General features: G+C 36.8%; 3 protein-coding genes and 2 long non-coding RNA genes across 6 annotated transcripts; 1 reads left to right on the plus strand and 4 right to left on the minus strand.

The window, feature by feature from the left end:
• Positions 1-27,075: 27,075 nt before the first annotated feature.
• Positions 27,076-65,645, minus strand: LOC148543805 (uncharacterized). The gene is made up of 2 exons (XM_088498720.1): positions 65,228-65,645; positions 27,076-27,179 (listed from the first exon to the last, which is right to left on the minus strand). The coding sequence occupies exons 1-2, from the start codon at positions 65,643-65,645 to the stop codon at positions 27,076-27,078; spliced, it is 522 nt and encodes a 173-aa protein (XP_088354846.1).
• Positions 65,646-67,833: 2,188 nt separating this feature from the next.
• On the minus strand, positions 67,834-69,099 carry LOC148543806 (uncharacterized). The gene is made up of 2 exons (XM_088498721.1): positions 68,896-69,099; positions 67,834-68,772 (listed from the first exon to the last, which is right to left on the minus strand). The coding sequence occupies exons 1-2, from the start codon at positions 69,097-69,099 to the stop codon at positions 67,834-67,836; spliced, it is 1,143 nt and encodes a 380-aa protein (XP_088354847.1).
• A 15,810-nt stretch (positions 69,100-84,909) lies between these two features.
• Positions 84,910-85,380, minus strand: LOC148543807 (uncharacterized). Its single transcript, XR_015899174.1, has 3 exons — positions 85,243-85,380; positions 85,097-85,151; positions 84,910-85,008 (listed from the first exon to the last, which is right to left on the minus strand). It is a non-coding gene; the product is annotated as an uncharacterized LOC148543807 (long non-coding RNA).
• A 16,039-nt stretch (positions 85,381-101,419) lies between these two features.
• LOC148543808 (uncharacterized) lies at positions 101,420-102,910 on the minus strand. The gene is made up of 3 exons (XM_088500422.1): positions 102,695-102,910; positions 102,261-102,320; positions 101,420-101,683 (listed from the first exon to the last, which is right to left on the minus strand). The coding sequence occupies exons 1-3, from the start codon at positions 102,804-102,806 to the stop codon at positions 101,514-101,516; spliced, it is 342 nt and encodes a 113-aa protein (XP_088356548.1). The 5' UTR covers positions 102,807-102,910; the 3' UTR covers positions 101,420-101,513.
• A 1,521-nt stretch (positions 102,911-104,431) lies between these two features.
• Positions 104,432-121,726, plus strand: LOC148543809 (uncharacterized). Of its 2 annotated transcripts, XR_015899044.1 has the most exons (4): positions 104,432-104,575; positions 104,675-104,718; positions 104,806-104,943; positions 121,462-121,726. It is a non-coding gene; the product is annotated as an uncharacterized LOC148543809 (long non-coding RNA). The 2 variants fall into 2 exon arrangements; XR_015899045.1 differs by lacking the exon at positions 104,675-104,718.
• The last annotated feature ends 16,131 nt before the right edge of the window (positions 121,727-137,857 follow it).

Below are 137,857 nucleotides of genomic sequence, written 5' to 3' on the forward strand. Positions count from 1 at the left end.
TAATAATAAAAAATAAGATCACTATTTTCACATATTACAAAATTTATGAAAAAAATTTTGGATAATAAATCAATCCTCAATAGATTGTACATTAATTTTGTCAAAAAAATAAATAATTAATACATTGGATATTATTATTTACGTACTAATATATATATATATATATATATATATATATATATATATATTATCAATTATTAAGTTTATAATTAATTTTTAATCCAATTTTTGGTAATTAAAATTTAAATGATTAAAATTATTAAATGCTCAATATTTTGTATCAAACCAATTTATTTTTTATTGAAATTAAAAAAAAACTAAGTTGTTAATCAATTCTAAATTTAAATTTAAATTTGAGTAAGAAAATAAAAAAATATTTTAAATTTTATCTCACTAACCAGAATAATTTCAAGATAAGAAATTACTTTGTACATCATATATATTGTAAAATAGTACGGTCATTTGCTATTTTTTAATGGTAAATATTGTTAAATAAAATATTGTAAGAAATTAGAAAAAAATGTATTTACAAGTTTAGAAAATATTAATTTATTTTTCATAGAATAAATTATATATTGTATAACAAAAGTTGTTATTGGTTTCTCTTCACAGTAACTAATACTTAACGATGGTGTTTCGGTATACTATGTTACCAAGAAATATTAATCGATCGATCTAATAACTTTTGTAATGACATAAGTTTATGAATTTGAAAATTTAGAAATCATTTCATAAAATGTGAAGTTTTAACAAGTTACAATATTGTTTTGACTTCAAGAATGAATATGATATTCCAAGTAAATTTCAACAAAACAAAAGTCAATAAGTATTGCTATTAATAAAAAATTAATCTATTTTAAAGACATACAATTTTTTTCTACGGATTTTCTAATTCGGCAAGTCGATGACTAATCCACCACATATTGATGCTCTATTTATTAAGGGTCTGTCGCTAACTAATGGATTGTTATACACACAATGTGAGATTCGAACTCTAAATACTTGCTTAAACGGACAAATAATATGACCATTCACCCAATCTAAATTGATTAAAATAATATTAATTATTTTTAATATTTTTAAGTTGTAAAATATTTATAATAATAATAATTACTATAGATATTTTTTATTTAAATTTTAATAAAAATTTTGTATATAATTTTATATATTATCTCGTGCAGGACACGGAAAAATATGCTAGTTAACTATAAAATTAAATATCAACCCAGATTAAAATAAAAAAAAAAGAGTTTAGCTTTACCCTCCATTTCAAAATACGTGTTGCTTTTTTGGTATGCAGTGACGGATCCAAAAAATTTTATGAGCGGAAGCAAACATATATATACTAAAATAAATTTTGTTAAACATTATTAATTATATGAACACTATGATGCACGGACACTGACACGGACACGGAACACGATACGGAACACGCCGATACGCGTATTTTAAAATCTTACATGACACGGGGACACACATACATATAAAGTATAAAGTATTTTTAGATAAATTGTAATGATATTTTGATATTTTATTGATATTAAAATATAAATTAAAATTTTTAACTATTTTTAATGTCTTATTTTAATTATATCAAGTATTTAAAATATTTTTTTGTTTTAATAAATAATAATATATACTATATCTAAATTTATTTTAAGAATATATGTTAAGAATAAGACTGGATATGCTGACACGTGATGGTATTTAGGTGTGTCTAGGCGTGTCGGGAGAAGAATTTTTTATTTTTTATTAAGACACGGTTGGACAGAGCAGACACGCGTGTCGGACAAGTATCGGTGAGCATCGTGTTCAAAATGTGTCCGACACGCGGACTAATAAACCACTATTTTATGGTTTATCTTGTGCTAATTTGAGTGGTTTTTATCATCTTTTCACCCACTTATTCATATGATTTGCATGGTTTTACAATTCCTTCCTGGATTTACTCTATGATTGAAAACTTGCTTCCTAAAACTTTAAATTGTGTATTTTAATTTCTCCTTTATACCATTCGATGCCGTGATCTATGAATTAAGTGTTTCAGGCTTTATAAGGCAGGAATAGCTTAGAGAATGGAGAGAAAGCTTGCAAAAATGGAAAGACCTCTAAGCTGGCTAAGAGCTCTAAGCTGGCCATCTGTTTCAAGCAAACCATATTCAAGTAGAAAAGTAAAGATAAAGGCTAAGGATTTTACCCACTTGAAGTTTGTATTGGGTGGTAATGGCCTTGGGATAGGTATTTCCAGTGGTTTTGCAAGCTCTACTCCCTTGTATTCTTCTGTGAATTCCTCCACTTCTTTGCAAACTTCTTCAACTGCAACCACGTCTTGATCACAGTCTTCGATATCTTCCTCATCACTCAAGTCATAATTTGGAGGTTGAGAGAAGTCTACCTCCGCATCATCTTCGTATTCACTTGGGGAAGATTCTTCAATCTCAAAGAATTCACTTGCGGATGCAAGTTCATTACTAGGAGAACTTAACTCGTGATTATCATCATCAAGGAAACTCGCTTCTTGAGTTGTTCCGTCCAGTTCTTCATAAGATACCTGCTTTGGGGGTTGTGCACTATCCTCCTTAGCATCAATTGCAAATTTCTTGACGGAATTCTCCACAATTCTGGATTCCCATGGAGGTTCAGCATTTCCTAAGTCTTCAACCAACTCTTCTTCTTCGATAATTTTGGCTTTCTCCACTTGTTCTAGGACAAAGTCATGCTCCTTACTGTCCATCGGGCTTTCCAGTATCTCCTTCATGCTACGTTCTTCATTAGATTGTCCACATGAAGCCATGGGGGTTCCTTGAGTGTCCGAACGTCGGGAAGGTAATCGATTTATCGCTTGATTCAATTGATGAAGGGTTTTATGAAATTTATTCACTGTTTTCTTGAGACGTTCCATTGATTCTTGGGTTGATGGATATGGATATGGTGCATAGGAAAGTGGTGGTTCTTGGGAGTAATTGGATTGCAATTGGGGTGGATAAGAGTTAGGGTCATATGAAGGTGAATGGTTGTGGTTGGCTTGTGAGTGTAGTGGTTCAAAGCTGTGTTGAGGAGGTTGTTCATAAGCATATGATGGGGCTTGTTGGTAATTACAAGGGGGTCCACCATATCTATCATCTTGGTATGCACCTCAGAATGGCTCTTGACCATAGTATACTGGTGGAGGTTGGTTGTCACGAAAGGGTCCACCATAACTATTGTCTTGGCATGCATTGTAGGATGGTCATCGTCCATGGTACTTTGGAAGGTGTTGTTGCCAAAAGGGTTGATCAGATCCTCGTGGCTCCGTCCATCTCTAATTGTTTTGACCTTGATGCATATTCCTGTTATAGTTTTCATTCCTTTCAACAACATTAGAACCAAACTCAAAGCAATAGGGCTGAGAACTCATAGTAGCTAATAAAAATTAAAAAACAAAAATAAAAATAAATAACAGGTAAAAGAAAATATTTACAATAACCAATAATAAGGCACATGTTTGCAATTCCTCGGCAACGGTGCCATTTTTTACGATCGGGTTTCTGCCAGTAAAGAAATTCACAAATATAATCGCGTTGTAAGTATAGTTTCTAAACCAACAGAGAATCCTTTCGTACAAAAGTTTAGTTGTCACAAGTAACAAAATCCAATAAATTTTATAACCGAAGTATTGAAATCTCGGGTCGTCTTCTCAAGGAATTGCAGGGAGGTGTGTTTATTATTGGTTATGGAAAAGGCAGAATTTTGGGTTTTTGAGATAAGGAACAAGTAATTTTAAATGGCATGAAAAATAAGTTAATAATTATAAAAAACGCTTGGCAAGGTATGAGAACTGGAAATCCTATCCTAGTTATCCTTATCAGGTGTGATGAGAATTGTTATTTGCTTTCACTTAGTTAACCCTTACTAAATAAAGGAAAGTCAAGTGGACTAATTAACTTGATGCCTCAAGTTCTAGTCAACTCCTATGGAAAGACTATCTTTAGAGGGATCCAAATCAATCAGCAATCCCAATTTTCAATCAACTGTTGAGTTTGATAACTCAAGTGTCACCAATTACTCAACCAAAGCCAAAAGAGAAGAAAATCTACTCGAATGAAAATAATTTGGATTAATTAGAAGCATCAATAACATAAATTAAAGAAAGCAATCATAAGTCTGAAATACCTCAAATTATATTAAATAAAGATATCAATTCTAACATGGGAAAATTCATAAATCAAATTGAAAAGATAAATAACAATTAAAGTAATAGAATAAATAAAAGTAGAAAATAAATTAAAGGAATATTGAACCTGTGATTGAAGAGAAGTAGCCTAATCATAATAGAAATCCTAAATCCTAATCCTAATCCTAAATCCTAAGAGAGATGAGAGAACCTCTCTCTTTAAAAGCTACATCTAAAAACCGAAAATTATGTATATGAAAGTTGTTTTTTTCTGAATAGATGCATTCTCCCACTTTATAGCCTCTAATTTGTGTTTTCTAGGCCGAGAACTGGGCCAGAAACAGCCCAGAAATTGTTGGGGACGAAATCTGCCACGCTAATTTTCGCTGATTTTTCTGCAAAACGACGCGTCCGCGTGATTCACGCGTGTGCGTCATTTTGATATATGGTCACTATAGCGAATGATATATCATTTTGAAGCCCCGAATGTTAGCTTTCCAACGCAACTAGAACCGCTTCATTTGGACCTCTATAGCTCAAGTTATGGCCGTTTGAGTGCGAAGAGGTCAGGCTGGACAGCTTAGCAATTTCTTCAACTTCTTGTATTCCTTCCACTTTTGCATGCTTCCTTTCCATCCTCTAAGCCATTCCTGTCTTATAAATCCTGAAATTACTTAACACACATATCAAAGCATCGAATGGTATAAAGGGAGAATTAATATTTGGTAATTTAAAGGCTTGGGAAGCAAGTTTCCAATTATAGAACAAAATTAGGAAGGAAAATGTAAAACCATACAATTAGTATGAATAAGTGTGCAAAGACTTGATAAAAACCACTCAATTGAGTACAAGATAAACCATAAAATAGTGGTAAAAAATTAATGGGTGGCGAAAATTGACCAGTTAAGAAATTAATAAACGAAATGCGTTGCAAGTACAATTTTTGACCAGCTAAAATTCGTTTATCAATTTAAAAAGGGTTGTCACAAAAATTATAATTAAAAATACTGGGAGTATGAATCCCAGGTCGTCTCCCAACGAGTTGCAGGAAAGAGTGCTAATTTATTAATCAGGAATTTTCCAGAAAGTTTGAGTTGGATAATGAGTAATTAAAATAATTGTAAATTAAAGCAATAAAACTAAGAATTATTATTAATATAAAAAAACCTTGACGGGGGGAATGATTAATTGGAAGTTCTATCCTTGTTGGAATCTTCTCAAGTGTAGTATAAAGAGGTTTTGTTTTCACTTAGTTAACTCTTACTAAATAAAGGAAAGTCAAGTGACTGAGCTAACTCTTACCTGCAAATCCTAGTCCTCTCCCTTGGGAAGGTCTAGCGTTAGTAGATACAGAATTAGCCAACAACGTCCAATTTAACTAAGCACTTGAGCATTCCAACTCAAGTGTCTTCTCTTAATCAACCCCCATGTCAAGTAGAAAATCTACTCCATTGACATGGAATTAATACTCGTAAAAATATAAGAAGACATAATTAAATAAAATAAAATAAAATAGAGATTTAAAATTAATTAAAAATAAAAGTAACTCTATATATTAATAAATCCAAAATACAACATATTTATCTGAATAGGGTTAATGAACAACTAAAAAGAGTAAAGGAATAAGGAAACAAACTAAAGTAATAACTTCAACAGAGGTGATGACTCTTCAATATCCAAAATCCAAAGCAAAAGCATAAATTATGAACGTAAAATGAATCTAGATCCAGATCTAAAACTAAAAGTAATCCTAATATCAATGTATGTGAATGTATCTCAATGTGAGTGGATGCGTGCGTTGAGTCTCTGCATGTTCCCTAGCTTTAATCTGTGTTTCTGGGCCGAAAACTGGGTTAAAACGCGGCCCGAAATTGTCCCTAGCGTATTCTGTTATTTCTGCAGATTGCGCAGGTCATGCATACGCGTCGTCCACGCGTTCATGTCATTTGTGCAGATTCCAATCCACGCGTTCGCGTCAGGCACGCACTCGCGTCACTGCGATTTTCTTCATTCCGCGCGTTCGCATGAGGCACGCGCTCGCGTCAGTGTTTGCTGGTCATCTCCTTAGTTTCTTGTGTTCCTTCCATTTTTGCAAGCTTCCTCTCCATTCTCTAAGTCATTCCTGCCCTATGAAGCATGAAACACTTAACACACGGATCACGGCATCGAATGGTATAAAGGAGAATTAAAATACATAATTAAAAGATCTCTAGGAAGCAAGTTTTCAACCATAGAACAAATTTGGGAAGGAATTGTAGTATCATGCTAATCATGTGAATAAGTGGGTAAAGACTTGATAAAACCACTCAATTAAACCCAATATAAATTATAAAATAATGGTTTATCAACCTCCCCACACTTAAACATTAGCATGTCTTCATGCTTAGTTTAAGGAGATAAAATAAATGAGTAGGAAAATGTAAGACTCATGCAATGTAATGCAACCTATATATATGAATGCAGCTATATGATTCTTGTCTACTTGGTTAAAAGTAAATAAGCTCTTCAAGACAAACATAAATAAGATTTCACTAATTCAAATTATACAATAAAAGACAAGTAAAATTGTAAGAAGACAGCTCATGAAAGCAGGGAACATAGAATTAAGCATTGAGCCCTCACTGATAGTGTATGTGCACTCTAGTCTCTCAAGTGTATAGGGTAATCGCTCTACTCTTCTCTAATCATGCTTTCTAAATTTTGTTCTTCACCTAACCAATCAACAATATTTAATGTACCAATGCAAACATCATGAGGTCTTTTAAAGGTTGTAATGGGGTCAAGGTAAAGGTGAGGGTATATATATGGCTAAGTGAGCTATAGATTGAATCCTTGATTATCCTAAACTTTCACCTAACATACATACTCTTAAATTCTTCTTTTAAAGCATCCTTAACTTACCCAAAATTCTCCCACTTTTGTTTTACATACTCATGCATCAACTTTTTCTCTTAACTTGTATCACATATGCATTGATTTTTGAACTTAATTTAGCATTGGGGTAATTTTGTCCCCTTATTTAATTTCTTAAATATTATTTTTATTTTTTATTTTTTTTGCAGCATAAAAATAAACATAACATTATCAATGCACATAGATTTTCAATTTCTCTAGTTTCACATGAGTAGGTACCCAAATTCCCATTATTTTATCATGACACATTCCCTTATTAACCCATGTTCCCACAATTTTCCCATACTTAATTAACACACAATTTCTATCTTAAGCTAACCAAAGATTCAATTGGGATATTTAATTGTTTTTCCGCTTAAGGCTAGTAATGTGGTAAAATATAGAACAAATAGAATTTAAAAGGCTCAAAGTGGTTAACAAAGGTAATTGAAAGGGTAGGCTTATTTGGGATAAGTGAGCTAAACAAGTAATGGCCTCAATCATATGCATGCATATAACACATTAATCATTGGACATATAGGATGGAACAAAATAAAGATTACAATCATAGAGAAGTAAACACACAAGAATAATATTTATGGTTAAATAATGTAACCATATAAATAAGCTCAAAATCTCATAGGTTGTGTGTTCTAGCTTTTCAAACTATGTTCCAAATACAACTTCAAACAATTTTAACACAAAAGTTTTGATTTAAATTAGTAAAATTTTCAAAAATAGGGTCTTAAAAGAAACTTATTACTTTAATCAAGTAGAACATGCATGCAAATAACCTATTTTTATGCAATCTATCCTATTCTACAAAAGAAAAACTAACTAAATATCCTATTTTATTGGTGTTAAGGAAGAGAAATTACCTCCGAAAGTCAGGTACTGACCGACCTCCCCACACTTAAGGCTTTGCACCATCCTCGGTGCCATCTGTCAGGAACAAAGGGGGGCTGGTAGCAGCATCTCCACCATCGGAACCGTCATGGCTCCCTGTGCTGGTAAATGAAGTGGAGTCCGGGGTGTCTGGGTCTTCTTTAGGTGGGTGGTTACCAACAAGTAGTTCCTTGAGGTATGTAAATCTGCGCTTGTTATGGCATTCTCTTTGCTTTCCTTTCCACTCAAGTCGGTCTAACCTCTCAAGTATTTGATGGAGCAGTTGGTTTGTTGAAGGTGCTTGTAGTGTGGAAGAAGAAGGGATATCTTCTGCTGGTTCTGTGCTCTGGTTGATAGTGGCTGCTGGAGGTCTGATATACTTCCCGTTAGGGACGTATTGATCATCTCGTGGGATCATGGCCTTGGTGTCCCCAGCTCTATAGGAGACTTCGGCTGCTGAGACTAGATCTGAAACCAAGGCAGGAAAAGGTAGGTTACCCGCAATCTGTACGTGTCCCATAGCATGCCAAATGTGTCTTGGTAAATTGAGGTGCTGGTCTGTAAGGATACACCAGAGTAGAACAGCCATGTCTGCAGTGAAGGAGGACTCGTGAGTGCTCGAAAAGATGTAATGGGACATGATCTGTGCCCATACTCGAGCCTCAAAGGTAAGTGCTGAAGCCGATATGCCCTTAGGTCAGGATCGATGGTATCCGTAGATCCATCTACTGCTAGGTTGTGCGATAACTCTGAGAACGGTGTCCCAGTCAAATTGATATGTCTGGCATTTGAATAAGGCTTCTTGGAATGCGTCCAATCCTTCTGGAGCAGGGGGAAGATCTAAAGTTCGTTGAATGGCATCTTCTGTTATGGGAACTTGCTTCTGACGGACATAGATAGACTGCATGGTTGGCATGTGAAAATTGGAGTAGAATTCTACTACCCATGAAAGATTAACTTGCCGTGACTGACTCCGTAGGAATCCCCATTGTCTTCGTTCAATTCACGGCTCAACAAATTCAGCAATGTTGGTCGGGAGGATAAGAAGGTGCTCGTTGTTATAATTCCTCTCAGCCAGGATAGGGAACATCTGCTCACAGTAGCGGTTAGTGAACCGCGCAGTGTCCTTTGCTGGAAAGGCTTTCTCTTTTTCATCGACCTTGATAATCCTCTTGATTCTTTTTGTTGAGGGCTTTACTGCTGTTGAAGATGGCTCTGCCACTAATGCTCTTTTTGGTCCTCTCCTTGCTGGTGGTTTGGGAGTAGCTTTTTCTTTACCCTTCTTGGTGGCCATCCTGAAAAGGGAAAAGGTAAGTAACTTTAAAAATTTTAGGGTTAGAGCAAGGAAGGGGATGGGGTAAGTGATAATCAATGCACGGTAAAGAAGGATGTCGTTAACACATGGTCTAGACTACATGTGAAAAGTTCATCAATGGAAATATAGCAAGTGCATGTGATGGCAATTAAATGCAAGATGTTTATTGGCATGCTGGCAAAGGCATGAGTAGCATAGATCAAGCATTCAATGTCCAAGTTAGATTACCAACCCTTTCAAACTAACAATCTGTTTGTATTGACAATTATATTTAATTAATAAAATATAAAAGGGGTTTTGTGAAAAGTAGGCATTAGAGTGGTAGAATAGAATAATTTAAAATAATGCACAATGCCATATGGACTTTTTCACAAACACTTAGCATGCATGGTAAGGAAGTTGTTGAAAGTATTAAATTGAACATGCAAGCAACCCTTTAAGAAGTAATATTAATTGTCAAACAATTCCATAATAATCCACAAGCAAAATATAAAAGTAAATAATCACCCAAAGTAATTTTCTAACACCAATTAAAGGAATAAAAAGAAAAGAAAAGAAAGAAAAAGAAAATATAGATAATGAAAGTGAAAAGTAAAATAAATGAGAAATCATGAATAAAAGAAAAATAATAATGAAAAAGTAAAGAAGGGAGAAGAAAAGAACGTTGATAATGGATGTGAAAAATAGGAAAAAGTAAAAAGTAAGAAAGAATAAAGAAGGAAGAAGAGAGAAGAAAGAAATAAGAGGTGATAAGAAAAATTAGGATTTGGGGAAGAAAAGATAAGATATCTTGGCTGATCTGAATAAGCTGTGCGTCGCATATGACGCGGACGCGTGGGTAACGCGATCGCATGGTTGTTGATAAGTTCAGGTGATGCGGACGCGTGGGTCACGCGATCGCGTGACCTGATTTGTGCTATTGGCGCGAGTGCAGCCTCGCGTACGCACAACTCTCTGTTTAAATGCATTTTTGCCAAAAATATGGGTGACGCGTTCGCGTGGTTGACGCGATCGCGTGAATGGTCATATTTTAAAAACGACGCGGACGCGTGGGTGACGCGTTCGTATGATAGGGTTTGTTCTTCTAACATCATTCCAGCCCAGCTCCATCATAACTCTCTGCCATACACCTCTTTACGTTGATTTTTCAGGGCCACGCGATCGCGTGGGTGACGCGGACGCGTGGGAGGCTCTTTTTCAAAATGGCGCGGACGCGTTATTGACGCGGTCGCGTGGGCATGGTTGTGCCTAAGGCACGCCTCCAGCCACGCATTCGCGTGACTTTATGTTCAATTTTCTTTTCTTCAGAACGCACCTATGACGTGGACGCGTCAGCGACGCTTACGCGTCGTGTGCGTGTGTTTTTTTTATATGCAGAATGCAAATGCAAATGCAAACTATATGCAGCTATATGCAGAGATTATGAGAAGAGTCACCATTATAAATAAAAATAGAATAAAGTAAAATAAAATTAAGACTGAAACGGAACGATCATATCATCGTGGGTTGTCTCCCACCTAGCACTTTGTTTTTACGTCCTTAAGTTAGATGCTCGTTAGGCTCATTCTGCTTCTGTTGGTGGGTCTTCCAAGAGGAAAACCTCTAGTTCTTTGTGATCCTTAATCTTTTCTCCATGGTAAAGCTTCAGGCGATGTCCATTGACCTTTAGAAATTTGGAGCTAGTAGGATGACACAGGTGGAAAACTCCGTATGGCTCTGCTTTTTCTACTCTGTAGGGACCTTCCCATCTTGATCTCAGTTTACCTGGCATGAGCCTCAGTCTGGAGTTATAAAGAAGAACTAACTCCCCTGGTCTGAATTCTCTCCTTTTTATGTGCTTGTCATGCACAGCCTTCATCTTTTCTTTGTATTGCCTGGAGTTGTCATATGCTTCTAGACGAAGGTTGTCTAGTTCTGCTAGTTGCAGCTTCCTTTCAGTACCAGCTTCTTCAAAATTCATGTTGCACTCCCTTACAGCCTAGAAAGCCTTGTGTTCCACCTCTACTGGAAGGTGGCAAGATTTTCCGTATACTAAGCGGAAGGGGCTCATCCCAATGGGTGTTTTGTACGCTGTTCTATATGCCCAGAGTGCATCTTGTAGCCTGGCACTCCAGTCCTTCCTATGAGGCTTCACTATCTTCTCTAGAATACGCTTAATTTCTCTGTTAGAGACTTCTACTTTCCCATTGGTCTGGGGATGATAAGCTGTTGCTACTTTGTGAATTATCCCATGCCGCTTCAGTAATCCTGTTAGTCTCCTGTTACAGAAGTGGGTGCCTTGATCGCTCACGATTGCTCGTCGTGATCCAAAGCGACAAAAAATAATTTTGACGATCGGATTTCTGCCAGTAAAAATTTTATAAAAATAATCACGTTGTAAGTATAGTTTCTAAACCAGCAAAGAATCATTTCGTACAAAAGTTTGGTTGTCACAAGTAACAAAACCCAATAAAATTTATAACCGAAGTATTTAAACCTCAGGTCATCTCTCAAAGAATTGCAGGGAAGTATGATTTATTATTGGTTATGGAAAAATGTATCGTTTGGGTTTTTGAAATAAGGAACAAGTAATTTTAAATGACGAGAAAAATAATAAATTAATAATTAAAAAATCTCTTGGCAAGGTATGAGAACTGGAAATCCTATCCTAGTTATCCTTATCAGGTGTGATGAGAATTGGATTTTGCTCCCACTTAGTTAACCTTTACTAAATAAAGGAAAGTCAAGTGGACTTATTAACTTGATTCCTCAAGTCCTAGTCAACTCCTATGGAAAGACTAGCTTTAGAAGGATCCAAATCAATCAGCAATCCCAATTTCCAATCAACTGCTGAGTTTGACAACTCAAGTGTCACCAATTACTCAACCAAAGCCAAAAGGTAAGAAAATCTACTCGAATAAAAATAATTTGGATTAATTAGAAGCATCAATAACATAAATTAAAGAAAGCAATCATAAGTCTGAAATACCTCAAATTATATTAAATAAAGATATCAATTCTAACATGGGAAAATTCATAAATCAAATTGAAAAGATAAATAACAATTAAAGTAATAGAATAAATAAAAGTAGAAAATACATTAAAGGAACATTGAACCTAGAATGAAGAGAAGTAGCCTAATCATAATAGAAATCCTAAATCCTAATCCTAATCCTAAATCCTAAGAGAGAGGAGAGAGCCTCTCTCTCTAAAAGCAACATCTAAAAACCTAAAATTATGAATTATGAATGTTGTATATCTTCTACTTGTTGATTCCTCCATTCTCTGGTTTTTATTCTGTGATTCTGGGCTTGGATTTGGGCCGAAAAAGGGTCCAGAAATCGCTGGGAGCGTTTTCTGCAATTTCTGCACGTCGCGTCTGTCACGCGTGCGCGTGGGTCACGCATTCGTGTCATTTGGAGTTTTTCCTTGTCATGCGTACGCGTCAGTCACGCGTCCGTGTCGTCCACACGTGTGCGTCGCTTGCGTTTTGCGCTAGGCATGCGTCCGCGTCGTCCATGCATACGCGTCGTTGCCTTTTTCTTTAAAACTCCATTTTTGTGCTTTCCTTCCATTTTTGTATGTTTCCTTTCTGTCCTCTAAGCCATTCCTGCCTTATGAAGCCTGAAAATACTTAACACACAGATCACGGCATCGAATGGTAATAAAGGATAATTAGAATTAATATTTTTAAAGCATAGGAAAATGTTTTCACACATATCATAAAATAAGGAAGAAATAGTAAAACCATGCAATTTACATTAATAAGTGGGTGAAGAATTGATAAAAACACTCAATTGAGCACAAAATGAATCATAAAATAGGGGTTTATCAACCTCCCCACACTTAAACAATAGCATGTCCTCATGCTAAATCCAAGAGAAAACAGTGAAGGTAGAATGGTGGAATCTTATGCAATGCAATCTATTCTAAATGCAAGCTACCTAAATGAATCATGCAATTCTAATTACTATTCACCTATATATATATATATATAAGGCTTACATGTGGTTAAATTGCTTCATATTTTTAAGGAATCATATATGTGTAATTAAGGCCAAACCATATTAAAATATATTCACAATTGAGTTGGGTTAAAATATTTCACAAACTTGCAAGACAATTAACAATTAAACATGGATATATGGAAATGAGCTATTGAACCCTCACTGGATTTGTGTTTACTCTCTAGTCACTCAGTGTTTGGGGTTAATCACTCTATTCTTTTCTAGTCATACTTTCTAAAACTTTGTTCTTCATCTAACCAATCAATAAACATATAATGTACACATACAAACATCATGAGGTCTTTTTCAAGGTTGTAATGGGGCCAAGGTAAAGGTAAGGGTATATATATAAGGCTAAGTGAGCTATAAATTAAATCCTTGCTTAGTCTAAGATCTCACCTAACATATACATACTCTATATAATTTTGAAATTTTACCTAGCTACCCAATTTTCCCACTTTTGTATCACATGCTCATGTACCAATTTTATTTTTGATTTTATCCCATGTGTATTGATTTTTCTATTAGCTTAATTTTGCATTGGGGTAATTTTGTCCCCTTATTTAATTAATTAAAAGGAATTTTTTTTTGAAACATAAACACAACATATATCAATGCACATGGTATTTTAGTTTAATTTGGTTTCAGATGAGCATGCTCCCAAATTTTTTATTATTTTATTAATTTAATCCTTTCCTATCAACCCATGTTCCCATATTTTCCCACACTTAGTTGATACATAATCTCTATCTTAAGCTAACCAAGGATTCAACTTGGGATTTTTCAATTTATTTTCCTGCTTAAGGCTAGTGATGTGGTTATAGAACAGAAGGGGATTAAAAGGCTCAAGGGGGCTAACAAGGGTGACGTGAAAGGTAGGCTTATTTGGGATAAATGAGGAAAAATTCAAATGATGGCCTCAATCATATGCGGGTATGTATCTACATTCTATATTGGACATATAGACTAAAACAAAGTAAAGATTGCAAGCATAGAAAAGAATGGCGAAACACACAGAAATGAAATTTATGGTTGAATGTAACCATACAATTAAGCTAAAAAAACTCACGGGTTGTGTGTTCTTTGCCTCAAAAATCATATGTCAGTTATGTATGTCATGCAAGTAGAAATCAAGAGTTCCCATTATTCTCAATGTGATTCTTTGAATGGCTCTTATAAAATTTAGTGTTTTCCTTGAAAAAAATGTTGTCAACTAACTCACATTTATTGCTATATATATAGTGTGTGTGGATCGTTGTGATTCTTGAAAAGCTAAAGTTTCTAGTTTACTCTTTTTTTTCAATTAAATCAAGTTATTGTATGCTAAAAGGGTAAACTAAACTAATTAATCCATATTTTCTATATCACAACTAATAAGCTAAAAGTGCAAACTAAACTAAATATCTAAGATATATATAAACCAAAGTGTGAAATGTAGAAATAAAGTAGAAATAAATAAAATACAGCAAAAGAAAATGCACAAGTATTAAAAGACAAATAAGATAAAATAAAATATAGAAAAGGAAATAAAAATAGGATAAAAAGAGAGTCTGAGAGTGGTTCACCAAAAATAAAGTTCCCCAGAGATGGCGACTTCCCCACACTTAAATAATAGCATCATCCTCGATGCTCGATCAAGCTGGGTGTGAAGAAGTGTCATCTTCGGAAGGATGTGCAGTAGGTGTCTCTGTGGTGGTCTGAGGCTCTGCAGTCTGTATGAGTGTCGGAGGGTTTGCCTGCTAAAGTGGAGGCTCTGTCTATAAAGAAATCTCTAGATCTGCTGGCTGTATCTGATGGGGCTCTTCATGATGTGGTGCAGCCTGCTCAGGTCCTGCCTGCTCAGCCTCTGCATGTGTCTCTGCCTCATGATCATCCGCCTCCGCATCAGATGGCTCCGATGGTGTGTCAGGCTCGAAGGGGATGTCACTGTCTGATCGGATCATCAACTTTAAGTGCTCATAGCGTCGCTTGCTGCGATGCTCCATACGATCCAGGCGTGCAAAGAGTCAGTGCACGAGGTGATAAATGGGCTCGGGAGCAGGTGAGGGTGCAGTGGTGGTGGCTGGGGCAGTAGATGCTGAAGGGGCAGCGGAAGATGTGGCTGCCTCATGAGTGCTCGGCATCACGTAGTTACTCAGAATCTGCTGCCAAAGCCGAGCCTCATCATTCAAATAGATAATCTTTATTCCCTTTGGGGTCACTGTTGACTTGCCCATGACCCATGGGACAGTAGGATCAATAGCTATTCTCCGCTTCACTGTGTCCCAGTCAAATCTCATGAATCTCATATCCTCCTCAGCCTGCTGATAACTATCTGGTTTATCAAATTTAGGTAGGAGTTGGAGGATCTCTTCTATTGCTTCCTCAGCAACCAGTATATGCTTGCCTCTGAGCTCCACGGCATCCAGGGTTGTTTTGAAGTAGTTACAGTAGAATTCTCTGACCCAGGATGAGTTGACTTCAGTCAAGTTTCTCTCCAAGAAGTACCATCCTCTCTGTTTAATTTGTTCTAAGGTGTATTATTTGAGTTCTTCTAGGATTTTGAGTGTCCTTTCCAGGTATAGGTTCCTGGAAGTGGCAAAAATCGGATACTTCATCTCACAGTATCTGTTGGTAAACTTGACAGGGTCTGTGGCAGTCAGTAGCTGATCAGCCTTTTTCCTGCGGGGTAAAATTTTTTTTCCGCCAGGAATTATCATGGAGGATATCCAATATAGAGGTAGAGGATTCGCCTCTTTTCCTTTTGCCTATGGTTGCTTTGCCCTTTCCTTTGCTCTTGGGGTTAGACATCCTGAAAAATAGAAATTCTAGGATACAGTTTTAGAAACTAAAGCAGGAAGACAAGAAAGCACCTAGGAATTTAGCAATAAAAGCATAGATAGGGTTTTAAAAGAGCAATAGAAGCATGAAGTGAGTTAAATATAAGTAAATTTTGGACTGTATGCAAGTAAAAAGTCTTAGAGTAAAAATCACAATCCAAAATCTATGATATGCAGAGTTCTTGTTAATCAGGAACAACAGTTATCATGCCTTGAGATGATTTGAAAGTAGTTAGTAAAAAGAGAAGTTAGAAAGTTAAAGCAGTTAGGAGTTAAAAGGTGAAGTTAAAGTAAGTGGCATGGTATTGCGGTTCTTAATTAACAAAAATTGCACAAATTTGAAGAACAAGCAACTCATATTCAAGCAAAGATTGCAGTTTGTTGATGGTAATTCATATAAAATTGCAAAAGGAAAAAGAAATCATCAATAATGCAATTTATTAAACAGAGAACCAGAAAGAATAAGAAGCTAGCCCATTCATCCATGAATTGGCTTGGCTATAACCAATTAGTGCAAAATCCTAAATTACCAAGACCAATTCATGAATGGGAGTTGAGTGAAACAATTTGGAAAATTTTGGGCAGCATTCCGGCTAAAAATTGGACGTTCCCAGGTAATAAACAGTAGCAAAAATAGTTCATATGATAATAAGGTAGTGCAGAAAAGAGTAAGGTATAGTAATTCATATGAATTTAGAATAAACAAACTCAATCTGCATTAAAGAATAGTAAAGAACAGCATATGAACAGCTTTATCATCAGGCCTAAATCCACTAACCACATCCTAGCTACCTAACCACCTAAAATCCACTACGATCATGCATCTCTAACTATCCTAATTTGAACATAATTTGAAAAAAAAGATGCAACTAACTAGCTAATTAGGAAAGAAATCGGTGTCTGGCGGAACCTGGTAGGCAAAGGCACAGAAATTGGACTCAGAGAGATGGTTCTGTTGTGGTAGTGGTGGTGGCGACGGTTCGGTGGTTGGGGGAGAAAGAGGGTTATGGAGGTGACTAGAGAAGAAGGGGGCGAGGAGGGTGAGGGTTATGGGGGTCGTGGTGGTGGTCGACGGTTCTAGGCGGGGCGGCTCGGTGGTGGTTCAACGATAGGGTAGGGGGCAGTGGAGGGAGAAGGGTGGGAGGGGAAGAAAGGGAGAAGAAGAGAAGGGAGGTGGGGTGGTTTGGTGAAGGCGGTGCAGTGGCGGGGGTGCGGCGAGGCGGGGCGGTGGTGGGGGTGGTGGTGATTTGGTGGTTGGGGAGGGGAAAAAGAGAGAGTGCAGAGGGGGGAGGGGAGGGAAAATGGTGACGCGGGGGGGGGGGGGGCTAGGGTTTCGCGTGGGTTGGGTTAGTGGATTCAAATCCACGCAAACGCGTATAGCATGCGAACGCGTGATTGAAGCGGAAAAGTAATGACGCGGATGCGTCATTGACGTGATCGCGCGAGTGAAGGATAATGAAAGTGACACGTATGCGTGGAGCACGCGTACGCGTTGCTCAGAATTGTGCTAAACGCACAAATTCAGCATCGTTTTGGCGCAACTCTCTATTTCATTTGAGGGGGCAATAGTTTCCATGCGACGCGGACGCATCGCCCACGCTTTTGCGTGGTGTGTGTGAAGTGAAAGTGACGTGTTTGTGTCATTGACGTGAACGCGTGGCCCAAATTGTGCTTAACGCATGACAGCCGCATAATTCCAGCCCAACTTTCTGGGCGTTGGATGGTTACGTCGATTTGCAATCGACGCCCACGCGTGGCCCATGCGCACGCGTGGTATGCATTTTTTTATGCAGAATGCAAAATGCAGTGCTGATATGGATGTTATGAATAATTCCAGGTTCAATAAAATAGAATAAAGTAAAAATTAAAAACAAACAAAACGAAGTAAAATTAAAATTGAAAAAGGAACGATTATACCATGGTGGGTTGTCTCCCACCTAGCACTTTTAGTTAAAGTCCTTAAGTTGGACATTTGATGAGCTTCCTGCTATGGTGGCTTGTGCTTGAACTCATCAAAAAATATCCACCAATGTTTGGAACTCCAATAGCCTCCGGGGTCCCAAAGTAGGCATGTAAAGCCCTTGAGCAAATTCAAATAGGTTTGCAGGCTCCCGGGGTGTTGAATGTCAGAATAGATTCCAGGATCCCAAACCTTATTGTTATACCTGCCTTTGTCTTGATCTACATTTTTCCAGCCGGGCGGTATGGAAGTTGTATTCTCACTAAGATAACCAAACATCTTCTGAGACCCATTCAATCGAACTTGATACCAATCCTTGCACTTCAAATTGAAGCGTGGAACCTCATTGAATCTTGCATACCAGCTCTGAGTACGAACAATTTTCCTCTTACTCTTAAAGCCGCAAAGAGCTATAAGCTGGCCATCTGTTTCAAGAAAACCATATTCAAGTGAAAAAGTAAAGAAAAAGGCTAAGGATTTTACCCACTTGAAGTTTGTATTGGGTGGTAATGGCCTTGGGATAGGTGTTTCCAATGGTTTTGCAAGCTCTACTCCCTTGTATTCTTCTGTGAATTCCTCCACTTCTTTGCAAACTTCTTCAACTGCAACCTCATTTTGATCACAGTCTTCGGTATCTTTCTCAGCACTCAAGTCATAATTTGGAGGTTGAGAGAAGTCTACCTCCGCATCATCTTCGTATTCACTTGGGGAAGATTCTTCAATCTCAAAGAATTCACTTGCGGATGCAAGTTCATTACTAGGAGAACTTGACTCGTGATTATCATCCTCAAGGAAACTTGCTTCTTGAGTTGTTCCGTCCAGTTCTTCATAAGATACCTGCTTTGGGGGTTGTGCACTATCCTCCTTAGCATCAATTGCAAATTTCTTGACGGAATTCTCCACAATTCTGGATTCCCATGGAGGTTCAGCATCTCCTAAGTCTTCAACCAATTCTTCTTCTTCGATAATTTCGGCTTCCTCCACTTGTTCCAGGACAAAGTCATGCTCCTTACTGTCTATCGGGCTTTCCAGTATCTCCTTCATGCTACGTTCTTCATTAGATTGTCCACATGAAGCCTTGGGGGTTCCTTGAGTGTCCGAACATCGGGAAGGTAATCGATTTATCGCTTGATTCAATTGGTGAAGGGTTGCATGAAATTTATTCACTATTTTCTTGAGACGTTCCTTTGATTCTCGGGTTGATGGATACGGATATGGTGCATAGGGAAGTGGTGGTTCTTGGGAGTAATTGGATTGGAATTGGGGTGGATAAGAGTTAGGGTCATGTGGAGGTGAATGGTGGTGGTTGGCTTGCGAGTATAGTGGTTCAAAGTTGTGTTAAGGAGGTTGTTCATAAGCATATGATGGGGCTTGTTGGTAATTACAAGGAGGTCTACCATATCTATCATCTTGGTATGCACCTCGGAATGGCTCTTGACCATAGTATACTGGTGGAGGTTGGTTGTCACGAAAAGGTCCACCATAACTATTGTCTTGGCATGCATTGTAGGATGGTCGTCGTCCATGGTACTTTGGAAGGTGTTGTTGCCGAAAGGGTTGATCAGATCCTCGTGGCTCCGTCCATCTCTGATTGTTTTGACCTTGATGCATGTTCCTATTATAGCTTCCATTCCTTTCAACAACATTAGAACCAAACTCAAAGCAATAGGGGTGAGAACTCATAGTAGCTAATAAAAATTAAAAAACAAAAATAAAAATAAATAACAGGTAAAAGAAAATATTTACAATAACCAATAATAAGGCACACGTTTGCAATTCCCCGGCAACGGCGCCATTTTGACAATCGGAATTCTTGCTAGTAAAGAAATTCACAAATATAATCACGTTGTAAGTATAGTTTCTAAACCAACAGAGAATCCTTTCGTACAAAAGTTTGGTTGTCACAAGTAACAAAACCCAATAAAATTTATAACCGAAGTATTTAAACCTCGGGTCATCTCTCAAGGAATTGCAGGGAAGTATGATTTATTATTGGTTATGAAAAAGTATCTTTTTGGGTTTTTTCAAGATAAGGAACAAGTAATTTAAATGACAAGAAAAAAATAAATTAATAATTAGAAAATTTCTTGGCAAGGTATGAGAACTGGAAATCCCATCCTAGTTATCCTTATCATGTGTGATGAGAATTGTTATTGCTCCCACTTAGTTAACCCTTTATAAATAAAGGAAAGTCAAGTGGACTAATCAACTTGATTCCTCAAGTCCTAGTCAACTCCTATGGAAAGACTAGCTTTAGAGGAATCCAAATCAATAAGCAAATTCCAATTTTCAATCAACAGCTGAGTTTGACAACTCAAGTGTCACGAATTACTCAACCAAAGCCAAAAGGGAAAATTTCAAATTATTTATATCATAAATAAAAGAAAGCAATCATAAATCTGAAATACCTCAATGTGTATTAATTAAGAAAATCAATCCTAACATAGAGTTCATAAACCAATATTGGGAAAAGTCAATCCTAACATGGAGTTCATAAACCAAACTTGAATATGAGTTGCTTGTTCTTCAAATTTGGGCAATTTTTGTTAATTAAGAACCGCAATACCATGCCACTTACTTTAACTTCACCTTTTAACTCCTAACTGCTTTAACTTTCTAACTTCTCTTTTTACCTAACTACTTTCAAATCATCTCAAGGCATGATAACTGTTGTTCTTGATTAACAACAACTCTGCATATCATAGATTTTGGATTGTGATTTTTACTCTAAGACTTTTTACTTGCATACAGTCCAAAATTTACTTATATTTAACTCACTTCATGCTTCTATTTCTCTTTTATTCATCTTTTACCTATTTATGCTTTTATTGCTAAATCCCTAGGTGCTTCCCTGTCTTCCTGCTTTAGTTTCTTAAAATGTATCCTGGAATTTCTGCTTTCAGGATGTCTGACCCCAAGAGCAAAGAAAAAGGCAAAGCAACCACATGCAAAAGGAAAAGAGGCGAATCCTCTACCTCTATATTGGATATCCTCCATGATGATTCCTGGCGGGAAAAGAATTTTATCCCGCAGGAAAAGGCTGGTCAGCTACTGACTGCCACAGACCCTGTCAAGTTTACCAACAGATACTGTAAGCTGAAGTATCCAGTTTTTGCCACTTCCAGAAACCTATACCTAGAAAGGACACTCAAAATCCCAAAAGAACTCAAACAATACACCTCATAACAAATTAAACAGAGAGGCTGGTTCTTCTTGGAGAGAAACTTGACTGAAGTCAACTCATCCTGGGTCAGAGAATTCTACTGTAACTACTTCAAAATGACCCTGGATGCCGTGCAGCTCAGAGGCAAGCAGATACTGGTTACTGAGGAAGTAATAGAAGAGATCCTCCAGCTCCTACCTAAATCCGATAAACCATATGGTTATCAGCAGGCTGAAGAGGATATGAGATTCATGAGATTTGACTGGGACACAGTGAAGCAGAGAATAGCTATTGATCCTACTGACCCATGGGTCATGGGCAAGTCAACAGTGACCCCAAAGGGAATAAAGATTATCTATTTGAATGATGAGGCTCGGCTTTGGCAGCAGATTCTGAGTAACTACGTGATGCCAAGCACTCACGAGACAGAGGTGCCAGCTGCCATGATTACCCTCATTTGGTTTGTGATGGAGGGCAAGGACCTGTACCTTCCCATATTTATCCGGTATTACATGGCCAGGGTCCATGTTAGAGGCACTCTGCCTTTCCTTTATTTGATCACTCAGCTAGGCCGCCGAGCTGAGGTGCCCTGGGAGCTTGCGGATGAGAAGCCAACCGCCGCCGACTGCAAGAAGATTATCCCTTACAGCAGAAAGTTCCAGGCTTTGGGCTACAGACTTCCATTTCTCACTGCTTCCACTGAGGCAGCCACATCTTCCGCTGCCCCTTCAGCATCTACTGCCCCAGCCACCACTACTGTACCCTCACCTGCTCCCGAGCCCATTTATCACCTCGTGCACTGACTCTTCGCACGCCTAGATCGTATGGAGCGTCGCAGCAAGCGATGCTATGAGCACTTAAAGTTGATGATCCGATCAGACAATGACATCCCCTCCGAGCCTGACACACCATCGGAGCCATCTGATGCAGAGGCGAACGATCATGAGGCAGAGACACATGCAGAGGCTGAGCAGGCAGGACCTGAGCAGGCTACACCACATCATGAGGAGCCCCATCAGATACAGCCAGCAGATCCAGAGATCTCTCTACAGACAGAGCCTCCACTTCAGCAGGCAGACCCTCCGACACTCATACAGACTGCAGAGCCTCAGACCACCACAGAGACACCTACTGCACATCCTTTCGGAGATGACACTTCTTCACACCCAGCTTGATCGAGCATCGAGGACGATGCTATTATTTAAGTGTGGGGAGGTCGCCATCTTTGGCGAACTTTATTTTTGGTGAACCACTCTCAGACTCTCTTTTTATCCTATTTTTATTTCCTTTTCTGTATTTTATTTTATCTTATTTTTCTTTTAATACTTGTGCATTTTCTTTTGCTGTATTTTATTTATTTCTACTTTATTTCTACATTTCACACTTTGGTTTATATATATCTTAGATATTTAGTTTAGTTTGCACTTTTAGCTTATTAGTTATGATATAGAAAATATGGATTAATTAGTTTAGTTTACCCTTTTAGCATACGATAACTTGATTTAATTGAAAAAAAAAAAGAGTAAACTAGAAACTTTAGATTTTCAAGAATCACAACAATCCACACACTATATATATATAGCAATAAATGTGAGTTAGTTGACAACATTTTTTTCAAGGAAAACACTAAATTTTATAAGAGCCATTAAAAGATTCACATTGAGAATAATGGGAACTCTTGATTTCTACTTGCATGACATACATAACTGATATATGATTTTTGAGCCAAAGAACACACAACCCGTGAGTTTTTTGAGCTTAATTGTATGGTTACATTCAACCATAAATTTCATTCCTGTGTGTTTCGCCATTCTTTTCTATGCTTGCAATCTTTACTTTGTTTTAGTCTATATATCCAATATAGAATGTAGATACATACCCGCATATGATTGAGGCCATCATTTGAATTTTTCCTCACTTATCCCAAATAATCCTACCTTTCACGTCACCCTTGTTAGCCCCCTTGAGCCTTTTAATCCCCTTCTGTTCTATAACCACATCACTAGCCTTAAGCAGAAAAACAAATTGAAAAATCTCAAGTTGAATCCTTGGTTAGCTTAAAATAGAGATTATGTATCAACTAAGTGTGGGAAAACATGGGAACATGGGTTGATAGGAAAGGATTAAATTAATAAAATAATCAAAAATTTGGGAGCATGCTCATGTGAAACCAAATTAAACTAAAATACCATGTGCATTGATATATGTTGTGTTTATGTTTCAAAAAAAATTTCTTTTTAATTAATTAAATAAGGGGACAAAATTACCCCAATACAAAATTAAGCTAATAGAAAAATCAATACACGTGGGATAAAATCAAAAATAAAATTTGTACATGAGCATATGATACAAAAGTGGAAAAATTGGGTAGCTAGGTAAAATTTCAAAATTATATAGAGTATGTATATGTTAGGTGAGATCTTAGACTAAGCAAGGATTCAATTTATAGCTCACTTAGCCTTATATATATACCCTTACCTTTACCTTGGCCCCATTACAACCTTGAAAAAAACCTCATGATGTTTGTATGTGTACATTATATGTTTGTTGATTGGTTAGATGAAGAATAAAGTTTTAAAAAGCATGACTAGAAAAGAGTAGAGTGATTAACCCCAAACACTGAGTGACTAGAGAGTAAACACAAATCCAGTGAGGGTTCAATAGCTCATTTCCATATATCCATATTTAATTGTTAATTGTCTTGTAAGTTTGTGAAATATTTTAACCCAACTCAATTGTGAATATGTTTTAATATGGTTTGGCCTTAATTGCACATATATGATTCCTTAAAAATATGAAGCAATTTAACCACATGTAAGCTTTATATATATAGGTAAATAGTAATTAGAATTTCATGATTCATTAGGTAGCTTGCATTTAGAATAGATTACATTGCATAAGATTCCACTATTCTACCTTCACTCTTTTCTCTTGGATTTAGCATGAGGACATGCTATTGTTTAAGTGTGGGGAGGTTGATAAACCCCTATTTTATGATTTATTTTGTGCTCAATTGAGTGTTTTTATCAATTCTTCACCCACTTATTCATGTAAATTGCATGGTTTTACTATTCCTTCCTTATTTTATGATATGTGTGAAAACATGTTTCCTATGCTTTAAAAATATTAATTCTAATTATCCTCTATTACCATTCAATGCCGTGATCTGTGTGTTAAGTATTTCTAGGCTTCATAGGGCAGGAATGGCTTAGAGGACAGAAAGGAAACATACAAAAATGGAAGGAAAGCACAAAAATGGAGTTTTGAAGAAAAAGGCAGCGATGCGTACGCATGGACGATGCGGACGCGTGCCTAGCGCAAAACGCAAGCGACGCTCACGCGTGGACGACGCGGACACATGCTTGATGCAGAACACAAACGACGCAGACGCGTGACTGACGCATACACATGACGAGGAAAAACTCCAAATGACGCGAACGCGTGACCCACGCGCACGTGTGACAGACGCCACGTGCAGAAATTGTAGAAAATGCTCCCAGCGATTTTTGGACCCTTTTTCGACCCAAATCCAAGCCCGGAAACACAGAATAAAAACTAGAGAATGGGGGAATCAACAAGTAGAAGATATACAACTTTCATATTCACAATTTTAGGTTTTAGATGTAGCTTTTAGAGAGAGAGGTTCTCTCTTCTCTCTTAGGATTAGGATTAGGACTTAGAATTTCTATTATGATTAGGCTACTTCTCTTCAATTACAGGTTCAATGTTCCTTTAATTTATTTTCTACTTTTATTTATTCTATTACTTTAATTGTTATTTATCTTTCTAAATTGATTTATGAACTTTTCCATGTTAGATTTGAATATTCTATCTAATATAATTTGAGGTATTTCAGAATTAAGATTGCTTTGTTTTATTTATGTTATGGATATTTTCAATTTAATTTAGATTTCTTCTTCTTTTGGCTTTGGTTAAGTAATTGGTGACACTTGAATTATCAAACTCAGCAGTTGATCGGAAATTGGAATTGCTGATTGATTTGGATCCCTCTAAAGCTAGTCTTTCCATAGGAGTTGACTAGGACTTGAGAAATCAGGTTAATTAGTCCACTTGACTTTTCTTTATTTAGTAAGGGTTAACTAAGTGGGAGCAAAATCCAATTTTCATCACACCTGATAAGGATAACTAGGATAGGATTTCCAGTTCTCATACCTTGCCAAGAGATTTTCTAATTTTTAATTTATTTTTCTTGTCATTTAAATTACTTGTTCCTTATTTTAAAAACCCAAGACAAAATATACTTTTTCCATAACCAATAATAAATCATACTTCCCTGCAATTCCTTGAGAGACGACCCGAGGTTTAAATACTTCGGTTATAAATTTTATTGGGTTTTGTTACTTGTGACAACCAAACTTTTGTACGAAAGGATTCTCTATTGATTTAGAAACTATACTTACAACGCGATTATATTTGTGAATTTCTTTACCGGCAGAATTCTGATCGTCAACTACCCTACGCACGATTTAGAACTTGTTGCGGTTGTGTTTGCCTTGAAGGTGTGGAGGCATTATCTCTATGGGGTTAAGTTCCAAGTTTTCTCTGATCACAAGAGCTTGAAATACCTCTTTGATCAGAAAGAGCTCAATATGCGGCAGAAAAGGTGGATGGAATTACTAAAGGACTACGACTTTGAGTTAAAATACCATCCGGAGAAAGCGATTATAGTGGCGGATGCGTTAAGTCGGAAGTCATTGTATGCGGCTTGGATGATGCTTCAAGAAGAGAAGTTACTCAAGGGATTCGAGAGCCTGAAGATTGGTGCTCAGGAAGTATCTGGAACCCTGTGTTTGAGTCGATTAGAGATCTCGAGTGACTTTAAATCCAAACTCCTAAAGGCTCATGAAGTTGATGATGCGTTATGGAAGGTGTTACCAGCTATTGAGCAAGGGAAACGGTGGAGAGTGTTGGAGGATAAGGATAGACTATGGAGATTCAAGGATAGAATCATTGTACCGGATATTGGCACTTTGAGGCAAGATATCCTAAAAGAAGCACACAAGAGTGGATTTTCTATTCAACCGGGGAGTACTAAGATGTACCATGACCTAAAAGTGATGTTTTGGTGGCCGGGTATGAAGAATGATGTGGCGGAGTATATCTCGAAGTGCTTAACTTGTCAAAAGGTAAAGATTGAACATCAAAGAGCTTCCGGGATGTTGCAACCTTTAGAGGTTCCACAATGGAAGTGGGAAAGCATTGCGATGGACTTTGTGTCGGGATTGCCAATGACTAGGGCCGGTTTTGATACTGTCTGGGTGATTGTGGACTGATTGACGAAGTCAGCTCACTTTTTATCCATTCGGGATGACTTACACCCTTGAGGAGCTAGCACGATTGTACATAAAAGAAATTGTGAGACTTCATGGTGTACCAGCTACTATAATCTCTGATAGAGATCCTCGTTTCACTTTGAGGTTTTGGGATGCATTTCAGAAAACTTTCGGAACCCGACTAAGCTTGAGTACGGCTTACCATCCTCAAATAGATAGTCAATCCGAGAGGACGATCCAAACACTAGAGGACATGTTGAGAGCTTGTGTCTTGGACCAACCGGCGAGTTGGGATTGATATATGCCGTTAGTGGAGTTTGCATACAATAATAGCTACCATGCGAGCATCGGAATGGCTCCGTATGAGGCTTTGTATGGAAGAAAATGTCAATCTCCGCTGTGCTGGTATGAAGCGGGAGAGAAAGGCTTGTTGGGGACGGAGATGATAGCTGAGACCACTGTACAAGTCAAGAAAATCCGAGATAGGATACTCACGGTGCAGAGTCGCCAAAAGAGTTACGCCGATCAGAGGCGGAAGCCCTTGGAATTTGAGGAAGGAGACCATGATTTCCTTAAAGTTACTCCGACCACGGGAGTAGGAAGGGCGATTAAAGCGAAGAAGTTGAACCCTCGATACATCGGTCCGTTTCAGATCCTGGAGAGGGTCGGACCGGTGGCGTATTGGATGGCACTACCACCTCACCTTTCGAACCTGCACGACATGTTTCACATGTCGCAACTTCGGAAGTACACTCCTGATGCTAGCCATGTGTTAGAACCTGAATTAGTTCAGTTAAGAGAAGATTTGACGCTTCTTGTTGCTCCAGTCAGAATTGATAATACTAGTATCAAACGATTGCGTGGAAAAGAGGTTTCATTAGTCAAAGTGGCATGGAGTCGAGGCGGTGTTGAGGAACACACTTGGGAGCTTGAGTCGGAGATGCGAACGGACTATCCGCACTTATTCTCAGGTAATTGAATTTGAATTTTGTGGGCAAAATTTCCAATTAGGTGGGTAGAATGTACAACCCAGTTAATTAATGGCTAATTAACCCATAAATAAGAATGTATTCTAGAAAGCCAAAAATGTAATTTTTATGGCTAAATATGATAGAGGAGATTGAGACGAGAATGTCGATACCAATTTTGTAGAAAACAGACCAAGATTGGACCGAACGGGCCAAACTGGGCCAACCGGACCCCTAGTGGGCCCTTGGCCCAACATAACTAAGCCCAAAAACCCTCATTTCAGCACTCTCTCTCCTCACTACACTCAAGAAACACGCTGAATGGAGGCCAAGGGGGGAAGAACACTCTCTCAAGTTCTATCTCTCCTCTAATCTTCAAACCACCATAACTTTTGATCTAGAGCTCCGATTGCCGCACCGTTTACAGCCACGTGTTCACCGCGGAAAGCTCTACAAAACCCACTACTTTATTTTTGAGGTAAGCCACGAAATCATTTCAGTTCTTCATCCCTAATTTTCGAATTTCATGGGTAAAAATATTGAGATTTTGGGCTCTTTGATGTTATAGGACCCAACTTTCTTGAAGGAGAAGATTAATCTTGTCTACTTGGACCTTGGGTGTGGTAAGACTCTCAACCCTAGTGTAATTTGTTGTTCTATGATGTTTGGGTATTGAGATGTTGTGTATGGGTATGATGATTGTGGCTTAGGTTGTGTGTATGTGGGTATTAAAGCTTGATTGAGACTTTGAAAAGCTTGAAAAGGGATTTTAATGATAAAAATCTATTCTTGGAGGTGTTGAGACCTTGAGAGCTTGTGGACAAGTGGTTTGGAAGTGCTCCGGTTGAGCTTGGGAAATCGGCTAAGGTATGGTCTCGGTTTCCTGTATCTAAAATGTAATGTGGAGTGAAAACTTAGGCTAGAGGCCCTAAGATAGGCATTAAATTGTTGATGTTGTTGAATGGTTGAGATATATGATGTGGTCATATATGTGATTATGAATATTGATGCCTTGATGGTGTGATATATGAGAAAAATGCATGTTGTGATATATGCTTGATGAATGTTTGAGGTTGAATTGAGGATGGAACCATGTTGAGAGTGAGCATGGTAGTGATTATGTGTAATGTTGGTTAATTGGTAATGGTGTGATTGGAAATTATGATGAGGAAGGGTATATGCCATGTTAATGTATTTAATATTGGGCTAATTGTTTGAGATGGGATGAAATGGTTAGATGTTGGCTTGTAATATGTTAAATATACTAATGTATGAGTTGAAGAGGCTTGAATTAATTTTGGCATACTTTCCTTGATTTTGAAAAGGGTTGCAATTGGGATGTTTTGAAAATGGCACTTTGTGGTTTTGAATGAAAATGTGGTTTTTTGGCATACTTTGATGGGACATAACTTGAACTCCGGATCTCGGTTTTGTGCCAAATCTATTTAAAACTGAAATTGGATCTAGGGTGGTTATACCGTTCGAAGAACGGGGGGAAAATAATTTAAAATGGATGAGTTATGTCCCTTGGAAGATTGGGGGTTTAATTTGTGAATTCTGCAGCTTTTAACTTAGAAATTTTTTTTGGCAAAATGGCCCCCACGCGTAGGCGTGCTTGACGCGTATGCATCGTTTTTCAGAAAAACGCCATCCACGCATGCGTGTGGCTCACGCGTACACGTCGATGTGCTAAAATGGTTGCCCAGACAAAATTTCCGAGAGTTGCGTGAGCACTGTGCCAGTTCTGTGCGTGGGGCACAAACGCACCCACGCGTACGCGTGGCTGACGCGTAGGCGTCCCTTGACTGTTTTCCCATCCTCGCGTGCGCGTGGGCGACGCATACGCGTCGATGAACTTTTGGCCATCCACGCGTGCATGTGTAGGACGCGTACGCATGGCCCTGTTTTCATCCCAAAGGTGATCTTTGAGTTTTTAAAGCCAAATTTCATACTTTTAAGCCTCCGATCTCACCCCTTATGTCTTAAATCATTATGATATACCTAGCAATGAGAAAGGAGCTAGGGATGTGATAACTTGTGGATGAAGCAAGGGAAAACGTTATGATCAATGATGATCAAAGATGATTATATGAGATGCGGAGGATGGCGGTGGAAGTGCTTTATGTGCCATGAGCCGAAAGGCTGTATTTGTTGATAAATTGGCTGGTTCTGGATTGAACCGTGAGCCGGATGGCTGAGTTTGTTGCCGAGTTACGGCGGAGCCATTATTGATTATGGCCGAATATAAATGCATATATGCTATAGAATGAAATGTGAATGTTGCACTTCCACTATCTGAGATACGAGTTTTCCTGGGTGAAAGCAGTGGCTAGCCACCACGTGCTCCAGGTGGAGACTCGATACTCTGCTGATCCTATGTCGTAAGTGTGGCCGGACACTGTGAAAGTTCTGGATGAGCTCGCCCCCGTGAATATACACCAGTGAGGGTGTTGGATATGGATCATGATTATGATCACGATTATGTTGAGTATAACTCGAGTTGGGGATGCGCGACAGAGGGACAGTCCAATGGTTAGCTACCAGGACTTGTCGGGTTGGCTATATAACTGACAGATGATATCATGAGTCATTAGGGACGGGCATTCATCATATGGATATTATGTGAATTGTTTGAGATTGCCTATTTGACTGCATATTACCTGCTAATTGTCTAAATGCCTTATCTATTCCTATTTTGTATATCTCTTGTCTGATATAATTGTGTTTGCCATATTATACTCCTACTGGTGGTTGAGAGGTTTGAAGGATTTGGAAAGGGAATTATTAGTTAGACTGAAGAATCTTTAGTTAGTTGCCATTTATGGTTTAGCCTGTTTATAAGCTTTGATATATTTGGTGCAAGTTCTAGGATTGCCTTCGGCTTTTCCAGGACATTACATGTTAAATATGTGGGTACTGTTACCATACTGAGAACCCCCGGTTCTCACCCATGCGGATTTTGTGGTTTTCAGATGTAGGACGCGAGGCTTCTCGTTGAGGCATGCTGGAGACTTTTGGATTAGCGAAGATCCTTGTTCTCAAGACTCTATTTTAGTTTATATGTTTTGCTTAGATACTTTTATCTACACTGAATAATACAAACTGTGATGACTCCTCTTAGAGGGGATTTTGGAGAATAGGTTCTCTTGTATTTATGTCCCTTTGGGTTTCCTTGGGGTTTCTTATTTTATTTATTTGTATATATTGCTATGCTCAGACCGGTTATTTTCGCAACCGGATTATGAGTTTTGATATTCATGTTTTTGACACTCATTTGTATATGTATAATCTCGCGTTGGTATATCCTTTGTTCGTCATGTTTTCGATCGGAGTGTTGCGCTTTCGAGTTGCGATTTTGTTTTACCCCTTTCCTTCAAAGGCTCCTAGTTATAATCTTTATTCACACTACTATATGTACTAAATTTTAATTTTTAGAGGTCGTAATACCTTGCCATCTCTAAATTATGACTTAAGCATAAGACTCTGTATGGTAGGGTGTTACAGGGCACGTATAAATTCCCGGGTATGAAAAGCCCCCATTGAGTGATTATATGATGAATGAATGTGAACTCTATGCATAAACTCTTGGGGATGTGCGACGGGGGAGAATCTAAAGTTTTTGGACTTGTCGGGTTGGCTGGATAACCGACAGATGGGTTCCATCAGCCATAGGACAGGCATGCATCATATGCATTTGTTTGTTTTGATTGCTATGCATTTCCTGGGTTTGCCTAATTGATATATACCACCTGCTACCTGTTATACTTGCTACTTGCACTATCTGCTCATTACTTGTGCGTGAACTTGTTTGGTTGCTTGTCTTTGTTGCATTGTGGATGATGGAGGGACGGAGGAAAAGGTGAAATGGTTTGGTGTTATGTTAGGTTTGAAATGGAGTAAGTTAGGCAGATTTAGATTACCTACCCATGTTTATGGCTTCTGTTTAGTAATTAAGTTGGATAACTGAAGAACGGAGTTCTAGGATTGCCTATGGCATTCTCAGGACCTTATTTATTATACGCGTGGCACTTTTACCATGTTGAGAACCTCCGGTTCTCATTTCATATTGTGTTGTTGTTTTTCAAATGCAGGTCGAGAGGCTGCTCGCTAGGCGTCTGGATCCTTGAAGCGAAGTAGTTCTTGGGTGTATCTTGGATTTCTGTTTGTATATATGTATATATGTATTTAGCTTACTCTCCAAGTGACTTGTGTATGCTGCTCCTCTTAGAGGTTAAGGGAGAGATAGGAGTTTAGAATTGGTATTTTGGTGTATTTTGGGGATACCTATGTATGTATATATATATCCTCCGGCCAGCCTTAGCTCAGGGGCTAGTTATGTTGTTTCCTTGACTTTCCTTTACTCTTTGGTTTACCTTTATCATTTCCTATTAGGTTTCTTAGCACGTAAGTAATCCTATTCCTTGAGCGTTGCACTTTTTATTTTTGTGGTTTTGTTTTTAACCGTTTTTCAAGGCTCCTAGTATATTGTCCTTTCCACTAATATATATATATGTTACTGTTTAGAGGTCTATAACACCACACTACCTCTATTCTATGACTTAAGCGTAAAACTCTATGTAGTATGGTGTTACAAAATAGAAAGTGCAATTTTATTTTAATTTTATTCTTAATATTTAATTTTAATTTTACCTTTAGAATTTCAATATGTTTCAATTATACCATTAGGGTGAATAACATTAATTATAACTAATCAATTATATTATCTGATTTGACTAAAATTAAATAAATATTAAATTATTTAATAAATAATAAATGAATTTAATTTAAATCATTCTCTTATTATTTTCTATATCTATGAATCAGAATGTACTTTTATGTATCTTGATTAATAATTCTTAAAGGAGTTACTATTTTATTTACTAACATTTTAAATTTTTTATAATATTTTCATAAAGCTTTATTAATTAATAGGTTCTTCTTCACAATGTTTTTCTTGAATTTTTTAACAAAAATATATCTTAATTTTTGTCTCTCATATATTCATTGATTATACTAATTTTTTTTACAGTGTATTTTTATCAATTACATGAATTATTTTTCTGTCTTTTTTTTTTACTTTTTTAATTATTTTATTATCTTATTTTTAATTATTTATTTTACTTTCACTTCTCATATGTTTATTGTATTTCACTTTATCTTAGTTTTAATTTCATAATTAACTTTTAATTATATAAAATTTAATAGTTTCTTTCAAAACATGCTTAAATATATTATCTATTATATACAATCATTAGGATAAACAAACAAATATAAATTGAATATATAATTTAATTTTAATTTAAAATAATAAATAAATAAATTGCCAGAAAAATTGCAACCAATTTTATTTTTAATTTCTCTATAATTTATTTAAAGGTAAAAATCTCTTTAAAACCACTAACATCGCCGATAACAAAATTATATGTCTCTATTAAATAAAAAAATATATAAAATAAATAACATATATATAATTTTAAAGTTATTAATCATAGACTATAGACAAATTTTAAAAAAAAAAATCTTATGGGTCAACATGTAATTTTTTTATATTTTTATTTTTTTCAAAAATTTTTCAAACTTATGAACATTTAAGTTGTCTATACATAAATTAATGCCTAATTAACCCATAAATGAGAATTTATTCTAGAAAGCCAAAAATGTGATTTTTATGGCTAAATATGATAGAGGAGATTGAGACGAGAGTTTCGATACCAATTTTATAGAAATCGGACCAAGATTGGACCGAATGGGCCAAACTGGTCCGACCAAACCCAAAGTGGGCCCTTGGCCCAACTAAACTAAACCAAAACCCTAGTTTTCAGTACTCTCTCTCCTCACAACACTCTCATTCACGCTGAAATGGAGGCCATGGAGGGAAGAACACTCTCTCAAGTTCTATCTCTCACTTGATCTTCAAACCACCATAACTTTTGATCTAGAGCTCCGATTGCCGCTCCGTTTGCGGCCACGCGTTCACTGCGGAGAGCTCTACAAAACCCATACAATCAATTTTGAGGTAAGCCACATTTTGCTCTTCGAATTTCCAGCCTTGATTTCGAGTTTCATGAGCAAAAATGTTGAGATTTTGGGCTCTTTGATGTTATAGGACCCAACTCTCTTGAAGGAGAAGGTTAATCTTGTCTCCTTGGACCTTGGGTGTGGTAAGATTCTCAACCCTAGTGTAATTTGTTGTTCTATGATGTTTGGGTATTGAGATGTTGTGTATGGGTATGGTGATTGTGGCTTAGGTTGTGTATATGTGAATATTGGAGCTTGATTGGTGATTTTGGAAAGCTTGAAAAAGGATTTTTGGTGGTAAAAATCTGTTCTTGGAGTTGTTGAGACCTAGAGGACTTGTGGACAAGTGGTTTGGAAGTGTTCCGGTTGAGCTTGGGAAATCAGCTAAGGTATGGTTTCGGTTTCCCGTATCTAATATGTAATGTGGTAGGAAATACTTAGGCTAGAGGCCCTAAGATAGGCATTGAATTGTTGATGTTGTTGAATGGTTGAGATATATGATGTGATCATATATGTGATTATGAATATTGATGCCTTGATTGTGTGATATATGAGAAATGCATGTTGTGATATATGCTTGATGGATGATTGAGGTTGAATTGGTGGGTGGTACCATGTTGATGGTGAGTATGATAATGATTATGTATAATGATGGTTGATTGGAAATGGTATTATTGGAAATTGGGATGAGGAAGGATGTATGATATGATATTGTGTTTGTCCTTTAGCCATTTGATTGAGAAGTGTTAAAATGGTTGGATGTGATTTTGGAAATTTTGGTAAAGTGTCAATGTGTGAGTTGAGGATGGCTTGTTGTTGATTTTGGTACATTTTGAATGATTTCAAAGAAAATGGTTGAAATTGGCATGTTTTGATTGATTTTGAAAAGAGTTGAAAGTAGCTTGTTTAGAAAATGGCACTTTGTGGTTTTGTATGAAAACATAGTTTTTGGGCATACTTTGACGGGACATAACTTGGACTACGGATCTCTGATTTGTGCCAAATCTATTTAAAAATGAAATTGGATCCGGGATGTCCATGCCGTTCGAAGAACGGGTGAAAATGATTTAAAATGAGAGAGTTATGACCGTCGGAAAATTGGGGGTTGAATCTGTGAATTCTGCAGCTTTTAACTTAGAAAATTTTTAGCAGAATAACCCTCCGCACATAGGCGCACTTGGCGCGTGCGCGCCATTCTTCCAGGAAGCACCATCTACGCGTGCGCGTGGTGTGCACGGGCGCGTCGATGCGCTGTGCCATATGCCCAGCTATTTTCCAAAGAGTTGTGCCAGAATTGTGCCAATTTTGTGCCTGGGCGCAAGAGCACCCACGCGTACGCGTGGCTGACGCTTGCGCGCCGTTTGGATATTTTTCAACCCGCGCGTATGACGCTTGCGCGTCGATGAGTTTTTGGCCATCCGCGCGTGCGCGTGGAGTGCGCGTACGCGTGGCCCTGTTTTCATCCCAAAGTTGATTTTTGAGTTTTAAAAGCCAAATTTCATACTTCTAAGCCTCCGATCTCACCACTTATATCTTAAATCATTATGATATGCCTAGCATGAGGAAAAAGGGCTAGTGAATGTGGTAACTTGCGAGTGAAGCAAGGGAAAAATGAATGATCTATGAGGATCAAAGATGATTATGTGAGATGCGGAGAATGGCGGTGGAAGTGCTTGTTATGCCATGGGCCGAAGGGCCGTAATTGTTAATGAATTGGCTGGTTATGGATTTAACCGTGAGCCGGATGGCTAGATTATTGCCGTGTTACGGCGGAGCCATGATTATGGCTATGTATAAATGCATATATGCTGTTGAATGAATTGTGAATGTTGCACTTCCACTATCTAAGATACGAGTTTCCCTGGGTAGTAGTAGTGGCTAGCCACCACGTGCTCCAGGTTGAGACTTGATACTCTGTTGACCCTATGTCGTAAGTGTGGTCGGGCACTGTGAAAGTCCCGGATGAGCTCGCCCCTGTATATATTCACCAGTGAGGGTGATGGATATGGATCATGATTATGATCACGTTTATGATGAGTATAACTCGAGTTGGGGATGCGCGACAGAAGGACAGTCCAATGGTTAGCTACCAGGACTTGTCGGGTTGGCTCTATAACCGACAGATGATATCATCAGCCACTAGGGACAGGCATGTATCATAAGCATACTACATGAATTGTTTGAGATTGCCTATTTGACTGCATATTACTTGCTAATTGTCTAAATGCCTTATCTGTTCCTATTTGTGAATCTCTTGTCTGATATAACTGTGTTTGCTATATTATACTCCTGCTGGTGGTTGGGAGGTCTGAAGGAATTGGAAAGGGAAGTATTAGTTGGACTGAAGGATCTTTAGTCAGTTGCCACTTACGGTTTAGTTTGTTTATAAGCTTTGACATTATCTGGAGGAAGTTCTAGGATTGCCTTCGGCTTTCCTCTATTATTATGTATTATATATGTGGAAGCTGTTACCGTGCTGGGGACCTCTGGTTCTCACCCATGCGGATTTTGTGGTTTTCAGATGCAGGACGCGAGGCTCCTCGTTAAGGCATGCTGGAGACTTCTGGATTAGCGAAGATCCCTTGTTCTCGGGACTCTGTTTTGGGTTTATATGTTTTGCTTAGATACTTTTATCTCCATTAAATAATACAAACTGTGATGACTCCTCTTATAGGAGATTTTTGAGAATAGATTTCTGTATTTGTGTCCCTTTGGGTTTTCTTTGGGGTTTTCCTTATTTTATTATATGTATATATTGCTATGCTCGGACCGATTATCTTCGCAGCCGGATTTTGAGTCTTGTTATTCCCGTTTTTGACACTCTTTATATATATGATCTCGCGTTTGCTTATCCTTTACTCGTTACGTTATCGATTGGAGTGTAGCGCTTTCGAGTTACGTTTTTTTTTGTTTACCCCTTTTTCTATAAAAGCTCCTAGTTATAATCAATCATTCATACTACTATACGTACAAAATTTTTATTTTAGAGGTCGTAATACCTTGCCATCTCTGAATTATGACTTAAGCATAAGACTCTGTATGGTGGGGTGTTACATTATGGTATCAGAGCAGTTCGTTCCTGTAGAGCCTGAGGAATGGACTGACTATGCTTCTGTGCATTCTCTGTGTGTGTGTTATGTGCTGTTAGTATATCTGCTTGATATAAATGGCATAAACGTTCATGAGCATGCATTTGGGACTTTGAAGCACTAGACTTTCGATATTGAGACTGATCAACTTAATATCGATTGTTTGGTGTGTATAGTGTAACACCCTACCATACAGAGTCTTATGCTTAAGTCATAATTCAGAGATGGCAAGGTATTACGACCTCTAAAACAAAAATTTAGTACGTATAGTAGTATGAATAATTGATTATAACTAGGAGCCTTTACGGAAAAAGGGGTAAACAAAAACCGTGACTCGAAAGCGCAACACTCCGATCGATAACGTAACGAGCAAAGGATAAGCTAACGCAAGATCATATGTATAAAGAGTGTCAAAAACGGGAATATCAAGACTCAAAATCCGGCTGCGAAGATAACCGGTCCGAGCATAGCAATATATACATATAATAAAATAAGGAAAACCCCAAGGAAAACCCAAAGGGACACAAATACAGAAACCTATTCTCCAAAACCTCCTATAAGAGGAGTCACCACAGTTTGTATTATTTAATGGAGATAAAAGTATCTAAACAAGATATATAACCCAAAACAGAGTCCCGAGAACAAAGGATCTTCGCTAAATCCAGAAGTCTCCAGCATGCCTCAACGAGAAGCATCGCGTCCTGCATCTGAAAACCACAAAATCCGCATGGGTGAGAACTAGAGGTCCCCAGCATGGTAACAACTTCCACATATATAATACATAATAATAGAGAAAAGCCGAAGGCAATCCTAGAACTTCCCCCAGATAATATCAAAGCTTATAAACAAGCTAAACCGTAAGTGGCAACTGACTAAAGATCCTTCAGTCTAACTAATACTTTCCTTTCCAATTCCTTCAGACCTCCCAACCACCAGTAGGAGTAAAATATAGCAAACACAGTTATATCAGACAAGAGACTTACAAATAGGAACAGATAAGGCATTTAGGCAATTAGCAAGTAATATGCAGTCAAATAGGCAATCTCAAACAATTCATGTAGTATGCTTATGATGCATGCCTGTCCCTAGTGGCTGATGATATCATCTGTCGGTTATAGAGCCAACCCGACAAGTCCTGGTAGCTAACCATTGGACTGTCCCTCTGTTGCGCATCCCCAACTCGAGTTATACTCATCATAAACTTGATCATAATCATGATCCATATCCATCACCCTCACTGGTGAATATTTATGGGGGCGAGCTCATCCGGGCCTTTCACAGTGCCCGGCCACACTTACGACATAGGGTCAAAAGTGCTTCGAGTCTCAACATGGAGCACGTGGTGGCTAGCCACTGCTACTACCCAGGGAAACCCTCATCTCCGATGGTGAAAGTGCAAACATTCACAATTCATTCAACAGCATATATGCATTTATACTTAGCCATAAACATGGCTCCGCCGTCACACGGCAATAATCTAGCCATCCGGCTCACGGTAAAATCCATAACCAGCCAATTCATTAACATTTACGGCCCTTCGGCCCATGGCACAACAAGCACTTCCACCGCCATTCTCCGCATCTCACATAATCATCTTTGATCCTCAATGATCATCCATTTTCCCTTGCTTCACTCGCAAGTTACCACATTCACTAGCCCTTTTTCTCATGCTAGGCATATCATAATGATTTAAGACATAAGTGGTGAGATCGGAGGCTTAGAAGTATAAAATTTGGCTTTTAAAACTCAAAAATCAACTTTGGGATGAAAACAGGGCCACGCGTACGCGCACTCCACGCGCACGCGTGGATGGCCTTAAAACTCATTGACGCGCAAGCGTCATGCGCGCGAACGCGTGGATTGAAAATTAGCCAAACGACGCGCAAGCGTCAACCACGCGTACGCGTGGGTGCTCTTGCGTCCAGGCACAAAACTGGCACAACTCTGGCACAACTCTCTGAAAAATGGCTGGGCATTTGGTGCAGCGCATCGACGCGCCCACGCACACCACGCGTACGCGTGGATGGTGCTTTCTCGAAGAACGGTGCGTATGCGCCAAGTGCGCCTACGCGCGAGGGGTCATTCTGCTAAAAATTTTCTAAGTTAAAAACTGCAGAATTCACAAATTCAACCCCCAATCTTCCGACGGACATAACTTCCTCATTTTAAATTGTTTTTCACCCGTTCTTCGAACGGAATGGACATCCCGGATCCAATTTCATTTCTAAGTAGATTTGGCATAAATCAGAGATCCGTAGTCCAAGTTATGTCCCGTCAAAATATGCCCAAAAATCGTGTTTTCAAACAAAACCATAAAGTGCCATTTTCAAAACAAGCCACTTTCAACTCTTTCAAAATCAATCAAAACATGCCAATTTCATCCCTTTTCTTTGAAATCAATCAAAATGTACCAAAATCAACATCAAGCCATCCTCAACTCACACATTGACATTTTACCAAGGTTCCCAAAACCACACCCAATCATTTTAACACTTCTCAATCAAATGGCTAAAGGACAAACACAATATAATGTCATACATCCTTCCTCATCCCAATTTCTGATAATACCAATTTCCAATCAACCAACATTATACATAATTAACATCATACTCACCATCAACACGGTACCACCCACCAATTCAACCTCAACCATCCATCAAGCATATATCACAACATGCATTTCTCATATATCACACAATCAAGGCATCAATATTCATAATCACATATATGATCACATCATATATCACAACCATTCAACAACATCATCAATTCAATGCCTATCTTAGGGCCTCTAGCCTAAGTATTCCCTACCACATTACATATTAGATACGGGAAACCGAAACCATACCTTAGCCGATTTCCCACGCTCAACCGGAGCACTTCCAAACCACTTGTCCACAAAGCTCTTCCCTCGGTTCTGTGGGAATGATCCTTTGTGACTTCTTTTCTCGACGGCTGCCCTCTTCACGCACTCTTCAGCAACCCTACACTTGTTCACCAATTCGGAGAAAGTCCTAATCTCCATTGGCCCCACTGAACCGAAAATATCACTCTGGAGTCCTCCTTCGTACTTAACACACTTCCATTCCTCATATTCCACCGGAGTCCCTTGACACATACGAGAGAATCTGAACAGCTCCTCAAACTTGTCAGTATACACAGATACGGGCATAGCACCCTGCTTCAGCTGCAACAATTCAAGCTCCTTGGCCGTCCTAGCAGAAGTCAGAAAGTACTTCTTATAAAACTCCTCTTGGAAGACATCCCAAGTGATATAATCATCACCCTGCTGCAGAAGGCGTCGGATTCCCTGCCACCAATGCAACGCTTCACCAGTGAGCAAATAGGTAGCGAACTCCACACGCTGCCCTTCAGGTACCACCTGCGCTTGCAGTGCTCGTTCCATAGCCTGAAACCATGTATCGGCTTCAGTCGGACTAGTAGTTCCCTTGAACTTCGGTGGATTAACCTTCAAAAAGTTTGCCAGTGTCATCGGGCCCTGAACTCCACCTCTATCATTACCATGGTTGTTCATCTGTTGACCAAGAGCCTCAGCAGTGGCTTGCATAGCAGCAGCCATGTTCTCCAACGCAGTCATAAAGTTCACCGGATCATTAGGGTTAGTCTCCGGCGCACGAGCATTCGTATGTCCTCTCCCACGACCTCTACCGCGTCCACGAGGTGCCATCTGGTTCCTATACACACCAAACAATCGATATTAAGTTAATCAGTCTCAATATCGGAAGTTTAGTGCTTCAAAGTCCCAAATGCATGCTCATGAACGTTTATGCCAATTATATCAAGCAGATATACTAACAGCATATAACACACATACAGAGAATGCACAGAAGCATAGTCAATCCATTCCTCAGGCTCTACAGGAACGAACTGCTCTGATACCATAATGTAACACCCTACCATACAGAGTCTTATGCTTAAGTCATAATTCAGAGATTCATAGTCCAAGTTATGTCCCGTCAAAGTATGCCCAAAAACCGTGTTTTCAAACAAAACCATAAAGTGCCATTTTCAAAACAAGCCACTTTCAACTCTTTCAAAGTCAATCAAAACATGCCAATTTCATCCCTTTTCTTTGAAATCAATCAAAATGTACCAAAATCAACATCAAGCCATCCTCAACTCACACATTGACATTTTACCAAGGTTCCCAAAACCACACCCAATCATTTTAACACTTCTCAATCAAATGGCTAAAGGACAAACACAATATCATGTCATACATCCTTCTTCATCTCAATTTCCGATAATACCAATTTCCAATCAACCATCATTATACATAATTAACATCATACTCACCATCAACACGGTACCACCCACCAATTCAACCTCAACCATCCATCAAGCATATATCACAACATGCATTTCTCATATATCACACAATCAAGGCATCAATATTCATAATCACATATATGATCACATCATATATCACAACCATTCAACAACATCATCAATTCAATGCCCATCTTAGGGCCTCTAGCCTAAGTATTCCCTACCACATTACATATTAGATACGGGAAACCGAAACCATACCTTAGCCGATTTTCCACGCTCAACCGGAGCACTTCCAAACCACTTGTCCACAAGCTCTCAAGGTCTCAATACCTCCAAGAACAGATTTTATCACACAAAACCCTCTTCCAAGCTTTCCAAAATCACCAATCAAGCTCCAATATTCACATATACACAACCTAAGCCATAACCATCATATCCATACACAACATCTCAATACCCAAACATCATAGAACAACAAATTACACTAGGGTTGAGAATCTTACCACACCCAAGGTACAAGGAGACAAGATTAACCTTCTCCTTCAAGAGAGTTGGGTCCTATAACATCAAAGAACCCAAAATCTCAACATTTTTGCTCATGAAACTCGAAATCAAGGGCTGGAATTTCGAACAGTAAAACATGGCTTACCTCAAGATTGATTGTATCGGTTTTGTAGAGCTCTCCGCGGTGAACGCGTGGCCGCAAACGGAGCGGCGATCGGAGCTCTAGATCAAAAGTTATGGTGGTTTGAAGATTAAGTGAGAGATAGAACTTGAGAGAGTGTTCTCCCCCCCCCCCTCCATACCAATTTCAGCGTGTTTGAGTGATAAGTGAGGAGAGAGAGTGCTAAAAACTAGGGTTTTGGTTTAGTTATGTTGGGCCAAGGGCCTACTTTGGGTCCGGTTGGACCGGTTTGGCCCGTTCGGTCCAATCTTGGTCCGATTTCTATAAAATTGGTACCGAAATTCTCGTCTCAATCTCCTCCATCACATTTAGCCATAAAAATAACATTTTTGGCTTTCTAGAATAAATTCTCATTTTATGGGTTAGTTAGCCGTTAATTGACCGGGTCTTACATATAGGAACCAGATGGCGCCTCGTGGACGCGGTAGAGGTCGTGGGAGGAGTCGTAATAATGCTCGTGCACCGGAGATTAACCCTAATGACCCGGTGAACTTTATGACTGCGCTGGAGAACATGGCTGCTGCTATGCAAGCCACTGCTGAGGCTTTTGGTCAACAGATGAACAACCATGGTAATGACGGAGGTGGAGTTCAGAGCCCGATGACACTGGCGAACTTTTTAAAGGTTAATCCACCGAAGTTCAAGGGAACTACTAGCCCGACTGAAGCCGATAGGTGGTTTCAGGCTATGCAACGAGCACTGCAAGCGCAGGTGGTACCTGAAGGGCAGCGTGTGGAGTTCGCTACCTATTTGCTCACTGGCGAAGCGTCGCATTGGTGGCAAGGAATCCGACGCCTCCTGCAGCAGGGTGATGATTATATCACTTGGGATGTCTTCCAAGAGGAGTTCTATAAGAAGTACTTTCTGACTTCTGCTAGGATGGCCAAGGAGCTTGAATTGTTGCAGCTGAAGCAGGGTACTATATCCGTATCTGAGTATACTGACAAGTTTGAGGAGCTGTTCAAATTCGCTCGTATGTGTCAAGGGACTCCGGTGGAATATAAGGAATGGAAGTGTGTTAAGTACGAAGGAGGACTCCGGAGCGATATTTTTAGTTCAGTGGGACCAATGGAGATTAGGATTTTCTCCGAGTTGGTGAACAAGTGTAGGGTTGCTGAAGAGTGTGTGAAGAGGGCACCCACTGAGAAAGGAAGTCACAAAGGATCATTTCCACAGAACCGAGGGAAGAGTTTTGCACCTAGAGGTCCGCCTTTCAAGAAGGGAGGTTCTTTTAGGAGGCCCAACAACAACTACTCCCAAGGAAAAAGGTTTGGGAAGCAGCCTCAAAATGATCAAGCTTGTACTAGGTGTGGGACTCACCATCCGGGAGTACCATGCAAGGCCGGATGGGGTTTGTGCTACAATTGTGGAAAGGCGGGACATAAAGCCACAAGTTGTCCGGAGAGGCAAAAGCAAGGTGCTGGGAAAGCACAACAGACTGGTCGGGTGTTCACCACCTCAGCTGTGGGTGCAGAGGGATCTGAGACACTCATTCGAGGTAACTGTGAAATGGCTGGTCAAACTTTAAATGCTTTATTTGATTCGGGAGCATCGCATTCATTCATTGCATTTGAGAAAGCCCATGAGTTAGGATTGAAGATCGTAACCTTAGGTTATGACTTAAAAGTGTATAATGCTACCCATGAAGCCATGGTAACTAGGCTAGGATGCCCGAAAGTTTCGTTTAGGTTCAAGCAGCGTGATTTTGTCCATAATTTAATCTGCTTACCGATGATCGGTCTTGATCTTATCTTGGGATTGGACTGGTTATCTGAGAACCATGTCCTACTTGATTGCTCTACAAAGTCGGTGTACTTTATGCCAGAAGATACAGAAGGGCCGGTCGTGGTGAATAATTATTACTTGAATTCGATGATGGTGAACTGTTCTGGATTCGAATGTCAGGGTATCCTGTTGTTAACCGCTGGTGTTTCAGGTGATGATCAAAGGTTGGATCAGATTCTGGTAGTGTGTGAGTTTCTGGAAGTGTTTCCCGATGATATTGAGGAGTTTCCACCTAACCGAGAGGTCGAGTTTGCTATTGAGTTGGTGCCTGGGGAGGGGCCAATCTCAAGTGCTCCTTATAGAATATCGCCATTAGAGATGGCCGAGCTAAAGTCTCAGTTAGAGGAATTGTTGGGTAAGAACTTTATTCGACCGAGTGTTTCCCCGTGGGGTGCTCCAGTGTTACTAGTAAAGAAGAAAGATGGAAGTATGCGACTCTGTGTGGATTACAGGCAGCTGAACAAGGTCACCATAAAGAATAAGTACCCATTGCCGAGGATTGATGATCTCATGGATCAGTTACAAGGAGCTGGGGTTTTCTCTAAGATCGATTTGTGATCCGGTTATCACCATATAAGGGTGAGGGATGAGGATATCCCTAAGACCGCTTTCAGGACTCATTATGGTCATTACGAGTATACTGTAATGTCTTTTGGGTTGACAAATGCTCCTGCAGTGTTTATGGATTACATGAATAGAGTGTTCCGTCCGTTTCTGGATAAATTCGTTGTTGTCTTCATTGACGACATACTAATTTACTCCAAGACTGAAGAAGAGCATGCGGAACACTTGAGGACCGTGTTGCAAATTCTAAAGGAGAAGAAACTCTATGCAAAACTGTCTAAGTGTGAGTTTTGGAAGGATGAGGTGAAGTTTTTGGGTCACGTGGTGAGTAAGAAGGGAATAGCCGTAGATCCAACCAAGGTAGAAGCTTTGATGGATTGGAGGCAACCAACCACAGTAACTGAGATAAGGAGTTTTCTGGGTCTAGCTGGCTACTACCGAAGGTTCATCAAATGCTTTTCGCAATTAGCTTTGCCGTTGACAAAGTTAACCCGCAAAGACACTCCGTTTGTTTGGACTCCTGAGTGCGAGGAGAGCTTTCAGACATTGAAGAAAAAGTTGACCACTGCACCTGTGTTAGTGTTACATGAGCCGAACGAGCCTTTTGAGGTGTACTATGATGCCTCGTTAAAGGGTCTAGGGTGCGTGCTGATGCAGCATCATAATGTGGTGGCGTATGCCTCACGACAGTTGAGACCTCACGAAGTTAGTTATCCTACGCACGATTTGGAACTCGCTGCGGTTGTGTTTTCCTTGAAGGTGTGGAGGCATTATCTCTATGGGGTTAAGTTCCAAGTCTTCTCTGATCACAAGAGCTTGAAATATCTCTTTGATCAGAAAGAGCTTAAGATGAGGCAGAAGAGGTGGATGGAATTATTGAAGGACTATGACTTTGAGTTGAATTACCATCCGGAAAAAGCGAATGTAGTGGCGGATGCGTTAAGTCGAAAGTCATTATATGCGGCTTGGATGATGCTTCAAGAGGAGAAGTTGCTCAAGGGATTCGAGAGTCTAAAAATTGGTGTTCGAGAAGTATCTGGAACCTTGTGTTTGAGCCAATTAGAAATCTCAAGTGACTTTAAGTCCGAACTCCTAAAGGCTCATGAGAATGATGAAGCGTTATGGAAGGTGTTACCGGCTATCGAACAAGGAAAACAGTGGAGAGTGTCGGAAGAAAAAGATGGGTTATGGAGATTCAAGGGTAGGATCATTGTGCCGGATGTTGGTACTTTGAGGCAAGATATCTTAAAGGAGGCACACAAAAGCGGATTCTCCATTCACCCGGGAAGTACTAAGATGTACCATGATTTAAAGGCGATGTTTTGGTGGCCGGGTATGAAGAATGATGTGGCGGAATATGTTTCAAAGTGCTTAACTTGTCAAAAGGTAAAGATTGAACATCAAAGACCTTCCGGGATGTTGCAACCTTTAGAGGTTCCGCAATGGAAATGGGAAAGTATTGCAATGGACTTTGTGTCGGGATTGCCAAGGACTAGGACTGGTTTTGATGCTATCTGGGTGATTGTGGACCGACTGACGAAGTCAGCTCACTTTTTGCCCATTCGGATGACTTACACCCTTGAGGAGCTAGCATGGTTATACATAAAGGAGATTGTGAGACTCTATTGTGTACCTGCTACTATAATCTCTGATAGAGATCCTCGTTTCACTTCGAGGTTCTGGGGTGCATTTCAGAAAGCTTTTGGAACCCGATTAAGCTTGAGTACAGCTTACCATCCTCAAACAGATGGTCAATCCGAGAGGACGATCCAAACCCTAGAAGATATGTTGAGAGCCTGTGTTTTGGACCAACCGGCGAGTTGGGATCGCTATATATGCCGTTAGTGGAGTTTGCATACAATAATAGTTACCATGCGAGCATCGGAATGGCTCCGTATGAGGCATTGTATGGGAGGAAATGTCAATCTCCGCTATGTTGGTATGAAGCTGGAGAGAAAGGCTTGTTGGGGCCGGAAATGATAGCTGAGACCACTGATCAAGTTAAAAAAATCTGAGATAGGATGCTTACGGCGCAGAGTCGCTAGAAGAGTTACGCCGATCAAAGGCGGAAGCCCTTGGAATTTGAGGGAGGAGATCATGTTTTCCTGAAGGTTACTCTAACCACAGGAGTAGGTAGGGCGATTAAAGCAAAGAAGTTGAATCCTCGATACATTGGTCCATTTCAGATCCTAGAGAGGATTGGACCGGTGGCATATCGGATGGCTCTACCACCTCATCTTTCGAACCTGCACGATGTGTTTCACGTGTCGCAGCGTCGGAAGTACACTCCTGATGCTAGCCATGTGTTAAAACCTGAATTAGTTCAGTTAAGGGAAGATTTGACGCTTCCAGTGGCTCCAGTCAGAATTGATGATACTAGTATCAAACGGTTGCGTGGAAAAGAGGTTTCATTGGTCAAAGTGGCATGGAGTCGAGGCGGTGTTGAGGAACACACTTGGGAACTTGAGTCGGAGATGCGAACGGATTATCCGCACTTATTCTCAGGTAATTGGATTTGAATTTTGTGGGCAAAATTCCCAATTAGGTGGGTAGAATGTAAGACCCGGTTAATTAATGGCTAATTAACCCATAAATGAGAATTTATTCTAGAAAGCCAAAAATGTGATTTTTATGGCTAAATATGATAGAGGAGATTGAGACGAGAGTTTCGGTACCAATTTTATAGAAATCGGACCAAGATTGGACCGAACGGGCCAAACCGGTCCGACCGGACCCAAAGTGGGCCCTTGGCCCAACTAAACTAAACCAAAACCCTAGTTTTCAGCACTCTCTCTCCTCACAACACTCTCATTCACGCTGAGGGAAGAACACTCTCTCAAGTTCTATCTCTCACTTGATCTTCAAACCACCATAACTTTTAATCTAGAGCTCCGATTGCCGCTCTGTTTGCGGCCACGCGTTCACTGCGGAGAGCTCTACAAAACCCATACAATCAATCTTGAGGTAAGCCACGTTTTGCTCTTCGAATTTCCAGCCTTGATTTCGAGTTTCATGAGCAAAAATGTTGAGATTTTGGGCTCTTTGATGTTATAGGACCCAACTCTCTTGAAGGAGAAGGTTAATCTTGTCTCCTTGGATCTTGGGTGTGGTAAGATTTTCAACCCTAGTGTAATTTGTTGTTCTATGATGTTTGGGTATTGAGATGTTGTGTATGGGTATGGTGATTGTGGCTTAGGTTGTGTATATGTGAATATTGGAGCTTGATTGGTGATTTTGGAAAGCTTGAAAAAGGATTTTTGGTGGTAAAAATCTGTTCTTGGAGGTGTTGAGACCTAGAGGACTTGTGGACAAGTGGTTTGGAAGTGTTCCGGTTGAGCTTGGGAAATCGGCTAAGGTATGGTTTCGGTTTCCCGTATCTAATATGTAATGTGGTAGGAAATACTTAGGCTAGAGGCCCTAAGATAGGCATTGAATTGTTGATGTTGTTGAATGGTTGAGATATATGATGTGATCATATATGTGATTATGAATATTGATGCCTTGATTGTGTGATATATGAGAAATGCATGTTGTGATATATGCTTGATGGATGATTGAGGTTGAATTGGTGGGTGGTACCATGTTGATGGTGAGTATGATAATGATTATGTATAATGATGGTTGATTGGAAATGATATTATTGGAAATTGGGATGAGGAAGGATGTATGATATGATATTGTGTTTGTCCTTTAGCCATTTGATTGAGAAGTGTTAAAATGGTTGGATGTGGTTTTGGAAATTTTGGTAAAGTGTCAATGTGTGAGTTGAGGATGGCTTGTTGTTGATTTTGGTACATTTTGAATGATTTCAAAGAAAATGGTTGAAATTGGCATGTTTTGATTGATTTTGAAAAGAGTTGAAAGTGGCTTGTTTAGAAAATGGCACTTTGTGGTTTTGTATGAAAACATGGTTTTTGGGCATACTTTGATGGGACATAACTTGGACTACGAATCTCTGATTTGTGCCAAATCTGTTTAGAAAAGAAATTGGATCCGGGATGTCCATGCCGTTCGAAGAACAGGTGAAAAGTGATTTAAAATGAGAGAGTTATGACCGTCGGAAGATTGGGGGTTGAATTTGTGAATTCTGCAGCTTTTAACTTAGAAAATTTTTAGCAGAATAACCCTCCGCGCATAGGCGCACTTGGCGCGTGCGCGCCATTCTTCCAGGAAGCACCATCCACGCGTGCACGTGGTGTGCGCGGGCGCGTCGATGCGCTGCGCCATATGCCCAGCTATTTTCCAGAGAGTTGTGCCAGAATTGTGCCAGTTTTGTGCCTGGGCGCAAGAGCACCCACGCGTACGCGTGGCTGACGCTTGCGCGCCGTTTGGATATTTTTCAACCCGCGCGTATGACGCTTGCGCGTCGATGAGTTTTTGGCCATCCGCGCGTGCGCGTGGAGTGCGCGTATGCGTGGCCCTGTTTTCATCCCAAAGTTGATTTTTGAGTTTTTAAAGCCAAATTTCATACTTCTAAGCCTCCGATCTCACCACTTATATCTTAAATCATTATGATATGCCTAGCATGAGGAAAAGGGCTAGTGAATGTGGTAACTTGCGAGTGAAGCAAGGGAAAAATGAATGATCTATGAGGATCAAAGATGATTATGTGAGATGCGGAGAATGGCGGTGGAAGTGCTTGTTATGCCATGGGCCGAAGGGCCGTAATTGTTAATGAATTGGCTGGTTATGGATTTAACCGTGAGCCGGATGGCTAGATTATTGCCGTGTTACGGCGGAGCCATGATTATGGCTATGTATAAATGCATATATGCTGTTGAATGAATTGTGAATGTTGCACTTCCACTATCTGAGATACGAGTTTCCCTGGGTAGTAGCAGTGGCTAGCCACCACGTGCTCCAGGTTGAGACTTGATACTCTGTTGACCCTATGTCGTAAGTGTGGTCGGGCACTGTGAAAGTCCCGGATGAGCTCGCCCCCGTATATATTCACCAGTGAGGGTGATGGATATGGATCATGATTATGATCACGTTTATGATGAGTATAACTCGAGTTGGGGATGCGCGACAGAGGGACAGTCCAATGGTTAGCTACTAGGACTTATCGAGTTGGCTCTATAACCGACAGATGATATCATCAGCCACTAGGGACATGCATGCATCATAAGCATACTACATGAATTGTTTGAGATTGGCTATTTGACTGCATATTACTTGCTAATTGTCTAAATGCCTTATCTGTTCCTATTTGTGAATCTCTTGTCTGATATAACTGTGTTTGCTATATTATACTCCTGCTGGTGGTTGGGAGGTCTGAAGGAATTGGAAAGGGAAGTATTAGTTAGACTAAAGGATCTTTAGTTAGTTGCCACTTACGGTTTAGTTTGTTTATAAGCTTTGATATTATCTGGAGGAAGTTCTAGGATTGCCTTCGGATTTCCTCTATTATTATGTATTATATATGTGGAAGCTGTTACCGTGCTGGGGACCTCTGGTTCTCACCCATGCGGATTTTGTGGTTTTCAGATGCAGGACGCGAGGCTCCTCGTTAAGGCATGCTGGAGACTTCTGGATTAGCGAAGATCCCTTGTTCTCAGGACTCTATTTTGGGTTTATATGTTTTGCTTAGATACTTTTATCTCCATTAAATAATACAAACTGTGATGACTCCTCTTATAGGAGATTTTGGAGAATAGATTTCTGTATTTGTGTCCCTTTGGATTTTCTTTGGGATTTTTCTTATTTTATTATATGTATATATTGCTATGCTCGGACCGGTTATCTTCGCAGCCGGATTTTGAGTCTTGTTATTCCCGTTTTTGACACTCTTTATATATATGATCTCGCGTTCGCTTATCCTTTACTCGTTACGTTATCGATCGGAGTGTAGCGCTTTCGAGTTACATTTTTTTTTGTTTACCCCTTTTTCTATAAAGGCTCCTAGTTATAATCAATCATTCATACTACTATACGTACTAAATTTTTATTTTTGAGGTCGTAATACCTTGCCATCTCTGAATTATGACTTAAGCATAAGACTCTGTATGGTGGGGTGTTACAGTCAACATGTAATTTTTTTATATTTTTATGTTTTTCAAAAATTTTTCAGACTTATGAACATTTAAGTTGTCTATACATCACTTCTCAAAATATTATGATTTCACAAGTTATAATATGTGGGGTAAATCACCTTTATAAACCATTTACAAACTAATTTTACGTATATCCCCCAAAATAAAAAAGGCTACGTGCATGTCTCAATTTACATATCTATGTAAATCAAATTTATGGAGTTCGAATTATGTGTTTTTGTAGTAACGTATGCCGAGTTATATCTTCATATTGTAACAGTCATATCACTACTAAATCGAATGAAGAAGATTTGGTTTACAATGAGCTGGATTGCTACTAAGTGAGTATAAATTGAACCTTATTGCTTCAATTTAGCATGGACCATATAAATCGAAATTTATAAATTCGATTTAGTAGGAGATGACATAATTCAAATTCTTTGAACTCAATTTACTTTCGAATCACAATATCAAGTAATTTGAATCCTATATATTCGATTTACTACTTATTACCCTAATTCAAATTCATTAAATTTGATTTCTATAGAAATATAAATGGAGACAACCAGGTAATGTTTTTTAGTTTGGGAGATTCAAATAATTTTGGAGTGGGTTTGATTTATCAACGTAAATTAACCTAATATGTGATATTAGTTATTGTTATATATGAAAAATGTGACTTATTTGTGCATTGTTTGGATTAGAAGAATTTGTCGGAAAATAAATGCTGAAGAAGAAAATGGACGAAAAAAATCAATTTTTCATTGTTTGGATCAACAAAGAAATTGAATGGAAAACATAAAAGTGTATGTGGAGCTCATGTAAATTTTTTTCCTTCAAAGTTGCAAAGAAAACTGATGCAGAAGTGCAAACATGGGTAAAAATATAAAGTTACCATTTGAATTATAATTTATATATAATATATAAAAACATTAATATAATTTTACTCTATTAGAATTTTTCTCTTCTTACTTTTTCTTCCATTTAAGTAAAAGAAATTTTTTTCTCTATTTTCTTTCCGTTTATTTTTTCTTCATCTAAACAACACATACAAAAATATACTTTTCTTTCAATTTTCTTTCCTCTCATTTTCTTTCTTTCCATTGTCTTTCCTCTTATTTTCCATCTTATATCAAAAGCTTAGTGTTTATCCATTTATCTTCTATTAATATTGTTATAACAATGATATATGTGACTTTATAAAAATGATATAACCTTAACTTTGATTATCTGAGAATTTATTGAGTGGCTAGAATAGCTCCACGTCACGAACCAATGAATGCTTGCAATAGGGATGATAAAAAAAATAGCTGAAACGAGTATTTGCAGGGATTACTCGCGTTTTGGGACTAGATGGGGACTAGGGATGGTAAATGGGTCGAAACTCGTCGAGTTGGCCCGCATAACCCCCAAAAGGCGGGTTGGGCTGGAAATTTAAGACTGCCAAATTTAAAAAGCCTGCCTACCCTGCATCGCCTAATCCATGGGATTTGGCGGGTTTCGGCAGGGCGGAGCAGGCTTCCTCGCTAGGCCAGGCTTTTATTTTATCCGGACCATTTTTTTACAAATTTTTATGATGTTATTGATCTACAAGAGGATGAAGATGATAATTGAAGATATTCTAAGTTATATTTTGGATTATGGTTTATGTTTGATTGATTTGAAGATGTTTAATTATATATTTTGGACAATATTTATTTTGCTTTGGACAATGTTGGTTTTATTATTTTGTTTCAATAAATTTGGTTTATAATTATGTTTATTGCATATTTATAATTATAAAGCCTTTAATGTGTGTGAATTTAAAAATTATAATTTTTTTATGTTTTTAGAAATTATAAATTTATTGAAATTGTTGTGAAATTATATATATTGTTTAATATTTAATGATTTATAAAAAAAAAAAAAGAAAACTCGCGAACCCGCCAGTGTACCATTAGGCAGGACGGGAGAGAATTTCAAGACCGCCTTAATAGGCGAGGCAGGGCAGGCCAGCCCACCAGATGGCGGGCTTTTGGCAAGACAGGGCAGGCTTTTCGTTCTATTTGTCACCCTAATGGGGACATGGCATAAGTACCTGTCTCATAGAACCTATTAAATATACGTGAATATAAAATTATTAATTTATCCTAATTTATATATACATAAATCCATTTCTTGAATTTTGTAACCCTAATTTCTGCCTCCAATTCAAATTCTTTCTTTTTCTTCCAGACGCATTCTTAGCCTCGATCCTCTCTCTCTAGCTCACTTTCTCTGCCTCTCAAGTCCGTCACTACGTCGTTCAGTATCGTCCCAAAAAATTATGTTATGTTATTATGTTGGAATATGTTTTTATGTTTTCTCTTTTTGAAATGTTATTTTTCATAACGAATATGTTATAAATTGTGTTGAATTATATTGAATCGATTATTTTATGATTACTATATTATGTCTTTTTGTGTTAATTTTTTTCAAAAGTTTTCAAAGAATATTCGTAGATACCCGAGAAGATCTGCGTTCCCTAAGCGGTTATTAAACAGGAACTTGCAATGACAGAGAAGGAGCGGGGCATTTTTTTTAAATAGAAGTGAGGGATGGGAAGGGGCTTCCCCCTGAGTACTCATTACCATATCTAACTAGCAACGGGATCCAATCTGAGCCGATTTAAGAGGGGACGCGTGGACTTCATCTGTGTTGGGCATTTAAGGTAATGAACCTAAGTCGGATTTGAGACCCTAACAATGAATTTTAGTTTATCTTGCTTGCATTGAGGTCTTACTAGGCCCAAATATATCTTGGATTAATATTTTAAGTCATTGTTATAGCAAATACTATACTATTTAATATTATAACACTTAGTATATATAAAAGTTGGATATATTTATAAGATATTTTTTAACTCAAATTAAAAAAATTAATTACCTCTTTTTAAGTTTTAAATATTATTTTCTAATGTAACAAAAAAGTAAAAATAACAATAATTACTCACATAATTAAAATAGATAATCTTAATATATACATGACACTATATATATCAAGGATTATTATATATGATATATTTTTTTTTTCTATAATGACTGTTTATATAATTTATTGAACAATGTTTTTATCTTAATATTTAATAAATTTAACATATAAAATATTATTTAACATATAAAATAAGTAATTTAAGTCATTATCTAGGACAATAAGTATAATAGTGCAAATACTTATTTATTTATTAGTAGTGAAAAATATGTAAATAATATAAATTGATATTTTTTAGTATAAAAGCAATAATAAAGGTTATGAATTAAGTTAATTACATAATTAAAAAATTATAAAGAATTTCTTAAATAATAATAAAAAATAAAATCACTATTTTCACATATTACAAAATTTATGAAAAAAATTTTGGATAATAAATCAATCCTCAATAGATTGTACATTAATTCTGTCAAAAAAATAAATAATTAATACATTGGATATTATTATTTACGTACTAATATAATATATATATATATATATATATATATATATATATTATATCAATTATTAAGTTTATAATTAATTTTTAATCCAATTTTTGGTAATTAAAATTTAAATGATTGAAATTATTAAATGCTCAATATTTTGTATCAAACCAATTTATTTTTTATTGAAATTAAAAAAAACTAAGTTGTTAATCAATTCTAAATTTAAATTTAAATTTGAGTAAGAAAATAAAAAAATATTTTAAATTTTATCTCACTAACCAGAATTAATTTCAAGATAAGAAATTACTTTGTACATCATATATATTGTAAAATAGTACGGTCCTTTGCTATTTTTTAATGGTAAATATTGTCAAATAAAATATTGTAAGAAATTAGAAAAAAATGTATTTACAAGTTTAGAAAATATTAATTTATTTTTCATAGAATAAATTATATATTGTATAACAAAAGTTGTTATTGGTTTCTCTTCACACTAATTAATACTCAACGATGGTGTTTCGGTATACTATGTTACCAAGAAATATTAATCGATCGATCTAATAACTTTTATAATGACATAAGTTTATGAATTTGAAAATTTAGAAATCATTTCATAAAATGTGAAGTTTTAACAAGTTACAATATTGTTTTGACTTCAAGAATGAATATGATATTCCAAGTAAATTTTAACAAAACAAAAGTCAATAAGTATTGCTATTAATAAAAAATTAATCTATTTTAAAGACAAATACAATTTTTTTCTACGGATTTTCTAATTCGGCAAGTCGATGACTAATCCACCACATATTGATGCTCTATTTATTAAGGGTCTGTCGCTAACTAATGAATTGTTATACACACAATGCGAGATTCGAACTCTAAATACTTGCTTAAACAGACAAATAATATGACCATTCACCCAATCTAAATTAATTAAAATAATATTAATTATTTTTAATATTTTTAAGTTGTAAAATATTTATAATAATAATAATTACTATAGATATTTTTTATTTAAATTTTAATAAAAATTTTGTATATAATTTTATATATTATCTCGTGCAGGACACGAAAAAATATGCTAGTTAACTATAAAATTAAATATCAACCCAGATTAAAATAAAAAAAAAGAGTTTAGCTTTACCCCTCCATTTCAAAATACGTGTTGCTTTTTTGGTATGCAGTGACGGATCCAAAAAATTTTATGAGCGGAAGCAAATATATATATACTAAAATAAATTTTGTTAAACATTATTAATTATATGAACACTATGATACACGGACATTGACACGGACACGGAACACGATACGGAACACGCCGATATGCGAATTTTAAAATTTTACATGACACGGGGACACACATACATATAAAGTATAAAGTATTTTTAGATAAATTGTAATGATATTTTGATATTTTATTGATATTAAAATATAAATTAAAATTTTTAACTATTTTTAATGTCTTATTTTAATTATATCAAGTATTTAAAATATTTTTTGTTTTAATAAATAATAATATATACTATATCTAAATTTATTTTAAGAATATTTGTTAAGAATAAGACTGGATATGCTGACACGTGATGGTATTTAGGTGTGTCCAGGCGTGTCGGGAGAAAAATTTTTTATTTTTCATTAAGACACGGTTGGACAGAGCAGACACGCGCGTCGGACGAGTGTCGGTGAGCATCGTGTTCAAAATGTGTCCGACACACGGACTGATAAACCACTATTTTATGGTTTATCTTGTGCTAATTTGAGTGATTTTTATCATCTTTTCACCCACTTATTCATATGATTTGCATAGTTTTACAATTCCTTCCTGGATTTACTCTATGATTGAAAACTTGCTTCCTAAAGCTTTAAATTGTGTATTTTAATTTCTCCTTTATACCATTCGATGCTGTGATCTGTGCGTTAAGTGTTCCAGGCTTTATAAGGCATGAATGGCTTAGAGAATGGAGAGAAAGCTTGCAAAAATGGAAGGAACACAAGAAATAAAGGAGACAACCAGCGAGAAGTGACGCGCACGCATGGCTCACGCGTGCGCGCAAAACGGAGAAAATCACGGCGACGCGTACGCGTGGAAGCAGATCAGCGCAACAACGCGAGCGCGCGCCTGACGCGCACGCGTGGAAAGGAAATTCGGCCAGTGACGCGTACGCGTGACCGACGCGGACGCGTGACATGCGCGATCTGCAGAAAATTCAAAAAATGCTGGGGGCGATTTCGAGCTGCGTTTTGACCCAGTTTTTGGCCCAGAAACACAGATTAAAGTCAGGGAACATACAGAGACTCAACACGTTCTCATAATTCACAATTTGAGGTTTTAGATGTAGTTTTAGAGAGAGAGAGAGAGAGAGAGGCTCTCTCCTCTCTCTTAGGATTTAGGATTAGGATTCCTCTTAAAGGATTTAGGATTTCTTCTTCTCAATTTTCAGGTTCAATGTCCCTTTTATTTATTTTCTCAATTTAGTTTATGAACTCTTTATGTTTATATTGATTTTCTATTTAATACAATTTGAGGTATTTCAGATTTGATTTTGCTTTATTTTATGTTATGGATGCTTTTAATTTAATTTAAGATATTTTCTCCTTTTGGCTTTGGTTAAGTAATTAGCAACACTTGAGTTATCAAACTCAGCTATTGATTGAAATTGGAATTCCTTACTGATTAATTTGTACTCCAATAACTCTAGTCTTTCCATAGGAATTGACTAGGACTTGAGGATCAAATTAATTAGTCTACTTGACCTTCCTTTGTTTAGCAAGGGTTAATTAAAGTGGGAGCAGAATCCAATTCTCATCACACCTGATAAGGATAACTAGGATAGGACCTCAATTTCTTATACCTTTCCAAGAGATTTTATTATTATTAATTTATTTTTTTTGTCATTTAAATTACATGTTCCTTATTTTAAAAAACTCCCAATTTACAAGACTCATAACCAATAATAAGAACACCTCCCTGCAATTCCTTGAGAGACGACCCGGGGTTTAAATACTTCGGTTATCAATTTATTTAGGGGTTTGTTACTTGTGACAACCAAAATTTTTGCACGAAAGGATTCTCTGTTGGTTTAGAAGCTATACTACCAACGCAATATATTTTTATAAAAATTTTATAATACCCATACTTTTCTTCCATTTTTCTTTCAAGATGGCCACCCGGAAGGGAACCGGAAAACGTTTACATGGGGAGACAAACAAGTCCATCTGCAAAATCTTTGGAGAAAAGCGCCAGTTGGAATAGCCCGTCCACCTGTACATCTCAGCATGCATCGAGGACGGTGCAATCTTTAAGTGTGGGGAGGTCGATATCGATCTCCATGGGTTAGTTATTCTCTTCTCAACACCAATGTCTTATTTTCTTTATTATTTCATTATTGCATTGCATAATAGATTGCATGTGTAGTTGATTGTTTGCATTTACGTACTACTTGGTTGAAAAATAATAAGTCTTTCTAGGACCCTATTTTTGAAAATTTTCACTAATTTAAAATCAAAATTTTTGTGTTAAACTTGTTTGAAGTTGTATTTGGAATATGGTTTCTGAGCCAAAGAACACACAACCCGTGAGATTTTGAGCTTATTTATATGGTTACATTATTTAACCATAAATATTTTATTCTTGTGTGTTTCCTTCTCTATAACTGCAATCTAGATTTTATTCCATTCTATATGTCCATCATTTAGTGTATTTACATGCTTGCATATGATTGAGGCCATTACTTGTTTTTGCTCACTTATCCCAAATAGCCTACCCTTATATTTACCTTTGTTAGCCACTTTGAGCCTTTTTAATCCCCATTTGTTCTATATTTTACCACATCACTAGCCTTAAGCAGAAAAATAAATTAAATACCCCAATTGAATCTTTGGTTAGCTTAAGATAGTGTGTTAACTAAGTGCGGGGAAACTGTGGGAACGTGGGTTAATAAGGAAATGTGTTATGTCTTTACTTTGATAAAATATTGGGAATTTGGGTACCTACTCATGTGAGACTAGAAAAATTAAAAATCCATGTGCATTGATAAGTTATGTTTATTTTTCTATATAAAAAAAAGAAGAAAAAATCCAAAAAAAAAATATTCAATAAATAAGTTAATAAATAAGAGGACAAAATTACCCCAATGTTAAATTAATGAAAAATCAATGCATACGTGATAAAATTAAAGAAAAGTTGATACATGAGTATGAGATGAAAAAGTGGGAATTTTGGGTAGCTAGGCATGAATTTAAAAGTATATAGAATGTATGTTAGGTGAGAACTTAGGTTAGTCAAGGATTCAATTTATAGCTCACTTAGCCATATATATACCATCACCTTTACCTTGGCCCCATTACAACCCTGAAAAGACCTCATGATGTTTGCATTGGTACATTAAATACTTGTTGATTGGTTAGATGAAGAACAAAGTTTAGAAAGCATGATTAGGGAAGAGTAGAGTGATTGACCCTAGACACTTGAGAACTAGAGTGATATACACTACCAGTGAGGGTTCAATGCTTGATTCTATGTTCCCTGCTTTCATGAGCTCTCTTCTTACAAGTTTACTTGCTTTTTATTATACGATTTGAATTAGTGGAAATTAGTCTATATTTGTCTTGGAGAACTTGTTTACCTTTAACCAAGTAGGTAGAGTCATTTTAGCATATAATTGCATTAATATTTAGGTTGCATTTCATGAGTCTCACTGTCCCTTATTAATTCTCTTTATCTCTTTGAGTTTAGCATGAGGACATGCTAATGTTTAAGTGTGGGGAGGTTGATAAACCACTATTTTATGGTTTATCTTGTGCTAATTTGAGTGGTTTTTATCATCTTTTCACCCACTTATTCATATGATTTGCATGGTTTTACAATTCCTTCCTGGATTTATTCTATGATTGAAAACTTGCTTCCTAAAGCTTTAAATTGTGTATTTTAATTTCTCCTTTATACCATTCGATGTCGTGATCTGGGCGTTAAGTGTTTCAGGCTTTATAAGGCAGGAATGGCTTAGAGAATGGAGAAGAAGATTGCAAAAATAGAAGGAGCACAAGAAATAAAGGAGACAACCAGCGAGAAGTGACGCGCATGCATGGCTCACGCGTGCGCGCAAAACGGAGAAAATCACGGTGACGCGTACGCGTGCCTGACGAATACGCGTGGAAGCAGATCAGCACAACGACACGAGCGCGCGCCTGACGCGCACGCGTGGAAAGGAAATTCGGCCAGTGACGCATACGCGTGACCGACGCGGACGCGTGACATGCGCGATCTGCAGAAAATTCAGAAAATGCTGGGGGCGATTTTGGGCCGCGTTTTGACCCAGTTTTCAGCCCAGAAACACAGATTAAAGTCAGGGAACATGCAGAGACTCAACACGTTCTCATAATTCACAATTTAAGGTTTTAGATGTAGTTTTAGAGAGAGAGAGAGAGAGAGAGAGAGAGAGAGAGAGAGAGAAAGAGTCTCTCTCCTCTCTCTTAGGATTTAGGATTATGATTCCTCTTAAAGGATTTAGGATTTCTTCTTCTCAATTTTCAGGTTCAATGTCCCTTTTATTTATTTTCTCAATTTAGTTTATGAACTCTTTATGTTTATATTGATTTTCTATTTAATACAATTTGAGGTATTTCAGATTTGATTTTGCTTTATTTTATGTTATGGATGCTTTTAATTTAATTTAAGATATTTTCCCCTTTTGGCTTTGGTTAAGTAATTAGCAACACTTGAGTTATCAAACTCAGCTATTGATTGAAATTGGAATTCCTTGCTGGTTAATTTGTACTCCAATAACTCTAGTCTTTCCATAGGAATTGACTAGGACTTGAGGATCAAATTAATTATTCCACTTGACCTTCCTTTGTTTAGCAAGGGTTAATTAAAGTGGGAGCAGAATCCAATTCTCATCATACCTGATAAGGATAACTAGGATAGGACCTCAATTTCTTATACCTTGCCAAGATATTTTATTATTATTAATTTATTTTTCTTGTCATTTAAATTACATGTTCCTTATTTTAAAAAACTCCCAATTTACAAGACTCATAACCAATAATAAGAACACCTTCCTGCAATTCCTTGAGAGACGGCCCGAGGTTTAAATACTTTGGTTATCAATTTATTTAGGAGTTTGTTACTTGTGACAACCAAAATTTTTGCACAAAGGATTCTCTGTTGGTTTAAAAGCTATACTAGCAACACAATATATTTTTATAAAAATTCTAAATTAGCAAGAATCTTATTCGTCACGGACACGGCAACTCAGCGAAGTGTTCGTGCTTCATATATTATGAAGATATAAAAATTGAAAATAAGTTAGTAAACACTTTTATTCTTAAAATATTATTCATTATATATAACTTATAAAAAATATTTTTTATTTCTAAAATTTAAACTTAAAATATTTTAATTAAATTATAGATAGCTTATTATCCTAACTAATTTTTTTATACACATTTAATAATAAAAGACATAATGAATTAGCACATTAGCACCTAATGATACACTAGTTGTAACACCCTAGCACAAAAACCTTTACGCTTAAGCCGTAAAACAAAGGTGGTGTAGTATTACAACCTCTAAAACAAAATATATACATAATAGTATCTGAAAAAGAGTAATATACGAGGAGCCTTGGAAAACATGTAAAACAAAATCGCAAAATAAAAAGCGCATCGCTCAGAAAACGAGATTTCTTGCGTGCTAAGAAACCTAGATATCATATGTGTAACTAAGTAGCAAGCGGGAATGGAGGGTCAAAAGTACAGAATAACAAGCTCTTAACTCAGCCTGCGAAGCTAAGGCTGGCCGGAGAATATTTACATATATATACATATCTCGAAAACTCAAAATACATAGCTGAAAACTTAACTCTCCTTAAACCTCTAGAAGGGACAAAATAAACAAGTTTCTTGGAGAGAAAGCTAAGTACATATATATAAAGCTGTACATCAAAATAAACCCAGAGACTACTCCACTTCAGAAGTCCAGACGCCTAGCGAGGAGCCTCTTGACCTGCATCTGAAAACAACAACACAGTATGGGGTAAGAACCGCATGTTCTCAGCATGGTAAAGGTGCTACGCATATAATACATAAATAAGGTCCTGGGAATGCCAGAGACAATCCTAGAATACCGACACTCAGATTATAAAACTTAAGTTACTAAATAGAAACCACAAAGGGGGTAGGTATTCTATAGAATTCCAAACTCAACTTAATCCTAACTGTAACAATAAACCTATCCACCTTCCGTCTGTTCCCCCATTGGCAACGTTATTTCAGAGACAGTCAAGCAGATAAAGACAAACACAAGTAGAGTAAGAGTTCTGCAGTTAACAATTATACATTTAGCATGGCAAATACATTTAAGCACACCCAGTTAATGCACAACAAATAAATCAAGCAATATGCATATGATGCATGCCTTCTTTATGGCTGATGAGGCTCATCTGTCGGTTATCATGCCAACCCGACAAGTCCGGTTTGCTAAACCATGGACTATCCCCGATGCGCATCCCCAAGAGTCCATGCATAGTTTTTTCCCATATATATATATATATATATATATATATATATATATATATATTGATGTGTGGAAAAAGATCCAACACAAAACTCACCGGCAAGTGTACCGGGTCGCATCAAGTAATAATAACTCATGTGAGTGAGGTCGATCCCACAGGGATTGAAGGATTGAGCAATTTTAGTTTAGTGGTTGATTTAGTCAAGCAAAGAATAGTTGATTTGAGTTATTGGTATCCAGCAGAAGCTAAATTGCATGAAATTTAAAGGGAGAGGGAAGAATTGCAGTAAATTAAAGAGAACCGGAAGTAAAAGTGCTGAATCTTAAAGAACAAGTAATTTAAATTGCAGAAGCTTAGATTGCAAGAAATGTAAATGACTGAATCTTAAAATGCAAGAAATGTAAATTGCTGGAATTATAAAAGGAATTAGGAACTGGGGTTGTAGAAATTAAACAAGTAGAAGTATAATGATAATTGACAAAGAAGCAAAAGATGAATTAAGTTGGAGTGGATCTCAAACAGAAAAGTAACAATGCTTAAAAATTAAAACAAAAAGTGAATGTAGCTCAATTGTAGAAATTAAAAGAAAGATTGAAGATCTCAGGAGTGGAAGAGACTAGAAAACAAGTCTAGATCTCAAATCCTTCCTTGATCCAATAAGAATAATTGCAAAAGAAATGGAAAAGTAAGTTGCAGAAGAAGTAGAAGAGTGAAAGCAGTAAACAGAATTTTTGAATGTAAATCAAAACTTCTAAAATTATGCAGAAAGATTAACAATAAATCTCAAGGTGAGATTGAAACAGAAGTTCTTCAATTCTTCACCCAAGATCCAAAGCAAGAAGTAAAGAGTGCTCAAGCAAGAACAAGGAAGAAGAAAGATCAATTCTCCTCCCCAATTCTCTAAGATCCTAATTCAAAATAAAACTCTCAAAATTACAAAAGATGAAAATTCTCAAAGAAGCAAAAAGGTAAAAGTTCAAAAGTCAAAAGTTCTTTTCTAAATTAAACTAGCTTCTATTTTTACACTTTCTATTCTTGGATTTTAGAATTTGGGTGGACTTTTTAATTTTGTGAAGAATTGAATTAAATTGGATTTTTGATTAAATTTTTAGCCCATATGTTGCTCCCAGGAGGATGCTCTGCTCTTGTGGGGAGCGGAGCATTGAGGCTTGTGTTGGAGCTCCTTGTTGCGTGCCAAGGCTTGGGTCACTCCAGGGTAGCGCTCTGCTCTTGTGGGGAGCGGAGTATTGGCTTGTGTTGGCATGTCTTGTGCGCACCAAGCTCCCTCCTTGCCGTGTCATGTTGCGCCTCATGTTCCCCTGACCGTGTCAAATTTGTGCAATGGCTAAGGAGAGTAGCGCTCTGCTCTCAGCAAGAGCGTAGCATTCCTCTTGCTTGGGTGAGGTCCCAAGTTCGAAACCTTGGGGAAGCATGCACTGGCTGATTTCTTCTATGCACAAAGTGGCACCTTGCTCCTTGCTTCCTTAAGGTGCTGTGTTCGATCCTTGGAGGTATCATTTTAGCCATTTTTGGCTTATTTCCTTCATGTGTAGCGCTCCCCCATTCCCCCTTGCTCATGAGTCCGAACCTTGTGGCCTTCACTGGCAAGCTTCTTCCTTGATTTTATTCTTGAGTGAAGCCCGATAATGCTCTCAAGGAGAGCAGAGCATCATTCTTCTCTTCTTTATTTCTTGGCTCCAAATTGTGCTCCGCTCTCAATGGGAGCGTAGCATCATGCCTTGCTTTCTTGGCTCATAGTTTGTGCTCCCTTGAGAGAGTGCTCTGCTCCTGAAGAGAGCTCTATGCATATGCCATGCTCTATTGTTTTCTTTGCCACACTCTTCTCCTCCTTGGGTCACGCTTCTTAGGCCACGCTTTCTTATTTTCTTCTTTTCTTCACCTACAAGTAATCAAAACAACCAATCAAAGTATCACCAAATTCACAAGGTTTATAAATCAATAAAAATCAATTAAATTTAGCTTGAACCTCATGATTTAGTATCAATTAAATGGTGGTTGATTGATTCAAGGAAACCATGCATTTTCATTCCAAATTACTTACTTACAATGCAAGAAAGTGCATAAAACCTTATAAAGACAAAGAAAAAGACTAGTAAAACTAGGCTAAGATGACTTGTCATCACATATATATATATATATAGAATTGCTCAATGGGGGTCAACCTTCACGGGAATTTAGAGTACCCGGTCACATCTTACATCGTATGGCCAATAAAGTATTGAGTGTCAACCTGGAACACGTGGGGGCAAGCCACAGTACTTTACCCAGGGAAACTCATATCTCATATCAATTAAGTATATAAAGCCACAATAATATTCATAACCATTATAATCTTTGCAAAATCACGTCATACATGCCGCAATATCATATATACTCCAATTATACTCATTTTCATATTTATTTCACCACTTTTCCTACTTTACTTCATCCTCAAGTTATCTCAATTTCCTATCTCCATCCTAATACTAGACCTCATACTAGGATTTGAGACTAAAAGGATGAAAAAAGAGGTTTAGAAGTTTAAAATTTGGTTTAAAAGCTCAAAATCTAATTTTGCAAAAAAAGGGCCACGCGTATGCGTGGACTCTGTGCACGCGTCGGCCACGCATATGCTTATGCGCCAGGCAGAAGCACATGTTTGCATATGAAAAACTTGCGTACGCATAAACTCCAAGTCGCACGCGTCGGTCACGCGTACGCGTGGGCGTGCAAATTTAGCCCATGACGCGCACGCATAGACTCGTACGCGCACGCATACGTGGGAGACAGAAGCTTCCATATGCGAAGGGCGTTATGCATATGCAAAAATCTCATGTCACGCGTACGCGTGGGCATACGTGTTACCAAAAATTTTATTAAGTATGAAACCTGCAGATTCACCATTTTAAACCTTAAACTTCCGACGCGCATAACTTTTTTGTTTTAAATCATTTTTCCTTCGTTCTTCAAACGGCGTAAACTTCAAAGACCCAATTTTCATACGAAATAAGTTTGAAATCATTTGGAGGTCCAGAAGCTAAGTTATGGGTTGCCGAAGTTCGGCTAAAAACCAAATTTCACAAAAACCTCAAAACTCATTTTCTCTTTAAAACTCTTTCCAACCCAACTTATCATATGTATAATCACCAATATAACACACTTTTGACAATATCACAATAATCTTTACAATCCTACCATTTCTCAATTCAATAACATCTCACTTTAACCTAAACTTCACAAGTTTATCAACAAACATCAACATACCAACCTATATATGCATATTGCCATGATCACAAGTTCTTCAAACATCATCACATCATCATTCATCATTCCAATACCAACAAAACCAAGTGAACACCACACATTCTCATACCATATCATTTTTACTAAACATCCAATACACATAATCATTCCAGCTTATCCTATGGTTCTCTAGCCTAAGTTTTCACACGACATTATATATTATATACGCGAAACCTAAACCATACCTTGGCCGATTTCCACGTACTAACCAAAGCAATCCACAAGGCAAAAGGGGCAATCCTTCAATCACCAAGATTCAACTCTAACTCCACCAAGCTCTCAAATTAAGCTTCCAATGATTCCAAGGTCTCTATATCATACATTCATATACCTAACACATATATATACATACATATACCCAACAATTCAATATCCAACATAATCCAAACAAGAAATAACTAGAGTTTAGGACTCTCACCGTGCCCACGGACTAAACGAACTAAATCTGTCAAGCTCCACAAGCTAAATTGAACCTAAAGTACCAAATTAAACAAAATCTCAACATGCGTTCTCTTTAATTTCGAAAATTGAGGGATACAGAGGCTAGGGTGAGATTGAAGCTTACGTATGAAATTAATCCGATAGAATTGTAGAGCTCGATGCGGTGGACGCGTGGCCGCAAACAGTGCGGTGATTGGTGGATTGATGTTGTGGTGAGGGTTTGGAAGCTCTCCTCTTCCCTTGGCTGTTCAGCATGCTTCTTTGCTGAATGGGGAAGGAGATGAGCTTCTGCCCATTTAAGTGATGGGTCCAGTTGGGCCCACGGGCCTGGTTTGGGTCCGGTCCAACCGGTTCGACCCGTCCGGCCCAATCTTGGGCCAAATTCTTCGAAATTAGTGTCAAAATTCTCATTTTAAAGAGCTCTATCCTATTTTAATATATGATTTTCATTTCTAATTTTCCTTATTAACAATTTATTGACTAATTATTTACTAATTTTAGCAGGGTTTATATCCTTCCCACCTAATTAAGAATCTTGTCCTCAAAATTCAGATTCAGTTACCTGAAAAGAGGTGTGGGTAGTCCTTCCGCATATCTGACTCAAGCTCCCAAGTATGATCTTCAATACCAGCCTGACTCCAAGCTACTTTCACTAAAGAGACCTCCTTTCCGCATAACCGCTTGATACTGGTGTCATCAATCCTAACCGGAGTTACTGGTAGTGTCAAATCTTCCCTCACTGGAACCGATTCTGGTTCTAGAACGTGACTTGCATCAGGGGTGTATTTACAAAGCTGCGACATGTGAAACACGTCGTATGGGTTCAAAAGATGCGGCGGTAAAGCGATCCTATAAGCCACTGGTCCAGTTCTCTTCAGGATCTCAAATAGTCCAATGTAACGGGGATTCAATTTCTTAGTCTTAATGGCTCTTCCCACTCCGGTGGTTGGAGTAACTTTCAGAAAGACGTGTTCTCCTACCTCAAACTTCAAAGGATTCCGCCTTTGATCAGCATAGCTCTTCTGACGATTTTGAGCTATAAGCATTCGACTACGGATCTTCTTTATCTTCTCTGTGGTCTCAGCTATCATCTCAGGCCCTAACAAGCTCCTTTCCCCAGCTTCATACCAGCATAGCAAAGATTGACATTTTCTACCATACAAAGCTTCATACGGAGCCATTCCAATACTCGCATGGTAGCTGTTGTTATAAGCAAACTCCACTAGGGGCATATACCGATTCCAGCTCGCCAGCTGGTCCAAAACACCAGCTCTCAGCATATCCTCCAAAGTTTGGATTGTTCTTTCTAACTGGCCATCTGTTTGAGGGTGATATGCAGTGCTTAGACTTAATTGAGTGCCAAATGCTCACTAAAAGGCTCTCCAGAACCTTTATGTGAATCGAGGATCCCTGTCAGATATAATGGTGGAAGGTACGCTATGTAACCTCACAATTTCCTTAATGTATAATCGTGCTAACTCCTCCATCGTGCAACTTATCTGAATGGGGAGAAAGTGAGCCGACTTGGTCAGTCAATCCACAACCACCCAAATGGCATCATAACCCGTTCGAGTTCTTGGTAAACCCAACACGAAGTCCATTGCAATACTCTCCCATTTCTACTGTGGAATCTCCAAAGACTGAAGGGTTCCTGATGGTCTTTGATGATCAATTTTAACCTTCTGGCAAGTTAAACACTTGGAAACGTGCAACACCACATCATTTTTCATCCCTGGCCACTAAAACATCTTCTTCAGATCATGATACATCTTGGTGCTTCCCAGATGGATTGAGAATCCACTCTTGTGAGCTTCCTTTAAGATGCTTTGTTGTAATTCTCCGACATCTGGCACAATAATCCGGTCCTTGAACCTCCAGAAACCATCCTTATCTTCTGACACGCTCCATTGTTTGCCTTGCTCAATCGCCGGCAAAATCTTATACAATTCTTTGTCATTCTAATGAGCCTTTAGGAGTTCAGCTTTGAAATCACTTGAAATCTGTAGTTGACTTACTTTGACTCCCAGTTTCAACCCTTGGAATGCTTTTAGTAACTCTTCCTCTTGCAGCATCATCCAAGCAGCACAGAGACTTCCGACTCAAGGCATCTGCCACAACATTTGCCTTTCCAGGATGGTAGTTCAACTCGAAGTCATAGTCTTTCAGAAGCTCCGTCCACCTCCTCTGACGCATATTTAACTCTTTCTGCTCAAAGAGGTACTTTAAGCTCTTGTGATATGAGAAAATTTAAAACTTAACACCATAGAGATGGTGTCTTCAGATCTTCAGGGCAAACACTACAACAGTGAGTTCTAAATCGTGAGTTGGATAGTTTATCTTATGCGGCCTTAACTGCCGTAAGGCATATGCAACAACTTTATAGTGCTGCATCAGCACGCACCCCAGGCCCTTCAGGGATGCATCGCAATATACTTCAAACGGCTCGCTTGGCTCAAGCAGTACTAGCACAGGTGCAGTGGTCAAACTCTATTTCAATGCTAGAAAACTCTCCTCGCACTCAGAAGTCCAAACAAAAGGTACATCCTTTCTAGTCAGCTTGGTTAAAGGTAAAGCAAGATGTGAAAACCCTTTAATGAATCTCCGATAATAACCCTCCAAACCTAGGAAACTCCTGATCTTCGTCACTGAAGTTGGTCGATCCCAATTCATCTATGCTTCAACCTTAGTAGGATTTACTGCTATTTCCTGCTTGCTCACCACGTGGCAAAGAAACTTCACTTCAGTTTTCCAGAACTCACACTTAGATAGCTTAGCATACAAATTCCTATCTTTCAAGATTTGCAGCACAGTCCGTAAGTGATATGCATGCTCATCTTCTGTCTTAGAGTAAATAAGAATGTCATCGATGAATACGACAATAAACTTATCCAGATACAGATGGAAAATTCTATTCATGTAATCCATGAATATTGCCGGAGCATTAGTCAATCCAAAAGACATTACTGTGTACTCATAATGACCATAACGCATCCTGAAAGAAGTTTTGGGAATATCCTCGTCTCTAACCCTTATCTGGTGGTATCCAAATTGCAAATCAATCCTAGAAAACACACCAGCTTCTTGTAACTGGTCTATTAGGTCATCAATTCTTGGTAACGAATATTTGTTCTTTGCAATAACCTTATTCAGCTGCCCATAATCGATACACAGGCGCATACTTCCGTATTTCTTCTTTACCAGTAGTGCTGGCGCTCCCTACAGAGAAACACTCGGCTAAATAAAGTGTTTACCCAACAAATCTTCTACTTGAGCCTTCAGCTCGGCCATTTCTAGAGGTGACATCCTATAAGGAGCAATTGAGATTAGACCGGCTCCAGGCACCAACTCAATAGCGAATTCAACCTCCCGGTTAGGTGAAAAATCATCAATATCGTCCGAAAACACCTCTGAAAACTCACAAACAACCAAAATCTGCTCCAAGCTTTGATCATCACCCGAAATACCCGCAGTTAATAGCATAATGCCCTGACATTCAGTCCCTGAACAATTTACCATCATAGAGTTCAAATAATAGTGATTCACCACGACAGGCGCTTCTGACCCTTCCGACATAAAGCATACCATTTTCTCAGAACAATCAAGCAAGACATAGTTCTTGGACAACCAATCTAGTCCTAAGATGAGATCAAGACCAATCATCGGCAGACAAATCAGATCATGCACGAATTCACGTTGTTGTACTCGAAATGGAACTTGTGGACATCCTAACCTAGTCACCATAGTTTCATGGGTAGCATTATATACCTTTAAATCATAACACAAGACCACTATTTTCAATCCTAACTCATCAACCTTTTCAAACGCAATGAATGAATGTGTTGCTCCAGAATTAAACAATGCACTTAAAATTTTACTGGCTATCTCACAGTTACCTCTAATCAGTGTCTCTGACCCCTTAGTGCCTGCTGTATAAGTAGTATATACTCTCCCTGGCTGCTGCACTCTGCCAGTCTCATATTTTTTCTTTTCTGGGTAGCTCCAAGCTAGGTGCCCAGGTTGCCCGTAGAAATAGCACACTCCCATACCCAATCTACATGGAACTCCTGGATGATGCTTCCCGCACCTCTGATAGTTCAAGTCCTGCTGTGGCTGTTTCCCAAATCTTCTTCCATGATTAGTATTGTGAGTCGGCCTCCTGAAGTTGCCTTGCCCCTAATTATTTTGAGGGATAAAGCCTCCACGTTTGAAATTCCTGCCCCTCGGTGCAAAGTTTCTCCCCTGATTCCTCTGAAAAGGCATTCTCATGCTTCCTTTCTCTACTGCCGCCTTTCTCACACATTCTTCAACCATCCTACTCTTGTTTACAAGTTCAGAGAACACTCTGATCTCTGTTGGTGCCACGGAGTTTAGAATCTCACTCTGAAGACCTCCCTCATACTTGATGCACTTCCATTCAGAAAAATCCTCTGGAACGCCTTGACAAATGCGAGAGAATTGGCATAATTCTTCAAACTTATTGGTATACTCAGTAACAGTCATCTGCTCTTGCTTTAATTGCATCAATTCAAGTTCCTTGGCGTTTCTAGCCGAACTGAGAAAATACTTCTTGTAGAATTCCGTTCGGAATAATTCCCAAGAAATCACGACACCATCTGGCTGCAGGATTTGTCGTGTTCCTTGCCACCAATACTGGGCCTTAGCTTGAAGCTGATAAGTTCCAAAACCTACTGCTCCTCAAGAACCTGTTGAGCCTGTAGCGACCATTCAATTGCTTGGGCCCAATTATCGGCCTCAGTGGGGTTTGAGGTTCCCAGGAAGGTTGGAGGGTGAACCTTCAGGAATGTGGCAAGCATCATAGGGCCATCTTCATTGTTATTCCCATGGTTCCCATTGTTTATATGGTTTTCCAGAGCTTCGGCTGTCACCTGCATAGCCACAACCATGTTTCCCAGGGCAGCCAAAAAGTCTACAGGGTTAGGATTATTCCTTGTCACTTCAGGAATAGCATTTCCTATTCTGCCTCTACCTCACCCGGGACCACGTCCGCGAGTCAACATCTAGTCCCTATACACACCAAACAAGTGATATCAAGTTGATCAGTCTCAATATCGCAAGTTTAGTGCTTTAAGTTCCAAATGCATGCTCATGAACATTTATGCCACATATATCACTTAGATATCCTAATAGCACATAGACACATATACGGAGAATGCACAGAAGCACAGTCAGTCCGTCCCTCAGGCTCTATAGGAATGAACCGCTCTGATACCATAATGTAATACCCTACCACACAAATCTTTACTCTTAAGCCGTAAAACAGAAGTGGTGTGGTATTACAACATCTAAATATATATATATACATAATAGTATCTGAAAAAGAGTAATATATGAGGAGCCTTGGAAAATAGGTAAAACAAAATCGCAAAATAAAAAGCGCATCGCTCAGAAAACGAGATTACTTGCGTGCTAAGAAACCTAGAGATCATAGGTGTAACTAAGTAGAAAGTGGTAATGGAGGGTCAAAAGTATAGAATAACAAGCTCCTAGCTCAGCCTGCGAAGCTAAGGCAAGCCGGAGAATATTTACATATATATACATATCCCGAAAATCCAAAATACATAGCTGAAAACTTAACTCTCCTTAAACCTCTAGGATGGAGAAAATAAACAAGTTTCTTGGAGAGAAAGCTAAGTACATATATATAAAGCTGTACATAAAAATAAACCCAGATACTACTCCGCTTCAGAAGTCCAGACGCCTAGCGAGGAGCCTCTCGACCTGCATCTGAACACAACAACACAGTATGGGGTGAGAATTGGAGGTTCTCAGCATGGCAAAGGTGCCACGCACATAATATATAAGGTCCTAGGAATGCTAGAGGCAATCCTAGAATGCCGACACTCAGATTATAAAACTTAAGTTACTAAACAGAAACCACAAATGGGGTAGGTATTCTAAGGAATTCCAAACTCAACTTAATCCTAACTGTAACATTAAACCTGTCCACCTTCCCTCCGTTCCTCCATCGCCAATGTTATTTCACAGACAGTCAAGCAGATAAAGACAAACACAAGTAGAGTACAAGTTCTGCAGTTAACAATTATACATTTAGCATGGCAAATACATTTAGGCACACCAAGTTAATGCACAACAAATAAATCAAGTAATATGCATATGATGCATGCCTTCCCTATGGTTGATGAAGCTCATTTGTCGGTTATCAAGCCAACCCGACAAGTACGGTTTGCTAAACCATGGACTGTACCCTGACGCGCATCCCTAAGATTCTATGCATAGCTTTTTCTCACATATATATATATATATATATATATATATATATATATATATATATATATATATATAATTGCTCAATAGGGGTCAACCTTCCCGGGAATTTAGAGTGCCTGGTCACATCTTACGTCGTAGGGTCAACAGAGTATCGAGTATCAACCTAGAACACGTGGGGGAAAGCCACGGTACTTTACCAAGAAAAACTCGTATCTCAGATCAATTGAGTATATAATGCCACAATAATATTCATAACCATTATAATCTTTGCAAAATCATATCATACATGCCATAATATAATATATACTCTAATTATACACATTTCCATATTTATTTCACCACTTTTCCTACTTTACTTCATCCTCAAGTTATCTCAATTTTCTATCTCCATCCTAATACTAGACCTCATACTATGATTTGAGACTAAAAGGATGAAAATAGAGGTTTAGAAGTTTAAAATTCGATTTAAAAACTCAAAATCTAATTTTGTAGAAAACAGGGCCATGCGTACGCCTCAGTATGCGTTTAGGCCAAGACGCATACGCATCCCCTGATTACGCGTATGCTTATGCGCCAGGCAGAAGTGCATGTTCGCGTATGAGAAACTTGCGTACGCATAAATTCCAAATCACGCGCACGCATCGGCCACGCATATGTGTGGGCGTGCAAATTTAGCCCATGACGCGCATGCATACGTGGGAGGCAGAAGCTTCCATATGAGAAGGGAGTTACGCGTACGCAAAATTCTAATGTCACGCGTATGCATGGGCGTACGTTTTACCAAAAATTTTATTAAGTCTGAAACCTGCAGATTCACCATTTTAAACCTCAAACTTCCGATGCGCATAACATTTTTGTTTTAAATCATTTTTCTTTTGTTCTTCAAACGGCGTAAACTTCACGGACCCAATTTTCATACGAAACAAGTTTGAAATCATATGGAGGTCCAGAAGCGAAGTTATGGGTCACCAAAGTTTGGCCAAAAACCAAATTTCACAAAAACCTCAAAACCTCATTTTCTCTTTAAAACTCTTTCCAACCTAACTCATCATACGTATAATCACAAATATAACACACTTTTGACAATATCATAATAATCTCTACAATCCTACCATTTCTCAATTCAATAACATCTCACTTCAACCTAAACTTCACAAGTTTATCAACAAACATCAACATACCAACCTATATATACATATTGCCATGATCACAAGTTCTTCAAACATCATCACATCATCATTCATCATTCCAATACCAACAAAACTAAGTGAACACCACACATGCTCAAACCATATCATTATTACTAAACATCCAATACACAATCATTCCATCTTATCCTATGGTTCTCTAGCCTAAGTTTTCACACGACATTATATATTATATACGCGAAACCTAAACCATACCTTGGTCGATTTCCACGTACTAACCAAAGCAATCCACAAGGCAAAAGGGGCAATGCTTCAATCACCAAGATTCAACTCTAACTCCACCAAGCTCTCGAATTAAGCTTCCAATGATTCCAAGGTCTCCATATCATACATTCATACACCTAACACATATATATACATACATATACCCAATAATTCAATATCCAACATAATCCAAACAAGAAATAATTAGGGTTTAGGACTCTCACCGTGCCCATGGACTAAACGAACTAAATCCGTCAAGCTCCACAAGCTAAATTGAACCTAGAGTACCAAATTAACAAAATCTCAACATGGATTCTCTTTAATTTCAAAAATTGAAGGATACAGAGACTGGGGTGAGATTGAAGCTTACCTATGAAATTGATTCGATAGAATTGTAGAGCTCGATGCGGTGGACGCGTGGCCGCAAACGGTGCGGCGATCGAAGCTTGGATGAAGAAGTTATGGTGGATTGGTGTTGTGGTGAGGGTTTGGAAGCTCTCCTCTCCCCTGGGCTGTTCAGCGTGCTTCTTTGCTGAATGGGGAAGGAGATGAGCTTCTGTCCATTTAAGTGATGGGCCCGCTTGGGTCCATGGGCCCAGTTCAAAGGTTCATCCTGTTCGATCCAATTTTGGGCCAAATTTTTTGAAATTAGTGTCAAAATTCTCGTTTTAAAGAGCTCTATCCTATTTTAATATAAGATTTTCATTTCTAATTTTTTTATTAAAATTCAATTTATTGACTAATTATTTACTAATTTTAGTAGGGTTTACACTAGTATTTATAATTTGAAGCTAGAATTATATATAAATATTAAAAAAATTAAATCTGTATATGAAACATATGTTTATATAAAATAATAGAAACATAATTTATAATTTTTTCTTTCTTTATTTTTAAAATACTTAAATTTGTTATATATTTTTTTAATTTAATTTTGATATAATGTTAGATGAAAGATTTATGCATTTGTTTAATTATGTATTGTAATTAAAATATTTTTTCATTGCTATTTCTAAAAATAAAAAATATATTCTAAATTAGTAAATTAATCAATTTAAAATTTTATATGTAACATAGGTACATGTAATAGAGCAAAAGATAAAATATAAGTAATAAGGATGAATAAATTAAGAATAAAAGAAAATATATAAAGTCATGAAAAAAATAAAATATTAGACTAATACTTAAATTATAATTGTTTGAATTAATACCCAATTGCTTCTTTTTGTCCCTTTTTGGACATTGTTGTTTCTTTTTTAAAGAAATACAATTAACTTATCTTTGGTAAAAAAGAAAAAAAAAGATACATATAGACATGGAGAGCTGTATAAAAAAATAGAGAATTTAAAATTTACTTTTTGATGAAGAGAAGATAACCATTAGACAATGAATAGAAAAAAATGTTAAAAATATAAAAATAAGAAGAGGATTTAAGGGAATAAAAGAGTGACGGTACAAAAACTAAATTTGATTAGTTAAATAATAGTTAAAATGATAGAGAAATAAAAAAGTGAATTTGGGACTTTAACTAATTGAATTTAATTTATTTGTAGTAAGATCATTTAAAATTTGAAATAGGAACATATTATATATAATTAAATTTAAAAAAAAATAAAAATACAGTGGGGGCAAGTGCTCCCTCATTGTTGTTACTGGGTCTGTCCCTGCTGCTAGTATGAATTCAATCAAAAATTAATGTATTTAAATAAAAAGTTTGTCTAGAGATAGTGATACTACATATATAAGCAGTTTTGTAATTAAATTTAATTAAATTAGTATAAGTCCATAAAAAAAAAAAAAACACAGTGCGTGTGCCATTGCTTTATCCTTCTCTACATTTTTCTAACACATAAATTTTTGCACATAATGCAAAAAAAATTTCAAATAAAAATCTTATAAATATAGCATAGAAATTTTTGTACATAGTATAAAAATATTTGCACATAACACATAAATTTTTGCATATGCCGCGAATGTATTTTGTTACTTGCGTATTAATGTTTTGAGCATGTCATCCTTTAAAAGTTTTATGTTATACACTAACTTTTCTGTGTTGTACACCAAAATATTTGCACTGTACACCAAAATATTTGTGCTGTGTGTATTTTGTTGGTTGAGTGTCAATATTCTTGACATGTTATCCTTCAATAATTTCTGTATTGTACACCAAAATTTATATGTTGTGCACCAAAATTTATGTGATGTGTATCAAAATTTCTTAATCAGTAGTTTTACTGAACATATATAAGAACGATGATGACAAAGTGCGCATATAGTAAGTGAAATTTGGTTAGACTTGACTAAAAAAAAAATTTGTCCTCTAACTTTATTGAAAAGTAAAAGCGACAATACTTTAAAATGCATGGATCGAGTAAATTATAAAAATTAAGTGAGAGGAAAAGCTTAAATTCACTGCTGTAAAAGAGCTCATTATCGACAGATACACTGATTGTCTTTGAGGAGGCAGAGATTACCAACGACGAACCACAGCAGCATCAACAAAATGGGAAGCATTTTTTTCGAGGATTAAGTTTACCCACGGTAGAGCCGAGGGTAACCGTTGGTAAACTTTGGCGTCATTCACTACAAGAAAAAGTTGGGTACCGTCGGATTTAGCATCGTAGAGTAGCGGCGGATTTATCATCAGATTTACTGGCAGTAACGACGTTGAATTGGTAACATTTAGTAACTACCGGTGGATTTATGTTCCCAATGGTAAATTCACCGGTAATATTTGGCGGGAAACAAGAAAAAATTGGCGCGTCCTTTAGGGTCAGATTTACCGTTGCATTTTTTCGACGGTAAACACACTTAGTGAAATGCTGCGTTTTGGTGACTCACAATGGTTTACTGTCAGATTTTTCAATGGTAACAGGGCCTTATATTCAAAGCGCGAACCCTCTTTTCCGTCATTCGAATTTCTCTCTCTCTCTCTCTCTCTCTCTCTCTCTCTCTCTCTCTCTCTCTCTCTCTCTCTCTCTCTCTCTCTCTCTCTCTCTCTAACCCCTTCGCCTTCTCTATCGCTGCCGGCCACCCTAAGCCGCCACCTCTCTCTTCTCTTTCTTCCCTTCTCTCTCTAACCCACTCTAGCTTGGTCCGTATCACACAGCCCTTGTTCCTAGCTCGTTCCGGGTAGCATCCAACTCCGGTGACCGTTCGTTTGCCGCTCCTCGTAACGGCAACATCATAGTGCCGCTGCAACTCCTTTCAACTTCTTCATTCCATTTCGTTCTAGCAACCCAGGTTACTACTCTTCTGTTTTTAATTTCTGTTTCAGTTAGTTTTAGTTTCATTAATCTGATTTCTAGTTTGAATTAATTTTCTGTTAATGGATTTTAAATGGTTAGGATAGGTGAGATTAGATTATTAGGTTCTGAATTGCTGAAAAATGATTGGATAATTTGGATTATGCTTGGTTGTTGCTAGTTTTGAATTATTTGTTGTTGGTGTTGATTGTTGATTTGAAATTGGGGTTGTAAATTGTTATTTGATCTTGATTTTGCATGTTTAATGTTTGTGCATGCCAAGTGTTCGTCAATATGCTTCAGAGCTTTTAATACAATTTTTGGTCTAATTCTTGAAAATCAATGCTTGTTTGCATGTTATGATTGTTATTATGCATTGATAATGGAATTTAATTTATTTTTAATTGACCAAAACTTTTGAATCTTTGAATGATTGAGGCATTTATTTAATAGTACAAGATTAATTAAGTTGGTCATTTTTAACCAGATTAGGTCAACTTTGTATGTTTAATCGGTTTTGGTTATATTAGGAATAAATTTCAAATGTTGAAATTAATTGGTTCTGATTTCTGTTCCTTATTTAGTTCTAAACTTAGGGTACTAAACTTGTTTTGAATTTAGGGTTTTCTAAAATTTTAAACTTAGGGTACTGATGCGCGCCACTGGCATCATCCCTGCTAGTGGCAGCGGTCTTGCTGGTGGTACACAGGCATCACCACCTTCTCCACTGCCTCAGCAGGACTACGGGAATGACGACGATGACTACCTGGATCTTTAGTGATTAGGGTTCTGTTTTATTGTCTCATTGTATTTATTTGATTTATTTGAACATTTGATATTTAATATTACATAATTAGTTTTATTATTTATAAATTGACCATTAATTGTGTGAAAAATAAATTTAAATAAAAAATTAAAATTAAAAAGAAAAAAATTAAAAAAATTGCGCCACAATTTAAAAAAAAATATTGACATTATCGTCGGATTTACCGAGGAAATAATCCGATGGTAATAGTGCGAAAAACAATATATTATGGCGCCAACGTTACTGTCGAAAAAAGTCACCGGTGTAACACCCTACCACACTAAGCTTTACGCTTAAGTCGTAAAACAAAGGTGGTGAGGTATTACGACCTCTAAAATAAAATGAGTACATATAATAGCAGAAGAATTATAATATGCTAGGAGCCTTGAAGAAAAGGGGGAAATAAAAATCGCACAATAAAGGCGCTACGCTCAAGGAACGAGTTAACTTACGTGCTAAGAAAATCATAACTATCAAACATAAGATAACAGAAGTAGGAGTAGAATACCAAAGATACAAAATAACAAGCTCCTAACTCAGCCTGCGAAGTCAAGACTGGCCGGAGAATATTTACACATATATACATACATATCCAAAATCCAAAAGTACATATACACAATCCTGCCTCTCCATAAACCTCTAAGAGGATCAAAAAGAATAAGTCATGCGGAGAGAAAGCTAAGTACATATATATACATCATAGCATAACAAAATATCCCAGTAACCACTCCGCTTCAAGAGTCCAGACGCCTAACGAGATGCCTCTCGACCTGCATCTGAAAAACAACAACATAGTATGGAATGAGAACCGGAGGTTCTCAGTATGGTAAAGGTGCCTCACACATAATATATAAGGTCCTGGGAATGCCAGAGGCAATCCTAGAACATCGACACTCAGATTATAGAGCTTAAAGTATTAAACAGAAGCCATAAAAGGTGGTTTCCTAAAAATATTTAATCATAACTTAACTTAACCTTAAATCTAAGTCCTATACTGCCATTCCTCCATACCTCCAACTCCATCATGTATTTTCACAGACAAATAGACAGATAAATGCAAACACAAAAAGGTTACAACTACTGCAGGTAACAAATACACATTTAGCATGGCAAATACAGATAGGCACACCCAATTAGAGCACAAGCAAGTAATTCAAGTAATATGCATATGATGCATGCCTGTCCTATGGCTGATGAGGCTCATCTGTCGGTTATCCAGCCAACCCGACAAGTCTGAATTGTCCTTAGACTGTCCCCCGACGTGCATCCCCAAGAGTCTATGCATAGATTTTTCTCAAATAATATTGCTCAATGGGGGTATCATTCCCGGGAATTTATATAGTGCCCGGTCACACTTACGTCGTAGGGTCAACAGAGTATCGAGTTTTCAACCTGGTACACGTGGTGGCAAGCCACGGCACTTAATCCAGGGAATCTCGTATCTCAGATTATTCAAATTCATAAGCCATATAAATAATTCAATTAAAATTCATCAACATCCACATCATTCTCAATCGCATCTCATTCATCATTATACGTCAATCATATTCAATCATTATCCTTCATTATCACATCTCTCATTCCGTCCATCAATAGTTCTAATTCAAAACATAATTCATTCTTTTCCAAATGAATCAAACTTAAAACATGCTCATTTTCTTAATAACTCAAAATCAAACCATATAACCTTTGAATCTTAAATCTTTATAAATAATCATATAAACTAAATCTCTAATTTTTATAGAATTTCGGCAGCATCTCCTCTAAAACTCGGACTTTGCCACCCTTTTCGGGTCCAAACCTGCTTTCTTTTCAATTCAACATACCCTTCCTCATCATCATAACAACCACCACGATAAATCTACCTCAGATAAACAATTAAACTCATACTATATTCAAATCCAACAACCCAAAAATTCAACTAAGGATCATAGTTCACAATTCCTGAGCTTTTAACACAAAATACCTCATTATCACAACAACCTCCACAATAGTTATACCTCAAATCAATAATTCACCAAATCATTAGTTAATCAACAATAACATTCAACCATAATTCCCTCCAAATTAACATAACAACTTTCACCATCCAAAATTAAAAACTAATTATCCAATAAACTTCAACCAATTATATTCATCGACAAATTACTAAATATTAAACATACACCTGCATTCCAACTTATCCTATGGTCATCTAGCCTAAGTTTTCACAGAACATTATATATTAAATGCAAGAAACCTAAACCATACCTTGGCCGATTTCCACGTAACGACCAAAGCTATTTATTCAAAACCAAGACAGCCCCTCAAAACTCAACTAATCTGCTTTCTCCAAGTTCCAGTATTCACAATTTCAAGCTCCAATTATTTATTCACAACCTAATACACATTCATAACACATATATATCCAATTTAATACTCAAAGCTCAAATTCAATGAAAATAAAATAGAATTATCGTATCCTCACCTTACCCAAGCTTCACATAAGCAAGAGTGAACGTTTTTCTCAAGCTAATTGGATCCTAAAACATCAAAAATCAAAGAAATTCAATACCCCTTCTCAAAACTCGAAAATTGGGGGAAAAGAGTGGCTGAGAATATTTAAGGGCTTACCTATAAAATTGTTCCGGTAGAAATGTAAAGCTCGACGCGGTGGACGCGTGGTCGCAAACGGTGCGGCGATCGGAGCTCGGATCGGGAAGTTACGGCGCCTTGAACTTGGAACGAGGGTTCGGACCCCTTTTTCTTCTCCTCCCTGGACGCAAGCTTTCAGCGTCACGTTGCTGAAATGAGGGAGATGCAATGCGTGGGTTCATTTAATAGGTCGGTTCGGTTGGACCGATGCTCCAATTTGGATCCGGTTCAACCGGTTCGGTCCATTCGGTCCAATCTTGGACCGATTTTCTCAAAATTAGTGTCAAAATTTTCGTTTCGATGAGCTCTATCCTAATTTGATATAATATTCACATTTCTAATCCTCCTTATTAAAAACTAATTTATTGACTAATTATTTACTAATTTAACCGGGGTTTACATCCTACCCACCTAATAAAGAATTTTGCCCTCAAAATTCAGATGTAGTCAGCAGTTATCTGAAAAGAGATGTGGGTAATCCTTTCGTATATCTGATTCGAGTTCCCTGGTATGTTCCTCGATACCAGCTCGACTCCAAACTACTTTTACTAATGATACTTCCCTTCCTCGTAATCGTTTAACACTGGTGTCATCAATCCTCATCGGAATTACTGGAAGTGTTAGATCTTCTCTCACTCGGATTGGTTCTGGTTCTAGAACATGACTTGCGTCAGGAGTATACTTCCGAAGCTGTGACACATGGAACACATCGTGCAAATTCGAAAGATATGGCGGTAAGGCAATTCTATAAGCCACTGGTCCAATTCTCTTCAGAATCTCAAACGGTCCAATATAACGGGGATTCAGTTTCTTGGTCTTAATAGCTCTTCCCACGCCAGTGGTTGGTGTAACTTTCAGAAAGACATGTTCTCCTTCTTCGAATTCCAAAGGCTTTCGCCTCTGATCAGCATAGCTCTTCTGGCGGCTTTGGGCTATAAGCATTCGACTACGAATCTTCTTTATCTGCCCAGTCGTTTCAGCTATCATTTCAGGCCCTAATAAACTCCTTTCTCCAGTTTCATACCAACATAGTGGAGACTGACATTTTCTGCCATACAGAGCCTCATATGGAGCCATTCCGATGCTCGCATGATAGCTATTATTATAAGCAAATTCTATTAATGGCATATACCGATCCCAGCTCGCCGACTGGTCCAATACACAAGCTCTTAGCATATCTTCCAAGGTCTGAATAGTTCTCTCTGATTGACCATTTGTCTGAGGGTGATACGCAGTACTCAAGCTTAACTGAGTCCCAAATGCACGTTGAAAAGCTCCCCAGAATTTTGATGTAAAGCGAGGATCTTTGTCAGATTTGATAGTAGAAGGCACACCATGCAATTTGACAATCTCTTTGATATACATTCGAGCCAATTCCTCCATTGTGGAATCTCCAAAGGCTGAAGGGTCCCTGATGGTCTCTGATGCTCAATCTTAACCTTCTGACATGTTAAACATTTAGATACATGCAATGCCACATCATTCTTTAATATCTGGCACAACAATCTGGTTCTTGAACTTCCACAAACCTTCCTGTCCTTCTAACACTCTCCACTGTTTCTCCTGTTTGACTGCTGGTAATACCTTACGTAACGCTTCATTGTCTCGATGAGCCTTCAGAAGTTCTGATTTAAAATCACTTGAGATCTGCAATTGACTCAAACACAGAATTCCAGATTCTTCTCTAACTCCCAAATTCAAACCTTGAAATGCCCTTAGTAATTCTTCTTCCCGTAGCATCATCCAAGTTGCATATAAAGACTTTCGACTCAAAGCCTCTGCCACAACGTTCGCTTTTCCTAGATGATAATTCAATTCAAAATCATAATCTTTCAGAAGCTCCATCCACCTCCTCTGCCACATATTCAACTCTTTCTGCTCAAAAAGATTCTTCAAACTCTTATAGTCTGAGAAAACATGAAACTTAACGCCATAGAGGTAGTGCCTCCAGATCTTTAAAGCAAACACAACAGCAGCAAGTTTTAAATCATGTGTCGAATAGTTCATCTCATACAGCCTTAATTGCCGTGAGGCGTATGCTACAACATTCTGGTGCTGCATCAAAACGCACCCCAAGCCCTTCAGCGATGCATCACAGTACACTTCAAACGGCTCACTTGGTTCAGACAATACTAACACGAGTGCAGTAGTCAATCTGTGCTTTAATGCTTAAAAACTCTCTTCACACTCTGGGTCCAAATAAAAAGCGTATCCTTCCTAGTCAACTTAGTTAAAGGTAAGGCGAGCTATGAAAGTCCCTTAATGAATCTTCGATACTATCCCGCCAAACTTAGGAAACTTCTAATCTCTATTACTGAAGTTAATCACTCCCATTTCATCACTACTTCTACCTTAGCAGGATCCATGGCTATTCCCTGCTTACTCACCACGTGACCGAAAAACTTTACCTCACTCTTCCAAAACTCGCATTTAGATAACTTAGTGTATAACTTCCTATTTCTCAAAATTTGTAATACAGTTCGTAAGTGATTAACATGCTCCTCTTCAGTCTTAGAATAAACAAGAATATCATCAATGAAGACAATAACAGACTTGTCCAAATACAGCCGAAAAATCCTGTTCATATAATCCATAAATACTGTCGGGGCATTAGTTAACCCGAAAGACATCATTGTATACTCATAATGACCGTAACGTGTCCTGAAAGCAGTTTTCGGAATATCCTCGTCTCTAACCCTTATCTAATGATACCCTGATCGCAGGTCAATCTTAGAAAACACACCGGCACCCTGTAACTGATCCATTAGATCATCGATTCTAGGCAACGGATATTTATTCTTCACAGTGATCTTATTCAATTGCCGATAATCGACACACAGCCGCATACTCCCATCCTTCTTCTTTACCAGTAATATTGGCACTCCCCACGGAGAAACACTTGGTCGGATAAAATGCTTACCCAACAGATCTTCCAGCTGAGCCTTCAGTTCAGCCATTTCTAAAGGCGACATCCTATAAGGAGTAATTGAAATTGGACCAGATCTAGGTACCAACTCAATTGCAAATTCAACCTCTCGGTTAGGGGGAAATTCATTAATATAATCCGGAAACACATCTGGAAATTCACATACAACCGAAATCTGCTCTAAACTCTGATCATCACCTGATATTCTCGCAGTTAACAACATAATACTCTGACATTCAGTTCCAGAACAGTTTACTATCATAAAATTCAAATAGTAACTATTCACCACAACCGGCGCTTCTGACCTTTCTAACATAAACTGTACTGACTTCTCAGAATAATCAAGCAAAACATGGCTCTTAAATAACCAATCTCCCGACTATCACAGCGTCATCTGCCTGCAGGATACATCGTGTCCCCTGTCACCAATACTGAGCCTCACCTTGCAGTTGATAAGTTCCAAATTCAACCAATTACTTCTCAGGAACCTGTTGGGCCTGCAACGTCCGTTCCATAGCTTGAATCCAATTATCTGCGTTAGTGGGATTTGAGGTTCCCCTGAAGATCGGAGGATGAACTTTCAGAAATATAGCAAGTGTCATAGGACCGCCCTCATCATTATTGTTCCCGTGATTATCCTGGTTTATCTTATTACCCAGTGCCTCGGCTGTTGTCTACATAGCTGCAGCCATATTTCCTAGAGTAGCCATAAAGTCTACTGGATCATTCCCTACCGGGCTAGGAGTAACGATGCGTATTCTACCTCTACCTCGCCCGCGACCGCGTCTACGAGTCGACATCTGGTCCTTATACACATCAAACAAGTGATATTAAGTTGATCAGTCTCAATATCGCAGGTCTAATGCTTTTAAGTTCCAAATGCATGCTCACAAACGTTTATGCCATATATATCAATCAGATATCCTAATAGCACATAAACACATATACAGAGAATGCACAGAAGTACAATCAGTCCGTCTTTCAGGCTCTATAGGAACGAACTGCTCTGATACCATAATGTAACACCCTACCACACTAAGCTTTACGCTTAAGTCGTAAAACAAAGGTGGTGAGGTATTACGACCTCTAAAATAAAATGAGTACATATAATAGCAGAAGAATTATAATATACTAGGAGCCTTGAAGAAAAGGGGGAAATAAAAATCGCACAATAAAGGCGCTACGCTCAAGGAACGAGTTAACTTACGTGCTAAGAAAATCATAACTATCAAACATAAGATAACAGAAGTAGGAGTAGAATACCAAAGATACAAAATAACAAGCTCCTAACTCAGCCTGCGAAGTCAAGACTGGCCGGAGAATATTTACACATATATACATACATATCCAAAATCCAAAAGTACATATACACAATCCTGCCTCTCCATAAACCTCTAAGAGGATCAAAAAGAATAAGTCATGCGGAGAGAAAGCTAAGTACATATATATACATCATAGCATAACAAAATATCCCAGTAACCACTCCGCTTCAAGAGTCCAGACGCCTAACGAGATGCCTCTCGACCTGCATCTGAAAAACAACAACATAGTATGGAATGAGAACCGGAGGTTCTCAGTATGGTAAAGGTGCCTCACACATAATATATAAGGTCCTGGGAATGCCAGAGGCAATCCTAGAGCATCGACACTCAGATTATAGAGCTTAAAGTATTAAACAGAAGCCATAAAAGGTGGTTTCCTAAAAATATTTAATCATAACTTAACTTAACCTTAAATCTAAGTCCTATACTGCCATTCCTCCATACCTCCAACTCCATCATGTATTTTCACAGACAAATAGACAGATAAATGCAAACACAAAAAGGTTACAACTACTGCAGGTAACAAATACACATTTAGCATGGCAAATACAGATAGGCACACCCAATTAGAGCACAAGCAAGTAATTCAAGTAATATGCATATGATGCATGCCTGTCCTATGGCTGATGAGGCTCATCTGTCGGTTATCCAGCCAACCCGACAAGTCTGAATTGTCCTTAGACTGTCCCCCGACGTGCATCCCCAAGAGTCTATGCATAGATTTTTCTCAAATAATCAATATTGCTCAATGGGGGTATCATTCCCGGGAATTTATATAGTGCCCGGTCACACTTACGTCGTAGGGTCAACAGAGTATCGAGTTTTCAACCTGGTACACGTGGTGGCAAGCCACGGCACTTAATCCAGGGAATCTCGTATCTCAGATTATTCAAATTCATAAGCCATATAAATAATTCAATTAAAATTCATCAACATCCACATCATTCTCAATCGCATCTCATTCATCATTATACGTCAATCATATTCAATCATTATCCTTCATTATCACATCTCTCATTCCGTCCATCAATAGTTCTAATTCAAAACATAATTCATTCTTTTCCAAATGAATCAAACTTAAAACATGCTCATTTTCTTAATAACTCAAAATCAAACCATATAACCTTTGAATCTTAAATATTTATAAATAATCATATAAACTAAATCTCTAATTTTTATAGAATTTCGGCAGCATCTCCTCTAAAACTCGGACTTTGCCACCCTTTTCGGGTCCAAACCTGCTTTCTTTTCAATTCAACATACCCTTCCTCATCATCATAACAACCACCACGATAAATCTACCTCAGATAAACAATTAAACTCATACTATATTCAAATCCAACAACCCAAAAATTCAACTAAGGATCATAGTTCACAATTCCTGAGCTTTTAACACAAAATACCTCATTATCACAACAACCTCCACAATAGTTATACCTCAAATCAATAATTCACCAAATCATTAGTTAATCAACAATAACATTCAACCATAATTCCCTCCAAATTAACATAACAACTTTCACCATCCAAAATTAAAAACTAATTATCCAATAAACTTCAACCAATTATATTCATCGACAAATTACTAAATATTAAACATACACCTGCATTCCAACTTATCCTATGGTCATCTAGCCTAAGTTTTCACAGAACATTATATATTAAATGCAAGAAACCTAAACCATACCTTGGCCGATTTCCACGTAACGACCAAAGCTATTTATTCAAAACCAAGACAGCCCCTCAAAACTCAACTAATCCGCTTTCTCCAAGTTCCAGTATTCACAATTTCAAGCTCCAATTATTTATTCACAACCTAATACACATTCATAACACATATATATCCAATTTAATACTCAAAGCTCAAATTCAATGAAAATAAAATAGAATTATCGTATCCTCACCTTACCCAAGCTTCACATAAGCAAGAGTGAACGTTTTTCTCAAGCTAATTGGATCCTAAAACATCAAAAATCAAAGAAATTCAATACCCCTTCTCAAAACTCGAAAATTGGGGGAAAAGAGTGGCTGAGAATATTTAAGGGCTTACCTATAAAATTGTTCCGGTAGAAATGTAAAGCTCGACGCGGTGGACGCGTGGTCGCAAACGGTGCGGCGATCGGAGCTCGGATCGGGAAGTTACGGCGCCTTGAACTTGGAACGAGGGTTCGGACCCCTTTTTCTTCTCCTCCCTGGACGCAAGCTTTCAGCGTCACGTTGCTGAAATGAGGGAGATGCAATGCGTGGGTTCATTTAATAGGTCGGTTCGGTTGGACCGATGGTCCGATTTGGATCCGGTTCAACCGGTTCGGTCCATTCGGTCCAATCTTGGACCGATTTTCTCAAAATTAGTGTCAAAATTTTCGTTTCGATGAGCTCTATCCTAATTTGATATAATATTCACATTTCTAATCCTCCTTATTAAAAACTAATTTATTGACTAATTATTTACTAATTTAACCGGGGTTTACAACCGGTAACCAAATAGTTTTTTTGGAAAGTAATCCGTTGCATAATTCGATGGCAATTACCGGCGAGATTTATACCGTCCAATTTCTTTTGATGGTAAGTTAGTTATGTCGGATTTTATTTGTGTTTCTGACGATAAATCCGATGATACTCTGCGTTTTTCTTGCAGTGATGAGCGTGTAGAGATAATACTGACGTATAAGGCCGTCGGTAAATAATTAACGTACAAATTTTCGAAATAAATTTATCGATGGCTAAGTCATCATTAACTTTAATCAAATTCAATTTTTTAATTAATTTAATGATTAATTAACAACGATCTAACCGTCGGTAGACTTATACACATTAAATAAAGATTGAAAGAAATAAATGTTATTAATTACCAATAACTTAGCCGTTGGTAAAGAATATTAATTATTTATTTAAAATAAACTTTGAATATTATAACGTTCACAATTTATCAACGGGCAAACTGTAGGTAAATTAATAGTTGAAATTTTTGAATTCTCGCATGTCATTTATATCTGTGATCAATTTGATGACAAACAATTATCCTAATTTTTATATTAGTTGTTAAATCAATTTCTAATTTTATTTTAAACTACTAACAGTGTTATAGTATAATTTGTGTTAAATGGTTGCCAATTTTATCATCGACAACTAATTTAGCGACCTACAATTTTTATAACTACTTTATTGTTGATAGCTAAATCGATATCTTAAATGTTAGTGATAGATTAAACGACAAAATATTCACACGGGGTTGAATGGGGTGATTTAACAATCAACTAAATTAAAAATTTTAAATTTTATTACCAATAATATTTTTTACGCTGCTTGTATTAAATGATAATATGATATACATAATTTAAAGAGTTAATTTTATAAATATTTAAAATACCAATAAATTCATTTACAAAAAATAAATTAATATTATATCTATAAAAAAATAAATTTATATTGACAAAATTATTTAAATTTTAAAAAATTATTCAAATTTTTTAAAATATTTTTTATTTTAATTTAATCCAATCCCAAACTTTAATTCTACTCACCACCACCACAACTACTACCGCCTCCTGCTCAATTGCTCCTTCTCGGCTGCTCGAAACAATGTCGAAATCGCTGACTTGTGCATGCAGAAGAAGGTTGGCCCTCTCAATAGGGGCCACAATGGGGTGAACCACCCCAGCCATGAATTAATGGACGTTCACCAGTTTTGAACATTGCTTCAAGTTCAACTACGATCTTTCTTGTTCTTCTTCATCTCAATCTTGTTTTTTCTGGATCATTATGGCTCTAATACATATCCATCTATCCCTTTCATTCTCTCTACTTATTATCTCTAAATAATCTTTCTCCCATATACAGAGCAGTCCTTCACCGCCTTCCTTTGCCTCCCCACTATCCCAGCCACACTCTAATTTCCCCCGCAGCCTTTTCAGTGTTATATGAGATGTTTCTAGATTTTGTTTCAACGATTCCTATAAACCAAGGATTATATTTACTAATTAACTCCTTAAGGCATCTTATCTTACCTCCACTCCCTAATCAATTTCAAGGAAGAATATTGTTTATAGATATCAATTAACTTACATGAATAGGAACACTCTGTTAGCTGTTTGTTTCGCTACGATAATAAATTCATATTTACTGATACAATAAAAATATAATCAAATAATAAAAGGACACGTGGATTATATTATTTCCGTCAATATTTAATTTTTTTAAATATATATATTATATCAATATTTTTATCAAAATATTCTTATAATTTAATAAAAATAAAAAAATTATTTTTATTTAATTTTATAAAAAAATTTAAATATTTTTTTTATGTTGGATAAAAACTATCTATTTAAATTAATTAAATTTTCAAATTTAACTAACTTCAATTTTATAATTTAAACTTTATATAATTTAACAAATACAACAAAAACACATTTAGTTATTCACAAGGTTCTGAAAACTGAACCGGTCATCGAACCGCTCTAACTATTGGTTCACTGGTTTATAGGTTCAACCGGTTCGACCGTAGTTGAACCGAAAAACCGTTTTATAATAAAATAATAAATAAAATATAAATAAACACATAAAAATATAATTATATTCTAATATAAATTTTAAAATATCATTCAAATTAAAAGTACTACATAAACCAGAATGTTATAATCTCATTCAAATACAAATTCAAAAGTCAAAAAATAAAACAAAGACATGAAGTAAAATCTCCGGAGTGTACATGAAGTAACAAAGACACATAGACCATAACAAAAACCCCTTTACTGTTACAATAACAGGAATAAGATCAAATTAATGTTTTTGATCTAATTCAACAATAATCAATCATTATCCTTTATCATGGATAAGTGCACAACATACCTTGATTTGTCATATGGTTGTACCAGAAGGGAACTGGCATCAGGGGTGCTAATTTGAGCAATGCTCTTCAAGCTAACTGGACTTCCATAGTATTCCACCTAGAAACATGTTATAAAATTGCTTATCTACAGAAATAAACTATTGATGAATACATTGATATCTAGTTCATCGTATAAATAATGCATTATGGTATAAGCAATGTGGTGGGTTGGATCAAAAGTACAAGTTGCCAATTTGGTGTGGCAATTCCTCAATGTAGGTTCCGTAGAATTGTTAGCAATACTAAATAACAATGTGACAAGCAGATGAAGTACAAATGAAAAGTAGTCCACCAATCCAAGTCAAATGTTGGAGAAAATTTGAGAAATGAGATTGATCAATCAGAGTTCACAGTTTCAGAGTTCAATAGTTCATCATGTCACAAAATCAAAGAGCTACTCAATGAACAGAGTTCACAGTAATCCAGCCCAATGATCTCAACTCTCAAGTTCACAACAAATGAACAAACAACATCCAAAATTCAAAGTTTAGCAGTTCATCATGTCTCAAAATCAGTGTTGACAAAATCATGTCACAAAATCAGAGTTCAAAAAATTCTTTGTTCACAGAATCATCTCTCAAAATCAGAGTATACAAAATCAGAGTTCACAATGACAAAATCATGTCACATAAATCAAAGTTCACACAATCATATTTCATAAAATCAGAGTTCACACAATTAGAGTTCACAGTTTCATCTCTCAAAATCAGAGTATACAAAATCAGAGTTCACAATGACAAAATCATGTCACATAAATTATAAATTAGAGTTCACACAATCAGAGTTCACAGTTTCATCAGATTTCACAGTTTCATCAGAATTCAGTCAATTCACAAAGTTCACAGTATCAGATTTCATCACAGTATCAGAGACTCAGAGTCAGTTCATCATGCAACAGTTCATAACTAAATTAAAAATTACCTGGAACTCTATTGCTTTCTCTCAGAGATCGAAGGCACCTTGAGGCTTCAGGCTTCACCTCTTCAACGCTTCAACCGAACTCTATTGCTTTCTCTCAGAGCTCGACGGAGGTGACTGGTCGAAGTGGCTGAGTGAGCGACGGAGCTGACGGCGCGACGGACCCAACGGCGCCACGGAGCTGACGGCGCGACGGTGCTGAAGGCGCGACGAATCGTGATGGCGTTCAGGGCTTCAGGAGTTCTCTGTCTCTCACTCTCTCTGACGTGATAGTGCGACGGATCGTGACGGTGATGAATGATGAGAGTGGAGCTGAAGTGCGTGGGTGTGGGTCTGTGGGTGTGGCCGTGTGAAACTGGGAGTCTGGGATGCAACACGCAAGTGCGAATGGCAAAGGAGAATTAGGGTTCACATTTCACAAAACGCAAAACGGCAGCGTTTTGCTGCACGGCTAAAAAACTGGCCGGGTCCCGGTTCGGTTCAACCGACCGGTAATCGACCGGTTCGTCGATTCAACGCCGGTTTCTTAATTTTACGGTTTTTCTAATTGTCCGAACCGCTTTAGTTTTCGGTTCATGGTTCAACCGGTTTGACCGGCCGGTTCGAACCGGTTTTCAGAACATTGGTTATTCATCAACACTTCAATTTTGTTAATACTCCATTATTCTTTCATGAACCCTAATCTCTCATCATCGTTCATACTAAAATAAACTGCATCTGAAAAATAAAAAAAACTTCTTCATCACTTTGACACTCTCAAAGACCGTCTTTCTCTCCTTTACACTTACCGGCATCTCGTCTCGTCGTCGCCGAAGTTTCAACGGTCTCGCGGCCTTTCCTGGAATTCTCATTGCGGGCGACAGAAGCAATTCGGTGGGTTGTTGTCTCTCGTCGTCTTCTGGTTTTGGGTCCTCGCCGTCGTCGAAAATCGTGTACCGTCGTGGGGTCTTCACTCGTCGTCTTCTGGTTTCGGGTCCTGTAATTTTTCTCAGCTTCGAATCATTGAACTTTCTCAAAATGGTTTCTCAACGAAATTGACATCAGAAATAATCATGTGTTTCAAATCGATGATCATATCCAACAAAAGACATCAGAAATTAATGACACTCATAATGATGAGTAGTTGAATGATTCAAAGGTAAAGAATATCTGAGCAGGGAGGTTGGGAAAAGGAGAAGAAATCGAACAAAGCAAGAGAACACAACAACCCCATTATTGTAAAAATATCTCAACAGATTTCAATGGATGAAATGTTTGGTACTCTACAATCAACTTTTATAATGAAGCAATGCTAAATTCCAATGGACAATAGTGATGATAAATCATAGTCATGAATGTATTCATCATACATTTCAAAGTTCAAAGCACTTGCATGCAGGCTTAGACATTCATGTCTTTTTCCCATACTTAGCTTACCTTCTGTATACGTTGTTTTGTTTCTAAAATATGTAAATGTAAATTCAACTCCCTCTTTGTCACACACAAAATTTTGACAGTTTCTGCATCTTTGTCTCTAATATTTAACTTTGGTAATTTGCATTCTGTCCTTATGTTTAATTTTTCTCTATCTTTAATTTGTTTCACATTATGTATACAAGCTAGTCTTTACCTCCACAAATTTCGTCCTTTTTGGTGTCTAAAGTCTAATCTATCCTTCCTTATACGTGCATTTGGGGTTGAATTACTGATTAATTTATCTAAACTAATTGAATATCTCTCAATTCCGTACCCAACAAGAGCATAGCTCTATGTTTAGCTGATAAACTTGACTACATAAAGTAAACTTAGTTTGGCTTATATGGGAAGACTTTGATTCTTTAATTTTAAATACTTTTAAACAGAAATAACTTTTTTTACAGGTAGTTAAGTGGATAAGTAACTACTAAAATCAGCAGCCTATTATGATATTGCAAAAAAAGAGATATTCCTCCACTTAATTTACAACCAGAAACAGTTAATTAGTAAATTTAGCAGGTGCATAAAAAGAAATTAAATTAAATTAAATTAAAATTTGATTATAAAAGTTTAATTAGAACTTATCATAAAAAATTTTCGTTGTTCTGTTTGATTTGTTAATTCAACAGGTAGCCATAGATGTACATGTCCATATTTTTCCTTTTTTCTTCTTAAAAAATCTCCGTTCATTTGTATTGTTCTTTTAGCTAATTCATGTGTTTTGAGTTGAGTTTTGAGACAGAGCTAGAAATATTGGCGTGCATTTTGAGCAAGAAAAAGAAATATTTATCGCGCTTTCTAGTTTAGACTAATTGGCAAAATATGGCCAGTCACATTTTGAGATTTTTTCAAAATACGACGATATGTAATTTATATGATATCTCATCTCATAATCATATATGTATCAACTTTCAAACATTATCTTATGCAGAAGACTATGGTGATTATGGTACCTTGGCAAACACAGGCCAAATATTCAGTAATGGTGCCAGTTTTCTTGACTGCCCACAATTAACACTTGAAGCTTTGAATCTTGGTTCTTGATGAAATAGTGAAGATGTATGTGATCTTTTCCCATATCTCAGCAAAGGTGAGGTAATGAACAATTAATACACGATCATGTTGTTTCCATTATATTTGATGGATTCTATCGGAATCTGTTATTACCAACTCTAACAAACTATAGCAGCCACTCACATTATAACAGAATTAATTCCAAGCTAAACCATAACAACTTCTCTGCCTCTCTTGAGTCACAAGTCACCACTATATGCCTGTCACCCTTAACAGACAAGAGTGTATGAACATGCAATAATTCAGACTTAACAAGATCCAATTTGTTGTTACATATGTGAACCATTAACATATATAGATTGGATTAACTGCAAGAAATCATTATGCCAATTACTTCAACATACCTAATTGTAGTTAAAATTCACATTCTTAATTGTAGTTAACAAGATCCTATTTGTTGGTTCTCAGAAAAAAAACAGTGCTCTTACTATAAAAAAGAGAGAACTTGTTGCTTCTCCTTCTTTCTATGGTATTGTTGACTTTTCATCTTGAAAAAAGAACAGAAAGAAAAATAAAAGAAATTTCATGTATTTGTTAGTGACTCTTTCAATAAAAAGATTTTAGATTTACGTATTTCTATATTAGTTTTTTTTTTCTTCTCTCATTTAGAATTTAGAATTTGGATGTTAGTTGTGATTTTAGTTTTGTTAGAAAATCTCATTTTTGTTATTACTGTTGGCCCAATTGAACTACTTATAATCTTTTTTATATCGATGAATACTTGTTTTTGAAAAAACAATGGATTCTTTTTACTTTTTACAAGGTATCATGTCTTGAATAAGCATAAGCATAAGGCATAAGCATAAGAGAAAGTATGCAAAGGGAATGGATTATTATATGCAAAGAACACAAGGCATGACTTTTCTTATTTCAAAAATAGAAAAAGCAAAATAAATATATAACACACTATATTTATCATTTTATCTTGCCTACTTTTATTTGGATTTACAGTACACATAGCTACTCTTAAATAAGAGAAACACAATAACTTTAAATACAAACAGAAAAATAAAATAATCTAAGATTACACACATGAAAAGATCTTTTTCAGCAACCTAGAAACATCTACAGCAAAAGCATTTCCTAATGCTAACCCAGCAAAAAGATCACCACCATATCCAATTAGAATTACCATCCAATAAAATTCAAAGAAAGATCCTGACTCAGAATCTTGATCACCATCAGGTTTTGCAATGGAAGTTTTAAGAGGATCTTCACATTTCTTCAACAATTGAATCCCGCACAAATCCTTGTTTTCCGTAAATAAATTATCACCAAATGTTAAAAGTTGCCCATTTTTTGGGATTGGACCTGAGAGATTGTTGAAAAACACATTGAAGAAATCCAAGAAGGTTAGCGCTGTGAGTTGTTGAGGAATGTTCTTTGACAGGCTATGAAGAAAAAGGTCCAAGACTTCAAGTTTTGAAAGAGGAAGATGGGATGCAGCCAGTAAACATGTTATTGGACAAATTGAGCACAATAAGATGATTCAAACTTTCCATGATATCTGAAATCTCTCCCGAAATTTTGTTACATGAAAGACCAATGACTACCATGTGATGAAGGTATTGACTCCCAAGATAATCCATGACAACTCCTTTGTTGGACATTGAAAATGGAAGCAAATCAATATCCATAAACGTTTTCTCATTATAAATCACGTCCTTCAAATCAAGTTGTCTTTTGTTGGATATGATCATCGATTTAAAACACATGATTAATTTTTATGTCAATTTCGTTGAGAAACCATTTTAAAAAAGATCATCAATTCAAAGCTGAGAAAAATCACAGGACCAGAAATCAGAAGACGACAAGCGAAGACCCAAAACTAGAAGACAACGAGAGACGATGACCCACCGAGTTACTTGGATAGCTTGGATGAAAAAATTACATAAATGTAAAGTTTTTTCCTTAAGTTAATTAGCTCTTGTGTAACTATATAAAGATAAGCATGTAATGCATAAATAAATGATGAATAGATAACAACTTTCATCTTTGCCAAATTCCTTCTCTCTCATTTTTTCTGATTCTCTCTTTCTACAAATCCCAATTATGCAAATCCCAATTCATTAACAGCTTTTTCATTTGCTCCTTCTTCCTCTGTTCATCTCTCTCATTCTTTTCTTCAAGTTTTTCATCCTTCACCTTCGAACTCATCTAACAGAGATTGATGAGAGCCTAAATCTCTCTTATTGTGTAATTTCACAATCAAGTTACATCACTACGTTGTTAAGAAAAAATAGATTAAAGACTAATGTAGTACACTTTTATTAATTTCAGAGATGTAATTAGTGCAATTAAAATTTAAAAAAAATTTAATATACAATATTAATGTTAAAGACCACTTTAAAACTTATAAAGTAATCTCACTTGTAATAAATTACTATCTATTATGTAAGTACATTTAACATCGAAAAATCTATTGTATATGTAGTTTGATTTTAAGTTAACATATAGATTGATCTAGGTAGGGTGTAGCTTTTAATTTTCACAAAAAAAAAAGTTAATATTTAATTTAGTTTTAAAATTGCATATAAATTTTAATTTAGTTTATGACCTTTTAATTGTCTCTATTTAATTTTTAAATTTTATAAATATAACTTATATTAATTTCAGTGATAATTTAGTTATTAACTACTAAACTAACTCAACTTAGTTGAGAATAAGACATTTTTGTTTGAAAACGAGAATAGAACATCTTAATAACATTATCTTTTGGCATTTGTCACAGTGAGAATGACATTTTTTTTGTAGTGGTGAGTGCCTGAGTGGTACTCGCGCCGTTTTAAATTCAATTAAATAATAAAAGTAAATAAAAAAAATTGTACATGTAAACCATGAAAAATTGGAAAACAAAAAAATACCAATTTTGATGCCAACAAAATAAACATAATTTTTGTAATTGTTTTTATATTTAAATTTTTTAAAATTTAATGATGCAATTATAACATTAGTTAATATTCCATTTAATTTAAATAATAACAAAATATATCGATTTTTATTTTTTAAATTGATCTAAATTAAATTATTAATATTTTTATTATTTTAAAAAATTATATTTTTATATTTATAAACATATATGTCATTTACCGTGTAAATGAGTTAATTATGAGTATATCTAGTTTACACAGTAAACTTGAGAATTGAACAAAATACCTAATGATCTGTCCACTACATCTTCTGATATTTGTTCGTCAAAAATAACCTTTTTTTCTGTGAAATTTAGTTCTTCACAACTTCTCACCCTTGAGATGAACTTGTCATAATCAGAGATATATTCAGAGCTTTCAGGACTGGATGCGTAATCAAGTCTGCACGCATCTTGCGGAGAAAATGTCATTTCTATTTCATTTAGATTAGTTGTGGCAGAAGTACTCGCTGTTTCAATTTTCATTATGTATAAAGGCAAGTCATTATGATGTACTCCAATGATATTCCTACCACTAGTATTTGGACTCTTTTCATTCCCAGCTGTCTGATCTCTTTTGTTTTTGTTATCTTCAAAGCTGCAATTGACAATGGACTTTGTCTCATGTGAAGTGCTTTCTGTACAAAAAAATATACTTGACGTTTTGATATTTTCAGTTAACAGCTCATCATCATATGATACCTGGTAATGAAACAATTTTGATCATAATCAAATGCATTAATGTTAGAATTTTGATTATAAAGTGTTGAAGGAGTACTAACATTATTTGTTGCATTTCTTCTGCTATATCTCATCCTCTTAGCCAATGTGTTCTGAACTTGTGTGTCGAAAGGTAATAAATAATATGCAAAAATCTTTTACTCCTTCCTGTGTGGAAGTGTCATGACTATGGACACTGTTCATCATGTCACTTCTTTGGTTGATACATGCATTTGAATTCTGTCCACCTATAGAGCTTTCTTCTTTGGATTTCTTACTACTTCTTGATCATGTGTTAGGTCCACGTATTAATGCTTCACTGAATCCTACTGTGGCCTCTATTGGATAAGACTTAGTTGGCCTCTTTGCGATGGATCTTGTGCTTCTTTGTCACAACTTGCTGTCCCTTATGCTGTTGGAGTACATTCATGTTAATGAAGTTTTTTTCCTTATATACTTCCTCTTGACAGGTTGACTATCTTCTGATTTTCTCCTTCCTCTCGATGACTTTGATGCCTCTTTCATGAAAGTGATTATACCACAAAGAATACTTACATTTATACTGTCTTCAACTTCACTGTCTTTATCTGCAGTTGCATTTTCAGTACCAGCAAATCCGTCAAATAAAGTCCTTTTACAAGACTTCTTTTTTGTAGATTCTAGCGTTAAGTCTTTAATTGTTTCTTCTGCTGGAGTAGCAGGGGTCTTGTTTATTCTTTTCTTCTCACATATTTTCTCTTGCCAGTTGAGTTTTCTTTGAGCTGAACATTCTTTTCTTCAACTGGTTTTCGAGTTCGTTTTGGTTTGCCTTCTACAATGACCTTAGGATGGTGCTTTCTTCTCTTTTGTTTTGATTGTGGTGTGCTCTCTACCTTGATGGCATCCATTTTTATTGGTGTGCAAGCAACATCAAATTCTACCATAGGGTTATTTTTTTCCATATTCATTGACAATGATGCATTTGTGAACAACCAACGAGCGATGTGCCTGTGTGGCAAAAGATGATAAAAAAAAACATATACAAGGTATCTAGTAATGCAAATAAATTTGTACTCATATGTATGCATCTGTACTCATGCGTACATAAATAAAAAAAAAACTAAAGAAGTATTCACCATAGAATCTACAGAATAAACACTAATAAACTACTACATAATCTATCTAGTTGTCATTATCATTATTAGTTTACATTGTGTTACAATACAACTCCTAAATTTAACAGGACCAATTGTCAATAAAATAGGTTGACTTATCCTGAAGATTTTCGATGTTATTCACTGCTCTGTTGTAATTGATATGTGAATCTAATGAAGAAAAAACTGGATCCATCAATCCATTATCTGATTGGGTTGCATTCAAATTAGCTGATGCTGCATTTTCTTGCATGCTATAAGTTGAGAAAAACTCAAATGACCAAGTGTAGGAAGATCACTAGATACTGTCTTTCCACAAGCTTCACTGTTTTCACTAACAATGTTTTTCATTCCACCTTCAGTTACTGACCCAATACAGGACATTTTTGTTTTTTTTTTTTTTTTCATAAAACCTGTGATTTTGGAACATGCAACTGCTCCATCACTATGAGTGGGTATCTGGGGTTGATCTTCCTGTTCTGGTGCGTAGATCGGCACTATTTTTTGAAGAATTCGGTTTTATGGGAGTAGTGGGAATCCAACGAGTCTCGACTTGTTGATCTTTTTTATCTTTCATTTATCTGATATCTATTCTTAATTCCTCAATCTGATTGAAAATCACCAACAAAAAAAAGTGAAAAAGAAATTGCAAGTGAGTTTGTCCCAAATCCTAAACAAAGCTCAATTCTCATGTTACCTAATTTTTTTTCAATGAAAAAAATAAAAGATTAAACCAAATGGAAACAAATAAGATTCAATGACAGAATAATCTAGTTCATATTGGAAAAAAAAAACATACTCAACATTGGGACAGATATATAGTTGTAGTTACCTTTTTCTAAGCAACTGGAGGTATTTTGTAAATGGGGAGGAAAAGTATGTTCCTTTTAATCTCTCCTCCTTTGGAAGGCCGCAAGACAGTTGAAACGTCAGCGACGAGACGAGATGCGAGCGAGTGTGAAGGAGAGAGAGACGGTTTTTGAGAGGAGTTAAACCCCAAAATAGTCTCTGAGATTCACAAAATGCACCGATTTAGTCCTTAACTTCCCAATTGCACTATTTATATCCTCGAGATTAGAAAAAATACACCTAGTTGGTCCCTTCCCCCTTTTCCGTCCAAACTCCTTCCCGGCGACAGTGATGTGGCAATTTTTTGCCATGCTAGACATTCCAACGGTTACATGACGTGGCTATCGAAAGTTTGTAACCCAATGTGGTCCCTAAGTCCCTTTTAACCCTAACTACTGATGGATTAACGTACCTTCTTCTTCTTCTTCATTTTCTTCGTCATTTCTGTGCTGGGTGGAACGATGGTTGGACGTGCAAATGAGGGAGACGGAAGTTCTATTCTATTCGATCAATACTTTCACCACTTGAAGAATATACCTCAGCTGGAAAAAAAAAAGGGGGCTTGAGCAGCATGCATGCATGAGATCCAAAGTTCAAATTGTACCAACAAGTAGCAAAAGGAGCGCAGACCAAACAAAATTTAGTTAATAATCCAAGGTTTAACCCCTTTTAAAGTAACGTTAGTCCACAGAACTTACATGGGGAAACGGTGGTTAAGCTTCCAAAAAACAGCATACTTCCACTGTGTACCATCATCACAAAAGCCCTTCAACAACTGATGAGACATAGAAGTGGCTTCTATCTGTTCTATATTCTCTTTTTGCTAACACTTTTGAGGAAAAATGTACAAAAATCACAGTCCAAATAACAAGTTCAATGTTCAAAGCACACAGACAGACATAAATACAAAACACCTAGCTTCCTCTGTATGAACCTCTCCCAGCTTGTTTAATCCCAAACCAGCTCTTTTCTTGATTGGTGGCCCTATTGTACCAATTAGCAAGAAAACAACCATAGCTTGTTTCCTCCAACACAAAACTATGAGAAAGTAAACGGCTCCCGTTCTGTCACAATCAACAATCACTATAAGGGGATCAAGAGTGCACTCTTCTGTGTCATTTTCACAAACAGGTTATGTACATCTAATTTTTCTTTAGAAGAAGAATGAGCAAAAACTGGGATTCAAGTAAGAAGAACCAACACCTGTGTAACCAAAGAGTAATAAAAAGTTGGTGAAGTCAACTCATGACCTATAAGGCTATAACTAGTGAACTACAGAAACAATCACCCCCCAAAGGAATCAAAACTTATTTTTCTTTTTTTTTTTGCCTGCTTCAATTTTCTCAGTAGCCAAACAAACACATTTAACAACAAGCAAACAAACAAGATGCTTAACACTTACCTCTACTATGACTACAAAACCAAATCATTTTCACCATGTACAAATTCATTACACTCCATGGCTATCAAAAGCTCTGGCACTTGTGGGGCTCTGCTACGACTTGGCGTCCTTGTCGTCAATCGAATAGAACTCCCGTCTCCCTCATTTGCACGTCCAACCATCGTTCCACCCAGCACAGCAATGACGAAGCAAACGAACAGGGAAGAAATACCCTACTCCATCAACAGTTAGGGTTAAAAAAGGGCTCAGGGACTACATTGGATTACAAACTTTCGATAGCCACGTCATGTAACCGTTGGAATGTCCAGCATGGCAAAAAATTGCCACATCACTGCTGCCAGGAAGGAGTTTGGACGGAAAAAGGGGAAGGGACCAACTAAGTGCATTTTTTCCAATCTCAATGACATAAATAGTGCAGTTAGAAAGTCAAAGATCAAATCGGTACATTTTGTGAATCTCAGGGACTACTTTGGGGTTTAACTCTCTTTGAGAGTGTCAAAGTGATGAAGAATTTATTTTTATTTTTATTTTATTTTTCAGATGCAATTTTTATTAATACGAAAGATGATGAGAGATTAGAGTTCACGAGGAAGTAATGGAGTATTAATAAAATTGAAATATTTTTTTTTAGTATTGATGAGTAATTAAATCTATTTTTGTTTTATTTGTTAAATTATTTAGAATTTAAAATTATAAGATTAAAGTTTGTTGAATTTAAAAATTTGATTAATTTAAATGAATAAGTTTTGTCCAACATAAAAAAAGGATATTTAAATCTTTTTGTAAAATTAAATAAAAATATTTTTTTATTAAATTATAAAGCTATTTTGGTAAAAGTATATATATATATATATATATATGATTTTGTTATTTGTCCACGTACATTTTTATCGTATTGGTACGTATGAATTTATCATTGTATTGAAGCAAACAGCCTCTATTAAAGATGTGTCTTAAAAGAGTCTAAATAACTTTATACACATTAATATTAAATACATCACTTTTATAAATTATTAAATTTTATTGAATAAAAATAAAAAAGTATTACAAAAGAATAGTATTAATAGATTTTAATATAAATATAGAATATAATAACATAAAAAATATTTTAATATATAATATTCAAATGACAATCTTAACTTTTTATTTTAAATAAATAAATAAATGTAAAGTATATAAACATATAAAATATAATTTTTTTTTGTATTCATTATGATCAATTATTATTATACAATCAAATTAATTATTATAATATTTAAAAAATAATATTAAAATATTATTTTTATTTATAACATGTATAATATAAAATAGGATCCCGCTAGGGAGACAATAGATTATTTGTACAATGTGTACAATGGGGTATTGAGTTATAAAATGAACATTCCTCATACTATCTAGAATAACCATCCGAGTACTAGGGATAATAAACATCTTCCCAAAAGTTTAAACTGATTTTGGGGTTCACCAAGAATCGAACTCTTGATCTTTCGGATCTAGCGCTCTAATACCATGTCATGATACCACTCATCCCAAAAACTTCAATTGATGGAAAAAGGTAACACTAATGATTATATCTCTAATACTCCCTAAACCTCTATTGTACACATTGTACAAATATTCCATTTGCTCCTCATACTTTTCCTATAAAATAATTATATTTTATTTCATATTACTTGACAAATGGATAGATTGTTTCATTAACAAAAATTAAAACTTATTAAATAACTAATTTAGTTAAAAATATCATTATATAATATAATTTTTATCCAAATATTTATTATAATTTAGTTCATTTAATATATAATACATAAAAATGTTGAGAGTTTAATTTATTTTTTTCTTTTTTAATAAAAAGCTATTTTGAATTGTTTTATTTATATGTTAAAAAATAAAAAAAATAAGGTACATTATCGTTTTTAACTTTTTAAAAAAATATATATAGGTAAAGTTTTGCTTCTACATAAATGAAAAACTAGTCATGACATAAAGATTTAAATTGTGAAAAAAAAGACCTAACTTGTCATTATCCAATTATGATGGTTTAAGAACAAAATTGAGAAGATTTATATCACATATTTTGTTGTTAACCCAATTTAATTAAGTTGAGGGGAGGTAGAAATCCAATCATGATTCAAATTATGCTTTAAATACCTAACAATTTTTTTTTGAAAAAATAAAAATAAAAATACTACTTATAAAAATACTTTCTCAATCTATAATTCTTACTTTATCTAAGTCAAAATTAAGAAAATTTATTTCTCATACTAATATTCCAACTAATTAGTACTTAAGCACTTTGAACATATAAGTAAGATTTTCACGTAGAAGTAAGATTTTATCAAACGTTTTAACTTTTTAATCTTGCTAATTTTTTTATACGAGAAAGAATTATTTTCAAAAGTTCTAACTTGTTGAACATGTTCATATTTGGAACAAAATATATCTATTAGTTCGAACACTTTTTTAAAGTCTGAGTGGCGTATATATTTTTATTTCAAGAACTAGCGGACTCAAAATATCAATATCCAACGAAATAAAACCTGAAAACAATCCCTCATGTTATTTCTGACGATCAACAACAAAAGAAAAAATGACGTATATCTTATATCTAGAATGTAGTAAAATTCAACTTTTCTACTTTTTAACATAGATAAACAATTTAGAATCTTGTTCTAAGATATTCTCACTCTTTTTATACTCTCATAAGGTTGGACTTCTAATTTCTAATTAATAAAATTCTATTCACCGTTAAAAAAAAATCAATTGGATTCGATCTATTCAATCTATTTTCTTTATATTTCATTTTTGTATTTAATTTAATATTTTTTTTATTTCTTATTTTAGACTAAAATGAATCAGGAGACATGGACTATCACGTATGAATAAAAGAAGATTTACTTTGTATCTAAAGTTTTATTCTCTACATCTTATTTTAGCAAAACACATATTATTTCTAACAACACATTCTTCTTTAGTTACCCGCAGGTAGTGGATCAAAGGAAGACAAGAAGTCACAACATATACACCGGTGCAAGGCGCAGCAAGCCCTCTTACAAAATTTAATAAGACTTCCTTCCACGCTACCTTGTTCAACCAATCCATCTAATCCAACATTTGATTCTGATTTTTCTTTCCTATATCCTGCAAATATATAATAATTCTTTGAAAAGTTCTTCACAAGGTAATAATTTAACAACTAATTAGGATTTTTTTTTTAATTATATCATCCATATCTGAGAATTATTACCAAGAATCAATTAAATCAGCTCAACCCAATTGTTCTCCTTTTTCTCTTAAATTTGAATTTAATATATTAAAATATTTAGTCAACTCAAATTAATCTTCCGTTAAATAATCACTGTTTCGAAAGCCAGATTGAATCAGTCGATTCGATTGCATTAATTAAGAATTAGTCACTACATCGATTCGGTTCAGAATAAAAACCGATCAACAATAAATCGATCAAAAAACAAAAAAAAATTATCAACAATCGGTTAATCAATCAAATCGATCTAATTTTTTAGTAGGTAACTAATTTAAAATGATAAAAGACAAAATTTATTTTTTTAACTGAACCAGTATAATCACTGATTTAATCTTTAGAACCTCGTAAATAATTAAGATAATTTTGCATTGAATGATGGGGGGATAAAGAACAAAAGCAAAAGAAAAGAAGAAAGAGTGAGGTCTAGACAAGCATGGAAGTAGGCATATATACCTTGGTTTGGGGCATGAGCAGGGTTGCCTCCAACTAATATATCCTTGGCAATGCCACTACCTGTAATAATATATTAATGATGAAGGTGATTTTTTATAATTCAACGCAGATATTTTAGAGCAACTAATTATATAAATAAATATGTTTTATGGAATACTAATATTATATTTTTATTTAATCTTTTATAAAGTGCAAAATTATGTATTGCAACAGAATATGTAAGATATAGGGGGGGATTATGTGTAGAGAATTTAGAGGCAAAAGGATGTCATTGCGAAAGAAAATTATTAAATTTGTTTCAATAATTTTTATTTGTATAATTGTTTTATAAAATAGTTTTTGTAATAAACTAACAATCATAATATAGTAGATAGATACAAATCAATTATTAAAAAATGGTGAGAATAACATAAAGCAATGCGTAAAGGGATCACCTGCTTTATAACTAGAGAAAATCTGAGGAAGATCTCTGGCAACTATCTTTGAAGGAGTAACAATAACCAAAGCTAAGAGTCCTATAATGACTATTGCATATTTTGAAGCCATTTTTAGTAGATGAACTAAAATTAGATGAAGAAATATAAGAAAATTTTCAAGAGAAGGATAGTTTACATACACAAGAAAAGAAAGACCATCGTTACTTAAATATAACCCGCCCACATCCAAAACAACCCCCTCCCCCACCGCTAATAAATATGCTAGAAAACTTTGTAATTAATTTTCATGTACATTAAAGTAAACATTAATTGGGAAAAAGCCAAATTTGTAATTAATGTGGATAAAATTAATTATAAAATTAAATATTAATCAAAAAAAAAAATTTAACTAATATGTGTCCTAAAAACATGAGATAAAATTTTTATTAGTAAACAGTTTTAGATTTTTTATTTTAATAAATATACAATAATTAGTATTTTTATCTGTAATAACATTATGGGAATATAAGTATTTTAAAACTATGTCGATTTTATCATGACATTATAGATTAGGGCAAAAAAGATTTATCGAATCAAGTTATTTTTATAAAAAAATGTCGTAGAGGACAAAAGTCACCATCGGCTAAGAATACCAAAGTCTCTGTAGGGCCTCTATAGATAAACAAAATCGAATAATAAACTTTTTAATTATTATTTTCATGTGGAAAGTTTTATTTTTTTATTAATAATTAATTTTAACATTCATTATCTAAAACTTGAAAGAATTTAATGTATATTTTTATAGTTTTGTATTTGATTAGATGTTAAGTCTATTGCACAAATAAAAATAATTAATTTTCGTACTTGTTATTTAAAAATAATATTTTTTCTTATACATATATAAAAATATAATTAGATATTAAAATAAAAAATTATTTATATTGATAATTATAAAATTAACTCAAAAGCATTTTTTTTAGAACGATTGAATCTTGATTCTAATTATTAGTTACAACATTAGTATTTTCTCTAATTCATACGTAATAAATATTTGAAGGAAGAGAGGTAAAAATATGTATTAAAAAGATAAGTGGTAAAATTTGAAACTAAATAAAAAAAATTGAAAAAGTATGCATATAACAATAATATTTTTTTATGTGAATAATATTATGGAATTATTTTTATTACATTTAATTATAAATTTTTAACGTATTTTTTATAATTTTATGAATTTATTTTAATATATTACTTTATTAATCTTATTTTTTATAGAACAGAAAAGTAGAGATAAATGGAGAATGAGAGAGAAAAGAGAGATAAAGATGAAAAAGGATTTGGAGAATGAGAGATTTTGTTAATTTTGGAGGAAAATATTTTATTTTAATTGTAATAAAAGAAGATCTCGTGACATATTTTGGTTTGTCAAATTAGTAATATAAAATATAAATTATAAGTTATATATTAGTATGGGAAGGATAGATGTAAACCCCGTTAAATTAGTAAATAATTAGTCAATAAATTAATTTTTAATAAAAAAATTAGAAATGTGAATATTATATTAAATTAAGATAGAGCTCATCAAAACGAAAATTTTGACACTAATTTCAAAGAATTCGACTCAAGATTGAACCGAACGGAACGAACCGATTAAACTGGACCCAAACCGGACCCGTGAGCCCAAACCAACCCAAAACAAAATTAAGTGAACCCAACTCTTCCCCCTTCCTTCCATTTTCACGCTGCAGCAAACCTGGGAATGGGAAGAACGAAAACATTTCCAAACCCTTATGCTAACTTCAAATCCCCGTATCTCCTCCGTCCGAGCTCCGATCGCCGCACCGTTTGCGGTCACTTAACTACCGCGTCGAGCTCTACGTTTCTATTAGAACAATTTCATAGGTAAGCCATTTAATTACTCTCAGCCTCTTCTCCCAATTTTCGAAAATTATGTGGAAGTGTTGAATTTCTTTGCTTTTTGATGTTTTATGATCCAATTAGCTTGAGGAAAACGTTCACTCTTACTTATACAAAACTTGGGTAAGGTGAGGATACCATAAATTCTATTTAATTTTCTAAATTTGTGCTTTGGGTATTAAATTGGGTGTATATGTGTTATGAATATGTATTAGGTTGTGAATAAATAAGTGGAGCTTGAAATTGTGGATATTGGAACTTGGAGGAAGTTGAGCACTAGTGTTTTATTTAACTTTTGGGAGCTGTGTTTGTTTTGGTGAGTTGCTTTGGACAGTACATGGAAACCGACCAAGGTATGGTTTAGGTTTCGTGCATTTAATATATAATGTTTTGTGAAAACTTAGGCTAGATGACAATAGGATAAGCTGGAACGCACGAAAATTTACAATGCTTAGAGCTTGTTTGGATGAGCTTCTAAAAAAAGATCTTTTTTCGAGTTATCTTTTTTTTAAAGGATCTTATGGAAAAGTAAAAATAATTTTATGTTTGGGTATCTCATGCAAAAAGATCTTTTTATCTATCAATTATGTTTAGGTATAATGATATAAAAGTATTTTTTTTGTTTATTTATTACATGAAAAACATCTTTTTTTTAAGAAAAAATATTTTTAAAAAAATGTAAATTACAGCTTCTCAAAAAAGATTTTTTTTATTTTTCTAGTGCTTTTATTTTTACTACTAGAAATTTGCCAAACACGTTAAAAAATAAAAAATATCTTTTTTATTGAAAAAATATCTTTTTTTATCAAAATAATGGCACCAAAACAACCACTTAGTATCCTTGATATTTATGATGTGATTTAGTTATGTGATGGAGATTTTTGCTATATTAATGTTAGTATGGAACATGGTTGAGTTGGTGATTATATGATTACATACATATTGAATAAGAGCATGATGGAATTGTTGAAATGTGAGATTGTGTAATGTTAATGAATGATGGTTGATAAAATGGTGTAGAGTTTTGTTGCTGGCATATTGTATATACAGGGGCTGACTTCAAGTGTGGAATGATTGATGTGGGAATGGTAAGTTAATGAAATAGAAGTTTAAAGAGTTTCGTGAAAAGTTGGTTTTGGGCTAAACTTCGGCGAACTATAACTTGGCCTCCAGACTTTCAAATTGTTCCCAAATTGTTTTAAATAAAATTTGAGTTCGCGAAGTTTATGTCCTTCGAAAAACGGATAAAAAATTATTTAAAATGATTAAGTTATGCTCGACGGAAGATTTGGTTTGGAACAGGAAAGAAATTCTGCAGCTTTCAAACTTAATCAGATTTTTTTTGGAAAACGTATGCCCACGCGTACGCGTGGCATGGAATTTTTTATTGTGCATACGTGAGTAGCTGGTGCACGAATTTGTTACATGTCAATGTTAATATTACTCTCTTACAAATTCGCACAACTAACCAGCAAGTGCACTGGGTCGTCCAAGTAATGCCTTACGTGAGTAAGGGTCGAATCCCACGGAGATTGTTGGCTTGAAGCAATCTATGGTTATCTTGTGACTCTTAGTCAGGAAAACAATTCACTTATCAAATTGAAGTATGAAAAATAAAAGGGTACGAAATACTTGTTATGCAGTAATGGGGAATATGTTGGAGTTTTGGAGATGCTTTGTCTTCTGAATCTCTGCTTTCCTGTGTCTTCTTGTTCACGCACGCACGTTCCTCCTATGGCAAGCTGTGTGTTGGTGGATCACCGTCGTCAATGGCTACCATCCGTCCTCTCAGTGAAAATAATCCAGGTGCGCTGTCACCGCACGGCTAATCATCTGTCGGTTCTCGATCATACCGGAATAGGATTGCTATCCTTTTGCGTCTGTCACTACGCCCAGCACTCGCGAGTTTGAAACTCGTCACAGTCATCCAATCCTTGAATCCTACTCGGAATACCACAGACAAGGTTTAGACTTTCCAGATTCTCAAGGATGCTGCCAATGGATTCTAGCTTATACCACGAAGATTCTGATTTAGGAATCTAAGAGATATTCATTCAATCGAAGGTAGAACGAAGGTGGTTGTCAGGCACACGTTCATGGGTTGAGAATGGTGATGAGTGTCACGGCTCATCACCTTCGTCATAATGAAGCGCGAATGAACATCTTAGATAGGAACAAGCGTATTTGAATAGAAAATAGAAATACTTGCATTAATTCATCGAGACACAGCAGAGCTCCTCACCCCCAAAAATGGAGTTTAGAGACTCATGCCGTCAAAAGGTACAAATTTCAGATCTAAAATGTCATGAGATCTAAAATAAATCTCTAAAAGTTGTTTAAATACTAAACTAGTAACCTAGGTTTATAAAAAATGAGTAAACTATGATAGATAGTGCAAAAATCCACTTCTGGGGCCCACTTGGTGTGTGTTGGGGCTGAGACTTAAGCTTCTCACGTGAATGGGCTGTTTTGGGCGTTCAACGCCAGGCTGTAACATGTTTCTAGCGTTGAACTCCAAGTTGTAACTTGTTTCTGGCGCTGGACGCCAGACTGCAACATGGAGCTGGCGTTGAATGCCAGTTTACGTCATCTATCCTTGAGCAAAGTATAGACTATTATATATTTCTGAAAAGCCCTGGATGTCTACTTTCCAACGCATTTGGAAGCGCACCATTTGGACTCCTGTAGCTCCAGAAATTCCATTCCGAGTGCAGAGAGGTCAGAATCCAACAGCATCAGCAGTCCTTTTTCAGCCTGAATCAGATTTTTGCTCAGCTCCCTCAATTTTAGCTAGAAAATACCTGAAATTACAGAAAAACACACAAACTCATAGTAAAGTCCAGAAATATGAATTTGGCCTAAAAACTAATGAAAATAAAATAAAAACTAACTAAATCATATTAAAAACTATATGAAATTAACCCCAAAAAGCGTATAAAATATCCGCTCATCACAACACCAAACTTAAACTGTTGCTTGTCCCCAAGTAACTAGACAAATAAAATAGAATACAAATAGGTCATGAAGCAATAATATCTCAGAGTTTTTGAGTGAAGCTCAGATTCTAATTAGATGAGCGGGACTAGTAGTTTTTTTGCTTCCGAACAGTTTTGGCATCTCACTCTATCCATTGAAGCTCAGAATGATTGGCATCTATAGGAACTTAGAATTCAGATAGTGTTATTGATTCTCCTAGTTCAGTATGTTGATTCTTGAACACAGCTACTTTATGAATCTTGGCCGTGGCCCTAAGCACTTTGTTTTCCAGTATTACCACTGGATACATAAATGCCACAGATACATAATTGGGTGAACCTTTTCAGATTGTGACTTAGATTTGCTAAAATCTCCAATTAGAGGTATTCAGGGTTCTTAAGCACACTCTTCTTTTTGCTTTGGACCTTGACTTTAACCGCTCAGTCTCAAGTTTTCACTTGACACCTTCACACCACAAGCACATGGTTAGGGACAGCTTGGTTTAGCCGCTTAGGCCAGGATTTTGTTCCTTTAGGCCCTCCTATCCACTGATGCTCAAAGCCTTGGATCCTTTTTATTACCCTTGCCTTTTGGTTTTAAGGGCTATTGGCTTTTTCTGCTTGCTTTTTTTTTTTTTTTTTTGTTTTGCAAGCTTTGTATTCACTGCTTTTTCTTGCTTCAAGAATCATTTTTATGATTTTTCAGATCATCAATAACATGTCTCATGTTCATCATTCTTTCAAGAGCCAACATATTTAACATTCAAGAACATCAAATTCCAAAGACATATGCACTGTTCAAGCATTCATTCAGAAGGCAGAAAGCATTGCCACCACATGTAAATAATTAGAATTTTTCTTAAAAAAAACTCGAAAAATATTGCCTCTTATTCTAAAGAAATTCTTCTATTTTATTCATGTTTAATGATGATGAGAAAATTAAATTATAGCTTAATTAGAGATAAAATCAAAATATAAATACTAATTACTACTATTTATATAACTTCTAAGGTAAAACTTAAATAAGAACAATTATCACAAGGTTAAGGCTAAGATTAGAACTCAACAACCTTGAGGTTGGAAAGTGGATGTTCCTCTAGTCTGTGGTGTGCTTGGTCCTTCAAGGGATAACTTCTGACGCTTTAGTTCCTTTAAGTCACGCCCTTGCTCCTCTTGTTCCCTGAGCAGTTTGCATAGCATGCTGTTTTGATTTTGCTGTTCTTCTTTTATTTGATCCATAGCTTCTTGCAATTTGTTTACAGATGCTTCAAGATTTTCCCAATATTCAAATTGAGGGAGTTCTGGTAGAAATTCTTGCGCCCTCCTCTTGATGGGGTCATCCTGCACTTGTTGTTTTTCCATTGTGATCTTAGTGATTGGTTGCTCCACTGAGATGTACTCTGTTATTCCCATCTTCACTCCAGCATCTTTGCAGAGCATAGAGATTAGGCTTGGATAGGCCAACCTGGCATCTTTGGAGTTCTTGTTTGCAAGTATGTAAAATTCAGATGGAATCAATTGATGAACTTCCACTTCTTTTCCTAACATAATGCAATGGATCATCACTGCTCTTTTAACATTGACTTCAGAACGGTTGCTAGTGGGCAATATGGAACGCCCAATGAAGTCCAGCCATCCTCTGGCGACTGGTTTGAGATCTTCTCTCTTGAGTTAATTTGGGACACCCTTGCTGCTGGTGGTCCACCTGGCTCCAGGGATACATATATCCTCTAGAATCTTATCCAGGCCCTTGTTTGTTCTCATCATTCTCCTATTGAAGGAGTCTGGGTCATCTTTCAGCTGAGGTAGCTTAAAGATCTCCCTGATTTTGTCAGGGTGGATGTGAACAATCTTTCCTCTGACTACAGTCCTATAGTCATAGAGGGCAGTTCCAGATATTCTCTGCCTGTTTGTTTGCTATAGATTAGCGTAGAATTCCTGAACCATATTCTTTCCCGCTTTTGTTTCAGGATTAGCTAGGATTTCCCAGTTCTTGTTTCGGATCTGCTCTTAGATCTCCGGATATTTGTCTTCTTTCAGATCAAACTTGACTTCTGGGATCACTGATCTTAGACCCATTATTTTGTAGTAATGGTCTGAATGTTCTTTGGTTAAGAACCTCTCTTGATTCCAAAGTGGTTTTGGAATACTCTCTTTCTTGACTCTTGGAGTGGGTTATTTTCCTTTAGGAGCCATGATCTTAGTGGGTATGGTTTAGTGATCACGGAAAAACACACCAAACTTAGAGGTTTGCTTGTCCTCAAGCAAAAGAAAAGAAAGGAGATGGGTAGAAGGAGAGCTTGTGTCGAATGGTGGATGAGATGGGGGAGGCCGAATGTGGTTTTAAAAGGGAGGGGGTGGGATTTTCGAAAATATTAAAAAGATAAGATAGAAGATATGATTTTAAAAAAAAATATGATATGAAAAGATGTGAATTAAGATTGAAAAGATAAGAAAGATATTTGAAAAAGATAAATTTGTATTTTGAAAAAGATAATGTGGAGATTTGAAAAAGATTTTAGAAGGAAAAGAGATAGATTTGTTTTGGAAAATTTGAAAAAGAGTTGGATTGGATTGAGATACATTTGATATTTTTAAAGTATGGTTTTTAGAAATTAGGGATTTTAGAAATCAGGGTTTGTAACATATTGATGCAAGAAATCATGAATTGAAACATGAAAATTAAAATTAAAATGAAAAATATGAAGTAAAAACGAATTTACCTCCTCCCCACCATCCTGGCGTTAAACGCCCAAACGCTGCATGTTTTGGGCGTTGAACGCCCAGCTGTTGCTTCTTTCTGGCGTTGAACGCCAGGAACTCCTTTGTCACTGGGCGTTTTTCTGAACGCCCAGGACGCTGTAAATCTGGCGTTAAACGCCCAGAAGGAGCTTCTTTCTGGCGTTCAACGCCCAGAAGATGCTTCTGTCTGGCGTTTAACGCCCAAATTTGCCTCTTACTAGCGTTTTCTTGCCAGTGAGCTCTTTTTGTGTGCTGAATCCTTCTGTAACCCTGTGAACTTACGCAATTGACTTTTTACCTTAGTATCAATAAACTTTATATAAACAAATAAAATCAAGAATAGGGTAAAATAACAGAAAAAGTTAACTAATGGCTGGGTTGCCTCCCAGCAAGCGCTTCTTTAATGTCTTTAGCTGGACCTTGCTGAGCTTTTAATCTAGCTTCAGCCTTGAGCACTCTTGCTCAACATTGCCTTCAAGATAGTGCTTGATTCTCTGTCCATTAACAATGAACTTCTTATCAGAATCAATATCTTGAAGCTCCACATAACCATATGGTGATACACTTGTAATCACATATGGTCCCCTCCACCGGGATTTCAGTTTCCCGGGAAATAGCCTGAGTCTAGAGTTAAACAACAGAACCTTCTATCCTGGTTCAAAGATTCTAGATGACAGCTTTCTGTCATGCCACCTTTTTTATTTATCTTTATAAAGCTTGGCATTTTCGAAAGCAGTGAATCTGAATTCCTCTAGCTCATTCAGCTGGAGCAATCTTTTTTCTCCAGCCAATTTGGCATCAAAATTTAGGAATCTGGTTGTCCAGTAGGCCTTATGTTCTAGTTCCAGTTCCACGGGCAGGTGACAAGTCTTACCATACACAAGTTGGTATGGAGATGTCCCTATAGGAGTTTTGAATGCTGTTCTGTAAGCCCACAGAGCATCATCCAAGCTTCGTGCCCAGTCCTTTCTACGGGTACTTACAGTCTGTTCTAGGATTCTTTTTAGTTCTCTGTTAGAGACTTCAGCTTGCCCATTTGTTTGTGGATGATATGGAGTTGCCACCTTGTGGCGAATCCCATACCGGACCATGGCAGAGTAAAGCTGTTTGTTGCAGAAGTGAGTGCCCCCATCACTGATTAGTACTCTAGGGACACCAAACCTGCTGAAGATATGTTTCTGGAGGAACTTCAGCACTGTTTTAGTATCATTGGTGGGTGTGGCAACGACCTCTACCCATTTTGATACGTAATCAACTGCCACCAGAATATAAGTGTTTGAGTATGATGGTGGGAAAGGTCCCATGAAGTCAATTCCCCATACGTCAAACAACTCAATCTCCAAGATTCCTTGTTGAGGCATGGCGTAACCATGAGGCAGATTACCATCTCTTTGGCAACTGTCACAGTTACGTACAAACTCCCAGGAATCTCTATAGAGTGTAGGCCAGTAGAAGCCGCATTGGAGGACCTTGGTGGCTGTTCGCTCACCTCCGAAATGGCCTCCATATTGTGATCCATGGCAATGCCATAGGATCCTCTATGCTTCTTCTCTAGGCACACATCTACGGATTATTCCGTCTGCACATCTCTTAAAGAGATAGGGTTCATCCCACAAGTAGTACTTTGCATCAGTAATTAGTTTTTTTCTTTGTTGCCTGTTGTACTCTTTGGGTATAAACCTTGCAGCTTTATAGTTTGCAATGTCTGCAAACCATAGTGTTTCCTGAATGGCAAACAAATGCTCATCTGGAAAAGTCTCAGAGATCTCAAGAGAGGGGAAGGACGTCCCTTCTACTGGCTCTATCCGGGACAGATGATCAGCCACTTGGTTCTCTGTCCCTTTTCTGTCTCTTATTTCTATATCAAACTCTTGCAGAAGCAACACCCATCTTATGATCCTGGGTTTTGAATCCTGCTTTGTGATTAGATATTTAAGAGCAGCATGGTCAGTATACACAATCACTTTTGATCCTACTAAGTATGATCTAAACCTGTTAATGGCATAAACCACTACAAGCAATTCTTTTTCTGTGGTTGTGTAATTTTTTTGGGCATCATTTAAAACGTGGCTAGCATAATAAATGACATGCAGAAGCTTGTCATGTCTCTATCCCAATACTGCACCAATGGCATGGTCACTGGCATCACACATTAGCTCAAATGGTAATGTCCAGTCTGGTGCAGAAATAACTGGTGCTGTGACCAGCTTAGCTTTCAGAGTTTCAAACACCTGCAGACACTCTGTGTCGAACACAAATGGTGTGTCAGCAGCTAGCAGATTGCTAAGAGGTTTTGCGATTTTTGAAAAATCCTTTATAAACCTCCTATAAAATCATGCATGCCCCAGAAAGCTTCTGATTGCCTTAACATTGGCAGGTGGTGGTAATTTTTCAATTACCTCTATTTTAGCTTGATCCACCTCTATTCTCTTGTTCGAAATTTTATGCCCAAGGACAATTCCTTTAGTCACCATAAACTGACATTTTTTCCAGTTTAATACTAGGTTGGTCTCTTGGCATCTTTTCAGAACCAGTGTCAGGTGATCAAGACAGGAGCTGAATGAGTCTCCATATACTGAGAAGTCATCCATGAAGACTTCCAGAAATTTTTCCACCATATCAGAGAAAATAGAGAGCATGCATCTCTGAAAGGTTGCAGGCGCATTACACAGCCCAAATGGCATCCTTCTGTAAGCAAACACTCCAGATGGGCATGTGAATGTTGTTTTCTCTTGATCCTGGGGATCCACTGCAATCTGGTTGTAGCCTGAGTAACCATCCAAAAAGCAGTAATAATCATGACCTGCCAGTCTTTCTAGCAATTGGTCTATGAATGGTAAAGGAAAATGATCCTTTCTGGTGGCTGTATTGAGCCTTCTGTAGTCAATACACATGCGCCACCCTGTAACTGTTCTTGTAGGAACCAGTTCATTTTTTTCATTATGAACCACTGTCATGCCTCCCTTTTTGGGGACAACTTGGACAGAGCTCACCCAGGGGCTATCAGAAATAGGATAAATAATCCCAGTCTCCAGTAATTTGGTAACCTCTTTCTGCACCACCTCCTTCATGGCTGGATTTAGCCGCCTCTGTGGTTGAACCACTAGCTTAGCATTGTCCTCCAATAAGATCTTGTGCATGCATCTAGCTGGACTTATGCCCTTAAGGTCACTTATGGACCACCCAAGAGCTGTCTTGTGTGTCCTTAGCACTTGAATTAGTGCTTCCTCTTCCTGTGGATTTAAAGCAGAGCTTATGATCACTAGAAAAGTGTCACCTTCTCCCAGAAATACATATTTTAGGGATGGTGGTAATGGTTTGAGCTCGCATTTAGGAGGTTTTTCCTCTTCCTGAGGAAATTTCAGAGGCTCTTTTAATTCCTCTGAATCCTCCAGATTAGGCTGAACATCTTTAAAGATATCTTCCAACTCTGATTCGAGACTCTCAGCCATGTTGATCTCTTCTACCAGAGAGTCAATAAGATCAACTTTTATGCAGTCTTTTGATGTGTCTGGATGCTGCATGGCTTTGACAGCATTCAACTTAAACTCATCCTCATTGACTCTCAGGGTTATTTCCCCTTGTTGGACGTCAATGAGAGTTCGTCCAGTTGCTAGGAAAGGTCTTCCTAGAATGAGAGTATCACTCTTGTGCTCCTCCATTTCCAGCACTACAAAGTCAGTGGAAAAGGCGAATGGCCCTACCCTGACAATCATGTCCTCAATCACGCCTGATGGGTATTTAATGGAACCATCAGCAAGTTGGAGACATATCCGGGTCGGTTTAACTTCTTCAGTTAAACCAAGCTTTTCTGATGGTGGATGCAGGTATTAGGTTGATGCTTGCCCCAAGATCACATAAAGCTGTCTTGGTGCAATTACCTTCTAATATGCATGGTATCAGAAAGCTCCCAGGGTCTTTAAGCTTTTCAGGAAAGCTTTTCAGAATGACTACACTGCATTCTTCAGTGAGGAGAACCTTTTCAGTTTCTCTCCAATCCTTCTTATGACTCAAGATTTCTTTCATGAACTTGGCATAAGAAGGTATTTGCTCAAGTGCCTCTGCAAACGGAATCTTTATTTCGAGAGTCCTGAGATAGTCTGCAAAGCGAGAAAATTGCTTATCCTGCTCCTCTTGGCGGAGTTTTTGAGGATAAGGTATCTTGGCTTTATATTCCTTAACCTTAGTTGCTGCAGGTTTATTTCCTACAGAGGTGGTTGGAGAAGCCATTTTAGAGGGGTTGTTATCAGCACTTGTGTGTGTTTGATCCCTCACTGGCATTTGAATGCCAGGGGTGGAAGCTAGAGTGGCGTTAGATGCCATCTCCTCACTTGTTCCTGGCGTCTGAACGCCAGAACTGTGCTTCTTTTGGGCGTTCAACGCCAAGTCCTTACTTGTTTCTGGCGTTGAACGCCAGGACTGAGCGTGGTTTGGGCGTTCAGCGCTAGCTTTCCACCCATTTTCTGGAATTTGAGTGCCAGAATTATTCCTCTCTGGGCTCTTACTGTCCTCAGATGGATCTTGGGTAGTTTGCTCATTTCTTGGCTTCCTGCTACCTTGAGGTGGGGTATTTAATTTTTTTCCACTTCTTAATTGAACTGCTTGGCATTCTTCTGTTATTTGTTTTGACTGCTGCTGCTTTGTTTGCTTTAGTTGTACTTCCATATTTATATTAGCCACTCTTGTCTCTTGTAGTCTTTCCTTGAATTCGGCTAACTGTTTTGTCAGAAAATCCAATTGCTGATTGAATTCATTAGCTTGTTCTGCAGGACTGAGTTCAGCAGTTACTGTTTTAGCCTCTTCTTTCATGGAAGGTTCACTGCTTAGGTACAGATGCTGATTTCTGGCAACTGTATCAATGAGCTCTTGAGCTTCTTCAATTGTCTTTCTCATGTGGATAGATCCACCAGCTGAGTAGTCTAGAGAGATTTGAGCTCTTTCTGTAAGCCCATAATAGAAGATGTCTAACGGAACCCACTTTGAAAATATTTCAGAGGGGCATTTTCTTAGCATCTCTCTGTATCTCTCCCAGGCTTCATAAAGAGATTCATTATCTCCTTGTTTAAAGCCTTGGATGTCCAGCTTTAGCTGTGTCATCCGTTTTGGAGGAAAGTATTGACTCAGGAATTTTTCTGTCAGCTGTTTCCATGTCCTCATGCTAGCCTTAGGTTGGTTATTTAACCACCTCTTAGCTTGGTCTTTTACAGCAAATAGAAATAGTAATAATCTGTAGACATTCTGATCTACTTCCTTATCATGTACTGTGTCAGTAATCTGTAAAAACTGTGCCAGAAACTCTGTAGGTTCTTCCTGTGGAAGACCGGAATACTGGCAACTTTGCTGCACCATGATAATGAGCTGAGGATTCAACTCAAAGCTACTGACTCCAATGGAGGGTATACAGATACTACTCCCATATGAAGCAGTAGAAGGGTTAGCATATGACCCCAGAGTCCTTCTGGACTGCTCATTTCCACTTAGGTCCATGATGGAGAAAAGGGAATTTATGTGAATTGTAATTAAAATATATTTTTATTTTATTTTATAATTTTTTTAATAAAATTAGAACGAATAAATAAACAATAAAAGAAAATAAAATAGTTTGAAATTAAGAACAAAAATGTAAGATTAAAATAATTACTTAATTAAGAAGATTTAAAAAATTTTGAATATGATTTTTGAAAAAGATTTTAAATTTTGAAATAAAAAAATCTGAATTTTAAAAGTAAATTTCGAAAATTTGCTTTAAAATAGAGAGAAAAGATATTTTTGAATTTAATGAGGAAAGAGAAAAACAATAAAATAGCACAAGATTTAAAATTTTTAGATCTAATGCTCCTTGTTTTCGAAAATTTTGGAGGGAAAACACCAAGGAACACCAAACTTAAAAATTTTAAGATCAAGACACAAAGAAGACTCAAGAACACTTTGAAGATTCACAAGAACACCAAGAACAAAAAAAGGAACACCAAACTTAAACTTTTTAGAAGACCAAAATAAATTTTCGAAAATTATATAAAGATTAACAAGAAAACACCAAACTTAAAGTTTGGTACAAGATTAAATCAAGAAAAATTATTTTTGAAAAAGATTTTTAATAGAACCGGTGCCCAATTATCAAGAACATAAACCAATGCTCTAGCCAATTGAGTTGTTAATTTAACGTATTTTAATATTGAATAAAAATTAAAGTTTTCTTTGGAAACTAATATTTTGAAAAAGTACAATAAAAACAAGAAAAAAAAAACAGAATAAAAAAAACTAAAGATCAAACAAGAAAGATAAACAAGAACAACTTGAAGATGAAGAAAGAACAAAGAACACAAATTTCGAAAATTTAAATGGAAATAAAAACATACAATTGACACCAAACTTAAAATATAAAACTAAACTCAAACAGAAAAACTCAAATAAAAAAATAAAATTTCGAAAAAATTTTTGAAAGAGAAAATAAGGATTCTAAAACTTTAACAAGAACAATAATAAAAGACTCAAAGACAAATTTTTTCCTAATCTAAGTAACAGGATGAACCGTCAGTTGTTCAAATTCGAACAATCCCCGGCAACGGCGCCAAAAACTTGGTGCACGAATTTGTTACATGTCAATGTTAATATTACTCTCTTACAAATTCGCACAACTAACCAGCAAGTGCACTGGGTCGTCCAAGTAATACCTTACGTGAGTAAGGGTCGAATCCCACGGAGATTGTTGGCTTGAAGCAATCTATGGTTATCTTGTGACTCTTAGTCAGGAAAACAATTCACTTATCAAATTGAAGTATGAAAAATAAAAGGGTACGAATTAAATACTTGTTATGCAGTAATGGGGAATATGTTGGAGTTTTGGAGATGCTTTGTCTTCTGAATCTCTGCTTTCCTCTGTCTTCTTGTTCACGCACGCACGTTCCTCCTATGGCAAGCTGTGTGTTGGTGGATCACCGTCGTCAATGGCTACCATCCGTCCTCTCAGTGAAAATAATCCAGGTGCGCTGTCACCGCATGGCTAATCATCTGTCGGTTCTCGATCATACCGGAATAGGATTGCTATCCTTTTGCGTCTGTCACTACGCCCAGCACTCGCGAGTTTGAAGCTTGTCACAGTCATCCAATCCTTGAATCCTACTCGGAATACCACAGACAAGGTTTAGACTTTCCGGATTCTCAAGGATGCTGCCAATGGATTCTAGCTTATACCACGAAGATTCTGATTTAGGAATCTAAGAGATATTCATTCAATCAAAGGTAGAACGGAGATGGTTGTCAGGCACACGTTCATGGGTTGAGAATGGTGACGAGTGTCACGGCTCATCACCTTCGTCATAATGAAGCGCGAATGAACATCTTAGATAGGAACAAGCGTATTTGAATAGAAAACAGAAATACTTGCATTAATTCATCGAGACACAGCAGAGCTCCTCACCCCCAACAATGGAGTTTAAAGACTCATGCCGTCAAAAGGTACAAAGTTCAGATCTAAAATGTCATGAGATCTAAAATAAATCTCTAAAAGTTGTTTAAATACTAAACTAGTAACCTAGGTTTACAAAAAATGAGTAAACTATGATAGATAGTGCAGAAATCTACTTCTGGGGCCCACTTGGTGTGTGTTGGGGCTGAGACTTAAGCTTCTCACGTGCATGGGCTGTTTTGGGTGTTCAACGCCAGGCTGTAACCTGTTTCTGGCGTTGAACTCCAACTTGTAACTTGTTTCTGGCGCTGGACGCCAGACTGCAACATGAAACTGGTGTTGAATGCCAGTTTACGTCATCTATCCTTGAGCAAAGTATAGACTATTATATATTGCTGGAAAGCCTTGGATGTCTACTTTCCAACACAATTGGAAGCACGCCATTTGGACTCCTGTAGCTCCAGAAATTCTATTCCGAGTGAAGAGAGGTCAGAATCCAACAACATCAGTAGTCCTTTTTCAGCCTGAATCAGATTTTTGCTCAGCTCCCTCAATTTCAGCTAGAAAATACCTGAAATTATAGAAAAACACACAAACTCATAGTAAAGTCCAGAAATATGAATTTGGCCTAAAAACTAATGAAAATAAAATAAAAACTAACTAAAACATATTAAAAACTATATGAAATTAACCCCAAAAAGCGTATAAAATATCCGCTCATTAGTAGCCCTATGCGTACGCGTAATGGGCCAGTATGCATGTCCACGCGTGCGTGTAAGGTCCCACATCGGTTGGAAAGGGGAACGAAGCATGCCTTATAAAGGTGTGGATACCTCTCCCTAGCATGACGCGTTTTGACGAGTGATGTGGGGGGATTGGGCTATCATCCCTATCGTCAAAGGCAAAACCGTGAGGCCTTGTGTACCAAAGCGGACAATATCGTGCTAGCGGATGGTCTAGACTGTTACAGATGATATCAGAGCCAGAGCCCGGATCGATGTGCCAGTAAGGGCACTGGGCTCCCTTAGAGGGGTGGATTGTAAGGTCCCACATCGGTTGGGGAGGAGAACGAAGCATGCCTTATAAGGGTGTGGATACCTCTCCCTAGCATGACGCATTTTGATGAGTGAGTGTGGGGGGCTTGGACTATCATCCCTATCGTCAAAGGCAAAACCGTGAGGCCTTGTGTGCCAAAGCGAACAATATCGTGCTAGCAGGTGGTCTGAGCTATTACACTTATCATTACTCATCATTCATCATTGGTTCTCACTTTACTTCATCCACAAGTTACTACATGTCCTAGCTTCTTTTCATTACTAGCCATACTATAAAAATTTAGGGTTTAAAGGATGAAAGTGGAGGTTTAAAAGTATAAAATTCGGCTTTAAAACTCAAAAATCAATTTCTGCCGAAAACAAGGTCATGAGTGCGCGTTGCCCACACGCACGCGTGGAAGGCTAAAATAGTAGAGTGACGCGTGGGTGCGTTTTGTGCTTCATGCACAAAACCAGCACAGTACCCGTGCAACTCTCTGGATTTTCTAGGGGGCATTCGCATTAGTGCAGCGACGCGTACGCGTCGGTCAGGCGCACGCGTGGCCACATGTGCGTATGGAAGCACGATTTTCCAAAATTTGTACTAAGTTAAAAAGCTGCAGAATTACATTTTCAAACCCCAAACTTCCAACACACATAATTTTTCAACCATTTCTGAACCGTTGGAAAGATCATTGAATAAATTTTCATAAAAATCCAATTTTGAAAAATTCTAAACTCCGTGGACTGAGTTACAGACCGCCAAAGTTGGTCAAAAATCAGTTTTTACCCAAAAATAGAAATCACCAATTCTTCCAATGTTCACAAGCCAAATTCATTTTCACTCATCCAAATGACCACAACCCAACCACATTCACATAATTACACTCAACCAAAACCAAACCTACCTCATTTACACAATTTCACCCAAAACTATCAAATTTCACACCTCAATTCCTCAAACCTTATTATTCAATAACCAAACCAATTATTCACACATTCAATATCTAAAATCTATCCAATCTCTTATATCATCACACAATACACAGATCAACTTACCTTCCTTACCTCTTTCCGGCCTCCATCCCAAGATTCACGGCCTCCGGCCCAAATTCACAATTTAAATGCATATTCCAAAAACCAACATTTATTATCCAATTCATCAAATTCTCAACACACCAAACATACCAATTTATATAATTCTCAACCCAATCATTAATTCACATTATATATCAACTATGAATATTAGTACCAATCATTTACACAATTCGAACTTATCCTAGGGGCATCTAGCCTAGGAATTCTCATCACACTACATGGTACGTAAATAAAACTTAAACTGTACCTCTTGTAGCCAAAATAATTGAGCTTCTTCTTGAGAGTCTCCACCAACCCTTAGCTCCAAGCCTCACCAAGGCTCCACAAGCAACACCAACCTCCCAATTGTGTACCAAAATTACCAAATACACTAACATAACCAATTTCACATATATACATCAACCTAGAGTTCATAAAAATGATAAATCACAAGGGTTAGAGGATTTCTCATCTTAACCCATGAAATTTTGTGATGAATATCACCAATGGCTCATACTAAAGCACTCATAAACAACCAAAATCACAAGATTTCATCAAAACCCAAACCAAATTCAAAATATAAGAGAAAAATCAAAACTGGGCAGAGGAGAGTTAGATACTCACTACAAAACTTAGATAAACTCAAAGAGGAGGAGAAGAGCGATGCGTGGCCGCAAACGGCTCGTCAATCGGAGTTCCGGAGAGAAAGTTATGATGATTTGAAGATCAAAGAGAGTTAGGGTTTCTCTCTTCTCATATCTCTGTTTTCATTTCAGCAACAACCACACTAAATGAGGGTTGTGGTGGCTGAATGGCTTTAAGTTAAGGCTTATATATGCTGGACTTGGATCCACTTGGGCCCAATTCACTTGGTTTAGTCTGTTGGCCCAACTTTGGGCTAAAACCTTTAAGATTAGCACTTTAAATCGCATTTTAAATATTTCTACCTTCCCTAATTATATATCCTAATTTCTTAACCTTATTTACTTATAATCACTTTTCTCAGTTGCAGTACCAAACAGATCTCAGCCGGTACTGCCGGTCAAAATTTCAGTGTGCGTTTTTACGTAGAAAATTATGTTTTCCAACTCAGAAAAATTCACTGAATCCAAATATCATATTTAAATTATTAAATTTTAATTGCTAAATTTTCTAACAATATTTGCTCCTATTTAATTTATTATTTAATTAACTACGGTTTGACCGGGTTTTACACGTCCAATGGAGCTTTCTATAAAAATGTCATCAAATACTTTGCTTAGATTATAAGATGCTATATTTTGGAAACATAAATCATAATAATAGTTCTTCGTCATTTCACTTAATTTCTCATTACTCAACTTTATGAGTTTAATTATAAGTATAACTTTTGTTTCACTCTTGTAGAGGAGATTACAATATTGATGATAAATAGGATTAAGAAAAAGAAGAAAGTATAATATGAAAGGAGAACAGCTCATAACAAAAAATACTTCATGAAAAATAGTATTTTAAAGTAAAAGGTAGTTCATAAAAAAGATAACTCTCATTATATTAGAATCAACTCAATCTAGTTATATGCACTATGTCAAATACGTGTAAAAACATTCATAACAGAATTACAAATTTTGTTAAATAATGTGTTTCTTTGTGCAGGTTACAAGGACAAATTGGCATAGACATTTGACTCGAATGGGAGATATACAACAAAGTCCTTTACCAACATAGTTATAGGAAAAGCATATGTTTTACCGACAATGAAACACATTTTTGATAATGTTTGGTGAGATTTGGTGCCCCCAACAGTTGAGATGTTGCTGTGGTTTGTAATTCAAAAGGACTCAACACTAAAGACATTCTTGTCATCAAGAGATGAATCGTACAACAAGAAGATGATGAGTGTGTGTTATGTGATGGCAAATAGGAGATAGTAAATTACTTGTTCTTTTGCATTATTTTTATGTGTCTAAATTATGGTGGTTGACTTTAAATTGAAAAAAATATTAGTTGGGTGGATAATAATGACATAAAAACATGGTTGAAGGTTATATTGGATGAGTCAAGAGGTACATAGAGGAAAAAGAAAAAGGTGGCTTATTTATCTCTTTGCTACCATTTGGGTGGTTTGGAAGAATAGGAACCTAAGGGTGTTGGAGAATAACATTATGTCTTACGTTAGTGGGTGAAAGCAAGTTAGGTGATTAGCGATGCAATGAAATATTAGACAGAATAAAGAGAAAATAACTAGCTCTAATAGAAATGATAACTGATAAAAGAGAAGTGGGAGTGGTGGAAATGTCCCATATATAAATCGGATTTAGACAAATGAGTTTGAATCCTCTAAATTTTAGATTTTCATTTTAGAGCAAGGTTTTGAAAATCAGACCGGTTATTGAACCGTTTTAGTCATTGGTTCACTGATTTACTGGTCCAACCAGTAGTTCAACCGAAAAAATTGTTTTAGAATAAAATAATAAATAAATTATAGATAAACATCCTAAAATATAATTATAGTCTAATATAAATTTTAAAATATCTTCGAAATTTAAAACACTACATAAAATATCATCAACCAAATCCATATGATCTTATCAAAATATAAACTCAAAAGTTAAATAGTAAAAAAATATATCTAAATATTAAATTCCAATATCATTCGAAATAGGAGGATTGACAGGCAAGTTATTATTTACAAATGCATTGTTATCAGCAATTGCTTCTTGATTAATACTATTATCCATAAATAAAATTAATAAAACAGATACAAAATTAAAAACAGCCGCAGAACAATGAGAAATCAAAAAATCATCAATAAGACACCATATCTAAATTGAGTAAATTCTGTCTACACTCTACAGCATTCAGCAACAAACAAAGCCATCAGCAACCAGTAAAAGTGTAACACAGTAGAACAGCAAATTTGAACAAAAAAATTAGGAGTCGTCAGCAACTAGTAAAACAGCCAAACACTATCAGAGCCATCGAGCAATTAGAAAAAACTAAAATAGAATAACAGACTAAGTGACTAACAGAGCCATCAATCCATCAACAAAATTGTGGTTAACAATTAAAATCAAGATACAAGATAGATTCATCAGCAAATTTGAACCAAAATCTTACAGACATCACCAACCAGCCATCATACAAGACAAATCCTTCAGCAATGGTAATTACAATTTACAAAACATTACAAGCAAAATGGAACAAAAATTGAAGAAGAAGACCGAAGAAGAAGACTGAAGAAGAAGACCAAAGAACAACAATTTCAGAACTTCAAAGTTCAAACCAAGAAGAAGACCGAACATTCTTGAAAAATGAAGACGAGAAGCCACTAACCTGGGTGCCATGCCGAGAAGCCAGCGACGATGAAGAGTGAAGATTGTAAGACCCAGAACTTCTGAAAAAGAACTACTATGAGTTAATTTCAAATAAAAATATTTTTGTAGCTTTAATTTCAGAAATTTCTTTATTAAAGAAAATTGAAGCAAGTTTTGATTAATTGAATTTGAAATAAATTAGGATTTATTATCCAATTTTATAATTATTAGATTTTTTTCTATATTTGAATTATAAAGTTGGTAGTTGTGAAATAATAAAGATTTTATATGATTTGGATTAAATAAGTAATATTTTAAATATTAATATTGCTATTTTGGAAAATGAAGAAATTAAGTATATTAATTCTAATTATTTGGTTTGGACATTTTATTGAAAATAATTTTTAAAATTGATAAGCAAATAGTATTTTCTATATACAATTAGTGTTGAATTTAATTTGGGTTCAATTATTATATCATTTCCAATTTTATGTGAAATTACCAAATTACCCCTAACCCTAATTTTTGAAAATGAAACCCTAACCCTAAAAACCCTAACCCGACCCGTTTCCCCCTAAGACCCAGCCGTAGCACCCACAATGTTTCCCTCACCCAGCAGCAGTAGCATGCGCAGCTTCCTCTTCTTCTTGAACGAAAAAAAATGAAACAGAAAGGGGAAGAAGGAAGGGGGACCGAGTGGGGAAGGAGAGGGGGGAGAAGAGGGAGGCGGCGCGGTGGATGTCACTGCCACCATCGCTGCCGTTGCTATCAGAGGAGAAAGGAGAGTCTGAGAGAGAGAAGAAGGGAGGGCACGCGTGCAGGGGAGGAAGGAGCCGCCCAGTCCCTGTCGCGTCGCGCAGCCGCTACGGCCAGGCCAACTTCATCATCGCCAGGGGAAGCCAGCGCCACCAGTGTCACCGTCGCTGAGCTTCCTCGCCGTCGCCATTGAAGCCGCCCTTGCCGTTCTGCCTCGCCGTGGATCCTTTGCCGTCGAGCTCGAATGAGAAGGAAAAATGATGCTGGGATTGAGAGAGAGGCAGAGGTGGTGTGGCGCAATGAAGGAGGTGGGCTGTTCGGGTTGCCGTTCTGGTGCAAAATTTATAACCACAAACTAACCGGCAAGTGCACCGGGTCGTACCAAGTAATACCTCAGGTGAATGAGGGTCAATCCCACGAGGATTGAAGGACTAAGCAACAATGATTGATTGATTGGCTTAGTTAGACAAACAGAAAAGAGTGTTTGAATATTCAAAGAGCATTAAACAATCGTACATAAATTAAAATAGTAAAGTAATTGGGTTGGGAGTAAAGTATGGAGAAGGCAGTTAAGGTTTCAGAGTTATCTATTTTTCCGGATTAACTTTTCTTACTAACTATTTTAATCATGTAGGATTTAATTTACGGCAAACTATGTGTGACTAGACCCTAATTCCTTAGACCTTTCTAATCTCCTCTAAAATTCATTAACTGCCAATTCCTTGGTCAATTAATTCCAATTAGAGGGTGATGATCAAATTCCAGTTTATATGCCACAAAAACTCTAATCACCTAAAAATAAAAGGATTATATGTGACGTATCTCGTTAAATCCAGATAATTAAAATTTAGGAGAATATATTTTCAAGCTGTTGTTCAAGTAAAGAGCTTTTCCAAGTTATACAAGAACTCAAGTAGAAAGAGGGTCATACTTTCGTTCCACCCAAATTCATAAGATAAAGAGCAAAAATAATTCTTAAATTGTAAATCCAAACATGAATTAAAATAGGAAAAGCAATAAAATCAATCCATACAAATAGATAGAGCTCCTAACCTTAACAGTGGAGGTTTAGTTGCTCATGGTTCAGAATGAAAAATAAGGATTGTAAATTGTGAATTGAAATAATATTGTGTTCGAATCACCCTGTTGGAATCTCTTTTTTATCTAATCCTAATTAATTTAAAATCTATCATCAAAAATTAAAATAATATCATTTCCTAAAATAATATTTAAATTTAAATCATAATTAATTAAATAATCAAGTCTTCAATTGATGGATGGGGACCACTTGTTTCGTCCATTCTGCAGCTTCTAATCTGTGTTTTCTGGGCTGAAAATGGGGTCAAGCAACAGTCGAAATCGCCCCCAGCGTTTTCTGCACGTGGCGTATGTCACGCGTACGCGTCAGTCACGTGCACGCGTCGCTGGTCTTTTTCGCGTGTCATGTGTACGCGTCAGGTACGAGCACGCGTCATTGAGCAACTTCGCTTTTCACGCGTACGCGTCAGGTACGCGCACGCAGTGTCATGAATAGCTCCAAATCACGCATACGCGTCAGGCACACGCACACGTCGCTCATCGCTGGTCAGCTCCTTGGCTTCTTCTCTTTCTCTGCAGAAACTCCATCAAATCCATCCGAATGCTACCTAAAATAAACAGAATTGCACAAAACTCAAAGTAGCATCTATAATGGCTAAAAGATAATTAATTCTTGATAAAACTTAACAAATTAAATACAAATTCACTAGGAAAAGGTAAGAAAGATGCTCACGCATCACAACACCAAACTTGAATTGTTGTTTGTCCTCAAGCAACCAAACTAATATAGACTTAGAATGTGAATTTGCATGAGAAGGAGGGTTCGATTAAGCTCATGTCTCTTCTTCTAGTGGGGTTTACAACTGCAATCCTGAATAGTTTTGGCATCTCACTCTCCTTTGAATCAAAAGAATGTTACTGTCATTCGGAATTAGAATCCGGATAATATTATGAATTCTCTAATCTTTTGTAACTCAATTTAACCCTTGAACACAGCTTTTTCTTTTCTTTGGTGCTTTGCACCTTGAGCCTAGCCGTGACTTTAAATGTTTTGTCTCAAGCTTTACTTGACACAGAAACACCACAAGCACTTAACTGGGAAATTCTCTTTAAGTTCTAAATATTATTATTTTTATTAGTATTATATATATATATATATATATATTTTTTTTTTTTCAGTTACTCCCAGACAGTGGTGCTCAAAGCCTTTGGCGTACTCTGCAATTGATCTCGACTCTAAATGTTTTGTCTCAAGGATTACTTGACACAGAAATACCACAAGCATGTGACTAGGGAAACAAATCTTTGAGCTTTTAATCATGTCAGACCTCCCTAGTCATTGATGCTCAGAGCCTTTGGACCTTGCTTTTATTTTTCTTTTGCTGTTTCTTTTGCTTCAAGGATGAAACATTCATTAATTTCAGAGAATATCATAATAATTCTCTAAATTCTCATTCCTTGTACATCAACATTCTTTGATTCAAATTTAATTATGCACTGTTCATGTCATGCATTCAGAATCACAGAAAGTACCACCACATCTAAGTAAATAAGACTATTCTTCAATATAAACTCACTTTCTCATGCAATACATCACTTTTGTATTTTTTATTTGAATTCAAGCTCAGTGAGTAATACATGAGACATCTTTTCGGAATTAAAGCAATTAAGAGAAAACTAAACTAGACCTAGGATTCTAACTAATGAAGGATCATGCAACAAAGCAAAATAGCAGAAAATCGGAACATAATATAATAAAAGCGGGAAGGAATATAGAATGAAAGGAACTCAACCACCTTAGTTATCCTAGCGGTCATTTTATTCTTCAGGTTGTGCTCCTCCTGTGAAGATGATTCGCCTCCCTTTGGTGCCATAAGAATAAACAGAAGACTTCTAGGCGAAGCGTCAATACCAAACTTAAAGGTTTGCTTGTCCTCAAGCAAAGAAGAACTGAAAACAGAAAGAAACAACTATTATGATGAAAGAAGAATAAAATGATAAAAGAACAAGAGAGAATTAGGATTGGGAGAGAGAGAGAAAGAAAATTAAAACTGGGCAGCGAACTAGTGTAGTTGTGCGGCGAAGGCGACGCGTACGCGTAGGTCGCGAATTTTCCTTAATGACGCGTGAGCGTCAGGAACGCGTCCGCGTGCACATGATTTGTGCGATTCACGCGAAGCCATCCGCGCGCATGCACAACTCTCTGTTCGCGTGGCTTTGGAACCAATAATTGCATGGCCATTTGTGCAGATGACGCGCACGCGTCAGGGATGCGTACGCATGAACAAGTTTTGTGTTTCTAGCACACTTCCAGCCCCAAGCCAGCACAACTCTCTGCCCAAACACTTATTTCCATCAATTTTTAAGGTCACGCGTACGCGTCAATGACGCGTACGCGTGGAGTGCCAAAATCACGAATGACGCGCACGCGTGGGGTACGCGTACGCGTGGGCTTGTTTGTGCGAAATGCATCATTACTGCGCCACTCCCGCGCAACTATCTGTTCACTTTTATTTTTCACGCACATGCATATGACGCGTACGCGTCAGCGACGCTCGCGCGTCGTGTGCTTTTTTTTTTTTTTGGTGTCTGGCTCCTGTTCTAAGATAGATGCATGATCTGAAAAACAGTAAAAACTAAGTAAAAATCAAATAAGGAAGAAAACTACTACTACAAAAAATAGCTAAGGATACGAATTTATCGGGCTGCCTCCCGACAAGTGCTTCTTTAACGTCACTAGCTTGACACTTGATTATTGAAGCTTCTTCCTCTTCTTCCAGTTGGTTAAAAGAAATGTTTCCAAGGGGGGAGAGGTGAAGATTAGTGCCCCCTGATATAAATTCCTCCTAACAAGCTTTCTTTTATTGTGATTAGCTGGATTCACCTTGCTTGTTGGGGTAGAGGTTGGATTGTTTCTTGCTGACCTTTTTTTTTCATGGATATTTTCTTCTTTTTCTTGGTCATAATCCCCTTTTCAGTGCTTTCCTTGGTTGCCTTCACTTCTTTGATTTCAAAATGTGGGCGTTGTGTGATGGTTAGAGTGTACCTTTCGTCAAGAATTTCTTGAATTGGTGGTTCAATAAATTCACCCTCTATGCCACTCTCTGATTCATTGGGGGTGTAGATTCCCATAATTATTTTCATCCGTTACAACCTCCTTTATTTGTGCATCTTCCTCCTTTGTTGGTGCATCTTCCTCCTTTGTTTTTGCATTTGCCTCTTCTTCCATGTGTGAGGATGAAAAGTTCTCCAATTCACTGGAGTATGAACTCCTTTGATTGATTCCTCACTTTCTTCTATAGGATCTTGTACTATATCTCTTGGGAAGGGATTTGCTTGTTCTTCTTCCTGGGACTTGGTAATCAGCTGCACATAATTCTCTACATTTTTGACACTCGTCTTTATATCATGTATGAATTCTTTCATGAAGATCTCAAGATCTGATGGTATTTGAGATGAATAAGAAGATGGTGGCTCTTGATATGGGTAAGAAGGAGATGATGATTCTTGATAAGAGTAAAAAGAGGATGGTTATTGGTATGAATAGGGAGATAGTGGCTCTTGATATGGGTAGAAAGACGATGGTTCTTGATATGGATAGAGAGGTGGTGGTTCTTGGTATGAATATGGAGATGGTGGTTCTTGATATGAATATGGAGATGGTGGTTCTTGATAGTTGGAACATGGAGCATTGAAGTTTCTTTGGTTTTGACTTTGCCAACCAAAATTTGGGTAGTTCCTCCATCCACAATCATATGAATTACTACTTGGGTGGGAGTAGTAACCCATGTGATCTCTCTCCATTATTTTTCCATAGCACAACACACCAAACACAATTAAATGCACCATGTGGTAAACAGGAAAGCAAAGAAGAAAGAACAGAATTCTAAAAATTAAAATAAGAAAAATTAAAATAAAACTAACTAGGAAACACCAAACTTAATTTCAGACATTGAGAAAAATATTAGTGCTGTTTATTTATTTAAATTTTTTTTCAAAAATAATACAACAATATTTAAATAAAATTAAAATTAAAACGTCTAATCTAAGCAATCAAATAACTGATAGTTGTCAATCACAGTTAATCTCCGGCAACGGCGCCAAAAACTTGGTGCAGAATTTATAACCACAAACTAACCGACAAGTGCACCGGGTCGTACCAAGTAATACTTCAGGTGAATGAGGGTCGATCCCACGAGGATTGAAGGACTAAGCAACAATGATTGATTGATTGGCTTAGTTAGACAAACAGAAAAGAGTGTTTGAATATTCAAAGAGCATTAAACAATCGTACATAAATTAAAATAGTAAAGTAATTGGGTTGGGAGTAAAGTATGGAGAAGGCAGTTAAGGTTTCAGAGTTATCTATTTTTTCAGATTAACTTTTCTTACTAACTATTTTAATCATGTAGGATTTAATTTATGGCAAACTATGTGTGACTAGACCCTAATTCCTTAGACCTTTTTAGTCTCCTCTAAAATTCATTAACTGCCAATTCCTTGGTCAATTAATTCCAATTAGAGGGTGATAATCAAATTCCAGTTTATATGCCACAAAAACTCTAATCACCCAAAAATAAAAGGATTATATGTCACGTATCCCGTTAAATCCAGATAATTAAAATTTAGGAGAATATATTTTCAAGCTGTTGTTCAAGTAAAGAGCTTTTCCAAGTTATATAAGAACTAAGTAGAAAGAGGGTCATACTTCTGTTCCACCCAAATTCATAAGATAAAGAGCGAAAACAATTCTTAAATTGTAAATCCAAACATGAATTAAAATAGGAAAAGCAATAAAATCAATCCATACAAATAGACAGAGCTCCTAACCTTAACAGTGGAGGTTTATTTGCTCATGGTTCAGAGTGAAAAATAAGGATTGTAAATTGTAAATTGGAATAATGTTGTGTTCGAATCACCCTGTTGGAATTCCCTTTTTTATCTAATCCTAATTAATTTAAAATCTATCATCAAAAATTAAAATAATATCTTTTCCTAAAATAATATTTAAATTTAAATCAGAATTAATTAAATAATCAAGTCTTCAATTGATGGATGGTGACCACTTGTTTCGTCCATTCTACAGCTTCTAATCTGTATTTTCTGGGCTGAAAACTGGGTCAAGCAGCAGTCGAAATCGCCCCCAGCATTTTTCTACGTTTTCTACACGTGGCACATGTCACGCGTACGCGTCAGTCACGCGTACGCGTCGCTGGTCTTTTTCGCGTGTCACGCATACGCGTCAGGTACGCGCACGCATCGCTGAGCAACTTTGCTTTTCACACGTATGCGTCAGGTACGTGCACACGTCGTCATGAATAGCTCCAAATCACGCGTACGCGTCAAGCACGTGCACGCGTCGCTCCTCGCTGGTCACCTTGGCTTCTTCTCTTTCTTTGCAGAAACTCCATCAAATCCATCCAAATGCTACCTAAAATAAACAGAATTGAACAAAACTCAAAGTAGCATCTATAGTGGCTAAAAGATAATTAATTCTTGATAAAACTTAACAAATTAAATGCAAATTCACTAGAAAAAGGTAAGAAAGATGCTCACGCATCATGTTCGCACCACCGAGGTTGAGCCGTAGCGCCGCCGTTGCGCCACTGACCGCCACCGTTTCGTCGTCGCCGTCAATAGGGGTTCTGCCAGGAGAGAGAGGACGCACATGGAGGAGCCCGACGTTCGTGAAGAAGAAGGGGAGAGGTCCGAGGCTAAGGTGGTTCCTGTCACTGCCGTCTGCCTCCGTCGGAACTGCCGCCATCAGAACAGGGGTTCAGGCCACCGCAGGTGTCGCTGCTGGAGAAGGGAGCTGCATCTCTGTGATTCTGGCCGCCGGGAGTGGTTCTGTGACTTCCGGGACCACCGCCGAAGCCTCTGGCTGTTTCTGCCGTCACTGGAAAACTCTGTTGTCTTCATCGCCGGAGTCCGGTCGCCGCTGCCGCTTGAGGTGGCTGCCGGGCCGCTGCCAGACCGGTTCGGAGACTACCACTATTTCGGTTCAACCGTTCTTTCTTCGTTTTGGTAAGCGTTTTCGATTTGAAAGCCCTTTGGTTACTGTTCTGTTATCATACGCTGAGGTTTTATGGCATTAATTGCTATAAGATTGAATTTCGATTATTATATGTCGCGATTAGTGTTGCTGGGGTTACCGCGAAAGTGGCTTGGAGTTGAGGTTGCAGTTGTTGGTGATTTTGGGTCGAGATGAAAGGATTTCTGAGAGGCGTTTTGGTTATTGTTTTGCGTATTTGAGGTAGGGGCTTTTTATACAATCTGATTTATTTATAATTAGAAATTGTTATAAATAGATATGCTGTGCGAAATGCATTTTTGGTGGTTATGCAAGTCTTATGAATTGCCTGATTTTGTCTTGAATGAATATGATAGCCTGCTTGATTTAAATAATGTCTACTTTTGATAAATTGGAGATTTCTGGATTGGTTGAGTTGAAATGATTTTTGATAAGCTGAAAGTTTGAGTTTTATTTTATTAGAAACTGATTTGGTCTTGAACTTGTTGAAAGAGTTGAGGATTGGTCTAGATGGGACCCGGAAAGGGTGACAAAGTCCAAGTTTTAGAGGAGGTGCTGCCGAAACTTCTATAAAATTTGAGATGTTGATTGGAACGTTATTTTGAAAATAATGAATTATGCTTTGAATTAAATGTTTGATAAATAAATTATGTTTGAACTTGCCTTATTAAGAAAATCTTTATATTTTGGAGGTAATTATTAAGAAAGGAATTATGTCTTAAAAATCAATTTAATGATAAAAATTTTTATGTTTTGGAATTTGATTTAAGTAAAAAGATTTGGAGGGATTTTAATGGATTTAAAAGAAACCTGGTTTTCAATTAATCTATTTCACTTTACGACATTTTGGAAAAAGTTTGAAGTATTAACTAAAACTTTGACTTAGTAAAACTGACACAATTCCCGAGCTTTTAGAAACATATTTAAGAATGAAATTGAAGTTGGTTTTCGGTTTAAATGACTTGGTTCTGGTCTAAGTACGTTGGTTTTTAAATTGGTTCAGAATATTTAGACACATGACTTGGTTTTGGTTTAAATTCAATTTTTTTTATTTAAATCAAGAAGTTAAGGTTTCGGAGGTTTTCAATGAATTTAAGAAATGAATTAGGTTATTCTCCCCTGAAGTCTTGAGACTCCGCTGAGGAATTTTATGACCAAATCCTGATTTAGAAATGAATGATTTTGAGTCTTTCGAAAGATGAATTTGAATTTGGCATGGTTTTGAGATTGTTTGGAAGTGTTGGAAAGACGTGGAAAGTGGCTCCGTTTTGAAAAGTGATTGTTGGCAAGATGTGAATTGAATACGGTTGTTATTTAAAAGTAAATGGGTCAAGAATGATTTTGAAGTAAGATATTGAGCCTGATTGATGTGTTGAAAATGTTTCTAAAAAACCACTGGACTATTGTTTTATATTGAGATTATGAGACGCTATGCGCCCGGCAAGGGCTGTGGTTGGATCCCCCTGTCGAGGTAGCGGCGGCAGCGTAAGAGCGGTGGTTCGTCCCGCTTGCGCTTAGATGTGAGGTCAGTGGCAATAGATCCCGCTCGCATCCCTTCGGATCATCAGAGCGTACAGGTGCAAAACCCTGGATAGTGATCCGAGTACTATATCTCGGGGATTCCCACACTATAATTCCGAAGGGCAACATCTCCATGGAGATGTATCGGGTTAGCAGTTGAACCGACAATGTGATATCACAGCCAGTAGGGCAGACATTCATCATTTGCATTTATGTGACATTGTTTGGGTGTGCATATTGTAATTGGTTTGCCTATGTGAATATTTATGTTAATTGCTAACTGCTATAATTATTGTAATTGCTATTGATTGTATTTGAACTACATTAATTGTGATTGTGTTTGATTGGTTAGTTTGTGATAAATTGGTTGATGATTGAGTTGTTTGGGCCGGGGGCCGTGTTGGATTGGATGTGCTTGAGGTCATGATTGGTATATTGAGTTCTAGTTTTGTATAAAGTATGTGGCCGGTTCAGCATAGACTTAATGAACCTATGCTTGGAACGGGATGGTCATTTATACCGCGTAGGTAACTGCTTTCATGGTTGTGGTCTAGAAAAGTATGAAAAATCAAACTCTTACAGCATAGACTTAATTGAACCTATGTTTGGGACATGTTGGTCATTCATACTGTTTAGGAAACACTTTTCAGATTTTACAAAAAGAGAAAAAAGTTTTTTTTTAACATATTTGAGAAATTTACCAAGTCTTCAAAAAGGAATTTTCTGGATTTCGAATGTGTACCCAAGGTTTTTGGAAAGACTCATAAGACGAGCAATGATCACTGTACTCTAAGAATAATTTTTATTTTATGTATCTTGTTATAGAGATTTCTGTAATTCTATAGTGAGAACAAGCGAGGACGACATTCTCACTCCCCTACAGGTTATTTCCTTTTCAGGATATGGACGACGAAACTTCAGAAGAGTTATATTTATTTTCTATTATTCAATATTTTTGTATTACCTTAGCTATTATTTTCCCTCGCCTTTGTCATTATTAAGTTTGTAAGAGGGATAGGAAATTGTGATATGTATGTTTGTAAGCTAGTGTTATGTATATATATATATATATATATATATATATATATATATATATATATATATATATCCTAAGGTATTGTATCTGGTTTGTATGTTTATGTATGTTTATGTTTCGACGAAAAAGTGCTTTTGAAAGGTCACGCGGTTTTGAGTTTTAAACAGGCTCCTATTTTGGTATTAAATATGTTTAGAGTTGTCGTAATGCCCAAGCTATCAAAGTGGCGCAGCCGGAAGTGTGACATTCGGATAGCGAGGGTGTTACAAAGACGATGTGCCGAGCTACTGGGTTCTGGACACGAGGAAGAAGAAGAAGGCGGCGGTGCTGAGGATCTGGGGACGGAGGCGGCGCTTAGGACCTGGGAACGGCGGCAGCAACGAAGGGCTAGGGTTTTCCACTTTTCCCTTTGCTTCGGACTTCTCCAGTGACGAATGATTGGGGAAGAAAGGATGCCGGGGGGGTTAGTTCGCGACATGCCTACTTTCTTTTTTTTTTAAAAACAAATCAATAAAACGGTGCCGTTTAATGCGAATCGGGTGGTTACCGGTTTGGTCCAACCGGCCGGTTTGCCGGTTTCAAACGGTTTTTCCTCCAGCAATTTTACATAGAGGACCGGACCATTTTTATTACCGGTCCTCAATTGAATCGGTTCGACCGACCGATTCGATCCGGTTTTTAGAACCATGTTTTAGAGGATAAAATGAGATAAATGGTGATAAGTGATGAGCGGATAATTTATACGCTTTTTGGCATTGTTTTTAGTATGTTTTTAGTATATTTTAGTTAGTTTTTATTATGTTTTTACTAGTTTTTATTCAAAAATCACATTTCTGGACTTCACTATGAGTTTGTGTGTTTTTTTGGAATTTCAGGTATTTTTTGGCTGAAATTGAGGGACCTGAGCAAAAATCTTATTCAGAGGCTGAAAAAGGATTGTAGATGCTGTTGGATTCTGACCCTCCTGCACTCGAAATGGATTTTCTCGAGTTACAGAAGCCCAATTGGCGCGCTCTCAATTGCGTTAGAAAGTAGACATCTTGAGCTTTCCAGCAATATATAATAGTCCATACTTTGCCCAAGTTTTGATGACGCAAACTGGCGTTTAAACGCTAACTTTCTACCCTATTCTGGCGTTAAACGCCAGAACTGGCATAAAAGCTGGAGTTAAACGCCCAAACTGGCACAAAAGCTGGCGTTTAACTCCAAAAAAAGTCTCTACATGTAAAAGCTTCAATGCTCAGCCCAAGCACACACCAAGTGGGCCCCGGAAGTGGATTTCTGCATCATTTACTCATTTCTGTAAACCCTAGGTCACTAGTTCATTATAAATAGGACCTTTTACTATTGTATTTTCACCTCATGACAATTTACATTCGAACTTGTATCTTCTACGGCATGAGTCTCTAAACCCCATGGTTGGGGGTGAGGAGCTTTGTTGTGTTTGATGAATTAATGCAATTACTACTGTTTTCCATTCAATCACGCTTGTTTCTATTCTAAGATATTCACTCGCACTTCAACTTGATGAATGTGATGATCCGTGACACTCATCACTATTCTCAACCTATGAATGTGTGCCTGACAACCACCTCCGTTCTACCTTAGACTAAGTGCTTATCTCTTAGACTCCTGATTCAGATCAGAGTCTTCGTGGTATAGGCTAGTGATGAGCGGATAATTTATACGCTTTTTGACATTGTTTTTAGTATGTTTTTAGTAGGATCTAGTTACTTTTAGGGATGTTTTTAATAGATTTTGTGTTAAATTCACATTTCTAGACTTTACTATGAGTTTGTGTATTTTTCTGTGATTTCAGGTATTTTCTGGCTGAAATTGAGGGACTTGAGCAGAAATCAGATTCAGAGGTTGAAAAAGGACTGCTGATGCTGTTGGATTCTGACCTCCCTGCACTCAAAGTGGATTTTCTGGAGCTATATAACTCGAAATGGCGCGCTTCCAATTGCGTTGGAAAGTAGACATCCAGGGCTTTCCAGCAATATATAATAGTCCATACTTTGGCCAAGAATTGATGACGTAAACTGGCGTTCAACGCCAGATCTCTGCCCAAATCTGGCGTCTAGCGCCAGAAAAGGATCCAAAACCAGAGTTGAACGCCCAAACTGGCACAAAAACTGGCGTTCAACTCCACAAATGGCCTCTGCACGTGCAACACTTAAGCTCAGTCCAAACACACACCAAGTGGGCCCCAGAAGTGGATTTATACATCAAATACTTACTCATGTAAACCCTAGTAGCTAGTTTATTATAAATAGGACCTCTTACTATTGTATTAGGCATCTTTGGATTACCTTATGATCCTTTGATCACGTTTTAGGGGGCTGGCCATCTCGGCCATGCCTGAACCTTCACTTATGTATTTTTAACGGTAGAGTTTCTACACTCCATAGATTAAGGTGTGGAGCTCTGCTGTTCCTCAAAGATTAATGCAAGTACTACTGTTTTCTATTCAATTCATCTTATTTCGCTTCTAAGATATCCATTCGCACCCAAGAACGTGATGAAGGTGATGATTATGTGTGACGCTCATCACCATCTCCCCTATGAACACGTGCCTGACAAACACTTCCGTTCTACATGAATTAAGCTAGAATGAATATCTCTTAGATCTCTAAACCGGAATCTTCGTGGCGTAAGCTAGAATGATGGCGGCATTCAAGAGAATCCGGAAGGTCTAAACCTTGTCTGTGGTATTCTGAGTAGGATTCTATGATTGAATGACTGTGACGAGCTTCAAACTCGCGAGTGCTGGGCGTTAGTGACAGACGCAAAAGGAGGGTGAATCCTATTCCAGCATGATCGAGAACCGACAGATGAATAGCCGTGCCGTGACAGGGTGCGTGAGCATATTATTCACTGAGAGGAGGGGATATAGCCACTGACAACGGTGATGCCCTTGCATAAAGCCAGCCATGGAAAGGAGTGGGACTGATTGGATGAAGATAGCAGGAAAGCAGAGGTTCAGAGGAACGAAAAGCATCTCCATTCGCTTATCTGAAATTCCTACCAATGATTTACATAAGTATCTCTATCCCTATTTTATTATATAATATTCGAAAACACCATTATCACTTTATATCTGCCTGACTGAGATTTACAAGGTGACCATAGCTTGCTTCATACCAACAATCTCTGTGGGATTCGACCCTTACTCACGTAAGGTATTACTTGGACGACCCAGTGCACTTGCTGGTTAGTTGTATCGAAGTTGTGACAATCATGAATTAAGATCAGAGCACCAAGCTTTGGAGCCATTACCAAGATTTGTTCGAGACTGGAGATCACAATTTCGTGCACCAGCTAGAATTATTGGCAGCCATTCTTGAGATCCGGAAAGTCTAAACCTTGTCTGTGGTATTCCGAGTAGGATCTGGGAGGGATGACTGTGATGAGCTTCAAACTCGCAATTGCTGGGTGTAGTGACAGATGCAAAAGGATCAATGGATCCTATTCCAGCATGAGTGAGAACCGAAAGATGATTAGTCGTGCGGTGACAGCGCATTTGGACCATTTTCACTGAGAGGATGGATGGTAGCCATTGACAACGGTGATCAACTAACATACAGCTTGCCATGGAAGGAGCCTTGCGTGCGTGAAGAAGAAGACAGTAAGAAAGCAGAGATTCAGAAGATAAAGCATCTCCAAAACCTCGACCTGTTCTCCATTACTGAATCACAAGTACTCTTTATTTCATGTTGTTTATTTTTCATAAATACAATCACTCTCATCATTAATCTCCTGACTAAGATTTACAAAATAGCCATAACTTGCTTCAAGCCGACAATCTCCGTGGGATCGACCCTTACTCACGTAAGGTATTACTTGGACGACCCAGTGCACTTGCTGGTTAGTTATGCGGAAGTGTGAATCACAATTTCGTGCACCAAGTTTTTGGCGCCGTTGCCGGGAATTGTTCGAGTTTGGACAACTGACGGTTTATTTTGTTGCTTAGATTAGGAATAATTTATTTTTTTTGGTTTAGAGTCACTAAATTTGAGTCTTCTTATTTGAGTTTAGTTTTATATTTTAAGTTTGGTGTCAATTGCATGCTTTTATTTTCCTTCAATTTTTCGATTTTACATGTTCTTAGTTATTTCTTGATCTTCAAGTTGTTCTTAATTATTTTCTTTATTTGATCTTTACTTTTTCTTGTTTTGTGTCTTTCCTTATTTTTCTTGTGCATTTTCGAATTATTAGTGTCCAAAGTATAAAACTTTTTAAGTTTAGTGTCCTTTGTGTCCTTATTTCCTTAAAAATTTTCAAAAATTGCTCTTGGTGTTCATCTTAACCTTCAAAGTGTTCTTGGTGTTCATCTTGACATTCAAAGTTTTT

The sequence above is a fragment of the Arachis ipaensis genome, chromosome B9, assembly GCF_059453495.1.
Source record: "Arachis ipaensis isolate K30076 ecotype BB chromosome B9, ASM5945349v1, whole genome shotgun sequence".
Classification (NCBI taxonomy): domain Eukaryota; kingdom Viridiplantae; phylum Streptophyta; class Magnoliopsida; order Fabales; family Fabaceae; genus Arachis; species Arachis ipaensis.

Coding starts and splice junctions, on each gene's coding strand:
- LOC148543806 (XM_088498721.1), bottom strand. CDS start 69,099: ATGACTGTTACTGAGTATACCAATAAGTTTGAAGAATTATGCCAATTC. Junction 68,773..68,895: donor GTAGGATGGTTGAAGAATGT/GTGAGAAAGGCG, acceptor CAAAATAATTAG/GGGCAAGGCAACTTCAGGAG.
- LOC148543805 (XM_088498720.1), bottom strand. CDS start 65,645: ATGCTTATAGCTCAAAATCGTCAGAAGAGCTATGCTGATCAAAGGCGG. Junction 27,180..65,227: donor AGTAGCTTGGAGTCAGGCTG/GTATTGAAGATC, acceptor CATGTCGTGCAG/GTTCGAAAGGTGAGGTGGTA.
- LOC148543808 (XM_088500422.1), bottom strand. CDS start 102,806: ATGGCTTCAAAATATGCAATAGTCATTATAGGACTCTTAGCTTTGGTT. Junction 102,321..102,694: donor TTTCTCTAGTTATAAAGCAG/GTGATCCCTTTA, acceptor ATATTATTACAG/GTAGTGGCATTGCCAAGGAT. Junction 101,684..102,260: donor TGCTCATGCCCCAAACCAAG/GTATATATGCCT, acceptor ATATATTTGCAG/GATATAGGAAAGAAAAATCA.